At 44.5% G+C, this 114,804-nt stretch overlaps 3 protein-coding genes and 1 non-coding gene across 7 annotated transcripts; 1 reads left to right on the top strand and 3 right to left on the bottom strand.

Annotated features, from left to right (window-relative positions):
- Positions 1-7,497: 7,497 nt before the first annotated feature.
- On the bottom strand, positions 7,498-55,874 carry HSF5 (heat shock transcription factor 5). Its single transcript, XM_065897634.1, has 6 exons — positions 55,223-55,874; positions 49,854-50,228; positions 40,142-40,236; positions 36,948-37,469; positions 33,952-34,126; positions 7,498-7,568 (listed from the first exon to the last, which is right to left on the bottom strand). The coding sequence occupies exons 1-6, from the start codon at positions 55,872-55,874 to the stop codon at positions 7,498-7,500; spliced, it is 1,890 nt and encodes a 629-aa protein (XP_065753706.1).
- LOC136139607 (U6atac minor spliceosomal RNA) lies at positions 8,239-8,366 on the top strand. The gene has a single exon (XR_010657127.1). It is a non-coding gene; the product is annotated as a U6atac minor spliceosomal RNA (small nuclear RNA).
- Positions 55,875-58,923: 3,049 nt separating the features above from the next.
- MTMR4 (myotubularin related protein 4) lies at positions 58,924-77,254 on the bottom strand. The gene is made up of 18 exons (XM_065896858.1): positions 77,210-77,254; positions 75,685-75,774; positions 75,211-75,327; positions 74,605-74,687; positions 72,455-72,615; positions 72,244-72,340; positions 71,928-72,041; positions 70,495-70,691; positions 70,129-70,257; positions 69,503-69,614; positions 68,810-69,005; positions 68,385-68,570; positions 68,124-68,294; positions 67,819-67,973; positions 61,398-62,799; positions 59,627-59,737; positions 59,319-59,407; positions 58,924-59,101 (listed from the first exon to the last, which is right to left on the bottom strand). Exons 1-18 carry the CDS (start codon positions 77,252-77,254, stop codon positions 58,924-58,926), a joined length of 3,633 nt encoding a protein of 1,210 aa, XP_065752930.1.
- Positions 77,255-83,169: 5,915 nt separating this feature from the next.
- Positions 83,170-105,929, bottom strand: SEPTIN4 (septin 4). 4 transcript variants are annotated; one of them, XM_065896777.1, is made up of 14 exons: positions 104,447-105,929; positions 103,766-103,810; positions 102,532-102,539; positions 89,301-89,594; positions 88,864-88,957; positions 88,342-88,428; positions 87,715-87,838; positions 84,891-85,025; positions 84,660-84,777; positions 84,470-84,571; positions 84,176-84,272; positions 83,920-84,082; positions 83,661-83,760; positions 83,330-83,389 (listed from the first exon to the last, which is right to left on the bottom strand). In XM_065896777.1, exons 1-14 carry the CDS (start codon positions 105,927-105,929, stop codon positions 83,330-83,332), a joined length of 2,910 nt encoding a protein of 969 aa, XP_065752849.1. The 4 variants fall into 4 exon arrangements, with proteins under 4 accessions (XP_065752851.1, XP_065752850.1, XP_065752852.1 ...); XM_065896779.1 differs by lacking the exons at positions 102,532-102,539; positions 103,766-103,810; positions 104,447-105,929 and adding an exon at positions 94,527-94,604 and having other exon boundaries at positions 83,170-83,389; XM_065896778.1 differs by lacking the exons at positions 102,532-102,539; positions 103,766-103,810; positions 104,447-105,929 and adding an exon at positions 91,730-91,920 and having other exon boundaries at positions 83,170-83,389.
- Positions 105,930-114,804: the final 8,875 nt, after the last annotated feature.

Here is a 114,804-nt window from a genome sequence, read left to right as displayed (position 1 = left end):
AAGACTAAAGATCACAGGAGAATTTTTTCTTAAAAAATGGGGAAGGAGAGGAAACACTATTTCAGGCCACACCTTGAGAGATGTCCAAAGATGCTACAACATGTATTCATAAAAGTTTCAACATTAAACTGTATTTCATTGTAGCCAAAGTTCCAGGCCCATTGAACTTACAACACTTTTCATGAACCTAAATATACTATGATTTTTAGATTTTCTACCTAGATTTGCCTGTAAACTAGGTGCTAATTTATATGTCTTCACACAGTCACAGGATAAACCTGAGCATCACAAGCTTTTCCAACTTTCATAATTAGAAGAATATTTGAAAAGGTTGGCTTTCCAACTATTTTTCCCGGTTGACATTCATATTTCTATCTTTATTTTCCCTTCTCTCTTAGGGAGCCCAGCTTTTATGCTCCTGCTTGAGAATGCCAAGCACTTTGATTTCCCATGAGATGCTTTTGGAAACTACTTTATTATCCAGATCTTATAATCTGTAATTTTCTAGGTTCATAAGTAAAACAAAGGACTATTCCTAACACGTTTTCAAATTCCTTGAGGGGGTGGGGAATAAAAGGGGGAGTAAGGAGGTGATTAGTCTACAGGTTCTAAGTAGAAAACCCTGAAAAAGTAAAAATAAACCTGAGTAGAGTAGATCTGTGCTATTTCTAGGCACACTTGAGAATTTGGGTCTTTGTACAAACAACGTCTTATTCTAAGATTTCAAAATGTGCACCCTTAAGTAAATACAAATGCACTTCAACCACAAAGCCCACTGTGTTCAGAGGTCAAGTTAAAAAATCTTATTAAGTCTTCAGAATAAATGCTGAAAAGCCAAGCAATGGAACATGAACCTGTGATATAGATTCTTTTCTTTTGCTGAGGCAGAGGGAGAAAAAAAAAAGAATTTCGAAAGAAATCTGCAAACCTGTTGTGCTGTCAGGCCCACTGGAATCCACGGGGGTGAAACAAATTCAATTATGCTTTTAAAGATCCTGCTCAAAAAAAAGGTTTCAACTGCTTAACCAAGTACAGCTCATTCTTCCACCTTCTTACTCTGCAACCAAACCAAGTGCCCCACACTGCAGCTAGGTGCCGAGAAATTCCGCAGCCCGAAAAAATAATCCATGCAGGTCAAAGGCAGAAACTTACTCCAAGGTTAGAGCTACTGTCCCCAAGAACTCTAAAAACACTTCTAGAGGATCCAAAACCATTTCTGAAATCTCCTTTCTAACAAAAGTCCTTTTTCTCCCCGAACAGCATATAAAAACGACCAAATCTTGAAAGAGAAAAGAAGCAAAGTAGCAAATACATCAGCAACAATTCACTACCAGGAACATAGAAAATCCCAGAGGGCAATGTCTCTGCATCATGGATAGACTTGGAAAGTTCGGAAGGATTCGAGTGCTTCCCTTCCAGAAAGACAATTCTGGATCAGCTCCCTAGAGGAGGAAGCCTGTGGTTTGTAACTGGTGTTCTAGCTCTGACTCCCTCCCCTGGGACTGCAATCACGCTCTCTACCTGCTGACACAAAGTGAGGGTGGAGCAGCTAGAGGCAACCACCCCCATCCCGCCCCTCCTCCTCCTGGCTGGCTGGGGCCTGGTGCGCGCACACTTCACCAGACACGTTCCTGTGCTGAGAAGAGAGCCTCTCTCGGCTCCTCGACTCCCTCTATTGAGCCACAGCCAAACTGCATCCAATTCAATCTTCAATACCTTTCTCTGGGTAAGCAAGCTACCACGTGTAAATCAGGGCCACACAAACAGACATGTAAGCAGCTTCTGCACCCAAGAGACACAGATGGTGGTATAGGAAATAAAGACCAAAAAAAAAGGAAACGCAGAAGATAAAATAATGGACACAAGGTTTTGCAAATATAAATTCAAAGGCATTTCTGCTCTTTCCAGGTTTTAGTGTCTGTAAATGCCACAAAGCCAGAATAAAGTGATCCTGTGCTATAGTTCTTACTGATTTATTGCTGTCTTAAGTCTGCTACCCTGGCAAGAACTCTGTCCATTTTATGCATAGTTTTTCTTCAGCCCTTACAAATTTAAATTCAGTAGCTCTTTTCTAAACTGTGCCTGTACCAAGCTTTTAGATTAGGTGATGTCAGAGGTCTGGAATCTGTTATTTTCTTCTCACATCCCTGGGAGGTGAAATAATACTATGGATCAGACCTGGGCCTTCAATGTGAGACTGCAAGTAAGTCTATATCATAAATACAAACAAAGGGGTAAAATATATATGCTTAATCAGAATATAGGCAAAAAGAAAACTAATTTTTGGTTAATTACCACACTCATGAACAATAACCCTTCTAGTAGCCCTGTCTTTAGAAATAATGCAGAAGTTTCTAATATATGTTTCTAAAATTTGAATTTTCAAGTCGACCAGATTATATTTGACTGTGCCCAGACATTTTATTTTGACCTGCTGCCAACAGTCTTTCCAAATTGTACAAATGAACAATGATGTGAATATGGTTAACATTGCACTTGAAAACGGTTAAGATTTATGTTACATGCTTATTGTGGTAAAAATCACATTTTAAATTGTGGTAAAAAACACATAAGAAAATTTTAAACAATTTTTAGTTTGTACAAAAAAATTGTACAAATTGATCACTTGTAAAACGTGGAGAATAATAATTGCATTGTAGCTTTGTTGTAAAGATTAAAGGACATAATGCCTCTGAAGGCAAAAAGTATGAGTGACCTAGTCACCTTGAGAATTTCATCCCTAAAGAGGGTCTACAGTCCAATTTGAAAAGATACATGTACCCCAATGTTCACAGCAGCACTATTTACAATAGCCAAGACATGAAAGCAACCTAAACATCCATCGACAGATGAACGGATAAAGAACATGTGGTACATATATATAATTGAATATCACTCAGCCATAAAAAGGAATGGGGGACTTCCCTGGTGGTCCAGTGGTTAAGACTTCACGCTCCCAATGCAAGGGGCCCAGGTTCAATCCCTGGTCAGGGATCTAGATCCCGCACGTTGCAGCTAAGACCTGGCACAGCCAAATAAATAAATATTTTTACAAAATGAAATAATACAATTTACAGCAACATGGATAGACCTAGAGATTATCATTCTAAGTCAGAGATAGAAAAATATCACATAATATCACTTATATGTGGAATCTAAAATATGACCCAAATGAACTTATTCATGAAACAGAAAGACTCACAGACATCAAAAACAAATTTATGGTTACCAAAGGGGAAAGTGGGTGGCAGAGGAATAAATTAGGAGTATGGGATTAACAGAGACATGCTACTATACGTAAAATAGATAAACAACAAGGACCTACTGCATAGCACAGGGAACTATATTCAGTATCTTGTAATGAACTATAATGGAAAAGAATCTGAAAAAAATATATATGTATATGTATATCTGAATCACTTTGTTGTACACTAAAACTAATACAACATTGTAATTCAACTATACTTCAGTTTAAAAAAATTAATTAAAAAAAGTTTAAAGAGGGTTTATGGGGACAGTTTTGGCATTTTAGGCCTAATAACACCTAGAGCAGAGAGAGAAATTCTAAAGTAAATTCTTAATTTAGCACTTTTTCTTTAGTGGTTGGACCTTAAGAACATAATGCAAGTATAGACCTTTCCTAGCTCCTTTCCTAAAGAATAGGAGTAGCTCTAATTCTTCTGGAGAGAATTTTTTTAAAGTCTGCTCTGGTTTTACATTTATTTAAAATTATTTATTTATTTATTTATTGACTGCGTCGGGTCTTAGTTGTGGCATGCAGGATCTTTCGTTACAGCATGCAGGCTCTTCTTTGCAGTGCACAGGCTTCTCTCTAGTTGTGGCGCCCGGGCTCCAGAGCGCGTGGGCTCTCTAGTTGTGGGGTGAGCGCTCAGTAGTTGCCACATACAGGCTTAGTTTCCCGGCCGCATGTGGGATCTTAGTTCCCCGACCAGGGATTGAACCGGCGTCCCCTGCATTGCAAGATGGATTCTTTTTTTTCTTTTTAATTAAAGATTTGTTTTTAATTTATTTATTTTGGCTGCATCAGGTCTTAGTTGCAGCATGCGGGATCTTTGTTGAGGCATGTGGGATCTTCATTGTGGTGCACAGGCTTCTCTCTAGTTGTGGCACACAGGCTTCTCTCTAGTCGTGGCACACAGGCTCCAGGGTACATGGGCTCTGTAGTTGTGGCGCTCAGGTTCCAGAGTGCGTGGGCTCTGTAGTTTGCGGCAGGCGGGCTCTAGTTGAGGTGCGCGAGCTCAGTAGTGTGGCACACGGGCTTAGTTGCCCCGCGGCATGTGAGATCTTAGTTCCCTGACCAGGGATCGAACCCGTGTCCCCTGCATTACAAGGCGGATTCTTTACCACTGGACCACCAGGGAAGTCCCAGCAAGACGGATTCTTAACCACTGGACCACCAGGGAAGTCCCTGGTTTTACATTTTTATTTTATGTATGCCATGTAAAAGTATAGCATAAAATGTGTAAAATACACATTATTATATATCTGATATATGTAAAAATATCTTTAGTGTTAAACTAAACAAAAAGTAACCTACTAATTGACTTTGCCTCACCTATTACTGCTTGAAACTTGCAAAGGAATTAAGACACACAAACCTGAGACTTAATACAGATACTTAGTTGAAAGGAAAAGAATATAGATGTGGTTGCCCTCTCTTGAGGAAACTCTGAGATCTGAGCACGACGATAATAGGTACCTTGAGTCTGGGTACCTTGAGCTACTCAGGATCAAACCAAACAGCTCTGTATAGCTTAGTTCACTGATATATTGTGTTTATTTAAACAGTATTGACAAGAAAGTCAACAGAATTAATAAGCAAGAGAAATTATTCTCTGGCTTCAAAGTTTTGGTGTTATCCCTCAGAGACTGACAGATCACAACTACCATAGAGATGTCATAAAGATGCCATCACTATGGTAATGAATCGCCCATCTCACTGACACCTACTACCTAACTTTACACGAGACAGATCACACTTCAGGATCTACTTTCACAACTGCATTGACTAAAGTTACTGAAGACCTTGATCCTTTTCCAAAAACCTAGGTTTCTATAAACATGTCCAAGAATTGTCCTTATCCTTAATGGCATTTTAAGGATTCAATCTCTATTCAAGTGTAAATGAAAAAAACTCAGGATTTTTTTTTTTAAGTCAGATTCTTTGGAAAACAGAGCACATTTTCTTCTGAACTTTACTATTATGATTAATAGTTATAATGACTGAGGTTTCTATTGATCACCAAACAGTAAAAACAAGCAAGACAACAAGTCTAGTTGAAACACTTTATTGTTGACTGACTGAAATTTATCATGCTTAAGGTGCTGAAATACTGAGGCACTAGTCAGGTGCCTTGTTAGCATGTGTCAGACCCTATTGACTAATTCACACAAAGATTTTATTTTATCTTTTGCCACTTTGTCCAAGACAGTAATGATAGCTTTAGCTGACAGGTAGCAGGCATGTGAGTATAGCAGTACATCCAGCTCCTTGGTCTGTTGTATTCATATATAAAAAGAGGTTTGGAAAGCTGATAAAGGTAAAACAATTGAAACCAAATCCATGCCAAGGTTCCTGCTTGACACATGTTCCTCAAAAGATATTATCTCTTTCAACATATACAAAGCCAAGAAAGGCATATTTAAGGGAAGGAATGAATATCACCTACATAGTATATCAGCTTTTCAACCTGACAGAGAAAAGGCGAAGTTCCTTCATATAGAAACTGGGTCTCCTCTTCACATACTCTGCCAAAATACACAGTCTGACCAAAAGATGTAGGAGTCTTGATAATCTGTTCCTCTTTTAAACCTTGCTAATAAAGATGAATAAATGTTCATCACATGGACATCGTCTAGTCTAATCAGATGGACCAAACAGGTCACTTTTCAGAACCTATTTTCATATCTAAACTGAGTCACTGCAGACCAATATAGAGCTCATCCTTTTCCAAGAAACTACTATCTCTGTAATACTTCTGGGGAAGTACATCATTGCGAAGGCACAATGCAAGTTAAGAAATGAATTGCTACGTCCACCGTGGCTTGAATAGTACTTATGTCATATCACTAAGGGCCTTTCCTTTTTCACTAGTTTCATATTCCTAGGCTTTCCTTTTGTTTCTGCAGTGCTTATTAGGAAAACTGAGGCAGAATCTAATAAGAAAGTTCTAGTCAATTTAAAAGACTTTAAATCAGAAATTTTCTGCTGTCATTGGATTAGCAAGTGAGGGATCAACCACAGAAAGTGGACATCCAAGATACCTCTCCTAAAAACCAGTCCCATAATCCTACTATTTGAATTTAGGATCCTAAACAGGGGATAAGATAAAAATGTTATAGTCTATCCCACTATCCAAGCTTCTCTCAGAAGCTTAAACCATACATAAACTATTAAAAATATCAGAGGCATAGCTTCTGTTAGGTGACTACTAATCAGCTTCTCCCCAAATCTGCACACTATCTTTTATAGACGAGAATTTATACTTACTGAATGTAAAAATCTAAAAAAAAAAAAAAAAAATCTAAAATAAGAAAACACTGTGTTAAATCTCTTAATGGTTTTGTTCACACACTGTACATTCCCGTTTCAAAATTAAAATATTATATATGCATCCTTTATCCTTCTACCCCTCAATATTAATAAAGATATAAAGCCTTAAAACTTAAAAATCTACCAGCATTTATAAATACAATTATATTCAACAAGCTAAATACTTTTCTTTAGAAGATATATTAAATAAGTGATATATTAACAAAACCTTCTTACCATTTATGATAATGTATCATTAAAATTAAAGAAAGATATGAAAATAGAAGAACGCTCCCGTAAATATAAAAGAATCAGAGGCTGTTAAGTGTGATGGATGGTCCAAGTCCGGACGCCTTGCTTTTGAAACAGAATGCTGGGTTAGGAAGTAAGGGCATTTCCTGGTTAATCACTTAGAAAATTAACTCTTTCCCAGGGTTTCTCCCTGGAATTCCTGACCCATTTAGACCTGCGATCTTGGTTACCTCACAGGCCTTTGTTTCTCACACAATTTTCTCTAAAAGGATCACACTGCAACTTGAAACAGATAGACTGAACTCCCCACCGGAGTTGTGCTGACTAGTTTTGAGAGTGGCAAGACGACAAACCAGCACACCCACACAGATTATTCTCCGGTACCATAGATGCAGCTGTTTTTAGATGCTTTTTGACTGTAACAGAAGACCAGGAACTTTCATTTGAAAGGGATCTGGGCAGCAAAAAAAAAAAAGACTGCTAGATGTTTGGTAGTTTGTCAAGGTAAACAATCTGAACTGAACAGCTGTAGTAAATACCAAATTCCCAATTCTCAATTAACAGAATTCTCAATTAACAAAACAAAAATACTTTTTTTCCTTGAACTGAAAGAGCCCCAACAGTGTGTCATGTGCAAGGCTAGTCTGCCTCCAGCTACAGCCAGTGCACAATGTCACGTTTGTCAGCCATTCTCACTCTTTTAATTCTTCCTCCTGTGGAAAGTGCTCCTGCTTGCAGGCCACATCCACCAGCAGATGAAGATCTAGGAAGAAAAAAGATTTGTTTACTCACTCTTAGCTTCTCGAACTGGAGAGTTCAATAGACAAGTCTTTAGACAAGAAGAACAAGTTGCTATGTTTCACCTGTAGAATGGGCTCTAAAATCACATTACCTCATCAGATTCTCAATTTGGGGGGCATTCCCGTACCTCTAAAGCACACAGATGCAGCCCAGTTGTTAACCCAAAGAGACTAACAAAGTTTAAAGTTTCTCTCCTTTTAGTGATGTAGATAAGCCTCTTTTCAACTGAATTTTATTATAAGTGAAAAATTAAGGAAAAGTGCCAAAAAGATCAAAGTGAAATAAACACACACAAATGAAAATTCATTTCTTCGATGCTATAAAAATAGATAGGTGGGTTTTGGGAATATGAAAAAGTAATGCCTTCAGAAATACAATGTTAAAATAAGTAATCACTACCTTTCCAAAGTTGATTGCCTCCAAAAAATTTCCACTTATTGACTAACACAGCTGATTCTCTTATAAAAAGGTCTACCTGAATTGTCTGTTAAAAATAAAGTATACCCTTCAAGGAGGTCAAGAAACAAAGAGTGGTCATTAAAGACTGGAAAGAAGTAAAAAAGTGAGCTCTCAGTTCAGGCACTAGGCTCTTTAACATAAAAAGCTAAGACCATGTACAGAAATAGAGTTAAGTGTTGTATGAAAGGAGAGAGAAGGTTAGCACTCCCCTTGACAAGGACGGAAAAGGCCTTCTGGCCTGACAACACGCAGACGGTTAAGGCACTGCCACCTACTTCATGGCATCTAATCACTGTTTTTAGCAACCTAAGTGTCCATCGACAGATGAATGGGTAAAGAAGATGTGGCACATATATACAACGGACTATTACTCAGCCATAAAAAGAAACGAAATTGAGTTATTTGCCGTGAGGTGGATGGACCTAGAGTCTGTCATACAGAGTGAAGTAAGTCAGAAAGAGAAAAACAAATACCGTATGCTAACACATATATATGGAATCTTAAGAAAAACAAAAAATGGTCATGAAGAACCTAGGGGCAAGACGGGAATAAAGACGCAGACCTACTAGAGAATGGACTTGAGGATACGGGGAGGGGGAAGGATAAGCTGGGACAAAGTGAGAGAGTGCCATGGACATATATACACTACCAAATGTAAAACAGATAGCTAGTGGGAAGCAGCCGCATAGCACCCGGAGATCAGCTCGGTGCTTTGTGACCACCTAGAGGGGTCGGATAGGGAGGGTGGGAGGGAGGGAGACGCAAGAGGGAAGAGATATGGGGATATATGTATATGTATAACTGATTCACTTAGTTATAAAGCAGAAACTGACACACCATTGTAAAGCAATTATACTCCAATAAAGATGTTTAAAAAAGAAAAGAAATAGAGTGAAATGGCCTGTCTGAATAACATAGTCCGAAAGGAAGGAATCCTAATGTGGCTTCTAGATTCAGTCTAATTCATTTGCAATTTCTAGAGCAACATGACCAGGGAGCCTTTTTTAGGTTGATTTTTAGGCTTACAATTTTGTCCTAGTAGCATTTTGGAGTTAAACTATACAGAATGAGTCCTTTATTTCCTACTAGACATACAGAGACTTTTGTTACTATATTTGTAGAACACAACCTTTGTAGGATTGATCAACAGCCTGGGCAAGACAGCTGATACAATAAAATAATTCTACCACCAACTATGAGTAAATCTAGAAGGCATTTGGAACAGTATCTAATTTTTTCCATATTTTGTGAAAGGAAGACCAATCACTAGGAGAAGGTACTAGCTCATCCGGTGAACAACACTACAACCTATCCATAAAGAACAAGCAATTTCAGAATTCCCTGGCAGTCCAGTGGTTAGGGCTCCAAGCTTCCACTGCAGGGGGAAGGGGTCAGTCCCTGGTTGGGGAACTAAGATCCTGCATGCCATGCTGTGAGGCCAAAAAAATTAAAAACAAACAAACAAACAAAAAACAAGCATCTATCCAGATAAGCATCTTGTAGAGGGAGAACAGACATCAGTTTATCACTTAAAAGTGGCTTCTTGTGCATCCATGATCATGGCAGCATTATTTACAATAGCCAAGAAGTGAAAGCAATCCAAGTGTCCATCGATGGATGAATGGAAAAACAAAATGTGGTAGCTACATACAAGGGAATATTATTTAGCGTTAAAAAGGAAGGAAATTCTGACAAATGCTACAACATGAGTGAGCCTTGAAGATATCACGCTAATTGAAATAAGTTAGTCACAAAAGGATAAATACTGTATGATTCTACTCATATGAGGTAGCTAGGGTGGTCAAATTCATAGAGACAGAAAGTAGAATGATGGTTGCCAGGGGCTGCAGGGAAGGACGGAATGGATATGGAGTTTCAGTTTGGGAAGATGGGAAAAGTTCTGGAGATGGAAGGTGGTGGTGGTAGTACATAACGTGAATGTACTTAATGCCACCGAATTGTACACTTAAAAAAGGTTAAAAAGGTAAATTTTATGTTATGTATATTTTACCACAAAAATGGCTTCTTTACAGTCTAAAGAACAGTGACAATGATAACAGTAATATCTTAATTTGTATAACATCTTTTTTTCAAGTAACTAAAATGCATTATTAGAAGGTCATCTAATTAATCCTGAGGAGTGAAGAGGTGACTGAAGGAACCTCTACACTATACGGCTAATAAGCAAAGCCCATGGTTCCTAAATCTTGCTGCACATTGGAATCACCTGGGGAGCTTTAAAAAAATACTGAGACCCAGGGCTTCTACCCCCATACATGCTGATTTAATTGGTATAGAGTACAGCCTAGGCATCAGGATTTTTAAAAGCTGACCAAAGGATACAGAATGAGTAATACCTAATTACGATCATTCTCTAAACACTTCAACTCCATATCAGAATAAGAAGGAAAGGCCATATGGTGACAGAAAATACGAAAATAAGAATTTGGAAAATGAACAGACCCAACTGCAACCCTGCTTTGAAAGCAGAGTAGGAATTCTTGATAATGACAAAGGTAAAGACTACAAAGCACCTGCAGAGCTCTTACGGGGAGGCAGACTGAAGAACAACAACAACAAATCCTCTTTTTTTCAGTGAACAAATGTCATTTATTTAATTGACACTTTATTGTATTGATAGGTTCAAATAATGGACAACAGCATATCACAAATAGGCATGTTTAAAGAAACAAGTCTGTATGGCTCTGTAATAGTCTCAGAATGAGTTATGTAGTGAGTCATGTATGAGCAACAAATCCTCTTAGGCTTAATGATTGCGCTTTAAAACAGCATTTGTCAGTACTTCCCTGGTGGTCCAGTGGTTAAGACTCTGCGCTCCCAATGCAGGGGGCCTGGGTTCAATCCCTGGTCAGGGAGCTAGATCCCACAGGCTGCAACAAAGATCCTGTGTGCCACAACTAAGAACCAGGGCAGGCAAATAAATAAATATGTTTTTAAAAAAAGCATTTGGCACACAGCTTCTAAGAACAAGCATCTAAACACAATAATTTTATTAAAGTGAGCTTCCTTCATTAACAAAGCTGCCAATCAAGGAATTAAAGTATAGAAACCAATAAAAATGCAAAAAGACAGAGACTAGCCTGACGTTACTAGAGGTTTATAGGACTTCATTCAGAAGAGAACCATGATCCACCAGAGGGCAGACAGAAGAAGCAAGAAGAACTACAATCCTGCAGCCTGCGGAATGAAAGCCACAACCACGGAAAGATAGACAAAATGAAAAAGCAGAAGACTACATCCCGGATGAAGGAACAAGATAAAATCCCAGAAAAACAACTAAGTGAAGTGGAGAGAGGCAACCTTCCAGAAAAAGAATTCAGAATAATGATAGTGAAGATGATCCAGGACCTCGGAAAAAGAATGGAAGCAAAGATCGAGAAGATGCAAGAAATGTTTAACAAAGACCTAGAAGAATTAAAGAGCAAACACCTAGAAGAATTAAAGAACAAACAGAGATGAATTATACAATAATTGAAATGAAAAATACACTAGAAGGCATCAATAGCAGAATAACTGAGGCAGAAGAACAGATAAGTGACCTGGAAGACAGAATGGTGGAAATCACTGCTGCAGAACAGAATAAAGAAAAAGGAATGAAAAGAAACGAAGACAGCCTAAGAGACCTCAGGGACAACATTAAATGCACCAACATTCACATTATAGGGGTCCCAGAAGGAGAAGAGAGAGAGAAAGGACCCGAGAAAGTAGTTGAAGAGATTATAGTTGAAAACTTCCCTAACATGGGAAAGGAAATAGCCTGCCAAGTCCAGGAAGTGCAGACAGTCCCAGGCAGGATAAACCCAAGGAGAAACACACCGAGACACACAGTAATCAAACAGACAAAAATTAAAGACAAAGAAAAATTATTAAAAGCAACAAGGGAAAAGTGAAAAATAACATACAAAGTAATCTCCACAAGGTTAACAGTTGATTTCTCAGCAGAAACTCTGCAAGCCAGAAGGGAGTGGCATGATACATTGAAAGTGATGAAAGGGAAGAATCTACAACCAAGAATACGCTACCCAGCAAGGATCTCATTCAGATTCAACGGAGAAATCAAAAGCTTTACAAACAAGCAAAAGCTAAGAGAATTCAGCACCACCAAACCAGCTCTACAACAAATGCTAAAGGAAAGTCTCTAAGTGAGAAACACAAGAGAAGAAAAGCAACTACAAAAACAAACCCATAACAATTAAGAAAATGGTAATAGGAACATACACATCAAGAATTACCTTAAACGTGAATGGATTAAATGCTCCAACCAAAAGACACAGGCTCGCTGAATGGATACAAAAACAAGACCCATATATATGCTGTCTACAAGAGACCCACTTCAGACCTAGGGACACATACAGACTGAAAGTGAGGGGATGGAAAAATATATTCCATGAAAATGGAAATCAAAAGAAAGCTGGAGGAGCAATACTCATATCAGATAAAACAGACTTTAAAATAAATAATGTTACAAGAGACAAGGAAGGACACTACATAATGATCAAGGGATCAATCCAAGAAGAAGATATAACAATTATAAATATATATGCACCCAACATAGGAGCACCTCAATACATAAGGCAAATGCTAACAGCTATAAAAGAAGAAATCGACAGCAACACAATAATAGCGAGGGACTATAACACCTCACTTACAACAATGGACAGATTATCCAGACAGAAAATTAATAAGGAAACACAAGCTTTAAATGACACAATAGACCAGATAGATTTAATTGATATTTATAGGACATTCCATCCAAAAACAGCAGATTACACTTTCTTCTCAAATGCACATGGAACATTCTCCAGGACAGATCACATCTTGGGTCACAAATCAAGCCTCAGCAAATTTAAGAAAATTGAAATTGTATCAAGCATCTTTTCTGACCACAATGCTATGAGATTAGAAATAAATTACAGGAAAAAAACGTAAAAAACACAAACACATGGAGGCTAATAAACAATACACTACTAAATAACCAAGAGATCACTGAAGAAATCAAAGAGGAAATCAAAAAATACCTACAGACAAATGACAATGAAAACACGATGATCCAAAACATATGGGATGCAGCAAAAGCAGTTCTAAGAGGGAAGTTTATAGCAATACAATCCTACCTCAAGAAACAAGAAAAATCTCAAACAATCTAACCTTACACCTAAAGGAACTACAGAGAGAACCAACAAAACCCGAAGTTAGTAGAAGGAAAGAAATCATAAAGATCAGAGCAGAAATAAATGAAATAGAAACAAAGAAAAACAATAGCAAAGATCAATCAAACTAAAAGCTAGTTCTTTGAGAAGATAAAAAAAATTGATAAACCATTAGCCAGGCTCTCATCAAGAAAAAGAGGGAGAGGACTCAAATCAATAAAATTAGAAATGAAAAAGGAGAAGTTACAACAGACACTGCAGAAATACAGAGTATCCTAAGAGACAAGCAACTCTATGCCAATGAAATGGACAACCTGGAAGAAATGGACAAATTCTTAGAAAGGTAAACCTTCCAAGACTGAACCAGGAAGAAACAGAAAATGTAAACAGACCAATTTCAAGCACTGAAATTGAGACTCTGATTAAAAATCTTCCAACAAACAATAGTCCAGGACCAGATAGTTTCACAGGTGAATTCTACCAAACATTTAGAGAAGAGCTAAAAACCATCCTTCTCAAACTCTTCCAAAACATTCCAGAGGAAAGAACACTCCCAAACTCATTCTATGAGGCCACCATCACCCTGATACCAAAACCAGGCAAAGATACTACAAAAAAAGAAAATTACAGACTAATATCACTGATGAATATAGATGCAAAAATCCTCAACAAAACACTAGCAAACAGAATCCAACAACACATTAATAGGATCATACACCATGATCAAGTGGGATTTATCCCAGGGACGTAAGGATTCTACAATATATGCAAATCAATCAATGTGATACACCGTATTAACAAATTGAAGGATAAAAACCATATGATCATCTCAACAGAGGCAGAAAGAGCTTTTGACAAAGTTCAAAACCGATTTATGGTAACAACTCTCCAGAAAGTAGGCATAGAGGGAACCTCCCTCAACATAATAAAGGCCATATACAAGAAACCCACAGCAAACATCATTCTCAAAGATGAAAAACTGAAAGCATTTACTCTAAGACTAGGAACAAGACAAGGACGTCCACTCTTGCCACTATTATTCAACATAGTTTTGGAAGTCTTAGCCATGGCAGTCAGAGAAGAAAAAGAAATAAAAGGAATACAAATTGGAAAAGAAGAAGTAAAACTGTCACTGTTTGCAGATGACATGATACCACACATGGAAAATCCTAAAGATGCTGCCAGAAAACTACTAGAGCTAATCAATGAATTTGGTGAAGTTGCAAGATACAAAATTAATGCACAGAAATCTCTTGCATTCCTATACACTAACAATGAAAGATCAAGAAAAGAAACTAAGGAAACAATACCATTCACCATTGCAACAAAAAGAATTAAATACCTAGGAATAGACCTACCTAAGGAGACAAAAGACCTGTACTCAGAAAGCTGTAAGACACTGATGAAAGAAATCAAAGATGACACAAACAGATGGAGAGATATACCATGTTCTTGGATTGGAAGAATCAATATTGTGAAAATGACTATACTAGCCAAAACAATCTACAGATTCAATGCAATTCCTATCAAACTACCAATGGCATTTTTCACAGAACTAGAACAAAAAATTTCACAATTTGTATGGAGACACAAAAGACCCCAAATAGCCAAAGCAACCTTGAGGGAAAAACACGGAGCTGGAGGAATCAGACTCCCTGACTTCAGACTATACTACAAAGCTACAGTAATCAAGACAATATGGTACTGGCACAAAAACAAAAATATAGATCAATGGAACAGGATGGAAAGCCCAGAGATAAACCCACACACCTATGGTCAACCAATCTCTGACAAAGGAGTCAAGGATATACAATGGAGAAAAGACAGTCTCTTCAATAACTGGTGCTGGGAAAACTGGATGGCTACATGTAAAAGAATGAAATTAGAACACTCCCTATCACCATCCCCAAAAATAAACTCAAAATGGATTAAAGACCTAAAGGTAAGACCAGACACTATAAAACTCTTAGAAGAAAACATAGGAAGAACACTCTCTGACATAAATCACAGCGAGATCTTTTTTGACCCACCTCCTAGAGTAATGGAAATAAAAACAAAAATAAACAAATGGGACCTAATGAAACTTAAAAACTTTTGCACAGCAAGGGAAACTATAAACAAAACAAAACAAAAGTCTCAGAATGGGAGAAAATATTTGCAAACGAAGCAACGGACAAAGGATTAATCTCCAAAATATATAAACAGCTCATGCAGCTCAATATCAAAAAACAACCCAATCAGAAAATGGGCTGAAGACCTAAATAGACATTTCTCCAAAGAAGACATACAGATGGCCAAGAAGCACATGAAAAGCTGCTCAACATCACTAATTATTAGAGAAATGCAAATCAAAACTACAGTGAGGTATCACCTCACACCAGTTAGAATGGGCATCATCAGAAAATCTACAAACAACAAATGCTGGCGAGGGTGTGGAGAAAAGGGAACCCTCTTGCACTGTTGGTGGAAATGTAAACTGATACAGCCACTATGGAGAACAGTATGGCAGTTCCTTAAAAAACATAACATAGAATTACCACATGAGCCAGCAATCCCACTACTGGGCATATACCCAGAGAACACCATAATTCAAAAAGACACATGCACCCCAATGTTCACTGCAGCACTATTTACAACAGCCAGGTCATGGAAGCAACCTAAATGTCCATCGACCGACGAATGGATAAAGCAGAGGTGGTACATATACACAATGGAATATTACTCAGCCATAAAAAGGAACGAAACTGGGTCATTTGTAGAGACGTGGATGGATCTAGAGATGTCATACAGAGTGAAGTAAGTCAGAAAGAGAAAAATAAATATTGTATATTAACGCACATATGTGGAGTCTAGAAAAATGGTACAGATGAACCGGTTTGCTAGTCAGAAACAGAGACACAGATGTAGATAACAAATGTATGGACACCAAGGGGGGAAAGTTGGCGGGTGTGGAAGAATTGGGAGATTGGGATTGCCATATATACACTAATATGTATAAAATAGCTAGCTAATAAGAACCTGCTGTATAGCACAGGGAACTCCACTTTGTTGTACAGTAGAAACTAACACAACATTGTAAAACAACTACACCCCAATAAAAAAATAAAATAAAATACATAGAGAGAGGAAAAAAAAAAAGAAGAGAAACTTGTTTACTCCTCAGAGAAGATAAGTGTTTGAGAATCACAGTGGCTGAGTTGATTTGAGAGCTGAAAGGCCTCCAGGGGCAGGAGCATTGCATCTACTCATTTGGGATTTGTTTTTTTTTTTTTTTTTTTTTGGCCGCACCACACAGCTTGTGGGATTTTAGTTCCCCGCCCAGGGATCGAACCCAGGCCCTTGGCAATGAGAGCACGGAGACCTAAGCACTGGATGGCCAGGAAATTCCCTGGGAATGTTAACTCCTACTAAGAACACTCTCTAGGATTTGGAGGCTATTACCTTAACGAAATCTCATCCATAATCCAATAGCTACAAAATGAGAAGTCCTTTCTTCAGGAATGGACTGAACTTTGCTCTTAAACATTCAGTTTCCCTTAACTATAAAGTAACCCATCAGAACATAAGAGAGTGTAGCCTGCACAATAAGACTGATATCTGGGTGTTATTAGGGTGATTAATATCTGGCTGATATTACCCTACCTTGGTTTAGGGTAATATCATTGTAGAAATTGGAGCAGCATTATTGAGTCTAATTTTCTGCACCTCTTGATGTTTTTTTATCCAAAAGGTATTTTCTTAAGTCAACACATGTTCAAAAGGCCTACACACAGCATGCAGTGACTGTGATTAACAACCTCCTTCTAACAAAACGCACATCTATTGAAATCAGTACAATCTGGATACCTAACCAACTTGAAGTCTCCTACTTGAAAAAAAATTCAAAGAAAGCTTAAAGTGTAAGAAGATGCCCTAGGGAAGACAAATTTTCAAAATAATTCAGTTACAGAAGGGCACTGATAAGTTCTGGGATACAGGAAACCCCTGTTCAATGGGATACTGAGCAACATAATGACATTCCAACAGTTAATGGTGGAATCATAGTACTTCAGAATTTGGGGCCAAAGGAGTCTTTAGAGGTGATTTCAAGAAATTCTCTTATTTTTACCATAAATAATGGGAGAGTTGGAACTTTACTGAGGGGAGGTACTGCTAATGATAGCGACAGTTGAAATTTAACATTTAGTTCCTACCTTTAATACTTTAAAATTGGATTTAGTATACATCATCTACAAGAACTAAACTGAATACTAGTTCATTTTGAGTCCTCCCACAAGTATCTACTGACTTTTTTGTGTGTGTGCTGAAACCCGGGAACAAACCAGGGACCCCTCCTGACTCTTAATGGCTTCTCTGGCCATCAATGATCAGGACTGTGAAAAATTAGAAGCTAAGACTGAGGACTTTCTAGTACAGGGTGTAACAGACTGCATGTTTATAACTCGTCAAAATTCATGTATTAAAACCTAACCCCCAATGTGATGGTGTTAGAAAGTGGGACTCTGGGGAGGTGATTAGGTCCTGAGGGTGGAGCTCTTATGAATGAAATTAGTGTCCTAATAATAGAGACCCCAGAGAGCTCCTCTGTCCCTTCTGCCATGTGAGGACACAGCAAGAAGACGGCAGTCTATGAGCCAGGAAACTGGCTCTCACCAGACACTGAATCTGTTGGCACCTTGATCCTGGATTTCCCAGCCTCCAGAACCGTGAGAAAAAATTCTGTTATTTATAAGCCACCTAGTCTATAGTATTTTTGTCATAGCAGCAGAATGAAGTAAGACACAGAGTAGGCAAACTTTTTCTGTAAGAAGCCAGATAGCAAATACTTTAGGCTTTATGGGCCACATGGCCTCTACTGTAACTACTCAACTCTGCTGATGCAGTATGAAAGCACAGATAATATGTAAACGTATGGTATGGTTGTGTGTTCCAATTCAACTTTATTTATGGATACTGAAATTTGAATCATTTTCATGTGTCATGAAATATTCTTCTTTTGATCCCCCCCCTTCAACCATTTAAAATGTAAACAATTTTACTTAGCTTAGCTACATGCTTAGCTTGCAGGCCATATAAAAACAACCAGTGAGTTAGATTTGGCCCATAGGCCATAGTTTACCAACTCCTGCTCTAATAGCACACACCACAGCTTTAACCAAGAGAAATTTAACCAAAGTAGGAGAATATCTCATCAAATCGAATATTATTATACAGTTGTCCAAGAAATTATATTTTCTCCAAAGAAGATCTACAAATGTCCAACAAGCACATGAAAAGATGCTTAAAACCATTAGTCATGAGGGAAATGCAATTAAACCCACAATAAGATAGATACCACTTCACACCTACTTAGCATGACTATAGTGATAATAAAAAGCGGAAAATAACAAGTGCTAGGGAGGATGTGGAGAAATGGGGACTCTTGTACACTGCTGGTGGGAATGTAAAACGGTTCAGCCATTATGGAAAATAGCTTGGCAGTTCCTCAACAGTTAAACATAGAATTACCAAATGATCCAGCAATTCCACTCCTAGGTATATCCCCAAAAGAACTGATATCAGATACTCAAATACATGTACAATGTTTATAGCAGCACTATTCACAATAGCCAAAAGGTAGAAACAGCCCAAATACCCATCAGCAGATGAGTGGATAAAAAATTGTCATAAATACATACAACATAATACTATTTAGCCATAAGGAGGAATGAAGTTCTGATATACATGTTACCTTGCGGATGAACTTTGAAAACATCATGCCAAGTGAAATAAACCAGACACAAAAAGGTCACACATTGTATGATTTCATTTATACAAAATATCCAGAATAGGTAAATCCATAGAGACAGAACACAGGCTGGTGGTTGCCAAGGGCTTGGGAGAGGACGGAACGAAGAGCAACTGCTTCATGAATATGGGGTTTTCTTTTGGAGTGATGCAAATGTTCTGGAACTAGATAGAGGTTGCACAACATTGTGAATGGCCTGAGTCCCATGGAACTTTTCACTTCAAAGTGGTTAATTTTCTGTTATGTGAATCTCCCCTAAAAATGTATACTTTCCTATCAGTTTGAAATGATGGGACAAAAAGAAGGGGAAAGCAGAAAATGGCCATAAAAATAAAACTCATAACCAAATATATCTCAGTTTTCAACGTCAGAGCATAGTAACGAGATATAGGATGGTTTTCTTTAGTAAGACATATGCAATTCTTAGTTCCAGCAGAATAAAACTGGACAGGACACTACTTTTGTATCCCTAGTGTACCTAGCACTGTACCAACCCCAGAGCAGTTGTTAATAAGCACTCATTAAAAGCAACCTATGGGTCGAATTTGACTCCCCAGCTGTTCAAAACTTATCTTTTATTGGCTAATTAAAGATTGTTCATTGAGACAGAAAGTAAAATAGGCTTTCCAGGGTCTGGGGGGAGGAGAGGAATAGGAATTGTTTAGTGAGTACAGAGTTTCAGTTTTGCAAGATGAAAAGAGTTCTGGAGATGGATGGTGGTGATGGTAGCAGAACAATGTGAATGTACTTAGTGCCACTGAACTATACACTTAAAAATGGTTAAGATGGTAAACTTTATGTTATGTGTTATTTTACCACAATTTTTTTTTAAGATTGCTTTTTTCCAAGGATCTTTTTAAAAAAGTATATTAGTAAGATAACAGTGTATAAACATTGAGTGCCACAGGTAATACTCCAGGTGCTGGAGATACAGCAATGAACAAAACAAAATCCTTGCCCTCATGGAACTAACCTTCTAGAGGGGGAGAAAAATAATAAATATAAAAATTCAAGTAGTGATGAACATTATAGAAGAAAACCAAGGAAAAAGAATAGGGACTGAAGGAGGGCAGGACATGGAGAATAGGGTACTATTACAGACAGCAGGATCAGGAAGGTTCCTATAATGAGCTGGCATTTGAGTAGAGAACTGAATGAAATGAAGGAGCAAGCCATGTGAATACCTGGGTGAAGAACATTTCGGGCAGAGGGAACAGCAAGTGTGAAGGCAGGACCATGCTTGGTGCGTTCAAACAATAGTGAAGGGGCTGCTATGGCTGGAATAGATGAGAGAGATAGAAGGTGGCAGGAGATAAAGTCAGAGCAGTTACCAGGAGCCAAATCATAGTAAGGATTTTTAGATTTTATTCTAAATGTGATGGAAAACCACTGGAAAAATTTAAACAGGGAAATAATTTTAAAGTATCACTCTGATTGCTGTGTGGAGAAAAAACTGTAGGGGCACAGAGTGGAAGCAGAAAGATCTAGGCAAGAGATGTAGTGTCTTGGACCATGGTGACAGCATGTAAAGGTGATAAGAAATGGTCAGATTCTGGATCTACACTGAGATAGAACTGACAGAATTTACTGATGGGTTGGATGTGGGATGAGAGAGAAGAGAGTCAAGGAAGATTCCAAGACTTTTGGTTGACTAGAGGTGACTAGAAGTATTATTTCCTGAAATAAGTAAAACTGGGGAAAGGGTGGCATTATAATGCATTTGGGACACTACTGGACATCCAAACAAAGAAGTGGCAAGGGGAAAAAGGTATGCACACCTGGAGTTCAGAGAAGATAGAGGCTTAGATATAAATTTAGGAGTCATCACCATTTAGACAATAAAAGCAGTGAGACTTGTTGATATAACCTAGGAAATGAATAGAGAAGGAAAGGGGTCCAAGAATTGTGCTCTGGGACTCATCAACATTTAGAAGTCAGGGAAGATAAAGAAGATCCAGTAAAAGAAACTACGGAGTGGCCAGTGAGGTTGAAGGAAAACCAGGAAACGGTGATGTTCCAGAAGCCAAGTGAAGAAAGTATTTCAGGAAGGTTGAGGTTCAAATGCTGCTGAGGTACAGTCAAGTGGGACTGAGAATGGACCACAGGATTTGGCAACATGGCAGTAATTGGAAACCTTGACAAGAGCAGTAATTGGAAACCTTGACATGAACAGTTTCAGCTGAGTAGCCGGAATGAAAACCTGATTGGAAAACCTGGTTGAGATAAGGATAGGCTTTCAAAGAGCTTTTCTCTAAGGGGAAGAGAAAAACGGAGGAGTAGCTGGATGAAAATATGAATGAAGGGAAGATGAGAGGAATTTCTTTTAACATAGAACCTATGATGGCATGTTTGTATGCTGATGGGAGTTATCTAACATAAAAGGTAAGATGTAATTATTGAAGAGTAAGGGGGGATAACTGTTCAGGGCTAAGTCTGTGAGTACACAAAAGGGGACTGTGTACACATATGGGAGGACTGGCTTTCTTCCATTATAATAGGAAGAAAGGCAGAGTGTAGAGTTACACAAGTGGTAGACTGATAAATTTGTTGGTGGAAAGATATGAAAGTTCTCTTCTAGCTGCTTCTATTTTCTCAGTAAGAAACAAGGTCATAGCTGAGAATGAAAAGAGAGGAGTTGTGTTGGAAGTTGGAGCAGAGAGAAGATATGATAAAGTGGCTTTGGAAAATGGGGAGTGTACTGACTAGGGAAATATTATAGAACTGCTGGCAACACTAAGAGCCCACATGAATTTAAAGTGAGACCAGTCATTTGAAAAGCATTTGACAGTAATAAACATCAAAATAGTAAGTATTATGAAGATAATAATTTTGCTAAAATTCTGTTGCTACCATGTACTTACTATATGCCAGGCACCATACTAAGCCAGTTACATGTTTTATATAAACATATGTTTTATTATTATCTTCATTTTACAGATGAAGAAACCGAGGCTCAGTGAAGTTAATAGCAGAATCCAGATTTTAATTCAGTTTTTTCTAATACCAGAAGCTTTCTTCCTATTGACTGTGCTGTACAGCCTCTAATAGTATATAAATTTTATACTGACTTTGGTTAAAATCTTTTAATGTCACAGGACCTTATATGTAGCCATGTTTTCATAGATCAACTGTTTGTTAGGCTAAGTTCTATGAAGGAAGAATAATTTGCAACTTCATGAATTGTATTTCTCCTTACTCTTTCATTACAAAAGCTAACTTTTTAGCAAACAGGTTCTAGTTTAAGCATAAGTTATTTGCTCCCTGCCACTAATAAAATGAAAATGTGATTCGATGTCATAATAATGCCAACATTTCACAACTCCTCTCTTTCACAGCAGGAAGCCAAGGTCAATTAAGACTCACCTGCCAACACCACTGACCAAAGGATAAGGCTTAATTATTAAAAAAAAAGGAAGAGTTAAAAAAGATAATTAATGTGCTAACTACTTTATCAGTTACACTTAAAACCATAAGAGAGGATTTTTTTTTTTTTTTTTTTTTTTTTGCAGTACGTGGGCCTCTAGCTGTAGTGGCCTCTCTCCCGTTGCGGAGCACAGGCTCCGGACGCGCAGGCTCAGCGGCCATGGCTCACGGGCCCAGCCGCTCCGTGGCATGTGGGATCTTCCCGGACCGGGGCACGAACCCGTGTCCCCTCCATCGGCAGGCGGACCCTCATCCACTGCGCCACCAGGGAAGCCCAAGAGAGGAAATTATTTTAACAGCAGGCACCAGAGTTCCTCTTGGGGACGTAACTGTCTGTTGAGGAATATATCTTGACAGGTTGTTTTGGTTGGGCAAGATAAGTTCTCAAGGCCTCATCAGGAAACAGAAGAGATTCCTAACCTTCTCTGCCTAAGACACAAAATTCAGGGCCTGATTAAAGAACATGAAAAACAAAAAAAAAGATATCAGAGAAGAGAAGGTATGGTGCTAGTACAAGGAAAGAGGACAACATGACAGGAGGCCACATTGACTACTGACAAGGAAAGGTGAGAAAGCGGTAAACTGACTGAAGGCCCTTTAAAAAGAACAATGGCTAACATTCCATTTTCAATTATTTGCAATATTTTAAATGCAAACACTTCCTACCTCACCAAATCTTCAGAAAAGTGTGCTACACATACAAATACCTAATGTAAATGCTCAGGGGAGGGGAGAAATCAAAGTAAGGGGGCTGAGCTCTGCATCTGGTCTGGCAAGGAGCAGACAGAACACCTACAGGAGGTGAGAAATGGATGAATCTAGAATTAAGCAAAAGCAGAAACTCAAAAATAAAAGCCACTGTAAGCCCTAGAAATTCTCAGAAATCTTAGAAAAGCATTTTTGGTGTGGGATAAGGTTAGCTTGAGTCAATCATATCTAAATCTCAAAAGTCAGGTTAATATCTGGGATATAAATTTTTTTCAAAACATTAAATTGCTCATTCCTATTATTTTGAAGCTTTTATACTCATACTGTAGAAACTCTTTACAGTATTTAAACTATTTAAAATTTTTTTTCAATTTTAAAAATCTAGACAAATACAAAAAGGGAGATTTCCCCATAATCCCACCGTTGTGTACACTCAAACACAAATTAAGAAGCAAAAAAAAATACCTCTCTACACCTCCAATTCTACTTGCCTGGAGGTGACCACTGTTATATGTATCAGTTTTATTTACTTCCAGACTTTTTTCTATAATTTTACAGTATATATATATTTTTTGTCCTAGAAAGGGGGTTGTACTAGACACAGTATGCTGCAACTTGCTTCATTCACTTAACATATTACGGACACTTTCTATCTTTCCAAGTAACAACATATCAAGCTACTTTATTTTGTTAAATGGTTGCACAGTGTTTCATTACATGAACTTATCATAGTTTGTCTAATACTCCACTGTCAGGCATTTACGCTTTTTTTCCAAATGCTTGCTATTATAAATAACACACTGAACTCTGTAGGAGACATTCCTGGGAATGGGATTCCTGAGTCAAAGCATATAAGCATTTTAGTTATTTACAGATCATGCCAAATTGCCCTCCAATTGGCTCTACAAATTTACATTCCAATTACAGTGTATAGGAGGTTCCTTTTTCCCTACGCCTTTATCAACCTGGATATTATCAATAATTTAAGTTTTGTCAGATTGGCAAAAAAAATTTTTTTTGGTTGATTTATAACTTGCATTTCTCTGATTACTGATTTATCTGAGTGGTTCAACACCTTTCTATACGCTTATTGGTCATGTGTATTTCTTCAACTGAACTACACATTAATATTATTTTATTTCTTTTTATTGGATTGCTTTATCTCTTAATGATTTGTAGAAGCTTTTATGTATTATGAATACAATGCTTTATATTTTGTGTTGTAAATATTTTCTCTTAGTCCATGTAACAGAGACTGCTAGTTGTCTCCTAATATTTATTCTTCTTTTAAATCATGGTATTGTTTACACAGGCAAATGGACACAGCTACAGACCACATTTCCAAGCTCCCCTGCAGCCTGTTAGTGTGACTAAGTTCTAGTCAAACTGATGTGAGCATAAGCAGTGATTATGCTCATAAAAGGAAGGGATATTTATAGCACCCTGCTGGCTGACATGAGGGTAGAGTGGTGGGCCATCTTTCACCCCGTAACACCTGAGGGCTAGCAGAGAAAAGCAAAGCTGCCGCATCAGCTCTGGACCGTTATCGTGAGGAAAAAATAAACTTCTAAATTGTTTAAGACACTGGTTTTTATGTTTTGTTTTTTACAGTCGCCTAACTTATACGTGGACTAATATGGAATTTGGAATCTATAAGTGAGGTGCTGCTGTAATTCAAATTAAAACATGTGGTACTGGCTTAGCAGTCAGACAGCAGGTGGTTAAGACACATCAGGCTAGAACGTTGGTGACCTTTGAAATCTATTTCAAAACATTTGGTAAAATCATTGCCTGTGATACCCTGGAAAGCAGACCACGTGCCAAGCAAGCATGTAACCATACGGGGAAAGGCTGACAAAATTCACAATGTGTTGGCTGTTTTCTTGACAATTCAGCAAAGCCCTAAAATAAGAGATGAACTCAGGCTAGAGGTAGCCAGTGTGCAAGCAGAGACGGAAGGGAATATTCCTCTGTCTGTGGTTGAAAACCAACTGACTAGCGTTCAGTAATTTGGGGTGTGCATCGAAGTACTTTACTATCCCAACTTGAAACAGTAGTAAGAGGTACCTCTAATGAGGGCCTCAAGCTTTTCTCAAGTATCTCCGATAGACTATAGCAAAGGTGAGATTAAGGGTGTTATCTTCCCAATCAAACCCTCTTTTTCAGATGACCTCAATATAGGTGCCATTAGGTTGAGAGAAGAGGATGGACAAAGTTTAACTTGATTTTATATATTTAACCTAATTTTTAAGAAACTGCCAAACTGTTTCCAGAAGTGGTTATACTATTTTAAGTTCCCACTAGTGGTGTAGGAGAGTTCCAGGGCCCTATCAACACCTGGTATGGTCATGGTTTTTTTTCCTTTTTTAAAAATTTTAGCCATTCTAATCGGTGTGTAGTGATATCTCATTGCAGTTTTAACCTGACTTCTCTGATGATTAAACATCTATTCATGTGCTTACTGGCCATTTGTGTATCTTTCGTGAAATGTCTGTTCATATTGTACCCCATTTTTGAACTGCACTGTAAGAGTTTTTATATTCTAGATATGTCTTTGTTTTGATATTTTGATTTTAATATTGCTGTCAATATTTTTTCCTACGCTTTGGCTTGCCTTTTCATTTTCTGAATGATATCTATCAAAGAGCAGAAGTTTTAAATTTTGATGAAATCCAATTTATCATTTTTTTCTTTATTGATCATACTTTCTGTGTTCTAAGAAATCTTTGCCTGAAGTAGCAAAGTTTGTCTCTTATTTTTTTTCAAAAAGTTTTATAGTTTTAGGTTTTATATTTAGGTCTGTGATTCATTTTCAGTTAATTTTTTTTCCTTTTTTTAATCCCTTTTTTAGTTAATTTTTATGTATGGTACGAGATATGGGTCCATTTTTTAATTTTAGAATTTCATTTATTTTTTTATAAAGCAGGTTCTTATTAGTTATCCATTTTATACGTATCAGTGTATAAATGTCAATCCCAATCGCCCAGTTCATCCCCCACCCCTCACCCCACCTTGGTGTCCATACGTTTCTTCTCTACATCTGTGTCTCTATTTCTGCCCTGCAAACCGGTTCATATGTACCATTTTTCTAGGTTCCACATACACGTGTTAATATACGATATTTGTTTTTCTCTTTCTGATTTACTTCACTCTGTATGACAGTCTCTAGATCCATCCACGTCTCTGCAAATGACCCAATTTCCTTCTTTTTTATGGTTGAGTAATATTCCACTGTATATATTTACCACATCTTCTTTATCCATTCGTCTGTCAATGGGCATTTAGGTTGCTTCCATGACCTGGCTATTGTAAATAGTGCTGCAATGAACATTGGGGTGCATGTGTCTTTTTGAATTATGGTGTTCTCTGGGTATATGCCCAGTAGTGGGATTGCTGGGTTATACGGCAATTCTATTTTTAGTTTTTTAAGGAACCTCCATACTGTTCTCCATAGTGGCTGTATCAATTTACATTCCCACCAACAGTGCAAGAGGGTTCCCTTTTCTCCACACCCTCTCCAGCATTTGTTGTTTGTAGATTTTCTGATGATACCCGTTCTAACTGCTGTGAGGTGATACCTCATTGTAGTTTTGATTTGCATTTCTCCAATAATTAGTGATGTTGAGCAGCTTTTCATGTGCTTCTTGGCCATCTGTATGTCTTCTTTGGAGAAATGTCTATTTAGGTCTTCTGCCCATTTTCTGATTGGGTTGTTTGTTTTTTTAATATCGAGCTGCATGAGCTGTTTATATATTCTGGAGATTAATCCTTTGTCCGCTGATTCATTTGTAAATATTTTCTCCCATTCTGAGGGCTGTCTTTTCGTCTTGTTTGTAGTTTCCTTTGTTTTGCAAAAGATTTTAAGTTTCATTAGGTCCCATTTGTTTATTTTTGTTTTTATTTCCATTACTCTAGGAAGTGGATCAAAAAAAGATCTTGCTGTGATTTATGTCAGAGAGTGTTCTTCCTATGTTTTCCTCTAAGAGTTTTATAGTGTCCGGTCTTACCTTTAGGTCTCTAATCCATTTTGAGTTTAGTTTTGTGTATGGTGTTAGGGAATGTTCTAATTTCATTCTTTTACATGTAGCCATCCAGTTTTCCCAGCACCACTTATTGAAGAGACTGTCTTTTCTCCATTGTATATCCTTGACTCCTTTGTCATAGATTAGTTGTCCATAGATGCGTGGGTTTATCTTTGGGCTTTCTATCCTGTTCCATTGATCTATATTTTTGTTTTTGTGCCAGTACCATATTGTCTTGATTACTGTAGCTTTGTAGTATAGTCTGAAGTCAGGGAGTCTGATTCCTCCAGCTCCGTGTTTTTCCCTCAAGGTTGCTTTGGCTATTTGGGGTCTTTTGTGTCTCCATACAAATTGTGAAATTTTTTGTTCTAGTTCTGTGAAAAATGCCATTGGTAGTTTGATAGGGATTGCATTGAATCTGTAGATTGCCTTGGGTGATATAGTCATTTTCACAATATTGATTCTTCCAATCCAAGAACATGGTATATCTCTCCATCTGTTTGTATCATTCTTAATTGCTTTCATCAGTGTCTTATAGTTTTCTGCATACAGGTCTTTTAACTCCCTAGGTAGGTTTACTCCTAGGTACTTTATTCATTTTGTTGCAATGGTAAATGGGAGTGTTTCCTTAATTTCTCTTTCAGATTTTTCATCATTAGTGTATAGGAATGCAAGAGATTTCTGTGCATTAATTTTGTATCCTGCAACTTTACGAAATTCATTGATTAGCTCTAGTAGTTTTCTGGTGGCATCGTTAGGATTCTCTATGTATAGTATTATGTCATCTGCAAACAGTGACAGTTTTACTTCTTCTTTTCCAATTTGTATTCCTTTTATTTTTTTCTTCTGATTGCCATGGCTAGGACTTCCAAAACTATGTTGAATAACAGGGGCAAGAGTGGACATCCTCGTCTTCTTCCTGATCTTAGAGGAAATGCTTTCAGATTTTCACCATTGAGAATGATGTTTGCTGTGGGTTTGTCATATATGGCCTTTATTATGTTGAGGTAGGTTCCCTCTGTGCCGACTTTCTAGAGAGTTGTTATCATAAATGGGTGTTGAATTTTGTCAAAAGATCATCATTTCTTTTCATTCATTTTTTTTCTTTATTCTGTTCCGTGGCAGTGAATTCCAACATTGTGTCTCCCAGGTCACTTATCTGTTCTTCTGCCTCAGTTATTCTGCTATTGATTCCTTCTATTGTACTTTTCATTTCAGTTATTGTATTGTTCGTCTCCGTTTGTTTGTTCTTTCATTCTTCTAGGTCTTTGTTAAACATTTCTTGCATCTTCTCGATCTTTGCCTCCATTCTTCCGAGGTCCTGGATCATCTTCACTATCATTATTCTGAATTGTTTTTCTGGAAGGTTGCCTATATCCACTTCATGTAGTTGTTTTTCTGGGGTTTTATCTTGTTCCTTCATCTGGCACATAGCCCTCTGTCTTTTCATCTTGTCTATCTTTCTGTGAATGTGGTTTTTGTTCCACAGGCTGCAGGATTGTAATTCTTCTTGCTTCTGCTGTCTGCCCTCTGATGGATAAGGCTATCTAAGAGGCCTGTGCAAGTTTCCTGATGGGAGGGACTGGTGGTGGGCAGAGCTCAGTAAAACTTTAATCCGCTTGTCTGCTGATGGGTGGGGCTGGGTTCCCTCCCTGTTGGTCGTTTGGCCTGAGGCGACCCAACACTGGAGCCTACCTGGCTCTTTGGTGGGGCTAATGGCAGACTCTGGTAGGGCTCATGCCAAGGAGTACTTCCCAGAACTTCTGCTGCCAGTGTCCTTGTCCTCACATTGCGCCACAGCCACCCCCAGCGTCTGCAGGAGACCCTCCAACACTAGCAGGTAGGTCTGGTTCAGTCTCCTATGGGGGTCACTGCTCCTTCCCCTGGGTCCTGATGCACATACTACCTTGTGTGTGCCCTCCAAGAATGGAGTCTCTGTTTCCCCCAGTTCTGTCGAAGTCCTGCAATCAAATCCCGCTAGCCTTCCAAGTCTGATTCTATAGGAATTCCTCCTCCCATTGCCAGACCCCCAGGTTGGGAAGCCTGACGTGGGGTCAGAACCTTCACTCCAGTGGGTGGACTTCTGTGGTATAAGTGTTCTCCAGTCCGTGAGTCACCCACCCAGAAGTTATGGGATTTGATTTTACTGTGATTGCACCCCTCCTACCGTCTCACTGTGGCTTCTCCTTTGTCTTTGGATGTGGGGTATCTGTTTTGGTGAGTTCCAACGTCTTCCTGTCGATGACTGTTCAGCAGTTAGTTGTGATTCCGCTGCTCTTGCAAGAAGGAGTGAGCGCACGTCCTTCTACTCTGCCATCTTGCTCCTTCGGGCTGAGGTATGGGTCAATGCTAATTCTTGTTGAAAACACTTTCCTTTCTCCATTGCACTGCCTTAGCACCTTTGTTGAAAATCAATTGACCACATATGTGCGGATCTATTTCTGGACTCTCTATTTTGTTTCATTCATCTATAGGTCCCTCTTTTCACCAATATCAAACGATTTTGATTATTTTAGCTTTATAGTAAGTCTTGAAATCTGGTAAAGTCTCCGCCAATTTTTTATTTTTAAAAATTGCTTTGGTTAATCTCTGTCCTTTGCATTTTCTTTTAAATTTTAGAATCAGCTTGTCATTAAAGAAAAAAACGTCTACTAGAATTTTGATTAGGATTGCATTGAATTTATAGATCAACTTGGGGAGAACAGTCACTTTAACAATATTGGGTATTCTTATCCATGAACATGGCACATCTTTCCGTTTATTTGTCTTCTTTAATTTCTTTCAGCAAAATTTGTAGTTTTCAGCGTAGAGGCCTTAGACATATTTTGTTCGACTTATTCCTAGGTATCTTATGATTTTGGGCCTCCCATAAATGTTTGATTTTTTTTAAATTTCATTTTCCAATTGTGTGCTTTCCAATCTTTAGGCCTTTTACTTCTTTTTCTTGCCTATTGCAATGGCTAGGTCCACCAGTACAATACTGAATACAAGTGGTAAAGTGGGCATCCTTGCCTTGTTCCCAATCTCTGGAGTAAACAGTTTAGTCTTTCACTATTAATCACGATCCTCACTATACATATTTTATAGATATTCTTTATCAGTTTGAGAAATGTTCTACTATTCCTACTTTGCTGAGACTTTTTATTACGCATGAGTGCTGAAGTCTGTCAAGTGCTCTCCTTGAATCTATTGAAATCATCATAGAGTTTTTTCTCCTTTACTCTGTGAATATGGTGAATAATATTAGCATTTGAAATTCAATCAAGCCTTGCATTCTTGAGACAAACTCTATTTTGTCTATCAGCCTTTTTACATATTGTTGCATTCAATTAACTTATATTTTGTTTATTATTTTTGCATCTACATTCATGAGGATTATTAGTCTGTAGTTTTCTTTCTTCTTTTGAGGAAAATGTTTGATAACCAACTTCTTTAATCTATATAGGGCTATTCATTGGTTCTTCTTGTGTGAATTTTGACAAGGTGTATTTTTTAAGAACTGGCTATTCCATTTATGTGGTTGTGTTCATTAACATAAGACTGTTCTTAGTATCCTTTTACTATTCACAGATTCTGAGGTGTTAATCTCTTTTCATTCTTGGTAGTTATGATTTGTGTTCTCTTTTTCCTGATCAGTGTAGTTAGGAGTTTGTCAATTTTGTTGATCTTTTCAAAAAGACTATTTGTTAGTCTTCTCAATTGTCTGTTTTCTGTATCATTGATTTCTATTTTTATTTTTAGTATTTACTTTGGGTTTACTTTCCTCTTCTTTTTCTAGTTTCATATGGTAAAACCTCAGGTCATTGATTTTAGATCTTACTTCTTTTCTAATATTAGCATTTAAAGCTACACATTTCATTCTAACACTGCTTTAGCTGCATCCCACAAACTGTGATGTTGTATTTTCATTGTCAAAATATTTTCTAATTTTCCTCGTGATTTTGTCTTTGATTCACAAATTATTTAGAAGTATGTCACTTTATTTCCAGATATTTGAGGTTCTCCTAATTACTCTGTTACTGATTTCTAACTTAATCCTGTTATATTCAGAGAGTACACTTTGTATGACTTCAGTTCTTTTAAATGTATTGAGACTTGTTTTATGGCCCAATGAATGACCTATCCTGGTAAATGTACTACATGCACTTGAGAACAATGTATATTCTGCAGTTGTTGGATGCTCAGTGTACTATAAATGCCAATTAGATCAAGGTGTTTATGTTGTTCAGATCTTCTATGTCTTTACTGATATTTTGTCTAGTTGTTCTATCAATTGCTTAGACAGAAGTATTAAAATATCCTAGTACATTGAGGAATTGTGTTTCCCCCTTTAATTTTTGTCAATTTTTGCTTCATGTATTTTGAAACTCTATTACTACAAAAAACACATTTACAGTTGATACACCTCCCTGATGAATTGTTCATCATTATGAAGTGGCCCTCTTTATAACACTCTTTGTCTTAAAGTCTATTATTTCTGATATTTAAAAATAACCATACCAGCCTTCTCATTCTTCCTGTTTGCATGTTATATCTTTTTCTATGCACTTACTTTCAACCTACGTGTCTCCTGTAGCCAGCCTATGCTAGGAGTTTGCCCTTTTATCTACTCTAGCAATCTCTGTCTTTGAGATTTTAAGACCATTTACATATAATAGTTGTATTGGCTAAATTTGGGTCAACCATTTTATTATTTGTTTTCTCTGTCTTCCTTATTTTTAATTCCTTGCTTCCTCCTTTCCTGCGGTTTTTTTTGGATTATTTCTATACCAATTTTGGTGATTACCCTAGAAGCTACAGTATGTCTCCTTGTTTCCTGCTGCCTGAAGACCACCCTGTAGAATTTCCTTTACTGTTTATCTTCTGTGGCACATGCTCTCTATTTTGTGTTTATCTGAGAATGTCTTCATTTTTGCCATCATTATTGAAGGATCTTTTGGCTGGGTAGAGATTTCCAGGACTGCAGATTTAATATATTAAAAATATGATTCTACTCCTTTCTGGCTTCCACTGTTGCTTTTCAGAAATAAACTGTTAGTCTAACTCAGGGGTTGGTAAATTATGACCTTTGGGTCAAATTGGGCCCAGCAACTGTTTTTGTAAATAGTTTTACTGAAGCATAGTCACAAACATTCATTTATGTATTATCTATGACTGCTTTTGTGCTACAATGGCAGAATTGATTGGTTAAACAGAGATTATATGGTACTGGCATAACGACAGAAAAATAGACCAGTGGACTGGAATAAAGAAACCAGAAATAAACCCTCACATATATGGTCAGATGACTTTCAACAAGGATGCCAAGGCCACTCAGTGGGGAAAGGTCTCTTCAACAAATGGTGCTAGGAAAACTGGATGTCCACATGCAAAAGAATAAAGTTGGACCCTTATCTTACACTGTCTACAAATATTAACTCAAAATGGACTAAAGACCTAAAACTATAAGACTCCTGAAAGAAAACATAGTGGAAAAACTTCATGACACTGGACTTGGCAATGCTTTCTTGGATACAATACCAAAAGCACAGGCAACAAAAGGAAAAGTAGACCAATGGGACTACATAAAACTGAAAACTTTTGTGCATCAAAGGACACAGTCAACAGAAGGACTGTGAGTAGAATATTAGCTAAATTAATGTGATCTTGAACAAGTTACTTATCCTCTCCAAGATTAAGTTTCCTGATCTTTAAGACGATAATACCAGTTTCATCAAGTTTGCTGTATGTCATAAAAGTGAGTGTGTAGTAAATATTTGTCACTGTCCTTTTCTAAATTGCCTTCAAAGTCTATGCCATTGCTTTGAACATCTTCAGTGGTAAGAAATCTTAGTCTTTGATCGTAGATTGGATCATATACTCAACTAAAAGCAACTGTGCAAGCTAAGTTTAACACATAAAATGAGTGATCAAGATAGCTTTTAGTCTAAAAGGCATTTTGCAGAAAGAACCCAATGAGTCTAAACAACATCGCGATCATATTACTATTAGTTTACTTTTTGGAGAAATTCTCACAGAAGCTCCCAAGATTTTTCCAATTTTTATAGGTTAAAATGATTGCTTAACCTGATTCATTAATTCACTGAATTGCATGCCTCTGACATGCATATAATTTGAGAATATTCAAGTTGTCCACTGAAGACTTTGATGACTTGGTTTTGGATCATACAAGAAACATGTTTTATTGGATGTCACCATTTTCTTAAAAAAATGATTCTTTCCAATTTCCCTAGAAAGAGTAGCAGCAACTGTACTAAAACAATCACTCGGGCTCCTACAAACCACAAGAAAAATCCCATTGATACAGAGTCATACTTTAGAGTATCTTTATAATATGCTCAGGATAACGTCTTTAATGTCCATCCACTTTTTTCCTGCCACAGTTTAAGCATATTCCCTCTTGTACTATACTCTGCTAATAAGAGAACAAGTACTTCCGTAATTACAAAGTCTTTGGCATCTGAAGCAGTTATTGAATCACCCTTCATCCTTGCATTCTCCAAGTTAAATAATCCAAATTCCTTTGCTTTTACTTACCATGTTCTCTTTTCAAAAGCTCATATTCTTACATGCAATACTGGAATATAACTTTTACGTACTTTAACAGGATGATTAAGAAAAAATAAAGAGTTAAAATTGCAGTTGTATGAAACAGCAATGTGATTAGTATATTACAATTACGAATAATAAATGAAGACCAGAAAAACTATCACTCATATATTAATTCTACACTATGATTCTACTGCTAACATTCTAGAGCACAATAATCCTTACCAGGGGACTTTCCTTGCTGTGAGTTGCTTCGCTCTCTGTATCCGGCTGGAGTGGATAAACCTGTGTCTTCACTAGGCTTGCTAGCAGGCCCCATTTCTGAAATAAGGAATCCCATCTGTTCTGAAGGCAAGATATTCTCAGGTGTTTTCATCTGGCATTTTATACTGGCATCCACCTAAAATATTAAACCCACTCATTATTCCAAATTTTCCCCAAATATCTACTAAAAGCTAAGATATTTTATCAGAGGAGTTCTACTATAGAAACATGATCCAACAAATAAGACTGTAAGGCTTTTCATCCTTAAGAATGATACCACCCAGGCTTCCCTGGTGGCGCAGTGGTTGAGAGTCTGCCTGCCGATACAGGGGACGCGGCTTCGTGCCCCGGTCCGGGAGGATCCCACATGCCGCGGAGCGGCTGGGCCCGTGAGCCATGGCCGCTGAGCCTGTGCGTCCGGAGCCTGTGCTCCACAGCAGTGAGAGGCCCGCCATTTTCTTACCACCAAAAAAAAAAAAAGAATGATACCACCCGATTTTGTTAAGCTAATCTGAATATTCGGTAGTAAGATGTATATTTCCCCATACACAAACTACTGAAATGTCTATGGAGCTCAAATATTTACTTATGATCAGAGGAAGATTCACCATGAAGTTTCTTTTCTCTTTTTTGGTAAAATTCACATCACACAAATTCACAATTGGTTAATACCACTATCTTTTCCCACTCTAACATCCCTTCCATCAGATTGCCTGCCCCTCTTGGTGATACTGGAATGGCCGTAGGCGTGATCCTCTTGGATGACGTCAGAGGGGTTATAAACACTTTCTTCTATTAATTTTGTATTCTTTGGCTTAATGAGGACCTCAAATTTGTATAAGCTTCACTCCCTATAAAATCTAGATCTGCTCTGCTTATGACACATGAATTTCTCTCTTGGAGTTCCTATGTTTTCTTTAGAATAGCAAATCCCTTTGTCAAGCTGACCAACTTCTCAAATACTCTATTTGTTTATGAATTTATTTTAAAATAAAACAATATAATGAAGTAGAGCTAGGAGTTCAAAATATAGCTTTCAAAAGCTGTGATATCCAAATTAAAAAAAAAGTAACTGTGGGAATGCAATTTTAAGGTACGAAATCTAGTATTTCGGATGTGACTACGAAGGAATAAAGGCAAATTTCGTGTTCTCTGCACAGGCGTGTTTGAGACATACTGGGACTATCTTTGGTCTACTGAATTTATAATATTAATACATAGTATACCGGGTCTCAACAGCTGGGCTCAAGAAGGACAATGAGTTGATAAAAACCATAAGATAGGGCTTCCCTGGTGGTGCAGTGGTTAAGAATCCGCCTGCCAATGCAGAGGACCAGGTTCGAGCCCTGGTCCAGGAAGATCCCACACACCGCGGAGCAACTAAGCCTGTGCGCCACAGCTACTGAGCCTGCGCTCTAGAGCCCACGAGCCACAGCTACTGAAGCCCGCACACCTAGAGCCGGTGCTCCACAACAAGAGAAGCCACTGCAATGAGAAGCCCACGCACCACAACGCAAGGGTATCCCTCACTTGCCGCAACTAGAGAAAGCCCATGCGCAGCAACGAAGACCCAACACAGCCAAAAATAAATTAAATAAATAAATAAACCCCAAAACCCCATAAGACATTTGGATCTCAAGTTAGAGCTAGAAAAGAATGCATTTTAAAAACTGCCAGAAATTCCCTGGTGTCCATTGGTTAGGACTCTGCGCTCTCACTGCCGAGGGCCTGGGTTCAACCCCTGGTCAGGAAACTAAAATCCCACAAACCGTGCGGTGCGGCCACAACCCGCCCCCCCATACACACACGCAAACTGCCAAAAAGTTATCTTGGGAATCTCTAACAATGAAGACATTTTCAGTTCCATTAAAGAAAAAAAATCCAAAATGAAATACATATGTATCAGGCTAAGATCAAGAAAAAAAATTAAGTAGGAAAAAAATAATCACAAAAGTGACTTTAATTTGGATGTACTTTTATTTTTTAGAATCAAAGTTTATTCACTTCCTGGTCATAAGCTAGCAGCAATAAAGGAATTAGTCTCTACCTTCAGAATATATCTCTCAAACTAGAGTCAGAATTCTGCTTTAGGAATGAGAATATTAGTAGGGAAATTCAAACACAGTATGCTGTCAAGTCAAATTAGAATTCTATAGGGACTTTCCTGGTGGTCCAGTGGTAAAGAATCCACCTTACAATGCAGGGGATGCGAGTTCAATCCCTGGTCAGGGAACTAAGATCCCACATGCCATAGGGCAACTAAACCCTCACGCCACAACTACTGAGCCCGCACGCCTCAACGACAGAGCCGGCGTGCCACAAACTACAAAGCCCACACGCCTTGGAGCCTGCACACCACAACTAGAGAGAGAAAACCTGCACGCCACAATGAAAGATCCCCCATGCCTCAACGAAGATCCCGTCTGCTGCAACTAAGACCCGACACAGCCAAAAATAAATTGAGCAAATAAATAAATCTTTAAAAAAAATTTGGAATTCAATGATGCTGTAAGAGAGTATGAAAACACCTCCAAACATCTCTTTACCTCCATGCTACAAATGGCCAGGAAAGTCCTGATGTTATCTATGAGATAAACCATCCCTTCTGAGGAGTGGAATTTAATCAGCCAGGCACACCTAGTCCATCCAAACTAAGTTAGGAAGCAAAACTCAAGGGATGCTTTTAACATGCAAATCAGTCATACCACAATGCTCATTCAGACTGCCTCTCTAGAGGCTGACTTCAGACCACAACGTAGTGAGAGGATGCCTGAGGGTTAAGGTTACTTCTTTCTGAATCTTTTGTGCAGAACCACTGGGACACAATCCTTCTGAAGAGCATAATGAACTGGTATTAAACCCAAATAAAACCTGGACAAAGTCTCCACTAGAACAGTCTTCAGCAAGAAGCACTAGGTACCTCTGAGCTCTATTAGGATTTTTTCTTTGCCTCTTACCTCATGTGTGCTGAACGGTAGCCCTTCCTGCACAAATACTACTGAAGACGGAGATGGATTATGACTTAGCTGCTCCTTCGGTTTGACATGAGCTTGCTGGCTGGCTGCAGACTCCTGCATTGTAGTGTTTTCAACAGCCTGAGCTGTGTGGATGGTATAGTTGTACTCAGGTGACTGTGGTAGAGAGCAGGTAATTGCTTGTTCTGTTCCAGCCACAAAAGACGTAATATCTGAGCCTACAGCAGTAAGTGGCTCCAGCTGGCTAGCCTGACTTGTGGAAGATGGATTGCTCTTGTTTGAATTAGCTAGGATATGTTGGCCTCTGTTAGACTGAGATGTTGAGCACTGATTCTCAACAGGCTCCACCTTTACCATCTCCAATTTAGGGGAGGAATGCAACTCATCTACTATCTGAAAAACAGCCTCTAGGTTTAATTCTGACTTTTTATTTTCATCAGTAGCACTGCAAGGCCAATCAGAAGGCAGAAATTCAACTGGATAGGAGGATTGCACTGGAGGATTCTGGGAAAAGAGAAAATAGGACTGTTTGGATAGAAAACCAAATATAAGATTAAGGAGGAAAGCAACAACATTTAGGCTGATGAACGCTAAATATAAACAAATTAAACTTAAAGCTCACTAAGAAAACTTGAATGCCAATCAACTTTCCAGCAGTAGTAGCTTCAACTCTATTGTTAACACTTACACAGGAACTATTATATGTCAACCACTATATTAAGTTTAATACTGGAATGGACCAATAATTCTCAGGGTTAAAGTACACAAAATCAAAAAAGTCATAGTACCCAAAAACCTATTTGTTGATAAAATGTCTATAAACCAAACTCTTCCATAAAGGCTGACAGACAAAAACATCACTTGTATCTGTAATATACTGTTTTAGGAGTGTAGTAAGGAAATGTCAAACACAGGACGCTCACAAGTCCACCAATGCTTCTATAGATTCAGGGGGGAGGTACTGATATTCTGTTCCCAATGATCTGGGAAAAAATGTATGGAATATCAAATGTCCTTTGGTCCTGAGATTATTTATTTTAATAATAAAACAATAGATTAAAATAGCTGTCACTTTTAGACTGATATCTTCAAGATGTATTCTCTTATACACAGTACTTTGCATAGAGCAGGCATTCAATAAATGTTTGCTGAATATCTCGGGTTATAAACATAAGATATGGAAGAGTTACTATTAAATAAAACATGTAGTAAGTCAATATTGCCAAACACATTGACAATGATTGCGTCAATGATTTGAAGGCCATAATGCCAAATAATGTAAATCCAAATGGTTTAAGCATCAAGCTACTTTACTTTAGCTGATAGCCCCACTTATTGAGATCTTACTATGTGCCAAGCACATACAAAGTGCTTTACATACATTATTTCATTTAATCCTCACAAGAGGTCTATGAAATGTGATCATCTCTATTTCCAAAGGATGGAACTGAAGTTCAGAGAAACTTCATAATTTATACAAAGTCACAAAGAAGTAACTGACAGAGTCAGGTTTCAAACCTAGGTGTGCCTGACTCCAGAGTTCTTGCTCTTAACCACTGCAATATACTGACCATTCATGCACACTCATATCTGCAGGCCAACAAAACTAACTGCATTTATTTCCAGAATGTTATCTGAAATACTTCCCTTTTTTCCATTTAAAAATTTTATGTCTACTTATCTCTATTTTCCTACAGTGAACATGTATTGTCTTTGTAGTAAGCAAAGGTCTTCAAAGATGTTTTAAATGATTTATTTAAAACATAAATATAATCAAGATATAACACCAACAGAGCATCTCCAGTATGATCCAGGGGAGAGAATGCCTGGATCTACAGACAAGAGCATCTAATTTGTGAGACAGATATGTCCTTCCAGTGAAGATGAATCGGCTAGACTAACTTGCTTGATGACAGCTGCCATTAAAAACGTCCAGCTGGGCTTCCCTGGTGGCACAGTTGTTGGGAGTCCGCCTGCCGATGCAGGGGACGCAGGTTCGTGCCCCGGTCCGGGAGGATCCTGCGTGCCGCGGAGCGGCTGGACCCGTGAGCCATGGCCGCTGGGCCTGCGCGTCTGGAGCCTGTGCTCCGCGGCGGGAGAGGCCACAACAGTGAGAGGCCCGCATACCGCAAAAAAAAAAAAAAAGTCCAGCTAAGTCTCCTTGATCTGATTCTATACTCCTCAAAAAAAGAAAAGAAAGAAAAGACAAAAAAGAAAAAAGGAATGTTCTTTTGAGTACTGGAATGTCAATAGTAAGGTATTCTGTAAAGAACAGAAGCTATCATGACTACATGATATCAAAGGAAAACAATTCCAATCTTTAAGCAACTATAGCATAAAAATACAAACATGGGATTTAATCTTATCCTAGAAGTAGTAGTCTACAACATTTAAATCAAAGCAATTGCTTCCTAACAAATATGAGAAAACATTGAAGTGCAGTGTTTACAACATGGGGGCTTTCTCATTTTTGACATCATTTTCCTTTCTCCTTTAAAAAAAAAAAGTAATTGTACCATCTTGGAAGGATCTGTCATTTGGTGATTTATATACTTTTAGAGTTTATCTGGTATTCATTTTACCATGGTAATCAATTTTACCATTGTTGACAGTTAGTTGAACAACATTGTTCCAACTAACTGTCAGCAGTGATGAAAATGTTCTCTATCTGTACTATAAAATTTGGTAACCACTAGCCAAACGAAACTATTAAGCACCTGAAATGTGGCTAGGGTGACTGAGGAATGATTTTTTTTTTAACATCTTTATTGGAGTATAATTGGTTACAATGGTGTGTTAGTTTCTGCTTCATAACAAAGTGAATCAGCTCTACATATACATATATCCCCATATCTCCTCCCTCTTGCGTCTCCCTCCCTCCCACCCTCCCTACTGAGGAATGATTTTTAAATTTTATTTAACTTTAATTCATTTAAATTTAAATAGCTACATGTGGCTAGTGCCTAAGAGTAGGCCAAGAAGATAGTGTAGGCCTAGAAGAATCCTCAGACATCATTTACGTCAACTCTTTTTTTTTTTAGAATTGAGAAAAACTAAGGCCATAATCTACAGCTTACCTCTGGCTACTCATTAAGATAAAATTACACTTTGGAATTCTGCAAGGCCAATCGTATTGTACCTGACGCAGGGTATGTCCATTGTTCCCAGCATCTTACCTGGAAGTAGTTGCAGTGTGCATAGGAAGGGGCAGTGGGAGTCACACAACTACTGAGCGCATCCATGTGGGTAGGAGAGCAGCACTGCAGCACAGCTGGAACAAATCCAAACACAGAAAAGCCGTCAACCCAAATAAACCTCTACAGCATTCAAGGCACTCCTCTCTTTCAACTTGGAACAAAAAATTCCAAAAGTTTTCCTTTGTGGGTGCAATAAAATATATTTAGTCCAATTAGGTGCCCTTATTTGTTGAAAACAAATGGTAATAAGGCAATTTTAAAAGTCGTTTAAAAGGGTCATGTCTACTTTTATAAATGATTTCTTTAGCACCTAAACATTTTGTTGCCCTTCTAACCAAACATTTATTCTTACTGAAAGTAGTCATTTCCTTTTACTGAAGATATCAGAACATATTCGGAATTCTAAAATAATTATTTCAATCATTTTAATAGGAACAAACATTTGGAGGAAGATTTTTAAGGATAAAATAATTATAAGTACACTCCAAACACTCCTACTGTTATACAATGCATCCAGTGGAATCTATGAAAAAAATGTTTTAACAATTTAGACAAGTGGTTAGGAATTCAGATTCTAGAGACAGGCTGCCTGGCTTTGGAGCCCAGTTCCAAAATTTTAATAGCTGTATAAACTTGAGCAACATTAATCCCTTTGGGCCTTAGTTTCTGCATTCTGTTAGAATAGGGATAATAATAGTACCTACCTAACATGTTTGTTGTGAGGAGTGAATGAGTTAATATGCACAAAGCACTAAGAACAGTACTGGCATACAGTAAGCAATCAATAAGTAAATAGCTAACAATGCTATTATTTTAGCTAAGGAAATACATTTTCCAAACTTTCTCTTTATAGTTAGGACACCATGAAAAGACTGAACTCTTTCTACTGGTAGAGTCATACCTACAGATGTAGCCTTAATAATAGGTTGAGTCTCCTCTTTTCCAGGGAGAGGCCCTCCAGAACGACTGAGAATCAGTTATAACATCACATCTTTGGATTATACAGAGGATGACATTTGTTGAACACCTACCATATTCCAGGCACGGTCCTAGGTCCTTTACATATATGGCCTCATTTAATCCAAACAACAATTGAATGAGGTATTAACATTACTTTACAAAAATAAGGAAACTAAAGCTCAGGGATGTTAAAAAATGTGCCGAAAGTCACAACGCCTATAGTGACAGAGGCAAACTCCAAAGTACATGCTCTTTAATATATCATAATACTTCCCTAATCTTTTCTTCTTCCTAAATGTAATATTTTAATTTTACTAGAACTCCACTTGCTGAATATTTTTAAGGTATCCTTTTTATAAGGTGGCAACTTTCTCTTTTTTGGTCCATGTTTTTCATATTTTGAGTATGCTAATAATATTACTAAATAATCTTATTCGGTAAACTTTGAAGTGAATTAGCCTAAGGATTGTAAAAATTCATTAAAATGCTTCCCTATTTCTCCATTACTGACTACTGAATTTTTAAACGTCAGAAGTTCATAAAGGCATACAAGAAATAAATATTTTATTTTATCATGTGCATTTTAAGGCATTACATTTTGCACACAGAAGTAAAAAATTAAAATAATGGATAGAATTCTAGTTCAATTACAAACATAAGGGTTGATGTTTTCTGAATTACATAATTTTAACAAGTCCAGTGGTTAAAAAAGCCAGATATTACTAGAATGGTCACATAAAATTCAAGCTGTTGTCATTTCCAATATCCTTGGAGATTATTCAAATACACAATTAAAATGTTTTGGATTTGAACTTGGTTTCCCATAATATTTAAAGGCACAAATATCCTGGGACATAAGTTAAATCCAAAAAGCAAAACAGCAAGGAGGGGTCTGTGGGGTTCGCCAAAACTGAAAAAAACTGGGATCTTTAGTTTTAACAGCTAAGGAAAACTTAGCCCCCTAGTGGCAGTAAAGGACTCAGTCGGGGCTGCAGGTTTTCACCCATCAGGGCACCATAAAAGTGTTTTGTTACAAATAAATCAGTGAACGGTATTAGCTTTATTTTTCTGATATTGCTATGATCTGACCCCATTGTTTACACATTTTGAATAGTTGTTAAAGTGTACTTTAAAATAAATTTCTTGGAGAAATAGCATATATAACAGAGAATATATTAATAGATAGTTGATAGCTGATTTGGAATCTAAGGAAACAGCAAAATAGTGAATATCCTTTAAAGTGTCCAGTTACAAATGGAAAGTAGAAAGGTACCTGCATGAAGAAAGGGAGGACTTGAACAGATAATCCAAAAAGATTCCTCAATGGCTATTTCCTTACCAGTGCAGTGCTACTTCGTATAATCAACAAAATAGAACAAAACAAAGTATTAATAAGTTTACTGAATATGAAAACCTAGCTATAAAACTGCAACTGTGTGCTTAATACATGACAAATTCATTCAGCATGTATTATGAAAGCACTGTGAAAGCACTAACATTTATAAAACTGAGTTTATCGCTATGTCCTAAGACACGTTCATCTGCATAAAGATCTTCCAGTATTTTCCTGAAGGCAGTGTTCACTTAAGGCATTAAATTGCATATAGAATAAAAAACTGGAAATAATGAACAATTTCTATTCCATATATAAATATCAGAGTTGATGACACTTAAAAAAACAACTTTAGGGCTTCCCTGGTGGCGCAGTGGTTGAGAGTCCGCCTGCCGATGCAGGGGACACAGGTTCGCGCCCCGGTCTGGGAAGATCCCAGATGCCGCGGAGCGGCTGGGCCCGTGAGCCATGGCCGCTGAGCCTGGGCGTCCGGAGCCTGTGCTCCACAACGGGAGAGGCAACAACAGTGAGATGCCCGTGTACCACAAAAAAAACAAAAAAACAATTCTAGTAATAAAATAAAGCCAGGATTACTAAAAATTTATCTAAAGGTAAAAATTTTCACATCCACTATAGGTTAGGAAAAGAGGTTCATATACTTTATCCTATGGAGGTAATTCAAATCTATAATTAAAATGTTTTGGACGTGAATCTACTCTCGAATAGTACAGTGTCAACAGTAAGGAAATACCCAATATAAATACTCAAAAGGAAAAACATCCTAATAAATAGTAAATTTAATTTCAAGATAAGTTACTACAGCAACTAGAACCCCAACATCTCCTCATCTACAGTGAGGTAAAGATATGGTTTTCTAGGGACTTCCCTGGTGGCACAGTGGTTAAGAATCTGCCTGCCAATGCAGGGGACACGGGCTCGAGCCCTGGTCCAAGAAGATCCCACATGCCGCGGAGCAACTAAGCCCGTGTGCCACAACTACTGAGCCTGCGTGACACAGCTACTGAAGCCCACACGCCCAGAGCCCTGTGCTCCACAACAAGAGAAGCCACCGCAATGAGAAGCCCGCGCACTGCAACGAAGAGTAGCCCCCGCTCGCCACAACTAGAGAAAACCCGCGCACCGCAGCCAAATAAATAAATTAATTTAAGTTAATTTGAAAAGAAATGGTGTTCCAGCCTATACCCAAAAGAAGTGAAAGCAGAACAGATTATTGTACAACCAAGTTCATAGCAGCATTATTCACAGTAGCCAAAGGTGGAAGCAACCCAGTGTCTATCAACAGGTGAACGGATAAACAAAATGTGGTCCATACATATGGAAATTTCTAGAAAATTATTCAGCATTAAAAAGGAAGGAGGGACTTCCCTGTTGTCACAGTGGTTAAGAATCCACCTGCCAATGCAGGGGACAGGGGTTCGAGCCCTGGTCCAGGAAGATCCCACATGCCACACAGCAACTAAGCCCGTGAGCCATAACTACTGAGCCTGCACTCTAGAGCCCGCGAGCCACAACTACTGAAGCCCGCGTGCCTGGAGCCTGTGCTCCGCAACGAAGAGTAGCCCCCACTCACCGCAACCAGAGAAAGCCCACACACAGCAACGAAGAACCAATGCAGCAGGGAGGGAGATACAAGAGGGAAGAGATACGGGGACATATGTATATGTATAACTGATTAATTTTGTTATAAAGCAGAAACTAACACACCATTGTAAAGCAATTATACTCCAATAAAGATGTTAAAAAAAAAGAACCAATGTAGCCAAAAATAAATAAATTTATAAAAAATAAAAAGGAAGGAAATGTTGACTCATGCCACAGTATCAATGACTCTTGAAATAAGTGAAATAAGCCAATCACAAAAGGACAAATACATGTCTGCTCTTATACGAAGTCCCTAGAGTTATCAAATTCTTCAAGACAGAAAGTAGAATGGTGGTTGCCAAAAGATGGCGAGAGGGGAATGTGAAGTTAGTGTTTAATGGATACAGATTTCAGCTGGGGGAAGACGAAGTTCTGGAAATGGATGGTGGTGATGCTAGTACAATAATGTGAATGTATTTAATGCCACAGAGCTGTACACTTAAAAATGGTTAAAATGGTAAATTCTATGTTACATATATTTTACCTCAAGAAAGAGAAAGGAAAATATAATTGTGCTTTTGCTTAGTTTCTTCTGGCAGCTAAAGAAAACCTCCTGGTGTATCTATGCCAAGTCCCTCTTTCCATAAGAACAAAATCAGCCCTTTTCGGAGAAACTGACAATACAGGCTACCTGAGCATCAGAAAGCTCCTATAACTTGAGATTCCATACTTGTTTATGTACATTATGTAGGATTAGAAGCCTAAAGATCAAATCTTTAAAATTTAATGTACTTTAAAACAATAATAAGCAACCTTCTTTGCCCAAGAGTCAATTCAGAAAAAATTTTTAGTAATGATACAAAATATGTTTTTCAATAAACATATGTACCTTCAGGGGAAGGCTATGCTCTTACAAATCACTTTAGTTAGCCTTTAAAGTATTAATATCTAGGCTCATTTTAAATACAGTTTTTAAAATGTTATCCTTTGTATGTAAATAGTGTTTTAAGTTTTATAGTCTATTCACATACATTAATTCATTTAATCCCCGACCCAAAATATTATTGCCACTTTATAGAAAGGGAAACTGAGGCTGAGTGACATGAAATAATCCACAGAATGTCACAATGTCCATCAGATGATTAACTGCAAAGCTGAGACTAGAATTATTTCATTCATTCAATAAATTATTTACTAAGGGCCCATTATGGCCAAGCACTATGGTAGGTGCAGGGGGATACAAAAATGAATTAGACACAGCCCCACTCCTCAGAGGCCCCCAAACTGGACCCCTGACTCCAGCAGCTGGAGTATGTTCTCTCTGCTTGAGCAGGGTGAGTCAATAGCCCAGGGCCAGTCCCACTGTCACCGGCAGCACAGAAGGGGAGGTCCCCCCACCAAACTATGTCATCTACCCTATCTGGAAGTAACTAACTCTGGGGAAGAGATATATCAGGAAAGAGTCTCTCGCAAAAGAAAAACAAAACAAAAGTCCCTCTTTGTATGACAGGCAGGCAGGCAGCAGAGCACAGTGGCCAAAATAATGAACCCTCGAGTCAGTTTGCCCAGATTTGTTCCCTAGCCCTGCTTGTGCCTGGCTGTGCTTCAGTTTCTAATCTATAAAATGAGGATAACTACATTCCCTATCTTATAAGGTTGTTGTGAGGATTAAATTAATTAATATTTGGAAAGTGCTCAGAATAGTACCCAGTCACAGTGATTGTTATACAAGTATTTGTTAATTAAAATATGAGATAAAAGGCAGCTACAAATTGCTGATCACTGATGTGAGCTTAAAACTTAACGCAGAAAAAAAAAGTTGATTTTGAGTCAATTCAGCATTACAACATGAGTCAAAGGACAATTCCTCAATACAGGACTCTATATATAAATATGAATATATTAATATTCTTATGTATGTTCAAATATATAGAGAATGAGTAAAGTAAAAAGGTCTAAAATGAAGTTTTTCATAAAAAAGGGACATTAAATTATAGCAGCACACTGTGAAAATAGCATTAGAGGAAAAAAACTGAATTCAAGATAGGGTAAGACTAAAAAGAGTCAAATAGCACTGGATCTACAACATTTTGTCTTTGAAGAAGTGATAAGACTTGAAAAAATATAAACGATCTAGGCAAAGAAAACAGATGCTTTAGGACTTCCTTGGTGGTCCAGTGGTAAAGAATCTGCCTTCCATACCGGGGAGCAATTAAGCCTGCGTGCCACAACTAGAGAGAGAAAACCTGTATGCCACAACTAGAGAGAAGCCCGTGAACCAAAATGAAGAGCCCGCACCGCAATGAAGACCCCGTGTGCCACAACTAAGACCCTACGCAGCCCCAAAATATTAAATAAATAAATAAAAAAGAAAACAGATGCTTCAAGAGAGGAATGACAAATGTAAGAAATAATTCAGGTGGGTCAATTTAGGAGTCAGTCTGATAGCAGTTTTTTAGTCTCAATGTTTTGCTTTACTAGAGAAATTAATAATTTATGAAATATTACAAAATTCAAAATTTACTGGTTATACCATTTGAAGACCAGATCCAAGTTTATTTTCAATATAACTAAGGTGGTTTTTTTTGTTTCTTTGGGGGTTTTTTTGCGGTACGCGGGCCTCTCACTGTTGCGGCCTCTCCCGTTGCGGAGCACGGGCCCCGGACGCACAGGCCCAGCGGCCATGGCTCACGGGCCCAGCCGCTCCGCGGCATGTGGGATCCTCCCGGACCGGGGCACGAACCCGCATCCCCTGCATCGGCAGGCGGACTCCTAACCACTGCGCCACCAGGGAAGCCCTATAACTAAGTTTTAAATGAAGTTGAGTATTGTTTTTTACTAAAATTTGATCCAAACCTCAAGTCATATAGTTCACTTTGAAATGATACAAGTATGACCATTATTCCAAAATTAGTTACTTTATTAGGATTTGGAGAGCTGGATTTGGGAGTGATTATCATCCTGCCTCTGAGAATAGTATTTTACTTAACTCTGGGAAAGTCATTTGTAAAACCCTTCATAAACAGGTACTCACTAAATATTGGTTAAATTGCTCACTACTTTTTGCTTCCTTCACCTAAAATTTGGAGGAATTAAGTACTTGTACAGTATTTCTTTAGCACTTCCTTTTCCATAGCAGGTCTTTTGTATTTAACAATACAACTTTTTATTTTTTTATTTATATAGTACTTTAGAATGTTCAAAGCGATTCTGCCTACATTGTATCATAGAACTACTCTATATATTTGAAGTCATCATGAAATCATTAGATTTCTTTTTCTCTTAACCTCAGAACCTTCACAGTCATTTCAATTATCCATATCAAAGAAGACAAAACAAAAAATTCACATAACCCCAGATTCTATTTCATATTCACTCTACATTATCAAAACATCAGCAGCACTTAGTTGTTCTTTTAATGTGTCTCTTCCCTAGTCCTTACCTTGGACTCTTGGAGACGATTTCCAGTGTAATTATCAAATTAATAAATTTATTTATAAATTTAAATCCAAGCTAACATAAAATATTTTAAAATAACATATGTCCTTAAATCACAATAATTTAACAAACAGTATTTCCATAATGAGGAATAATATTAACTATCTGTAGTGTTTTCTAGTAAATACTATATAACTAGTTCTCATAAAATTTAGAACTAGGAGTTTCCAAGAGGATTGTTTGGAACTTGGAATACATTTTCCCGTAGAAACATCATCATATAGGCTAGTCTGGCTCCTAAGCCAGACTATAACCATCTATACCTTAACAGAAGGACCAACAGTAATATAGAACCTAACCACTATGTCTAATATGTCCATAGGAAAATTTCTCCAAAATTCCAAATTAGAAGGCCAAGAACATTTCTACATCTCTCTGTTGCAGTCCTTCTAAATTTCAACTCCCCAGAAACTTTTTGAGTCTTTAGTCTTTAGTAGTGTGAGGAGGGGGGTTTGGAGGGAAGTTCGGAAAAGAAAGAGAAACATTTATTGGTAAAAGGAGGGGAAGTAGGGGTATTGTCCAGTTGACAGGCTGTAGAACATAAAGCAAGTGTAAGAAAGGCACGGACTGGCTCTCTGTGTGTATGTGTGTATATATATGTGTGTGTGTATATATATATGTATATATATATATATATATTCTATGCATATATGGAAGGCAGCCAAAATTATAATTTAGATAGAAATGCCTAATTTGTTTGTTAAAATATTGGATTAAACTCCTCAATAAAAATCTGATACTATTTGTTGCTATACATAAGATATATAACTTATAACATGAAATTAGTCATCTTCTGTTTTTAAAGATCACCCAGATATTTTTGTTCTTCAAAGAAGTAGCTGAAAATCTGGGAAAAAGAACTAGGCCTCAACTTCTTTTTATATAATAAGGTAAAAAAATTTTTTTAAATCTCTAATAGGTAAATGATTAGAAGTGCTATATCATCTTACTCCATATAATTCCTTCCCCTTTTCCTTCTCAACTCCATCCTCCAAAACAGTAGCAGCTCCAAAAATCTATACAACCCAATCTAATTTAAACTCTGGTTTTATTATTTTAATATTATTAAACTTAAGTGCTTTGAGAAAACAAAGCAATCCCTTTTACTGGCCATATTTAGGTAAACCACAATGAGCCAATAATAAAACAATATGTTGGATGCTACCAGCTAGAAAATAGTGAGTATTATTACAAATGGAACAGTTCCCAAATTTACAACTTTTAAAAGGCAACAGATTATTTACTCCCTTATCTAATTCACATGCCTTCCACTTATTTTAGCTTTTGATTTCATCCTGCCTGGGAAAACTGGTCTAACAAAATACCTCTAGAAATTGCTTCCAGATGTACTTAATTAATAAGCCTAGAACCTTAATTCATAGGACAAAGGATTGCCCCCTTTCTTCTCTTCCCAGTCTTTTCTGAAAGCCTTGACCCTTGACTTGTTTCTATTGCCCCATTTCATCACTCTGGGTAAACACTACATGAAAACACACATCACCTCTATGGTGCTTCTGCAAAACAATGAAATTGTTCTGAATTAAATGGTAATGCTATCATTTTGCAAAAATATACCCCCCCCCAAAAAAAAGACACTCCCTAGCCCCAAGAAGCTAAATAGAGGGTCACTATCTTAAGGATTCCCAATGAGTGGCTTGAGATCTACTAGCAGGCCTTCCATGCCCTTGGCTGGGCTCTGGGTCAGTTGTCATTGTCAGGCTCTTCTCTCTGCTACTCCCAGTTCTTCACTGGCTGGGATTAACACTGCAGGGACTGCACTGCCAAACCACACCATCACATTTTTACTACAAGAATATAATTTAGTCTTAAGAGATGGTGAGTTGCTCTTCTAGTAAACTTCGTTACTGAGATACTAACGTGATTTCGTTATGAGGTAGTCTCACCTACATAACTAAAAAATAAACAATGTAACATGTATATAAGCAGGTTTTCTAAAAAGAAAAAGAAACCCACAAAAAACAAAAAACTACTACACCAGGAGCAGGAGTTATACCAAGGTCTGATGTACTAAGTCTTAATTTTATTACTAGGACATATTTTGAGGATACAACAGTTTCATTAAAACCTACATCTTTATGCACGAACAGAATTTTCACAACTTTTAAGAATCAATGAAATTTTACATTATTGCTAAATAATGTGTACTCATGAGAAATCTTTGACATTTCTTAAGTGCATATTCCTATTTTTGTTTAGGCATATAGAAACACATTAAAAAAATATAAATTCTCATTAAAAGTACCTTAAGAGAAGCCACTGAACTTGAATTTCTCATACCTGTTGGATAGTAGGCTTGGGAGTACTGCGCTGACGGTGTGTAGTTACTATATTTCTGGGAGGAGCTGATCATTGTTTGAGGACCTTGTTGAACATGTACGGATGTGGCACTGGGCTGCAGGGTATATGTAACCTCAGTTGGAAACCTCTGTAGTACAGGAAATGGAACCCCTTTATCTGAAAAAGTGAGAGACGTTTCCACTTGTCCTGGGTGCATTCCAAGAGAGTTCTGCCATGTTCTAGGAGGAATCGGGGTCCGATCTAAACCTTTCAGAGGGAAAGGACCGTGGTTGTGGGATGAAGCTGATACGTAGGAGTAAGGAGACAAACTATCTCGCCGGAACGACCGGTGGAATTGTCCTACAGCCACTGGTCCTGCATAAAAGAGGAGGAGCACATTTACTAATCTTACATTACACCACCAGACGTAGTAAACCAAAAGTCACAAAATATGCGCTTCTCTTCACTTGTGGCTATGTTGAGGTCTCAGCCACTTTTAACACAACAGAAATTTATTGGTAAAAACAAGTTGTTCAGAATCCACAATATGAGATTACACATATAATGCTGAAAAAATAATCAAATAACTTTTGTCTGGTTCTCAATATGACTGTCATAAGAGACAAAGTAGCCAACTCTAACATTAAATCAAATGTTAAATGTCATCTTACCTTTCACCTCAACTGACTGACCCAGATTTTTCCAATCTGTAAACTACTTCCTAGAAGTTTTAGAAATTCCAGTCTTTCAAATCATTTAGGAACCTTAATAATGGGCACAAAAGTAAGCCCTCAACCATATACATAAAAGATATAAGTGTGGAAGAAATAAAAATTATAACACACACCAAAAAGTAATTTAATGTTCTTTGCTCCCTTTCAATTTTTTCAAATTTTAATACAAATCTTTGCAGAAAAGTCAAGCTTGAAAACTCTGGCTTGTTCACTCCTTAACTCAATCAATAATTTTCCATGGTCTTTTTTTCTTCAGAGTATCTCTAGTGGAGCCCCTTCCTAGATATCAATGGCTCTCAAACACTGATTTACATTTGAATCACCTGGAGAATTTGTTAAAAATCCACACACTCAGGCCAAGAGATTCCAGTATTTGCTTTTTCTTACCTAGCAAAGTAGAAAGGAATTAAAAAGTGGAGATGAGGAAGAGAGAAAAAGGCCAATACTATGTAATGCGGAAAAGGAAAATATAAATGTTGCAAGCTGAACTTATTTTAAAGACTGTGGTTCTTGAACATATAGCTAGCCTAATTTACTCTTAGGAAGGGCTTTACGCACTAAATTATTTAGTTCACAAGGTTTTCTCAATTTGTTTTATTAAACTAATCCATAAAACAGAAGGAAATCTAATTTATGTGCTACTCATCTGCTAAAGATGGCACTCAGGTACCTACTTTCCCAAATATTTAAACTGTAAAACCATTCTACATGTTACACTTCCTTTGTTCTAGTATTTCTATAGTGTTTAATTTCCTCTAAAGAATAAAGCATTAGGGAGCGCTCTTAACCACTTCTGGTTTGCCGCTGCCTGATTCAAATTGATTTTGGCTCAAATGAACTCTTAAGATAAAATTTAAAAAGAATAAAGCATTAATGCCAAAAATAAACAAACATATGCATACATATATGTAAACAATTCTGGAACCTGGAAATCAAGAGCTCTAAATCTAATGTGGAAAAAAAAAAATCTTAACTCAGAAGATTAAATGTATTTAAATGATACATCTCTTAAAAACTACTTTTCCTTTTTTCCTTTAAAATGCAAACGTAGTTTTTATGCTACTTGACTAGCAATTCCACATGTATACACACTTTGAACTACCACTGAGAATTCTTTGTTCTAAGACCTAAAGAAACATTTTTTTGCTCTTCACAAACAGGTGTTTCTGAGGTCCCAAACTACCCACCACTTGATTTTTTCTTGGATGCTAAAACTTCATGTTGCTACAGTGTGCCCTTCTTTACTCTCTTTAGGGTTAAGTTGTTGATGAATTTTCAGACTGTCAATAACTTAAGCAGATAATTAACGAATGCTCTACCTTGATTTCTCAAATTCTGGTTTAGATCTGAATTAAAATATAATTCTGGTTTAGATCTGAATTAAAATATAATTCTACTTCTACTACAATAAATTCTGAGTGATGGCCAAATATTTATATTCTTTAGATGCTGCTAACATAAGGACACGGTTAGGATTAGAAGGACATTCCTTTCAATTTGTTTTTTAAAAATAAAGAACTAAAACATGCTCAGCTCTTATTTATTCTTCTGTTAAGGGTTCTATTCTGACCAACTTTATAGAACATCACCTACATGTCTTCAGAACATCTAAGACATATTTGGTAAAGATTAAATCCAGAATCCTGGAACTGTAAGGCAGGCTGAATTTCTGTTCTTAAATTTTCTAGTGCGTCTATAAAAGTGAATCTGAGCTAATCAATCCCCAGGAAAGAATTTGCCTCCTTCCCAACACTTGCCTCTTGAGAGCTTGTTATCCCCAGGCAAAAACAGATTATCTAGTGCTCAGACTTGCTGCTTAGCTCAGAAAACTTTAACAAGTAGTGTAAAATAAACTGCCACTAAAAACAAAATAACAATAGTGGGCAAACAAAACAGGGAAAAACAGGTGATCCTCACATTTCTTATCAAGTACATTCTCAAAAGGTGAACAGGACAGCCGGCTCAGTGGATCTAGGTAAGACAACTAGGTCCGAAAACAGAGGACTCTACTGTAAAAGAGAAGTATTTAAACCAGAAGCTGCAGTGGAACACAGAAAACAGAAAGGAAACTGGGAAGGAGCAGTGTAGTCAGGCATATAACCAAGGCAAGAATCAAGCAGAATAAAAATTAGGTGAGGCAAAATAGAAGAGCCAAGGACTTAGAACACGAAATTAAAGCAAAACAAAGTTGGGCCGGTATTCTTGAACTTAAAATTACATTCCACCCAAACCAGTAACACAGTTCCCTAGTGAACCAAGCCTGTGGTGTAGACAATCCACACCTGACACAGCTTCTGCACACACCAACAGGGAGAATGGTAAAAAAACAGGAAATGCATGAAAACTACAATAATTTAGGTATATATGGATTGATGTATTATCTATACTGAAAAAGTATGAATTAAATTTATGTTTGTCAACAAATAATCTTTAAAATGCTGACCAACTGAACTGTAAGTGAAGAAAATCAGATCCTATGTAGTCCCTGTATTTCTTCAACTAAAATGAACTCTATCCTTAGAATACAACTGGGTTTAAGATAGGGGAGAGAAAAAGAAAATCAGAGAGGAGTTGGCTTGTATGTATGTATGTTTCTTTCTTTCTTCCTTTGAAGTGGTTATCCTATTTTTCCCACGGACACATTTTCAGTCTTTTCTCCTTATGCCCACCAGACACACAATCTGAAAAACAAATATCCATGTCAGAGATTCTACCAAATGAATGCCAAGGTATTGTCTCCACTGCCTCTTCCCATTCAATTCCCCACCAAACTCAATGACCATTATATGGAAGTAAGCGGCTTAATATTCCTTTAGAACATTCCTACGCCACTGCTGTTTTTCCAACTGGTTACTAGAACTCTAACCTAATCTCTTATCTACTAAACTCCACAGATACACAACCTAATCCCTTATCTTCTAAATTCCAAATGAACATTGCTTCATTCATAACCCTGGGCCTAGGTTACACTGAACATAGTGTTACTTTTATTCGTATATCTAAAGTTTTTCCATAACTGAGAAGTAACCCAGACACTTCTGTGGTGTGCTCCAAGGACAAAGAACAAGATAAACTCAAAGGGTCAATACTGCCACAACAAAGAGTTACAGGACTCCTATCACTCTGTCACAATGTGACCACTGCGATGTCCCAGAGCCCTCCCAAGCAGCATGCCCTGTCCCTTTCCCATCCCATTTAAGGAAAGACATTAGCCCCATTTTTCTCTCGCTCAGCACACTGAAAGCATAGGTACTCTGCCCAGTCAGCAGATGACTTGCCGGTTCCCTGGCTATAAAAACAGACAAGCAACCCATGCTCATCGTCGACTCTCCCTGGCTACCAGGAAGTCGGCCCACTGTTCTTGTAGCGACCCTTCTCTTTAATAAACTCTACCTTGTGTCTGCAAATTCTTTTCCAACCCGCGCTCGGACCACAACAACTCTTATGTTAAATCCATGTTAACATGATGAAAATGTCTCTATTACTCTTTTAGTTGAAGGTAAAGAATGAATTCTCGTTATTATATTCTGTTGCTTTCTTGGTATGCTGCTTCATATCACGGACTCTTTAAACAGTGAAAGGGAATACTGCCACCCTCACCTTCCTGGAAGAGGGGGAAGGGCATCAGAAACCAAGTTTATAAAATAAATTTCTATCAGAGAGTTTTTGAACTTTGAGTAAATACAAACTTATACATAGAAATTTTTTTCAAAACTGAAAGACTGAAGGCAACAGTGAAAAATTCAAAGGCTGCAAATGTGAGCTTTCTAAAATCCTGTTTAACTAGAACTTGACAGCTGTAAAGAAAACCATTTGTGCCTTACATTTGTCTAACCATAACACCTAAATAAGCATCAGGTCTAATCAGCTATAATGAAAGAACTGTTCAGCCAATTCATTCTACACAGGAACAGTATCTGGTAAACAACAAAATATATTTTTGCTTGTAAGATATATAAACACCTATTGTTCTACACCTTACTCCAGAACCTACAATATGATTGTTGTCAGAACACGTCTCCCAAGATTTCTTAGATATGTCATTGGGTGGAAGATGGCATGTATCTTCAAGAACAAACTTCCACTCGAGGCACCTTGTTCACTTTCCCTTGGTTGGCATAAATGTTCTAAGTTCTCTTGGCTGTGACTGTTCCCTCCCACCTTGACCTTTGCCATATCCTCACCCTGTATAGGAACTCTGTTCTGCTTCCCATCAGAACAGAGGAGCCCCTTCTGTGTTTCTTCCAGAACCAGGGCTCCAACAAAGGCCTACTTATTTGAGGTGTTCGCCTTGGAGAGACGGCGTCTCGAGAAGGTAAATGGCTATACAGGTTTGCAGCCCAAAGGGTTCCAGGAGGACTAGAAAGCAAGCCTAACGCAGAGGTTCCTGTGGTCGCTAGTGAACACAGAAGGGCCTCAATGTTCACGGAGGACTCAGCGCAGAGGCGGTGCCGGCGGGGAGGGGCGCCGGCACGGGTGAGGGCGGTGCAGGTGCCGCGGCCAATTCCGGGCAAGCACCGCGGGAAGCGGCTCCCGGGGGCATTCCCGACACAGCAAAGGAGAGGATGCGGAAATGCCCTCGGAAGTGGCGGTTGCCCCCTGACAGCAGTGCGCCCGGCGCGGGGCGAGACTCACCGTGCGACTCGGGCTGGGACCCCGCGGGTGGCGGCGGCGGCTCCTGATGTGGCAGCGGGGAGGTGGCGGCCGAGGCCGAGGCCGAGGCGGAGGCTGAGGTGGAGGCCGAGGCGGAGGCCGAGGCCGAGGCCGAGGCCGACGTGATGAGGAGCCTCTGGAAGCGGTTAGGCGGCCGGCAGGGCACCTCCAGGCCGGCCGCCAGTTTGGCCTTGTTGGCGCTGGTGAGCCTCTTGAGGTGCACGAGCAGGTGCGGCTGGTCGCGGCGGAAGTGTGGACTGTGAAAGTGGTGGAGGGGCCCGTCGCCCGCCGGCCCGCCGGCCCCAGGCCCCGGCTCGGGCCCCGCCGCGCCCGGCCCGCCCAGCACCACCTTGCGGAAGCCGTAGAGGTTGAGCTGGCGGATGAAGCTGGTGAAGTTGGTGGTTTTGAAGAGCTCGGGCTCGGCTCTGGCGCCCCGGACGCCACCGCTGCAGCCGCCGGCCCCCGCCACGGGCGGGCTGAGCAGCTCGGCCTCGAAGAGCGGCTGGTCGATGAGCAGCCCCTCGCCGCGGCCGTCCCAGCGGATCGAGCGGTACCGGGGGCTGTTCACCAGCCGCCACAGTTTGGCGGGGAAGTTGTTGGGGTTGATGGGGGTGGAGAGCAGCGCCTCCTCCATCGCCCCGCCCGGGACCTGGGCCTCGCCCCGCCGAGCCTGGCTCTCACACCCCGTTCTCGATCCCCCCCAACCCGGGCCTTCGCTTCTCCCTGCCCCCTCCTGCCAGCGCCAGGCCGCCGCCGCCAACCCGGGGACCGTTGGTGCGCGAGCCCCCGCGGCGCCCGCTGGCACAGCCAATGGGGCCTCGAGTTCCCGCTGCGCGGCCGGACGCACCGCGATCGATCCACCCCGTGCGCCCCAGCGGCCTGGCCACGTGCAGTGGCGGGAAGTCACGCTTTCTCGGCGTCCTAAACCCGCCGGAAGGGCTGGGAACCGCCGCCCGCCAGGTAGTGTTACGTCCTGCAAAGAGATCGGCCCGGTTAACCCCCGTGGAATGCTGAGGCCCATATTTCCCTGAGGCCGGCGGAGCTGTGGGACTTTAGAATTAAGTAAGTGAGCAGTGGGGCAGTACAAAATTGGACGTTTCTCGACAGAAAAGGGCACAACTCTATAACCTTAGTCCTAACAGTTGAATTGCTTGTCTCTCCAACTAAAAATGGTGATGGTGGTATAGTATCCTGAGTACACAAATTCACCTTTTAGAGAGTAGCATTTTACATGTTATGAAATATACTCTTTTCAGCCAATATTTTTCCCAAGACCGTTTACCCAAAGTGGAAAGAAAACAGAAGAAGCCTGTGAGGAGGGAAGCAGGAAGCAGGGCGACAGGTACAATCCCGTGTGCCTGATCAACCAGCTGGTGAAATTTTAGATATTAAAGAGAAATAAACCTCACATGAGACTGTAGGATCCATAAGCATAACTCCCCTATCTGATCAATAACTAAGCTTGTGCTGATACAAAGAGAGGGCCATTTAAAAAATGGAAATGGTTGGGAGGAAGGGGTATAATGTTTCAGTCCTTTCTCATGGTCAAAGAAAAAATGAGTATTAAGTTTTCTTAGAAACTGAAAATGAAGAAAAAGACCCAACAAAGCAGCACTAATATAGAGATTTTATTTAAATTGTATCGAGTTTTTACAGCACATTGCATGTTTGTCACAACGCAACTGCACAGTTCGGATTTTTGGCCACATCATGTCACTTACACCCACAAGAGCTCTGAAAGGAGTATTTGATGAATACATCTGAGCTGAGAGCCCAGAGTCTCTCTCCAAGGCCATGCAGTATGTTCACTGATGGGACAGCCTCTCAAAACAGCCACACAAAGTACAGATACAGTCTCCTCAAACGTTGCCAATCGAAGTGCAGTGAAAGTCAAGTTAATTAAAAAGCCACTCACAACTGGCAGTAAATTTTAATGACTGAGAAAATGCTTAGAAGAATTTTATGTATCAAGACAAGGAATAGTTTGTTATTTTTTCAATGATCTCAGGAATTTCCCAGACACAAAATCTCCATTATTCAACTCCATTTAAACGAAAAAAGTTCCGCTAGACTGACCTAGATACGCCAAAACTTTTTAGGTTACATCCATGGCAAGTATAAAAGCACAGATGCTTCTCAGTAGGGCTGAAGAAAAGGTCAGGACAAATAACAGTTCTTGTTCTAAATGCAGATCCTAGTTATTTTCGAATGAAAATTTTTTTTCTAGGAAGAAGCATGAACAAGTAACAGTTAGACGGCTACCATAATTTTAAAACAGGCTAAGCCTAAGGGTAATTTACCTTCCATACACCAACGAATTAAGTAAAATATATAAGGAAATCCTAGTGGTTTCATTATAGGTCAAGGAGACTGTATCTGTCCCAACCACAGTACATGGCTATATCACTGTATCTTTTGGTTAAGTGCCACTGGTACATATTAAGATGGAAAAACAAAAACAAACAAACAAAAAAAACCCTTTGGTCCAAATGGACGCATTTTCTCTCCCAATTTTGGTATCGAGGCTTTATTCTCTTCTGTTTGGGTTCCATTGTTAAGTGCACAGAAATAGACAGCAGCATTTGTACTGAAACCCTCACATACCAAACAGCGTATTCTAGGAGGTAAAAACCAAACACTAGATTCTACCCTTAAGGTGTCAAGTGTTCAGGATAAGAAGCAGTGTGACCCAGAGGAGGCAGCAGCCAAGGGAAAGAGGACATGTGGGAAGAGGGCAATGGAACAACAACCAAAATAAACAGTGTTTTATTTTCATGCCAGGAGAGGATCAAGGTGTAGCTCCTGTGTTAGCACCAGGACAACTAGGAAAAGTCAGGCGCAAAGGGTAGGGCACAATCAGCAAATATTTCACAAGGATAATTTCTGCGTTTCCCTTCTCATTCTTCACAGTGCACACCTCGAGAGCTGCCACTGAGTAACAAAGACTCCTGCCTTCACAGCTCAAAGTAACTGATTTCTGCCAGGACTGAACATCAGCAGAGTTTTCCTCTGCTCCCAAAAAGGTCTCACTCCCTAAAACTGTCCCCCTAAACTGAATATTCACTGATGCTGGCTGATGAGCCAAGTGAAAAATACAGCAAAACCTCCACTTGCTGAACCAGTCTTTAAACCAAACTCCACAGAAAGACAGAGCTAATGCAACTAGAGGGAGTGCCTCTAAGGACTGAGCCTTCATGCACAGACACAGAGCACAGAGGTACAGGGTATAGTTCATTTCAAATAGGATAGGAATTCCTATCTTATACACTATAATCTGCCTTTTTCAAGGTGGAGGAGAGATGGATCTGGTTATCATTTGGAGTTTGGTTATACATATGCCTTTCTATTGCTGTTTGGGGCACACATCACCAGGCAGTATCTATGAAATCATCATCTTGTGACCCCAGGAGAAAGAAACTGGAGCCACCAACTCAACGTTAAGCTTCCAGACTCTGGGTCTGGATCAGGACCATTACCCCAAGGTAAGGGTCTCACCAGTAGAGGACCTCCTGCCAAATTGGAATTCCTCTGCTCCAGTCTCATGGTACCAAGGAGGATTTCTCAAGACTGTATCTTTGAGCTCTGTGATTTCATGAGCCACACCAAGGAACCTTCAAAACTACACCTGAAGCAGATCCTCCCTTCAAACCTGCTAAAACTGGACAGGTCTTCTCCTCTGGCATTCAACTGGAAGCTGTAGCAATGGGTTTCTTCAGATGTTGGCTCATGAGTTCCCTGGCCCGAGATACTTGGATATGTTCGTAACATGAGTTACAGACGAGAACTGGATCATAGAGTTGTTGATCAGGAATGGGCAACTTCAGGTGGCAGCAGCCAGCACAAAATACATTCCCACAATTTCTGCCAAAGCACAAAGAGGGGAGAGTTCATCAGAAATGCCGATATACTGGGAACGAATGATACTCTAAAAGGCCTTACATGAGTAAAGAAAAAGTTGGGAGAAAACAAAAATAGTTCCTATTAAGATATCTCCATTTTCAGGTTAATTCAGTTTAGTTCACAACTATGTCCCTCAGTAGGCTTTACGAGCCATACTGAATCATAGGCAACATCTTACCTGCAATGGTGTCTGCGTTTGGCCAACCAGAATTCACAGTCACAATTATAGCAATGTGATGCCATATGGTCTGGAACCCAGCGAGTCACCTAACAGAAGGCAAAAGGAAAAATCCCAGGTCCTTGTCAACAGAGTGGAAAAGCAACACTGCAACAAGGAAAGCATCCCAGAAGAAAATGACAAGGCCTAGGCAGCTACTACTGCCCTACAGAGAGACTCACCTGGGGAAGAACAGGTCAGTCATCTCTGAGAAGTATGAGAACTCACTGGCTTGCAAAAGGACCTGCCATATATTTGCCTGGACATACCTCAGTCTCTTTCTTATCAACAGGTTCCCAGCTTGCTTCTGAAAGGCAGTCTTCACTGTGATCAGAACCAAAATCTTCTGTATCACTGCCATCTGACTCCTTCAAACACGTCTAAAGGAAAAGCAAAGGCATCACCACCATCATCTTCACTACCACTAACATTCATTGTTTACTGTGCATCAGGCACTGTTTCTAAGTGCATCACATGCATGAACTTATTTAACTCCTCACAACAAGCTTATGATGTATGCTATTATTTTCCTCATTTTACAAATAAGGAAACGAAGCCATAGAGAGAGTTAAGAGCTAATAGGTAGTAAACGTGGGATTTGGACCTAGTGTCTGGCTTCAGACCCATGCTCTTTTTTTTTTTTTTTTTTTTTTGCGGTACACGGGCCTCTCACTGTTGTGGCCTCTCCCGTTGCGGAGCACAGTCTCCGGATGCGCAGGCTCAGCAGCCATGGCCCACGGGCCCAGCCGCTCCGCGGCATGTGGGATCTTCCCGGACCGGGGCACGAACCCGTGCCCTGCTCAACCACTGCGCCACCCGGGAAGCCCCCAGACCCATGCTCTTAACCAATATGCTCCATCACAGTATGGAAAGAGTATTTCTCCTGTTACATTCTAAATCAGGAGTTCGCAAACTACAGCCCACAGGCCAATTTGGCCCACTGCCTGTTTTTGTAAGTCAAGTTGGAAGACAGCCACGCTCAATTCATTTACACATGGTCATTATGGCTGCTTCTGTGTAAGACAGAAGAGCCTAGCAGCTGCAAAAGAGACTATATGTCCCACAAAGCCTGAAGTATTTACTGTCTGGCTCTTTACCAAACAAATTTGCTGACTCCTGTTCTAAACCATCACCCTGAATAGTAAGAAGTTGTTAGCCCTAACCATCCCACCAGCAGAGGAGTGGGCAGCAGGCAAGGGGGAATGTCCTAGAGCTGGCTTCTAGAAGCTCCCCGAGGACTGCTGTGCCAGAACCCAGTGAAGCCTAGATAGTCCTCATCATCTCACCTGGCTTATTCCAAAACATCCTAACCAGCCTCCCCACCTGGGTTTCATCTGCTTGACGCGCTGTTGCTAGGGTAGTAGCACTCTCTTTAGTACTCAATTGTTTTTTTTTTGGCCGTGCCAGTCGCCAGTCGAAGTCCCTCTAGGGTAGTACTCTTAAATGCAAATCTGATCATGTGACTCACTAGCCAAAACTTTTATTGCCTTGAGGGTAGAATCCACACAACACAGGCACTCAGGCTGACCTTTCTAATCCCTTTCCACTTCCCAAGGTCACCTCCCACCACAGTACCAACTCCCTCCCCGTCACAGTCCCAGCACAAGTGTGCGCGCATGCACACACGCGTGTGCGAACACACACACACCCCTTTATTCAAGCCATACCGCTGGAGTACCTATTGCCTCCATGCTTCTGCAAATGGTATTTCTTTTTCACTCTCTACATGGCTAAAAGCGACATTCTTCAGCACTCGGCTCAAGCGTTAGCTTCTCAGGAGAGACTTCCCCGAAATTTGACTCCACCCAGGCCCCCAACACCTGATGCTTCCCTCAACACTTAAGAACAGCATTCTAACTGTCTACTTGTCTCTCCCAATAGACTGTGAGCTCCTTGCGAGCAGGGACTATGTCTTTCATCCTACAGCCCAACCCCCTAACTCTGGCACACAGCAAGTACCCAATGAATGGATATGGAATGCGTGAAAGGCTGGACGGATGGACAGAATGAGTGGCTGCGTGGCAGTAGGCGAGTACTTACAAAATCATCCTCGTAGTCCATGGGGGGCTCTGCTGGAGGGGCGCAGCAGTGGCGGATATCCAGCCTCATCTGAAGCTCACGCACCTGTCGACGTAGCTGTTCCACCTCTTGCTTGTACCCCGCTTCAATCTGCCGTAATCTATGCTGGATCACATCCGTGGGAAAGGGGAGTCCATCGTCATCCAGGTAGAGAGGAGGCACTGGAGAAGGGCAGCTTAGGGGAACAGGCTTCGTGCTGGAGACCTGCTTTGGGTGACCAGACAACCACATCTGGTTGTTTTTTCCACCTGGACCAGTACAGTGTCCATTGGAATGAGTAGAACAGACCGGTGACCTCACCCCTTCTCTCTGAGCCCACTGTCCCCCGAAGCAAGACCCTGTTGCCCGCATCTGCTTACTGCTCGACCTCTTGCTACAACAGCCATAGGAGAGCAGCCGCCGAGGGCTGGTCTCCCCACTCGGGAAGGAAGTCACCATCCCTTGGAAGCTGTCCCAGTTGGACCCTAAGAAAGAGAACTCACTGATCTGGCTCTGAGAAATTGGCTTTCGGGCCAATTCCAATGGCACCTTTCCAAAGCGAGGGTTTTCCAATAACTGCCCATTCCTATTATTCCCTCTTTTGCCCACATCTTCTTCCCCCTGAATCAGATCTGGCACAGAACCAGGCTGTTCCTGGTGGGAGACACTTGCCACAGACCCTGGAGGGTCTTGGTTGAGAAAGTCGGTGCTTGGGTCTGGAGGAATTTGGCAGGTAGCACTCAGTGGGTTGCAAAGGGTGCCCAGACCGTGAGTTGCAGCACCTCTGGAGGGCACACCTAGCACAGAGTCTAGCTGGGCCTGCTCGGGGGCACCTGTGAGGGAGTCCTGGGAAGACTCAGGAAAATCACAAATTCCATCACGCTTGTTGGAAACAACTTTAGAGAGTGCTCGGACAGCTGCTTTTTCAGGACAATGTTCAGGTGGCTCCTCTGTGCCATCTAAAGTCCTACCCAGCTCATCCTGGGCAGGAGGGTCTGGAGCTGGTGCCTTAGTCTCTTCTAGGACTTTGAACTCGGGATCAGAGGTGCTGCTCTTCGTTTCCTGGGGCACTGCAGCATTAAGCAGCCTGTAACTTGGAGAAGAGCTTCTGTGACTCTTGAAAGGTTTATTGCTCAAGTAGTCTTTCTGGCTGCTGGGCAGAGACGGAGGAAGAGCCATTTCTCCTACAGTCTGCTGAAGACCTCCTAGCCCAGATTCCACGAAGGTTGCCTCTGATCCCTCAGGATTGCCATGCCAGGGCTCTAGGCCTGCTCTGGCCTCCTGACAGCGGTTATTCAGGTTGGGGTCACTGGATGTGCGCGTCAGGGGGCTGCTTGTGTCACAGGCAGAAAGAAGATCATCCATAGATCTCGTTTTAGGTAATCTGGAATGACAACACACCACCTCCAGGTCAGGAACTGAGCTACCTCCCATACACAGGAATTGGGTCATCAAAGCAATCAAAGCCAGAGTTCACAAGAAATAACAACATTTAAGATTACAGATGACCAATGTTCACTGCAAAAAGTCTGCTCTGCAAAGAGTGGAGGACATGAACTCCGGAACCCAGGCTCTGTCCTCAGCTTTCATCAGTCTCACCCCACACAGTCTCCCTGGCAATCTCAACCACTCCCGTGGCTTCAACTGCCTTCTAAGCTGATGCCTTCCCAATCTACCCTTCAGGCCAGGACTACATCTCGGCCTCACACCTAATGTCCAACCACCTCTATCACACATGGCAAGACAGAAAGAAGGTGGGTTCTGGAGCTTGACGATGCTGGCTCTGACACTGATTAGCTATGTGACTACAAGTAAGCTATTTAACCTCTCAGATACTTGGTTTCTCTCCTCCATAAAATGACAATAAATTACCTTGCAGAGATGCTACGAGGATTCAAAATATAGGCAACCAACCACAAACTAATTAAGACTACCCTCACAGGACTTCCCCAGTGGCCCAGTGGTTAAGACTCCGCGCTTCCGTTGCAGGGGGCCCAAGTTCGATCTCTGGTTGGGGAACTAAGATCCCACCCACATGCCGCAGGGTGCGGCCAAAATAAATAAATAAATACATAAAGGCTACACTCACGACTCCTCATTTTTACAGCTTTCCTTATTATAAATTATCCCTCCATCACAGGAGTAACCAGCAGAGCTTTTTACAACCACTCCAGTGGCAGCGTGCTCCTATGAGTCCCAAGTCAGCACGGAAACTTCCCCTAGTGTACGGCACGCAAAGTTCTGTACACCAAACTCTGCACACCAAAGGGGTAACAGACATTTTCAAGAATGACCGCCCTAATTTTTAAAGTTCTAAAGTCCTTGGAGCAACAAAACTTGAGGGAAATTTGCCAGGAAACAGTGGAGACTTCGCTGGACTCCTATTTTCAGATGCCTCAGTCAGCCCAGCCCACACTGAAAAATCCCTCAAAGGTACAGTTACAACAGAGCTAGCTGATTTTTTTTAAGTGTTTGGTTTTTGAAACTTACTAATACTTCTTTAAAAGTATTCTTGTGTTTGATTTTACTTTAGTGATCAATGTGTGTTTGTGTGGTAACAAATTCCAGGAAGGCAATGACAACAGTTACAATTACAGTCTCTGGAGTCCCACAGCCAGAGCTTGAATCTCACAGCTTGGCAACTTGTTAATTTTTTTATTGTTTTTTTTTACTTTTTATTTTGGAAACTTTCAAACATACAAAGGAAGTAGAAGAGTGTAAAGAAATCCAATGTACTCTTTATCCAGATTCACCAATAGCAACAGCCTGCAGTCCCCCACAGCTGACTCCTATGTGGACCGAAGGTCTAATTAATAATGCTGGTAGAGACAATAATGCCTGAGGAGTTTGGAGCCATGAGAGAGCTCATCCAGCTAATGTGGTCAGGGAAGGCTACACAGACAGGGGAGGATCTGAGCTGGGGAGAGAAGAATGGGTTGTTGCACTTTAATGGAAGAAGAGGAAAGAGAGCAGGACATTTCTGATCTAGGGAAAGGTAGAACCGAAGGTGAGTCAGGTCAGCTGTTAGAGAAACCATTTCCTTTAAAACCCTTGTACAACTACTCCTCTAAATCCAATCCTATCTCGAACTGCCTGCAGCATACCTCCTGTGTGCTGTCAAAATATTTCAGTCCCAACCTGCCGGTATCTCCTCCTTCTCCCTGAACTGACACATCTTCTCAACTTTTCAGTGTCTATAGGTGGTACTAATATCCTCCTCCTAGTTTCTAAGCTCAGAGACTTGGGACCTTTTTTTTTTTTTTTGCGGTACGCGGGCCTCTCACTGTTGTGGCCTCTCCCGTTGCGGAGCACAGGCTCGGGACGCGCAGGCTCAGCAGCCATGGCTCACGGGCCCAGCCGCTCCGCGGCACGTGGGATCTTCCCAGACCGGGGCACGAACCCGTGTCCCCTGCATCGGCAGGCGGACTCTCAACCACTGCGCCACCGGGGAAGCCCTGGGACCTGTCTTTGACTGGCCTCTTTACTCTTCACTTCCACCCTTCAATGTTCAGGCAACTCCACAGAGTGCTAATGACTTCTCAACAACGTCTGAATTTAATCCTTTCTCTTTTCCAAGGACTCTTCCTTTCATATCTGAATTACAACAGTGCTGGCTGGTCTCTGTGCCTCCAACTACATTGCTCACTGATTAATTCTTGAAAAATCCCATTGTTACCAGGTCACAATGACTTACTATTGACAACTGAATCAAAATAAACTCCTCAGGGGCTTCTCTGGTGGCGCCGTGGTTAAGAATCCGCCTGCTAATTCACGGGACACAGCTTCAAGCCCTGGTCCAGGAAGATCCCACATGCCACGGAGAAACTAAGCCCGTATGCCACAACTACTAAGCCTGCGCTCTAGAGCCCACGAGCCACAACTACTGAGCCCGTACGCCACAACTACTGAAACCCACGTGCCTAGAGCCCGTGCTCCTCAACAAGAGAAGCCACCGCAATGAGAAGCCCGCGCACCACAACAAAGAATAGCCCCCGCTCACCACAACTAGAGAAAGCCCATGCACAGTGACAAAGACCCAATGAAGCCGAAAATAAATAAATCAATAAAATAAATTTATAAAAAAAACAAAATTAACTCCTCAGTATAAAAGCCCTCAATGAACTATCCTGTTTATTTCTTTCTATTCCTCAAAATACCTCTTCCCAAACCCTGCCACCTCCAGAGAGGTGGTTCTTCTTTTTAAAAAAACTAGAAACTCTCTCATGCTTCTAATTCTTTTGGACCCCTCTCCACTAACCTTGTTACCAAGCTCATAACTCCCATTATTCCATTCATTTGTTTGTTCATTTAAGCATTTACTAAATCACCTGTTATGTGCCAGGCCCTGAGCCAGGCACTAGGGACACTAAAAAGCCATGGTTCCTGCCTGGTCTTCCACGAAAACGTCTCTGAGTAAACAGTCACCCTATGACCCCTTTCTTACTTCTCATTTCTCTAGTAGCTTTGAACAAGACACACTCTTATTCGCTTAGATGCTAACTTAGATTGTTCTCTAATTGTCCTATGCCTGATCTTACAGCTTTTTAAAGGTATCTTATAGGATCAATATCTTCTATGTCTTTGGTACAGCCCATAAAAGCTAGTACAGTACTAGGCAACTTGTAGGTATTTAAGAGACATTTATTGGTTTGAAAAGTTAGATATTGATTTAAGGCCATGGTTGTTAAATGGGTCACAGAACTTATTAAGAATCTGATTAAAAGTTATGGCCCCTCTCCCTAGAAAAGCAAACTTATGAACCTATACCCAAATTCTGCATAGTTTGTGGAAAGAGAAAAATCACAGAATTCCTGAAGCCTATCCATAGGCCCCTGACAATGGACACAGCTCCAAAGACCCTAAAACTAGTAACTTGGGGATTGGGGGTTTTTGTTTTCCTTTATAATATTCAACCAATTATGTAAGTTATATTTTAATTTTAAAAGCCTTCCACCAGTAAACAAAGATCAAAGTTAGAAATGCACATATGCTTTGAACCCAGCATTTTCATTTCTAAGAATTTATCTAGCAGAAACACTAGCACAAAAGCAAAGGTATACATACACGGTAACACTACTGAACTGTATACTTAAAAATGGTTTAGGGGACTTCCCTGGTGGCGCAGTGGTTAAGAATTCACCTGCCAATGCAGGGGACACGGGTTCGATCCCTGGTCCAGGAAGATCCCACATGCTGCAGAGCAACTGAGCCCATGTGACACAACTACTGAGCCCACGCGCCACAACTACTGAAGCCTGCACACCTAGAGCCCCATGCTCCACAACAAAAGAAGCCACCGCAATGAGAAGCCCTCACACCGCAACGAAGAGTAGCCCCCGCTCGCCGCAACTAGAGGAAGCCCGCATGCAGCAATGAAGACCCAACACAGCCAAAAATCAAGACAATTTTTTTTAAAAAATGGTTTTGATGGTAAATATTGTATGTATTTTACAAAAAAAAATTTTTAAGATATACATATAAGGATGTCAACTAAAACACCCCTTATAACGATTAAAAAATGGGATAAACCTGAATGACCAATTGAAAACTGGTTTTATAAATTCTGATGCACTCTAAGTTTGGACTACTATGCAGCCGCTAAAAACAACACAGCAGCTTTCTGTGCGCTGTCATGGGCGGCATCCTGACACACAGCGGGGAAAACAATTTGCAGAACGGTACGCAAAATATGATTGGTTTTGGATTTAAAAAATGTTTCTACACGAGATTGTGAGAGTGGCTGTATCAGTGTAGAGATCAACATCTGGAAGTGCACGCACCAAAGCGCCAGCTGTGGACACCTGTGGGAACAGGGAACAGGGAGGCAGGACTGCCATTCTCTACTGTTATATTGCTGGGCTCTTTTTAATAACAAAGAACAGATATTACTCTTATAACTTAACCAATCTCCATGCTACTTCCCCCCAAATATTCAGCCAGAATATAACTTTAATTTTTACGTCTCCCTTTAAATTCTGAGGGAGTAATGTGAAGGCTGTTCTCCTTCTGGGAACCCATTTCTCTGGAAGCTAATGCTGGACATAGCAAAGGTTATTACTAAGATAGCAAGGTTCCCACGCCAGTGAACATCAATCAAGACCATTCCCACAAGTCTTCCTGAAATAGTCCTTTCTGTTCTGTTCTCCTCTCCCCTGGGTCTGTCACAAAGGGTAATAGCAGCTTGGAAAAAAGGTAACCACTCTTATCTTAAGGAAGGACCTTGGGAACATACAGAGTACCCTCCAAGCTAACTACGAGTCTTGGGCCAAGTTTGGCCTTCAACTGGCTCAAGAGGTTGCTTTAAAATATCTCATAAAAGGAAAAGAACAGCATTTAGGCAAGACACAAAGCAGTTGCTGCCTCCCTAGGGGAGAGAGGAGAGAGCAAAAAGGGCTCTTCTTACCTGTCCAGAGAGCGGCCAGAGAACTCCTGGCTCTGAGCCACCGGGGAAAGGTAGAGGTCCATGCTCTCCTCCCCGAGTGTGCATGGAGATGACGCTGGCAAGTAAACAGCTGTCCAGAGGTGCAGTGCCCGGACGTGACACACGGGGTGCAGGACCTAGGGAAGCAGCCCCGTACGTGGGTTCTGTGAGATGTTTCGGGGCCCCTTTCCCTCCTAAGCCTCTGGGCCCGAGTCCTTCCCGCTGACTCGGCCTTTTCTCCCTGTAGGTCCCCAAGACGCACCTACGGGATAAGGGTGCGGACTTACCATTTCTGAGCCTGATGTGTAGAGGAAGTTGTGGAAGTTCTTGTTGCCAGCTCGCAAAAGGGCCCACACAGAGCAGGTCCGCTTGTAGATGTTGCGCTTCTCTCGCTCACAGGGGTTGTTGGCCAGGAACGTGCCGTAGAGACAGGAGTACGTGTGCTGCACCAGCTTTACCTAGACGGCCAAGACAGCTTGCACCGGACCTGGGCTGCCGGCCCCCACCCTGGCCTCAGGCTCACGGACTTACCAGGCTCACGGACTTACCAGGAATGCTTCATTAAACTCAAACAGGCAGGGAAACTGCTTGAGCAACTGGTGAACAGAATCGAGCCACTGGAGGAACACAGGGCACTGCTCGTTCTGGTCCTCTGCGTTCTCCTGGTGGCCGCAGCGGTCTCCAAACTTGTGCCCAAAATCCAGCCAGTCAGATTCTACTAACACTTGGAAACCCTGCAACAAAGAGGAGGTTCAAGTGTAGGGCCTCTCTGGGAGGGCTACTGTGCTCCTTCCAGGGATGCCCGAAGCAGGGGGCTGGCAGCTTCAGAGAAGAACACGCCCAAACCTAGAAGAGGACTTAAAGCCACCAGTGTCCTCTATGGAAAGATCCCCCAAATGGATCCAGAGGGCCTAGTACCTTCCCCAAACGCCCCCTTTCCCTCTGCTCTTTCCCACCCAACCCCTCCAAATACCTCCAACGTCCTGTAATACGGGTCCAGTAGTATCTTGGCCAGGGCTACAATCTGTGGCGTCCGATCCCAGCCATCCGAGCAGTGCACCAGCACAGGCCGGCCCTCCCGGTCTACTGTATTGGCCACGAGCACAGCTGCCTTCAGCATCACCGACAGGTGCTGCAGCCATTTGGTGCTCTCCAGAGCCGACAACCAGCTACAAGAGAGCAGAGGTCACATCTGTCACTAAGGGCGCCGAGGCTACAACAGTCTCTCCGCCATCCACGGCCAGCCACACCTTAACAAAGTCCCCAGTGAGAGCTGAAGCTAAGAGGCCCAGCCCATGGCCTTTCTGCCAAGAGGTGTCTAGCAAGAAGGTAGGGAAAATGGGACCTGGGGTGGACAAGACACTCTTTGGATCAACAGAGGAACTTGGGAGCATCACACGCACATCAGAAGCCACTCTCTCTCCTCAGTTCTCTGCGTCCTTGAGGACAACTCATCAAAACAAAAGGAACCCAGTGTCCTGTGGCTGTTCCAAAGCGTTGGCTGAGAAATGGAAGAAGTGTTCTTGGAACTAGCCCATTGCACCTAGGCCCTCGGGTTTCCTGCGTCTCACACTCCCCAACTCCCCACCAGACCTTCCAAGCACGAGAAGTACTGGGTAAGGGATGAAACTGGAGGGTGGATGGAATCAGAACAGGGAACACCTACTTGCTGGGATCGGGCATCTGGCTACACACAGCGCGGAGGTACTGGAAGCTGTTCCGGATGGCATGGATGTTGGCCATTCCCATGAACACGACCTCACAGTTGGGGTAGTACTCTGCACACATAAGAGGAGAGTGGAGCATAAGAGCGTGTTCTGGAAACAGGCAACCAGGACGAGAGCAGTCCAGTGGGCAAAGCTTCCCTGCAGGGCAGAGCACTCCAGGACGGGGACTCAATACACTCTGGAAATCTCAATACCCTTTTACCTCCGGATGCTCAAGGGCCATATGCTAATAGTGATGACGATAACATCAATGACAATGCTGCTCGAGGACTACTAGTAATGACGATATATAGTAAATCCTCAACAAACAGTAGCTGCTCTGTGCCAGTAACTTTATATATTTAACCTCTCTATCGTCCGACAACTTTGCAAGGCATGTTTCAGCCCCACTTTACAGATGAGAAAGTCAAACTCAGACAGATGAAGCAATTTAAGCATAGTCCCAGCCACTGAGTGGCAGAGTCCTGCTCCCAGGCCAGGTTTGTTTGGCTCTTTCCACCACACAAGCTGTCCCCAAAGCCACCAGAGCACAGGCTGGCTGCAGTCGCTGAGGTAACAGCAATACCTTCACATTCACAACCTCCGCCCTTGGCCCGGTTGGCCACCGCCGCCGTGTAGGATCGGGCGTCCAGAATCAGCAGCTTCTGGGGGGCAGCTGTGCTCTCCACTCCAGAGCATGCAGTCAGGGAGGAATCTAAACACACACACAGCAGGGAGAGGACCCTGGGTCGGCCATCTGCCCAGGCGCACCCCGCCCTGGGGCACTCCCTTTGATGAGACCCCTCACACCCCATCACCTTCTCGTCCCCACCAAAAGACAGGGACCCAGACACCTTGTGTGTTGTCGTCTTCTTCCCACCCTCTCACTTGGAGCCCAGGAGGCCAAGGTGGGAGCCTAGTCCCCAGGGGGCCGACACCACCCACACCTTACCGAAGTCAGCGTCACATGCCTCGCCGGCATCACTATTCCCGGTGCTGACAGAGCCCCCAGTGGTCCTTGTCCCTGGGTCCAGGGCGCAGGCTTTAGCAATGGATGTGACTAAGTACTCATCATCGGCATTGCGCCAGCCCCACCAGCTGATCTCGGGCTGGCTGCAGCGGGCGATGGCAGCCCCGTTGCGTAGGTGTCTGACAAAACAGAAGAAACCATCAGGCCCTTGGCATTCACAGCCCCCAGAGGCCTACTGCTGAGACCCCAGCGGGCCAGACCAAGATCTCCAGAGCCAACAGGGGCCACCAGATCATCCAGGCTATGGTAATAGCAACCAAAAGCCCTTAACATCTCGAGACGGCTTTACAGTTTACAAAGCACTGTCACACATATTTCTCAAATGGGCTGTGTATTCCCAAGGTGACCTTGACTCATCAAATCTGCACAGCACCTGCTCCAGGTACAGACACCCAGCAGGAGAACAAGCCTGGGCCCAGAGCATGAACAACTCCAAACCTCATGGCTACTACCTGCCTCACAAATGTTTTTTTGTAAAGAACCAGGCAATAAATTTTCATCTTTGGGAGTCACAGCCAGTCTCTGTCGCACATTCTTCTCTCTGTGTTTTCTTTTTTTAAATAACCTTTTAAAAATGTAAAAACCGGGACTTCCCTGGTGGCGCAGTGGTTAAGAATCCGCCTGTCAATGCAGGGGACACAGGTTCGAGCCCTGGTCTGGGAAGATCCCACATGCCACAGAGCAACTAAGCCCGTGCGCCACAACTACTGAGCCTGCGCTCTAGAGCCCACGAGCCACAACTACTGAAGCCCGCGCACCTAGAGCCCATGCTCTGCAACAAGAGAAGCCACGACAATGAGAAGCCCGTGCACCGCAACGAAGAGCAGCCCCCGCTCGCCACAACTAGAGAAAGCCTGTGCGCAGCAACGAAGACCCAATGCAGCCAAAAATAAATAATTTTTTTAAAAAATGTAAAAACCATTCACAGCTCACAGGCTATACACAGAACAGGATACAGGCCGGATTTGGTTCACAGGCCATGGTTTGCCAACCCCTGTTCTAAAGCAATGTTTCACACACACACACACACACACACACACACACACACACACACACACGCAGGTCCTAAAAAGAAAGAAAGAAAAGAGAGAGAGAGAGAGAGAGAGAAAGAAAGGAAGGAAGGGAGGGAGGGAGGGAGGAAGGAAGAAAGGAAGAAAGAAAAATGTGTAAACTCCCCAAAAGCCTCGTCCTCAGGAGAAAGAAAACTGAAGCAGTTTTTCTTTTAAAATTATTTCATAGCCACTTCCCGGAAGAGTGTCAATTCCCAGTCAACCACACTGCCACAGACCTCCACTTCTGACTCTCCTCACTGCACGAAAAGCATCCCCCCACTTCCCCGGCCCCCACCGCCTCACCTATACACAACCACAGGGACCCGCTTCCAGGAGCGGAAGGAAGCCACATTCTGCAGCTCTTTATCTGTGATCCACACGGGAACCAGCAGCTTCTGGGGGTAACTGGGGCACAATCTGAGAAGAGACCAGATGGGGTCATGGAGCTTGATTAAAGACCTGTGATCACAAGATCCCCAGGGATGGCCCTGTGGGCAGAGGGACCAGGAGCCCTCCTCCCCTCACAGAGCCAGGAGCTGTGCCCACCGTGCTTTATCCACACGGGGAGGAAGTCTGGGTCTGCACAGGTGTTCTGGTTCCCCACCCAAGACCCTCTCACTTGTAGTTGCTGTTGATATGCGAGACTCTCCAGACGTTCTGCAGGTCAAAGCCCATCCTCGCAAGCTCGGCCTCCTGCCGACATCGTATGTGCTCTCCTGCAACACAGCCCCCGAGCCTGTCAGCATCCAAGAGCACGGGGTCCAGGGTCCAGGAGGGGTGAGAAGCAAGAGACAAAAAGAAGTCTCCTAAAGAGAGCAGCCTGGCCTCACCTGGCTGACACAGGTGGGTGTGCTGGTCCTCCTCAGTCAGCCCCAGGCACCAGGCATGGTAGGCAAAGGCAAACAGGTCCTCAGGCTTCGCAGGTCTCGCCGTGGCCCGACTTAGCCGCGAGAGCCACTCTTGGCACTGCTTGAAAGTGGAGAAGTGGCACCTGCCAGGCAAGAAGCCACGAAGTGAGGCAAGAGGTGAGTGAACTCTGGGGCCGTAAGGGTCAAAGACCCAGCCACAAAAAGGCTGTGGGGAGGGGAGACTGCAAAGCAGGAGGTAAGGCATGGGGACCCTGGGGAGGACCAGGGAGACTGGGCAACACCCAAGGGACATTGTCTTGCTGTGACAATTCTCTTCCCAAGAACTCTTGTCCTTGAGACGTAAGGATCCCCTCTAATGGGGCCCGACCATTTCTTATATCAAATCTGAATGCTATCAAATCTGGCCCTGAATGTCTGCTACCCCTTGTGTCTTCTCCCATGACTCTCCAGCACAAACCTTCTGTTTCAGGGAGGAAGTCCTACCCATGTCATTCCTGTCTCCTTGGTTTTTCACTTCTGCTTAATAATGTCTCCCCTCAGCCTAGCCATGTCCTACTGATACTCTGAAGAAAGTTGCAGTCCCACCTCTTCCTTGAGGCCTTCCGAGCCTAACCCACTCCACAGACCCCTTCTTCCGTTATTGTTAGTGTGCTGGGAGTATTAAACAGTAAGTTTTCCCAGAGCATATTGCCACAGGTTAAGTCTTCCTTTAGCAACTAGACTTTAATCTCCTTGAAGGGGAGGGCAATGCGGATTCCTGTTCTTAATGCCTACAGACCCGAGTACATGGCAGGCTCTAAACTGGGCATCTTTTTTTTTTAAATTAAATTGTATTGGCATATAGTTGATTTACAACATTGTGTTAGTTTCAGGTGTACAGAAAAGTGAATCAGTTATACATATACATATATCCACTTCTTTTTTAGATTCTATTCCCATATAGGTCATTACAGAATATTGAGTAGAGTTCCCTGCTATACAGTAGGTTCTTATTAGTCTGGGCATCCTTTTAATAATCCTTGGAGTGATTCCTCTTTCTCTCATATCCAGTCTGTCAGCAAATCCTATCATCTCTACCTTCAAATATCTGACCACTTCTCACCATTTTGATTGCTACCAACCTGGACCAGCCACCATGATTTCTCACCTGGGTAACTGTAATAGCTTCTTAATTAGTCTCCAGTTTCTGCCCTAGCTTTTGTCCCCAACCTTCTTCCATCTTTTCTCAATACAGCAGCCAGAGTGATTCTATAACAGACCATGTCACTCCTTTGCTCAAAACCCTCCAGTGGTTTTCTCACTTCCCTCAAAGTAAAAGCCAGTCATTATGACAGCCTGATACCCCTCTTACCTCTCAGATCTTGTATCCCACTATCCTGACCCACTTGCCCTCCACTCCAGCCACACTAGCCTCCTTGCCATTCTTCCATTGTGCCAGGCTCATACCCACCTCAGGGCCTTTGCATGCACTGTCCCCTGTCTGCCACACTCTTCCCCCAAATACCCACATGGTCACTTTCTTCAAGTCTTGACTCAAATGTCACCTTTTCAGTGCAGGCTTCTCTGATCACTTTGTTTAAACCTACAACCTTCACCCCCATAGCACTCCGTATCCCCTTTCCCTGCTTTATTTTTTAACTTTACATTACCATGATTTAACATATTTTACTTACTATTTACCACTCCTATCTCCCCACTGGAATATAAGCTCCATGAGGGCAGAAAATTGTGTGTTTGTTCCCTGCTGTATCCCCAGTGCTTAGAACAGTCTGGCATAGAGTAGAGTGCTCGATAAATACATGTTAAATGAATAAATAAATGAACCAACAACAACGTGAGTGCTCTGCACCAGACATCACCCTATGTGCTCTCAGATGCATCTTCTCATTTAATCCTTATGAAAACTCCGTGAGCATTATCCCCATTTCTTTAGGTCAAGACACTGTGGATCAGAAAATTGACCCCCCAACCCAGACAAGGTTTTCACTGTTCCTTCCAAATGGGGAAAGGGAGGCAGTATTTTTCCTTTCTTGCTCCAGAGAAACCCTGCAGCAGAGAGGTCCGGACAAGACTAGGGCCAGAGGACCTGAGCGAGGCTCCGTCGTTCTCACCTCACCACTTTGGAGTCCTTGCAGGCGATGTGCAACTGGAACATATCACGGCTCTCCACGCTGTCAATCATTCGGAGGGGGACCTGGAGGGGAAATGCAGACTGGCGCTCATATCCCCCCACTCCACATCACTCCTCATCCCCGCCCCCACCCAGATGCTGATGTATCAATAGAAGGAAGGAAATCAACATTTACTGTGGGCCTCCTAGGTGCCTGGTAACGGTGCTGGGTCCTCTACATATGTGACCCCAATTAATAATCACAAGAAACCACAAGGCAGGTGTTTTCACACCATATTATTAAGGAGGAAATTGCACTTCAGCTGGGTGATTGATCAAGGTCACACAGTTGGTAAGTGGCACTCTTCCAACAAAGCCACTGTGCCCCTAGAAGGGCCAGCAACAGAGTGAGGGAAAGACAGAGAGGGGAAGGGAAAATTAAGTGAGAGAGACAGAAAGATAGACCTGCCATTAGAGGAAGGACAATAAGAAAAAGAAGGGAACCCCAACTCTTTGGAAACATGATCAAGTAGAGCATTGGAGCAATCCCACCTTGAATTTCACAGGGATTCTGGCTTGGGTGTGGGAGAACAAGACAGAAACTCACGTTGATAACAGAATCCTTGAACTTGATATGCAGCCGGTAGTTGGAGATGGCAATGAGGGCATCGGCTGCGCGGCCCAGGAACTCCACTCCCTCACCCTGCAGCACTGTGAAGGGCACCTGCCGAGGGGCAGAGGGGCCCTCAGTCCAGAAGTCAGTCACCTCTCCATCCCCTCTCCAACCCCTGATCTGTAGGATCTCCTCTGGAAAAGCTGGGCCAAGGCAGGACAAAAGTTCTCTCTATGGTAAGAGCACCAGACAACAGCTATACAGGAAAGCTGCCTTTCCTTCCCTGGGGCCAAAGTCTCCATAATGCACATACAGACAGGCTCCCCTCCCTCCAGAGACCAAGGAGCAGGAAGCCAGAGCTCCCACACTAGATCCCCTTGGAGATATTTGGGTTGCGGGAGGGAAGGGAGGGTGTTTTTTAACCAGGCAGGGAGCTCTACCCACCCTGGGCCCCCAACTCTTCCTTACCTGCAGATTCTCCTCCTCTTTCACTAGTTCCTTGGGGGGGAACAGATCCTTGGCTTGGATGTACTCCAGGCTGGGGGGCCCCTCCTCACCCTGTGGGGAAGGCCTCAGCCCTAAGTCACCAGGCTCCGCCTGGCCCATTAGGTCTCATTCTGCTCCCCTCCCCTCAATAAACCCACATACACCCCATACACACTTATAAACGTTCTGGTCACCAGAGAATGGAAGAGAGACCTGGTTTGGTGGGAGGGGTGAAGTGGAGGGGGAACTCAATCCTCTTAAGCCTAAGAGAAGAGTAAGGTCCACAGAGTAACTGGGAATCTGCGCTCCTCAAAGAGGGAATCTCCTGTAGAGCCAAATTTCCCAAATGAAGGAGAGAAAATGAAGGAAGAGAAAGGCGAATGTAAGGGTAAGACAGAAGTGGGAATGGGAAGTGCTGCCCTGAGAAACAGGAACCAGGTGTGCGGTTGGTCACAGAGACGGGAGGGGACGCAGGTCCCTGAGGCCACTCCACTGAGGCTTCAATCTGGTGGGTGAAGGAGACAAAGAGGAGTGGGTCATGGGATTCAGTCCCAAGCCTCTAGAGGGCCTTCACGGATGCTTTCAAAAAGAGGATGTGCTTTGGAGCTGAGCTTCTCTTCCAGTTAGGCCCGCGCTGCTAACAAGATCCTGCCACCTGCCAAGCAACCTGCCCTGACTGCTGATCTGAGGGGAACTCCTGAGGAATACCCACAGCAAGCAGAAGTAACTCCTTTCCCAGCCACCAGGGAGGGAGGGGAGAAGAGGGGATCCACGTGCCTGGGAAGAACCAGGGGACCCAGGACAGCCAGGGGAGAGAGAGAGAGGAGGTCTGGCAGATATTGGGGGCGGGGGGGGGGGCGGGAAGGGGATAGATAGGGATATCTGAGAGGACAGATGGGGGAAGCTGGGAAGGAGCATTAAACCAGAGGGGGAGGGGGGGTGGCCTGGGAATGATGCAGAGGTACGGAGGCCTGCAGAGGCAGAAAGGCAGGGAAGATGGAGAAGAGAGGCTGGCTGGGGGACAGTCAAGGAGAAAAGACAGGCTGTCAGGTGAGGAATGGAGTGGTGGAAGGGGGAGGGGACTGGAGCCAGGGAGACAGCTCAGACATCCTGTGCTCCCCGACCAGCCCCCTAACATCCCAGACGGCCTACTAGCCACATCCCACATCCCCAAGCAAGGATGCAGCGGGTGGGCCCAAGATGGAGAGGCGGAGGTAAAGGGATGTACCCCTGCAGGGCGGGGCCTGAAGATCTGCAGTCAAGGGCAGCGGCTTCAGGGCTAAAATGATGGGTCACAGAATTCCAATCCTCGGCCTTCGACAATCCCCGGCACCCGAAGATTAAAGCAAGTCCAAGAAAGAAAAGGGACTATGTCCCTTCCCCTGCCAGGGCCCTTGGTAAGGGGGATGGGCTGAAATTCGGGATCTCAAGGGCCGGCCCTGGGAAAGGCGGCGGGTGCAGCCAGCGTCGGGGTCCCCGGCCCGCCGCAGGCGGGGCCGGCACTTACGAAGCAGCTGAGCATGGAGCAGGAGACGCGGGCGGTCAGGCTCATGGTCGCGGGCGGTCTGGGCCAGCGCACATGTCCCCGGAGCCGCTGCGCTGCCCGCCAGTCTCGGGCGTCCGCCGCATCCCGGCTGCGGGGCCGGCCAGGTGCAGCCGCTGCGGCCAGGAGGCGAGCGCGGGCGGCGATGCTCGGCGCGCGCCTCTCCCCTCCTCTCCACAATGGAGCGAGCCCAGCTCCGCCCAGGCGAGGGGAGCTCCCCGACCTTGCCGCGCCGGGAAGGCGGGGGCGGGGCGGGTCCCCGGGCCCCGCCCACAGCCCCCTACTCCTCCCTCCCCACCACCCCTCCGCGGCGTGGGAGAGCGTCCTCGGCGGGCTCCTAGGGGCTCCCAGGAGTCTGGGCTGCGGGACTGACCCGCCCCCCCCCCCACGGCGTGGGAGGGGGCGGCAGGACCGCCTACATCTTCTCATTTCCCATCTTCCCATGTGAGCCACCCCACACCACTGTTTCAGACGTCTGTCCCCACGCCCTCCCCTCCTCTTTGAGTCCCCCCAGTGCCTGCTCGGATTCCCAGGATGAGGCTCACCTCCCTCCACCAGAGGCCCTTTCTAGTTTCTAGGCTTCCTCCTTTCCCTCCAAAACCACCACTCACCATTCCCCAGTCCATCAGTGTCCTCCAGTCCCCTGACCTCACTAATCCCACTCCCTTTTTGCCCCTTAGAATGGACACTGGTCTAGTGCCAGTTTGGTCATTACACACTCCTGAGAGGGAAATTCTCTGGGTTTTTTATTCCAAGGTCCCTGCCCAGCCCTACTTCTTCAGCTCCTCCTCTCCCCTTGTTTCACATCCTGTGTCTTCTGGGTAAGAAAGTCCTTCTTGGAGAAAGAATTTCTTAGGCTGGGAAAGAGAAGTGCGGGAACTATGGATCGCAGAAGCTATGCAAAAACAAAACTCATGGAGGAGGGAGGGAGTTGGGTAGAGGGCCAGAGAATAAGGGGCAGTGATAAGAGGCTCAAAATGTCACCAAGAGTCACAGAAGGAACCGTTTGGAACCCCACTCTCCCTGTCCCTGGTAACTTTCAGAAACCAGGGCTTTTGTTTCGGTTTTGGTCTTGGGGGAAGGGAGGAATAGGAGAAAAACCTGACATTTTATTAAGCGCCTACTATGAGCCGGACATGTTTCAAACATTATCTCACTAAAACCATTCAACTCCCAAAGAAATTAGACTTCAGGCTTACAGAGAAAGTATGCAATTCACCTAAAGTACTTAAGTGGTGGTGCTAGAATTCAAAATTAGACCAGGCTGACTTTTCAGTGTATCACAGAAGAGAAAAAGGAAAGGGGCTATCAGTTGGTGGGGGTCAGGACCAGCAGGCTTTCTGAGAAGAGACCAGAACAATACTGCACACCCCACACACCCATGTGTCTGTGGAGGAAAAGAGCGAGTCCTCTCACCAACTGAATGCCTTGACCTGTCCCTAAGCACAGGGGACACGTGAAAGAAATAAAGAGATACAGCCAGAGCAAGGACCTGGTCTGGACCCAGGCTTGTAGCTCCCCACTCCCTTCTCATCTCACTGCTTCCTCCCAGCTCTCAGGGGTTAAGGGGTTCCCTGAACTTGGGGTGAAAGAAGGGCAGTTACAGTTAGTGGAAATTTTACGGGATCATTATAACACACACACACACACACACACACACACACACACACACACACACACATACACATACACACACACACTGCCCCCAGTGATATTCTGGGCAACTTGAGGGTGCTCTCCTGCTATATATTCAGTCAGCTGATGCCTAAAGTAGTTTAACAGACAGCAGGACCTTGGAGGTAGAGAAGCCCCACAGTTTTAGTGGAGTCGCTCCTGATACAGCACCCACAATATTCAAGAGACCCAGTAGGAAGTACAAGGATCTTGATATAAAGGAGCCCTTGCTTTTCAGACCAGAACAGAGAGCTTCACCCAGGGACCAGGAGAGGCAAGAGAAGGGCCATTATGAAGAGCTAAGGGAGCCAGTGGTAGTGTGGGGAAAGCATGGCATAGCACATACAGAAAAAGATGTCTAGAGGCTTCCCGTGCCCGTGCTGTATATCGGCTGATGTTTTGTAACCTAAGGAAGCCCTAATTTATCTCCAGGGCAGATGAACCTGCTTAGTTGCTGAACAGAGTAGCCTGGAGCTCAAGGTCCAGGAGGGGCGGGCAGCTTCATGGAGAAAGACACAAGGATTACAGAAAACACAGTGGTCTGAGGAAAGCGTACTCACCATTCTACCGTGGTGAGGGTCCTGGCTACCTGCTTCTCACTGTAGAGCCCGAGAAACATAAGCATAAAGAGCAACATTAACATCACCATAGAATCAACAAATGCCACACATCTACTCCTGAACTTCCCCACAACTCTTATTTGCCTTCCTCGCAGAGCATCCAGCCTCTCCACAAGTCACCATGCTAGACAGAGGCAATGGGAGCTACGTGAGGAGAAGGCAACAAGCGACTCTGCAGGGCATGAAGGCAGCCATCAAGTCCTGGAGCAGGACTCAAGAGTCCTGATTCCCAGTCCCAGAAAGAGAAGTAAAACACTCCAAACCCTGTTCTTTGTGGGAGAGCAAAAGAATTGCCAACTCTGAAGAGAGAGAGGCTGCCCAACCAGGGCTCACTTCTGGCCCTGGTGGGAACGTGAATCCACAAGAGCGTCTGCCAGCCTCTGAGTCTGGGAGTAGCACCCACCTGACCTGTTTGCTGGGGCAGAGTCCAGAGCAGAGGACAAGAGGGAGGGGACCACAACCTATGATCAGACGGCAGCAGGGCTGGACATGCCTTGCTGAATGTACTTGACACCCAGTGGGGTGCAGGTTAGTGGGAGGAGGCCACACAACGGGGACAGAATCAGGCCAGTGCAGGCCTCAGAGTCAGTACCTGTCAAATGGGCCCAAGCAACAGAAATGTCAGGATGGGCCTCCTTGGCCCACTTAGGGAACCACTTAGGGAACCAGGCCCAGGTTTCACTGACATTTTTCTTTATGCCTGCTATCCGAGCTCAGGGGCAGTCCAGCAGTGCCCCGCAGAAGGCTGTGGGGATAAAAGTCTCCATCTGTGGCCCTACCTGCCTCCGTAATCACAGCCCACCCTCCCCATGGGGGAGCCAGCAAGCTGCAAGCCAGAGGTGCTGCCTCACCGCCCACTGGCAAGCAGCCTCAGGGAAACGGAGAGAGGGAGAGACGAGCACAGGCCTGGGAGGCCCAGGGTTCCCGGACCTAGGTGATCTGGCCACGGCGGGGTGGGGGGTGGGGGGGGCGGGTCAGGCTGACAGGGGAGCCCAGGTACCCAGGTTCTAGGGGCGGAGCCTAAAGACTCGGAGGCGGAGCCCCGAATGACAGAAGGCGGGGCTCACGAAAGCCGGTGGGGCCGGGGCGGGGCCGGGCAAGACGCGGTCTTTGTGGCTCCCAAACTGGCAGTGCACGGGGCACGGTGACTCACCCAGGTGGCGTCCGCCCGACCCTCCGAGGCCGCGCTCTCACTACTTCCGTCTCCCGCAGCTGCGGAGGCCGCGCAGCTTCGACCCCACCACGGTGCCCCTCTCCCCAGCCAATCCTATCTCTGGCCTGTGCCCACCCTGGCCAATAGCCACACCAAGTCCCGCCCTGCCCCCCACCACGCAGCCGCCGCCCTCACTCTTCACGCCGCTCATTGGTCAAGTTGGGCAGACGCCCTCCCAGCCTTTAGCCTATCGGGTACCGGAAGACGAGACTGTACCTGGAGGGAGGAGGCGCGGCGCGGGAGAGGAGACGCGACCAATGGGAAATCACAGCGCGTCCCTGCGGTAGCCAATGGGAGAACAGTAAAAGGGGGGCCGCTGGCTAAGGCGCCAGGGGCCGGAAGTGGGGGCGGTCTGTCGCCTACTGGTAGCGCAATTGAAGGCGGGGCCTTGTAGGGACAGAGGCCTTACAGCCACTTCCGGTGACCACCCCGCCCCCGGGTTACTTCTCAAGTAGATCTCCGGTGCCACCTTAGTTTATTCATTTTCCGTTTTGGTTTCGCCGCGGTCATCCGTCCCAAAGCTGGAAGGGAGAGAAAGACCCCGAACGCTAAGAGAGGAGGGAGGGCTGGGCCTGAGGCTCCGTCTGGGTCTTCGACTGGCGCGGGGTGGGGGAGGGTTTCCCTTCTTCCGCACCTTGACGTGTTCCTCCAACCTTCACTTTTCATCCGCGAACCGACCCTGCTCTCCGTGACCTGAATGAACGGTGCCTTCAGTTTTGAGAAGACCTCTCACCTGAGAAATAGGACTGAGACTGCCACGAGCTAGCTGCGACCTTCTGGTCTGTAAAGGGTGTGGGGAACAGGACTCTCCCGACGATCTAGCTCTTCGCTCCTCCCTTCCTCTCTCCCACGGGGAGCCAGAGCAGGCAGCAGGGCGGTGGGTGGCCGCTGGAGGTCGCCGTAGCCCCGAGATACCACCAACCCGACAGAAATGGAGATCAGTTGATTCAGATTCTCAACCGATAGCTTCAGTTCAGGAGTGGGCCTGAATGCTTTAATAGCAGGCCCCAGGGCCATTATGTCCTCACATGTCTCTTTCTTCTAGGACACTGGGACTTTTACTACATTTAGTAAATTCCAGGAAAACTGGAACCTTACCTGTGTTCAGTGCTTTAACTCCAAGGCTTAAAACAGTGTTTGTTGGGACGTCCCCGGTGGTGCAGTGGTTAAGAATCTGCCTGCCAATGCAGGGGACACGGTTCGAGCCCTGGTCTGGGAAGATCCCACATGCCGCAGAGCAGCCCAGCCTGTGCACCACAACTACTGGGCCTGCGCTCTAAAGCCTGCAAGCCACAACCACTGAGCCCCCGTGCCACAACTACTGAAGCCCGCGCGCCTAGAGCCTGTGCTCCGCAACAAGAGAAGCCACTGCAATGAGAAGCCCACGCAGCGCAATGAAGAGCAGCCCCCTCTTGCCTCTACTAGAGAAAGCCCGCATGCAGCAACGAAGACCCAACGCAGCCAAAAATATAATTAAATAATTAAATAATATAAAAATTAAAAAAGAAATAAAAGTGTCTGCAAACTAGCAGATGCTTAATAAATATTTGTTAAATGAATTCTTCCAGGACGATGATTGTACTCTATCCATTCCCAGCACTTACTATAGTGTTTGGTGATTACAGGGGTTTCAGCATTTGTTCAGTGCTCTATCACAGGCTTCCTAGAGTACAGAGCTTAATTCGTACTACATATCCCTTTTCCCAAATCAGGGGAAATACGAAGGCTGCATGCAATTAATACGATGTTTTCTCGGGGGAGATATTAAAACGTAAACTTCTATGGGGTTGTCAGTACCGTATGTGGTAAAGATGAGAGGGGCTCCATATAACAGGGGCAGGAGAGATACAGTCAGGAGGATGGACAGGCCAGGCTGGATTCTGGGCACGGACTGAACCCTGTCATGAGAGGGGAAAGTTTTCCCCACTCTCCCTTCCCTACTAAAAGTCAGAAGCCAGCACCCTCCTCCAGCAACCTTTCAAAATGGGGTCCTAGGATCTCCTTGGTTTCCCTGAGATGGTAAAGATACAGACAGTGGGCTTCGCTGGTGGCACAGTGGTTAAGAATCTGCCTGCCAATGCAGGGGACACGGTTCGAGTCCTGGTCCGGGAAGATCCCACATGCCGTGAAGCAACCAGGCCGGTGCGCCACAACTACTGAGCCTGCGCTTTAGAGCCCATGAGCCACAACTACTGAGCCCCCATGCCACAACTACTGAAGCCCGCGTGCCTAGACCCTGTGCTCCACAACAAGAGAAGCCACTGCAATGAGAAGCCCGTGCACCGCAACGAAGGGTAGCCCCCACTCGCCGCAACTAGAGAAAGCCCGCGCACAGCAACGAAGACCCAACGCAGCCAAAAATAAATAAAATAAATAAATTTATAAAGATACAGACAGTGACACCAGAAGCCACCTACAGATTTGTTAAACTTTATTTCCTGTGAGTCTCTGGGGAGGCAGCAGGGATGTAAGGCGAAGTGGCAGTAGCTGCAGGGGCCTGAGCAGAGCTGGTGCTGGGAGGGGCCGGCATAGGCAGGACGAAGAGGCGGCATTTAAATATTCAAGGCTGAAAGCCAGCTAATGGGTCTCCTTCATCTGCCTTTGGATTTTGTGCAGCATCTCCTGCATCCGTCGCAGCTGGAACAGGCACATGAATCAAAGTGGGGCCTTTCAGAGAGTCCTATAGATTTAGAGAAGTGCCCCCAACCTCTAATCCCTTCAGCCAGGGCCTTGGTAGCCCTGAGGTGTGATGGAGTCTCTGGGTGGAACCACTAAGCCACCAATCCAGGATCCAGATATGTACCAGGGCCAGGGATATTCCTATTCCCAAACCAAGAGATACTGAGGGTTGTGATTAAGCAGGGGTCCTCTCAGGCCGGCAACCCCTACTGCCCCACCCAACTCTCACCTCCTCATCTTTCTCTCGGATCAGCCTCTCGGTTTCTGGATCTGTCACTGGTGGGACAGCAGGAATGGGGAAGTCGGTACCACTCTCTCGAGTCAGTTTGCTGAGGGGGAGGGGAAAGGGGGGTTGGTAAGGCTAGGGAGACCCCAGCACCCGCTTGGATTGAGCCCAGAGCCTATAGAACAAAGGAAGGGCTTTGTCTCACCCAAGGCTGTGTCCCAAACCCCACCCCTGCCAGCTCTGTCCTGGCCTTTGGCCATACTTGCGATTCCGTTCTTTCACCACCAGGCGGGTCATGCTCTGGATGCACTGTGCCCGGTAGTTCTCATAATGTGTCTCCCGGGTCACGTCCTTCAGGTCCTGCATGTGAGTACGCACCAGCATTGTCCGCAGCTTCACAAAGTCGCAGTGCCCTGGGTTTTCCACTGCACAGCAAGGCTAGGGGTCAGCCAGGCGCATGGGTAGAGGAGAACCATTGAGGGCAAGGAGATACCCTGGTCACAAGCTCAGTGCTTTACCTTCCACAATGCCCCAGGGGTAAAGCCGGCCCCGAACTCGCCGCCCTCTGGCCTCTACCACAGTGTTGCTGCCAATTACAGCAAATGGGATGCTTTCCTGGAAGAAGTTAGGGGTGTCTGTCAACACCGCCATTCTCACCTGTTCCTTTCCACCTTTATCTTCATCTTCTCTGGTTCATGCTAGGAAACCAGGGTCCTCTTCCACCCCAATAGCCCACCCTTGTATAGAATTCTACTTCTCTTTTCTGCCCAGAAGAAACAAGATGGGAAAGGGATGCCCTGGGGTGGCCCCACCTTTAGGGCTTGGTCCTGTAATTTGAAGTCCTCATCCTCGTCAGAGTCACAGTCTGGGAACTGGTAGACCTTGATTCCAAAGTGCTCAATCTCCTCCCGGATCTGGCAAACACATGAGGGGCCCATAGTTCTGGGGACCCCATCCTTTCCAGAAGCCCACCTGCTCCCCTCCCCCACCAGCTTCCCTCACTTTGCGTTTCTTGCGCTCCACTTCTGGAGGTGTCAGTGTGTCCGCCTTTGCCAAGATAGGCACGATGTTGACCCGCCGATGCAGGGCCTTCATAAATTCAACATCCAATGGCCGGAGCCTGGGGAACAGGAAACTGTGACCACCTGCTAGTGGCAGCCCTGCCCCTGGTGCTCTTGGCCTGTTCCCTTGGCAACACCCGGTGGTGTCAGGAGCCTCAGGCTCAGACCATACCCGTGGCCGAAGGGCGAGATGAAGTACAGGCAGCAGTGCACCCTGTTGTCTTGGATGTTCTTGCGGTTCAGGCCACTCTCATCTCGGAAATACTGCTCAAACTGCTGGTCGATGTATTCTGCCACAGGCTTCCAGCTGGGGCAGGGACAGACAAGCAGAGAAACTGGAAGTGAGGGCTGCCTAGTGAGCTCTGGGCCTGCAAGGAGCCCACGCCCCGAGCAGTCTTTTCAAGACTTTGCTATTCCCCGACTTGCTTTATTACATCATCAGGGAGGTACCTGGGTGGGTCAGGGGTGCATCTCAAACATCCTGACAGAAAATCAGACTAAGCACACAGACAGAGGTCAATAAATACTAGCTTGATGAAAGGAAAAGAGCCCAGGTGACCAAACAAAGCAGTAAGACTAGCAAGGTGCCGGCAGGTGAAAACCAACTGGAGGCCAGGGCAGCCCTAAGTCAGGTTCACAGTTCAGCCTCAGAGCCTTTGTTCGTGTGGTTCCATCCTCTCCTCCACCTCTCCAAGCCCACTCCATCCTTCAAAGCCATATCCAAGAACCATCTCTCCCATGAAGGGTCCTGTGACTATAGCAATGCACACTGCTCCCCCCTTCCCGTCACCACACACAGAGGCTTCATATGTGTATATATATATATATATATATATATTCAACCACCTCAATTTTCAAGTCTCTTGCTCTTCTGTTATTGAGTTTCATCCTCACTGATAGGCGCCCTGATGGGTGGGCATTATGAACATCATTATTCGCATTTTATACGTGAAGAAGCTAAATCCAGAGCTGCGAAGAGACTTAATCCAGATCACTTTAGCTAGCAAATTCTCTACCCACTCAGGCTCCTGGCCTTCTGACTCCTAGTTCAGTGTGTTTGCCACCACAATGCCCAACCCACTTACTAAGCTAAGTTTTTACCTGACTGACACACGTTAGAGACCTGCTGCGCCCCCCACTCCCCCACTCCCATCGCCACTAGACTGTAAGCCTCCCAGTGACAAGAATTATTTACACTTGTTCTGCATCCCTTAAAATGTCCAGCACAGGCTGGACACCTCATCTGCTGCTTCACTAAATGAGAACACGTGGTGGTGCCCTGCAAACTGTGAGGTGCCAGGCAGGTGAAATTATTATTATTATGGAAGGCAAGAGGAGGTAAGTAGACTGACTGATTGAAGGAGGGAATGATACTTGCTAAAGTAGGAGGCAGGTGCTGGTTGGGGCTCGAGTTTCAGTGCGAGCCCAGTTTGCTGAGACGTAGTCCCCGATCCGGAAGGGTGGTGATGACTGGAGACCGCCTCAATCCAGCAGGACTATTTACAGAGACCATGCACCATGTACCAGCACAGCGTGTGGCAAGAATATAAGAAGCGGCCCTCCCCTCAAGGCTTAGGTCATGACGTTGAAGATGAACCAATGTCCTGAGCCGAAAGTCACATGTTGTGATGATCAAACACAAATGGAGGGGATAGTGGTGGTTCAGAGCACAGAAAGGTCCGTAAGGGTCTGGTCAGTCTGTGAGGCAATTATCCAGGGTCAGCTTCCTGGGCGTGTGACCCGTGCAGTCATACCGGGGCCCTGCGCTCAGAGAGGCCCACGTTTGGTTTATCCTCTGCTGTGGCCATGCTGAAATTCTTAATCATTTTGAACAGGGGACCCCACACTTTTATGTTTCACTGATCCTGAAATTATCATCTTAATATTCATGAGTATAAGGTACACAGCCCTGTAAAAACTGTATGCTTTTTTTAGGTGGTTGTTTTTGCGGTACGCGGGCCTCTCACTGCTGTGGCCTCTCCCGTTGCGGAGCACAGGCTCCGGATGCGCAGGCTCAGCGGCCGTGGCTCACGGGCCCAGCCGCTCCGCGGCATGTGGGAATCTTCCCGGACCGGGGCGCGAACCCGTGTCCCCTGCATCGGCAGGCGGACTCTCAACCGCTGCGCCACCAGGGAATCCCAAAACTGTATGTTTTTAATGCATATTCACATGCATCTTTCTGGGTTGATTTTCAGATCAACTGGGTGAGGTGGTAAGGCCAGCATTTTTCAGTTGAAGAAATGGGAATGTGGTCATTTGCTCAAGATCACGCAGTTCCTAAATGCTGCATCAAGACCTGAACTCTCAGTCTAGGTGTCTCAGCACCACCCCGCCTAACTCCCTCATCAAAGGCATCACCATCTCTCCTGTCCTTATCACCCATTCTCCTCCTCATCTACTCAGGTCTGTCTGACTGACCATTATCTAAGCATCCTTCTAGTTCCTGAAAAAAATGTCAGGGATGATTGCGGTGGGGCTGGTAAGCCACCTTTTATTTTGGCAGGTGGCCTAGAGGGTCCCGGGAGTTTAAACAAAGTTCCACCCATCCTCTCCCTTTGCCTCTTATTTCTCCCCTCACCCCTCCCTCCACGCACTCTCACGTCTTTAATAACTTGCTTGTAACACCTAAAATGTTGCTGGTGAAAGGAATGGAAGGAGGGAGGGTGACAACTACTGACCACCTACTATGTGTCAGGCACTGTGCTACACGTTTTCACATGTGTTTGCTTTCTTGAGGCTCTTCTTTCCTATCTGTGTCCTCAACCCCATTCTAGAATTGTGGGTCAAATCAACGGAACATTAGAGATTATCTGTTCCAAGGCCTTCCCTCTCACTTTACAGAGGAGACAGCTGTCCGGTAAAGGGCAGTGGCACGCTCGAGGGCACAAACCCCTTCTTCTTGACAATTGTGGGTGTGTCTGAGCCTATGTGCGCCCCTGTGTGTGTGTACGGAGTTGGTGGGGGTCGGGGCAGGGGCTGTGCTTGGTCAGACATACCACTCTGTGTTGTTGACCGCATCCCCAAAACCCGGTGTGTCCACAATGGTGAGCCGCAGCTTCACACCCTTCTCTTCTATGTCCACTGCATGTTTAGTGATCTCCACTGTTTGCATGATCCGCTCTGGAGAAGGGGGAAACTGAGGCCAGGGCAAGGGCAAGGACCTGCCCAGTCAGGACACACCACCCACCCCAGCCAGTGCTGCCCAGACTGCCTCACCCACACTGCCCCCCTTCCCGCCCCCGGGGGCTGCCTGGGGGCCTGTTCTCTGGGAACCAGCAAGGAGCACATTTCCCAACACAGGAAATGCCGGTGGCTGTTGGCTCTGGCCCCAGCCTCTTCTCTGCTCCCGGCTCTTTTCTCGGATTCCTGGAATCCTTTGGGGGTCAGAGACTCACTCCAAGAGCAGGACTCTGGTCCCTGCCCGGCTTCGGCACCCAAATCTTTAGGGAGCTGGCTGGTGGGCTTCCAGGCCAAATAGGCCTACAGAGAGATGCCAGCAGTCTCTCTAGGAAGCCATGGCTTCCTGCGTGCTGGGGAAGGTCCCATCCCTCAGAGCCTGCAGTCAGTTCGATTTCCCAAGTCAGCTCTGCCTGCCTGTCTCCATGCTCCTCTCCTTTCCTCACCTTCAGCACTGAGGAGTTTCCGGTCCCGGTACAGATCAGTGAGGAAGAGGCTATTGACGAGAGTGGATTTCCCCAGACCAGACTCTCCTGACAGGGGAGAGAGGACAGAGGCACCAAATCAGATCTGTAACCAAGAGGCAACCCCGCCGGACCAAGGTGGCGGGGTTGCGGGGGCAGCCGCTCTCTCATCTAATTGGGAAGAGACTAAACTACAGCAGAGCTGGAAGAGCTCGTCCAGCCTTCTCATTTGGACGAGGCCCAGAGAGGATAAGAGATTGCCCAAGGTCACACAGAGAAAGGCAACTACTAGAAAGCTGAGGGTTAAATATTCTTTGTACCTTGTCACCACCCCCTCTCCTGCAACATATACATACTTTTGGCCACCCACGTCTCCCAGCTATTTTGCAAAAAGGCACAGCCCCTGGCTTTCCCCTGCCCTACCCATGCCCACTCCCCACATATAGACCATCCCCACTTGAGACACCTCTTGCCCAGCCCTGCCCTGCCCCACCCCTGCTCTACCTGCCACCATGAGGGTAAAGTCAAAGCCTTTCTTCACGGACTTTCGGTGGACTTGATTGGGAAGGGTCGCAAAGCCCACATACTCCTTGTCATCCTAGTGGACGAGAAGGCAGAGTGCATCAGGGTATAGGCAGAAGAACCCCAGGACCCAACGCCAGCCTTAAAGAGCAGAGCCAGCCTCCTTTGAGGCCCCACCTGGGGCTACCAGCTGGGCTCCCGTCCCTGCTGGTATTGTCAGTTTCCAACATACCTGGGGGGTGACACCACAGAGTTGGGGCCAACACAGGACAGAGAGGGGCTCCAGCTCAGCACGCACATGCGTGCGCACGCACACACACACACGTGCACGTACACACACGCTCGGGCTCCCTCTCCTCCCTCCCTGGGTCCTCCTGCACCAGCCCACTGAAAGGCAAAGGCAGGGCTGGAGGCTCTACCTCAGAGGAGTCATAGGGATCGAGCTTGCCCCACGGGCTGCGGGGCCGGGCTGAGGGGCTGAGAGGGGCTGAGGCAGAGATGTACTGCTGGCTGTCAGAGGGCTGGGGCCACGAAGGGGGTCTGAACTCCAGGTCATCCTGGCAGAGGTCCGAGGCCTGGGGCCTCGGCTCCAGGATTTGGGGCCTGGACACCCAGGTCTTGGCCTCTGGTTGGTGGTAGGTCTCGCTTCCTGGGAAATCCTTCACGAACTTGTTCAGTTCTGCATCATCCGCGTCCTCCAGAAAGCGCTTGATCTGAGGGTTCGGGGTGGGGGCGGTAGGCGGGCAGGTGGCAGGAAGGGCAGAATGAAGGAGGAAGACAGGAGAAGGCGAGAGGGAGAAAGGAAAGCACTTATGGTTACAAGGGAAAGAAACTGCACAGGCGGCCAAGCCAGAGGAAGCGCTCACCATCCCTCCCGCAACTGCTCACATGCCTCCCTGGTGCAAGGGTCCAAGACGTCAGGAAAGGCCCTGGGGTCCAGCAGCAGCCCTGGGCAGCCCCCAGAGCCCTTGCAAACTGCTCCAGTTTGGGAACTGAGTAGCTCCAGCCCCAATGGTCCCTCTCAGCAGGGTGCTTGTTGAGGCTGCCCTTCCAAGCCAGGACCAGGGACTGCCCCAAAGGCCAGGAAGTCAGGCTGAATGAGCGGGAGCAGACAGAGGCATCAGAGCCGAGAGGAGACTGTGGCTCAGGACTCAAGGAGAGTGCAGACAGCCAGAATGGGGTAGGGGCAGGAAGGAGCGAGGGAGGGGAGAAGGGAGCTCCCAGCCCCAGGCAAATCAAGAGTCAGCAGGGGTCTCTTCGCCTCCTGTCACTGCAGGCGCTGAGCTCTGGGACTGAGGTGCAGACTCTACTGGAGGTGCTCACTCCCCAGGACTCACTGCCCAGAACTCAGTACAGCTGACCTGACCCCCCTTATTCCAGACACTGAGCCACACAGAACCTGAGCCTGGGCCCCAGGAGCAAAGGGGAAACCTGCCAGTGGATGCTGAGTGTGGGTGAAGGGGAGCTGGGAGGGACCAGGTGAGGGAGGACGGCAGGACACTTCTGACAGCCCCCAACTGCGAGGGATGTATAGGGGGAAGCACCCGCAGCTGCCCCTTGCCCCCTGTGCCCAGAGATAGGCTTTGGCCTGCAGTGCGGGAGGGGGCCTGGTCTCAACTGTGAACCGCACGGGTGGTAGGCAGCGAGGGGCTGGCTCCTCTGTGGAGACCTGCTCCACTCCATCTCCAGCTGGGAAGGCAGGTCACTGCCCCCCCACTACTCTGACCCTCAGCTCCAGACCCTAAAGCTTCCTCTCTCTCCTTTGGGGCCAGCCCCCTTTGCGGAGTGCCTGGCGGTGCTGGGCTCAGCTCGGCCTCACAAAACCCACGTGCCTCCCCCAGACAACGGACAAGGGCCGGCTTCACAGGCTGACTCACCCTCTGGGAATCAGCCAAGCCAGTGGGGGCTACCCCAGACCACTGAGGAGTCCCAGCCAGGGTGAGGGGAGATAACATAGCCGCGGTCTTCCTGCAGGCCCCCGTTTTACAAAGGGAAGAACTGAGGGATGCAGTCACGCTGCCGGGTTTATGCAGAGGGAAGGGACTAGAGGGGGAGGCTAGAGGGGAAAGTCCCCTAGGAGCTACTTGCAGGCTGTCGCCTCTCAAGTCCCCATACCTGCTTATAGCCGTAGTCTCCAGGGCTTGCCTAGACAGGAAAAGGGGCCTTTTAGACGGAAACTGGAAACAGCAGGTAGGGGCCAAGTGGCCAGAAGAGACAGTCCTGAGGCAAGCCTGACCCAACAGGCTTTTTCTTACCCACAGTATTTGTGGGGGCCGGTGGGGTGACCATACATCCCAGTTTATGTTTGTTGTTCTGGCATAACTGCCCCTTTTCACTCTGCAAAGTGTCCCAGCTTGGACGATTAATTATATGGCAACAGAGAAGGGATGGGGCTGGGGGTGGCAGCTGAAGAGTCTGGGGAAATTCGGGGAAATCCTGCCCCTCTGCACAACCCCACAGTGACGCAGCAGTCGGTCTGGGGGTCAGGCTGAGGGTGGGAGAGAGAGGACTGCACTCCGCCTGGTTTCCCCAGGGGCACTGAGCAGCGGGGCTGCAAGGAAGGGAGAAAGGAAGGCACTGATGGAGACCCCCAGCCCTTGCAATATTCAGGTAGAGTCACCAGGAACCCAGTGCCACTCTCCATGCCAGGGGGCTGCTCATTAGCACGGAGGGGCCCACAGGGGCTCTAGACAAGGAGTTAGGACACGAGGGGCCTCACCTCCTGTCTGTCCTTCCCTGCCCCCGGCTCCGCCAGTGACCAAATCATTTTCTGACTTTGAGCCCCAATCCCAGACAATGCAGGGGGAACACAGGGCGGGTCCACCCATCTCCCAGAGCAGCACCTTACCCCAGCTTCAGTTCTGTCCTCAGGGACAGAACTGCCTTGCCATCCCAGTGAGCGGTCCATGTCCCACGCTTCAGACTCCCTGTCAGCAAGCTCTAGGTCTAATTTTATCTCCCAAGAAAAGTTCCTCACACACAGAAACAGCCTGGTCTTGATGCTCTTGTTGGAATCCAGCGTCCTGACTTGCTCCTTTCCCTTTCTCTCTGACCCCCCTGTGTCTGTCAGGGGCCAAAAAAGCCTGTGGAATGTCCTTCCCCAACCCCTCCTCCTCCCTTCCCGTGGCTCCCACCCTCCAAGGACAGCTCAGCTGCAGCAGGATCACTCGTTTTTTCTGCAGTCCCCTCCTCCTCTGATTGGCTGCTCTGTGATGCCTGCCCGCTGCCTACCCCGATGGGCACAGCACCAGCCTCCCAAGTCTGTCTGCAACACAGGCTCTTGATCCACTTGGCCTCTCCTGTAACCCCCAAGGACACCGAGGCCTGTCAGAGGGTTGAGACCTGTCCCCAAGGTGACCTGGTCCATCAGTACGTGGGGCAGCTACCCAGGAGACTCCAGGCCCAAAGGATTCCAATCTCTTTCACCTTAACTTCAAGCAGTGCTGAAGTAGTGTGGGGTGTCCTATAATCCCCTGGGTGTATGTTCTCTTAGGAATGGCCCCACTTTTCTTCCCAGTGTCCCTCTGTGTTCTCTCAGCGGAGAACCGCACTGCCTTCAGAAATCCGCCCCTAGATTTCCCTGCAGAGAGTCCCAGCCACAGAGAGGCCTTCGCTGCAGGGACTCCTTCCATCCTAGGACACCTGACCTCTGACTCATGGGGACCTGTATCACTTTCATCACCCCATCACTTTCAGAGAGTCAGCAGGGGAGCCGCTAACACTTGGTCTCTGAGGGGCATGAGTTCAGGTCAAGGAGAGGCTGGGATCCCAGAGGCTTCAAAGTTGCCGATTAGGTGGGAGACAAACTGAGGGACCTAACTGGGAGCAGATGGAGCACTTGACTAGGAGTCAGGAGGCCAGTGTTTCTGGTTTGGCTAGAAATACCCTTTGTGATTTTGAATAGTGTCTTAATTTCAGGGCCTTAATGTCCAATCGTGAATGGCCCTTCCTTGCCTCCCAGGAAGGCTGGGGAAAGAAAGCACTCCCAGATGGCAGATGCCTCAAGCTGCTTTGAACCTGGGGAGAGAAGGTACATCTCGGGTCACAGGATGGTTATTAATGTTAGCCAAGTCCTCCTTTTTGCATGCCAATTAAAAACCAGGGGGGCTCCTGGGCTGGGGAGCTCTCCCCACTGACCTCTGAAGCAGCTGGGTGCCTGATCTCCTTTCACAAAGTGACCCTCATAGAGAAGTCTGGCTTGACATGAACCCAGTCAGCTTAAGGACTGGGCTGGCTTGAGGCAGGGGCCTGAGGCTGAGGACTCTGGTGGTGACAGGGTGCCTTTAAATGCAGAGGAACAGGGTGGCCTCAGCCAAGTTGAAGCACCGAGACCTCAGCTGAACTGAACTTAGTGTGTGGCAGAAAAAGCCCCTCTCGGCCCCTGCACTAGGGACACTTGGCACTAAGAACAATCAGTGCTCCCCCAGGCTTCCATCCCTGGTACAATCAGTCTGTCCGTCCCCATGTGAGGAGAAGGATGGGGGCAGGGATAAAGGCAGGCACCACTTGGCCTCTCCCAGGAAACCCCCCTTTGGGGAAGGTCACAGTGTCACCAAGACTTCCTGGCCAAGACTTGGGCCTTGGCCTGGACACAGCTTGAGAGAGAAGAGCCCAAAAGGCTGGCCTTTCTAGACCTGGAAGCTTCTGATTCCACAGGGCCCAGGGAGTTCCTTTCTGGAGGCTGCCCACAGCCAACATCCTGCCCCACAGGCTGGTCACGGATCTCCTCCTGCTGTAAACAGCCTGTGCTTCCCAATGCGGAGGGCAAAGGCTAGGGGGCTCCCAGACTGGGAGGAGAAGCTGGCATAGGGCCTGGAGCATAATGTGCTTGTGGCAGGCTTTGGCAATGATGGCAGGAAAACAGCTTGCACCCTCACGGCCAAACATCAAAACTTCCAACCTGGGGGGGTCTTCAGGGTGGTTGGCTGGGGTTACTGTTTCTCCTCCCACCACAGGCAGGTGGCAGGAATGAGTTCCCTCCACCCTCCATCACTGCAGAGGGACCTCGTTTGGGGGGAGGGGGGAGGATGCAGCAGGAGGAAGATTCCCCATGGTTCCTGTCTCAGAGGCAGAGGGATATAGCTGATCCCACGGGGTAGGATGGTGGCTGGGCCTCCCTCTCTCTGAGGTCCCTGGGCAGATGGTGCTGTGGGAAGGGAGGGCCCAAGCGTCTCACCATCCCTCTTGGCGAGGCAGGCAGTGTTTGCGGGCCTCCTGTGTGTGTTTTCCAAGGAAGTTGGTGCTGGTCCCTGAGCCTAGGGTAGGTGGGCGAGGAAGAGTCACCCAGGTAACAGCTGACCCAGGCAAGGGTGGGAACCCTCACCTCCGCCCCTGCCTGACTCACTCACCCCAGCCCACCAGCGCGTCTCGGCCGGCGCCCCTCCCCACCCAGCACGGACCCACCCCTCCGTCTGAGAACGGGGCAGCACCCCGGTGGCCGGGGCCCACTCCGTGTCTGCTCGCATCAGAAGAAGAAACTTGGGAGCAGCGACGCAGCGCCGTCCGCCAGCCTGCCGGTGCCCGCGGCAGGCGACAGCGCCTCCCGCCCCGCACAGCCTGGACTGCGGCGCCGCGGGTCTCGGCGAAGCCGCCCGGGAGCGGCGGGCCCTGCGCGCCCGGCCCCGCCCCGCGCCCGCCAGCCTTACCATGGCTGCAGCCCGGGCCGGGCCGGCTCCGCCTGGACAGCGCCCGAGCGACCCGCGGCCGGAGCTGCGTGCCGACCTCACCACACCGCCTGCCCCCGCCCGCCGCCCAGAGAGCGGACCGGCCGGGGGCGGGGCCCGGCGGCGGGGCCCGGCGGCGGGGGGCGGGGCGGGGCGGGGCGGCCCCGGGGCGGGGCCTGCACCTCAGCGGCGCGGGGAGCCGGCGCAGGCTGGGCAAGGGGTGGCCGGCCCGCCGTGAGGCTTTGCAGCTCTCGACCCCCGGAGACAGGGTGCAGAGAGGCGTTCGGGACAGGGCTTCTCTGGTCACTTGGCTCTTCCTCACTCAGCCCCTAAAGAGCGGCCTGCCCAGGCAGCGCAGCACCGTGGGGGTTGAGCCAGTCCCCAAAGAAAAAGGAAGGGCCCACCTGGTATCCCCAGGAGAAGAAACCTTTGGAAGGAGAGGGGGGTTTGCCTCACAGGTTGGGGAGAAACGATCAGTTACCCCGGAGAGTCCACAAGGTTTGTGGGAATTGAACCCAGCTGATGTCCAAGTTACTGATTGTCCATACCGTCTGTACACCTCCTAAGGTGGAATGTCAGACAATCTCCACCTCCAGCCAAGCTGTGAGGAAGAGACAGGAGGTTCCCTTCGTGCAAGACCCTACATTAAAGATTAAAAAGGATTTGCTGCATAAGTTATCCCGGGATCATCTGTTGGAAGAATGGAAGGGAGAGGCTGAGTGGCCTTTCCGGGGAAGTGAAGCCTTGCCTGTGGCTGTGGAAGGTGGTGAGGGCCTCAGGAGAGGCCATGCTGGGCAAGCAGGTGAGATGCTGTGGGAACAGAATCCCCAGCAGCTTTAGAGGCATTAGAGGCTCAGAAGGGTCAGCAGCAGCTAGGAGAACATAGATGCTTAGGGGGTGGGGAGTTGGTGGGGATTTCCTGAGCTAATACAGGTCTGAGCTGGTCAGTCTTCTGTGGAAGTTTCCAGCAGCATGCCCCTCCCTGACTTCCAAGAGTCCTCTTCCAGGGCAGACTGACTGGCTTGAATACCCTTTAGACAAAACTGAGGCCACAGGCATGGCCCCCTCCCTCTATTGGTAGAAGTGCTAGAGGCCTGCCTATACTATTTCAGTGTGATCCGTGACCCAGTGGTCTTGGTTGGGATCTGTCAAAACTCAGCAGATAGAGGGAGGGGGCCTGGGTACCACAGGTGAGATCAGGTTCAGAAAACATGGGGCTGCTATTGAATATTTGGCAATGGTGGGCTGGAGGATAGAAGGGGTGTCATTGCTTAAAGAAGTGCAGGGAGCCCGGGTTCGATCCCTGGTTGGGGAACTAGATCCCGCATGCATGCTGCAACTAAGAGTTTGCATGCCGCAACTAAGAAGCCCACATGCTGCAACTAAGAAATCCGCATGCCGCAACCAAGATCCTGCGTGCCACAACTAAGACCCAGTGCAGCCAAAATAAATAACAAATAAATAAATTAAAAAAAAAAAAGAGTACCTCTTGGATGCTTCAGTCTGCAAGGCCTGGACTGTGAGTGCTGGGCCCAAGGGAGAAAGCCTATGTCAAGGAAGACAGGCCCTATCACAAAGGCTTATTTTCCACAATCATAATGTCCCTCCTTCCCCCAGTTCTGGCTGCTGCTCAAGTGTAGACACAAACACATCTCAGCTAGCAGCTCATCGTCAGCTGCAGCTGGAATCCCAGCTCTTCTCTGGCACCTGCTGCCCAGACCCCAGAGAGCCCTGTGTTTCCTAAGGCATGTTGGTGCCAGCTTGCTTTGAAGGAAGTGAGGCCCCAAAAGAGGAAGGGACCATGGAACTCATGGTCTTGATGGCCACAGGCCCAACATGAAGCATGGGCTGGGCAAAATAAAAGCCTAAGGTAGACTCTGGGTCACTCTACCTATACAGCCCCGCATGCTAGCCCTGTAGCAATTCAGGGATCTCCGTGAGAACTTGGCCCGGGAGTAAGTCCCCATGCCAGCTCTGGCAATTATCTCACTGCCTGAAAGTCCCTTCCCCTCCCTGTGCTTCTGTTTCCCCCGTTGAGAGAGAGGATTGTTCTACCCTCAACTCCAGCTCTCATGTTCTATATTGGGACAGGTAGAGTCTGACACTTGGTCAGAAGCAGGGCTGAGATATAGCACCCCTTGTGTGAGTCACTGATCACTGTGTGCTCTGTGCCACCTCCAGCCAGCAGGTTGTCTGGCCAACCTTGCCTCAGTGCCCCTCAGCTCTTGGAGCTCTGGTTCTCTCTTGAAATTCAACATCCCAGGAGTTCCCTGGTGGCCTAGTAGTTAGGATTCCACGCTTTCACTGCTGGGGCCTGGGTTCAGTCCCTGGTTGGGGAACTGAGATCCTGCAAGCCATGCAGGCAGAAAAGGAAGGAAGGAAGGAAGGAAGGAAGGAAGGAAGGAAGAAAGAAATTCAACATCCCACCAGGCATTGATGTCCTTGACTAGGGTACAATTTCCGGGGCACTGCTGGGGTCGGGTATTCAAGCCAAGCGTCTGGAGAGTCGACACATACCTTGCACAGAGGGTGATTCTTCTGGGAAACTCATATCAGCAACCACGGCCCCAGTCTGCTGTCCTGGGCCCCCTCTACTTAGATCAGGCTAATATGGTCTTTACGGAAAACCTCCTGGCCCCCCCTCCACTGGATCTTTCCTGCCCGTGCATGGGTGAAGGGTATATGGCACAGTGATGGCAAACAAGGATGCTGCACTTGGGCCAAGCCAGGGCCCAGGTTCAAAGTCAAGAATAAAGAGTAATTACCACCGGAAATCAGGATTTCAGATCTGCCTGACTAGCAAAGGCCACATTTGCCTCTCGGTAGCAGTTTCCCTTAAGTGGTGCAAGAGCTAATAGTACCCCTGCCCCAGAGGTGTTGAGTCAGTGATGATACAGTCAGAGAGCCCTGGTGGAGCCAAACGTCTATCTGTCACTGGCTTGTGTCTTTCAAGGAAACCTTAGCCGGTCTGTCCAGCAAGGTCTGTGCAGAGGCAAGAAACGAAAATACCCTAAGCCTCACTCCTTCCCTTATTGCTCCCCAGTGTCCCATGATCCTGGGGCAGGCACGAGATGTGGGCGGCAAGGTCAGGGAACACAGTGTTTCCTGGCACCTGCTGAACGGCCGCAGCAAGGGACAGTTCCAGAGCCGGCAGGGTGATAGAAGCCAGCCAGAGGGCCCTTCCAACATCCTCTCTGTGGCAGGACAGGGCACAGGAGGTTCAGGGATAGAAGGAACTTACACACCTCCTAATACCACTACCCCCTGCGTGTCTGGCTCCCTTCAAGTCCCCCTCCCTTGACCTTCCAGCCTCTGCTCGAATAGCTTCCATGGCCAAAAATTCATTGGCTCTAACAGCTGCCCTTCAATCTTTGGGTGGTGAGTTACCACCACCTGAGCCAAAGTCTGTCTCCCCCTGGTGTTGACTCTCCAAGTGCCTCCATGCTGGAAGCTTTGCTGACTCGTTGCCCTGGACTTTGTTTGTCCTTTGATACTCACTTCCCTTCAAGTGATCCATCTGTATACTTTTCTCTCCAAATTAACCACAAGCCCCTCAAGGATGGGGAGTATGTTTTCTATTTTAACCTCTACTCACTTCAACTCAGTGAATATGTCATGCGATGTCTGCCTGGGTGATCAGGCCTCTGCCCCCGAGAGATGTCTGATCCATATGGATTGACCAAGAGGAATCATTGCTCAGTTTCCACTCTGATTTTGGAGTACAGACAAGCCTTGAGGCTATGGGCTTTGCTGACCCATAACCTGCCCTTCATTCTGACTGTTTACCAGCTCACGCTGACCTCCCAGCCTCTCAGTTCAAAGGCAGGGACCCAGATGTTACCCCCACTACAACCTTTCCTCTCACAATTCTTGATATCTAACGGTGCTACTGAAATATCAGGAAGTTATCTGCCAGGAATATGTGACTACAGAAAAAGGGTTTATACACCACACATGAACCCCTGGGGCAAGATGCTCCCTAGAGCGCTCCAGGCACTGATGAGCAAGCCCTGGGCCTCGGTGTCTTCATCTGTGAAATAGGGAGAAAAAGTCTACCTCGTAGGCTTGCTGTGAAGATTCACTAAGGCAATACACTTAGCGCAGGTATAATCACTAAAATGAATGGCAGCTATTATCTCAGCTAACACCGCAATGATCAACACCAAACTAGCAACTGTCAACTGTGACTATTTCAAATGCCTTCCCTCCGAAGAATGAGAGTGTGCGTGTGGAATGGGTGTGGAGGGATGGGAGAGAAGCCTTAGTCTAAAGTGACATTGGAATGACCATGCTGTCACCAACTGTGGAGTCAGCTTCGTCAGCTAGACACCACTCTATCTCTAGAAAACAGGTCTTGGTCTCAGACTTATTGAACCCAATTCCCCAACACAGCCACTGTTGAGAGCCCTGGAGCTAGATGACTTTGCCGCTGGTAGGTGTGCCAAGGAAATGACTGGCTGACCCAGTCCTCCCATCTATAGCGTCAGGGTCTGAGCTTCCGTCAGGAGCTGCCTTGCATTCTGTCCTCCTCCAGGCCTGCATTCAGCCCCCAAGGTGCAGCTGTCTCTTGCTTCTCCCCTCGTGGCAGCTGGGCCAAAGGCAGCTGAGCAGAGGAGGGTGAAGGGACATGATCATTTCTGTCACTCAGGACAGCCTTCCTCTGGCTGAGCAGCTGTCAGATGGCTTCTGCATTACAGATTTTCCTTCTCATCTGAGTATGCACCTGCCCTCTGAAGCCAAGCTGCCTAGTCTACTCAGGCCCACTGTCTCTCTTCTTACCTGAAAAACCCACCGCTTTAAACAGCACCAAACTACTCTGATAGAAATGTGTAATGTTGGAGATAGGTTCCGGGCAGGGAACCCAGTAGCTTCTGGAAATACACTAGAAAGTCCAAAATGGGTGTGGCTGATTCTTCCCTATGCGCACTCATGCTGGGCAGAACAAAAAAATGAAGGGATTCTGCCATCAGGCTCGGGAAGAAGGCGTAGCATTTTCCTGCCCTCATTGTACGGACAGAGGGAGCAATCTGCCCAGGTCTCCCGGTGGAGGTAGGACATTACCCCCCTGCCCTGTGCTTCCAGAGGCTCTTGCTGAAGCATACCACACCATCTGTCCTAGGGTGACCAACTGTCCCGGTTTGCTCAGGACTCACGGAGTTCCCAGGATGCAAGACTTTCAATGTTAAAGTCAGGAGCACCCGGGGCAAACCCTGATAAGTTGGTCAACCTAGCCTGTGCCCAAAATAGCAAGTCTGGGCCAGAGGTCTCCAGCCTCCCATCCTGCTCTGGGCTTGACCGCCCATGATAGCTGCAGTGAACAAGGTACCATCTGACAGGAAAAGCAGCGGGGTAGCGAGGGTCAGGCTGCTATGAAAAGCCTCCCAAGGTGCCCTGCCCCATTTTCAGCAGCTCTGCTCCATCCTTTCAACAAACCCCTTCCCTTTCAACTATGAGCTTCTGTCCAAAGCAAGAGAAAATGAGGGGGTAGGAAAATGATTCTGGGGTTCCCTCCAGACAGCCCATATCCTAGGATTCTGTTAACATCCCCAGGAATGTGGAGCCTCCCTGCGCTGCTCCTAGGCGCTGTGTTCTTCCTTGCCAGGTTAGTCTACCTGAGCAAAACTTCCCTGTGACTCAGGAGCCAAGAGGAGGCTGGCCGTCCCATCCCCCAGGGACAAATGACATGTCACCCTTGAGATACTGAAGTGTGCCTTAGGTATCACTGAAACAGCCCCCTCTTGTTCCTGGCCTGTTTTCCAGAGTTGATTCCTTGCAGAATTGATAGAGCAGGGAGTAAACCACCTTGTCCCCTGACAGCACATCTAAGGGTGAGTAGGTTAGGTGCCTTGAGGACACAGGGCAGCCCCTCCCAACAAGAGCTGCTTTATTCCAGGGAATTCCCCAGGGTTGTGTGAGAAGACAGCCCCCGCTGACCGCAGAGGGCACCCTCAGGACCTTCCTATTGAGCTTCTGCTAGTTCTGGTACCAAAATAAAACCCACCAGGAATGTTTCCCTCAGTCCAGCATAACCTCCTCCGGGAAGACTCCAGTCCCTAATGTCCCAAACCAAGGATGAGAAGCATCTGTCTACCCTGCTCCTGAGAAAAAAAGGTCTTGAGGGGCCGCCTGGGAGGAGGCTGAATCATGCTCCCTCCCCAGCTGTGGACCCAGAAGGGCTTGTGAAGCTCAGCAACAAAGAGGCTGCCATCCACGAGCCAAGGCGCCATGGCTGGGCCACCAGAGAATTCCCGCCGGGAATGGAATCTGGACCAGACTCCACAGTCAACCATTCCTAGATGAGAGGAACCGGAGGCCTTGGACACCAGCACCACAGAGTCTTCATCCTGGGACTGCCCGTGGGCCATGCAGCCTAGGGATCCGTCTGAGGAAGGCCTAGCTCTTGCACACCCTGTGAGGAGAGTACCGGGCCCACCTCCATGCCACCCACTTCCAGAGATCCAGAGAAGACCAGCAGGCCCCGCTGCCTGGGAGTCTTCTCTTCCCAGCTTCTGGGGAGCAGCCCTGCTGCTGAACAGGCTGGAGAGCTGCAATTACCGAGACAGGATAAGAGCTATTTTGAGAAGGAGCCGTCCTGCTGCCAAGGCTTTTGACTTCCTAAACTAAAACAAGATGCATAAAGAAAGAGGGCAAGCTGGAGGAAAACAGGGAGGAACTTGCTCTGTCAAAAGCATCATATCCTGAATGAGGGGAAATACTAATCCCTTCCCAAAGGTATAGGTTTGCATCAAGGGGCTGGCTGTTAAGATATCCCCCCACCCCCGGCTTTGGGAAGGAGTGGGTAACCCGACCGCCTCCCCGCAAAGTCCCTGCTGACTCCCTCTCTCCTAAGACCCTCCAACAGCACTTATTCAGTCTGTTGCATTCATTTGAACATTTGAGCACGGACTATTTCATACTGTTGTTTAAATGTTTCCTGCCCATATGTCTTATCTCCCCATCCAGATGGTAAGTTTCTCAAGGCCAAAGAATGTGTGTGCTGTGAGGCTTCAATGGTTTCCTCAGTAGTGCCTAGCAGAGTGCTATGCATCTGAATAAAAACTGTTTATGGAAGGAAGGGAGAAAAGGAGAAAGGAAGGAAGAGAGAAAGGCAGGAGGGACAGAAGGATTTACTGTCTTGCATGGAGATAATCTCTAAAAGTAGCTGCTCCCACCCACAGCTGAGCCCAGGGCCCAGGGCTAGATAAGCAGCCATGGCAGAGGGGGTGGCAGACGCATTTCTGGCACATCCCCTGCAGCTGTTCTGGCTGTTGTCCCCTGCCACACGCACATCTCATTTGTCTTTTGCACCTGTAGTCAACTGTCCATCCTGGGCTAGTCCATTAGAGGCCATGTTGGACTTTGGGTAAGGGAGAGATATGGCAAGACAAAGAACAGAGGCAAAAGAGCTTGGACTATCTTATCAAACATGGACCAAGAAGAATGAAAGTACTTACAGGAACAACGCACGGTGAAATCAGGACACACTTTGCCAAATTCAGGACACAGGGCTGCCGAGAGCAGAGTTCACCTTGTGCCTTTCCAAGTTGAGGACTCAAATAGTGTGTAACCCAGAAAAATGTCCCCTTTCTGGAGTGCCCTAGGCTGGAGAGGGGAGAGCCAAGCGGGGATGGATCCAGACTATGGCTTCCCAGACAGCCTTCCCACAGAGCACTTGGCAGGATTCATCATTTGCCAAAAGGTCTCTACTCCTTCTCTCCAGCGTTGCAACTAGCTCTGGTACCTTCATGTAAATGCCCCTCTGGGGAGATGCAGCCCCACAGGTGCACAGCTTGGCAAGAGGAACACAGGCTAGATTTCAGCCCCTGCTTCTCTGCCAGGTGCCCTTGTGCAGTGAACAACCTGCCCAACCATAGGGAGCACCTCTGTCTGTCTCCTTTCACATCTGCTTCCATTAAAGGGTAAGAGAGGCACTTGGATAAGGGGGAGCATGGAAAGATGGGAAGTAACTTCCCAGGGGCGTTCTTACCTCCTCATCTGTCATAACGGAGAGAGTAGAAGCCAGGCATTCCCAGGGGGTCAGCAAATGGAACTCAGAGAGTGCCAACAGGAAGGGAAAAAGAGAATTTTACTAAAGATGTCCAGCGGACTTGGGCACAACCTGGCCCAAATCCCTTCCTAGTCCAAAGTGGCCCAAATAACAACGGCTAGCATTTACTGTGTGCTCACTGTTGCCAGGCGCCATGCTAAGTGCTTTACGTGTAATAGCTTGGTGAGTCCTTGCAGGAACCTTAAGAGGAAGCCATTGTTCCTAATAACAGATGGGGAAACTAATGATTGGAGAGGTAAAATAACTTACCCAAGGTCACAGTCAGAAAACAGTGGACACAGGGCTCAAACCCAATAATATAACTCCAGAGTCCTTATTCTAAAAACCTCTCCTTTATGGATCTTTGCTCCCTCTGAGGGGCAGGACTGCTGGTGGGGACTGGACTGCATCCCCAGGGCTCTCTCCTCTCTAGGAACGTCCTCATCTAGAGCCCTGGCCTCTCTTGTGCTCATAGGGCTGGAGGATGTTTCGGTCCATAACGCTTGAAGCAGGAATTCCTTGCCACTAAGATGCTCTGTATTAGGACTGGTTCCCACCTTCCCTCCTATCAGAGAGGTCAAGAGCACAAAGTGAGTGTGGGGGGAGGAGGGGGTCAGACCCTGGGGATTCTCAAGTTGGCTGGCTGCAGGACCCACTGATATCCTCACCTAGACATCCCTGGAGAGCCTGCCAGGGCAGCAGCCAATAAGTACCTCCCAGATCCTGGGATGGGGGCTTGAAGAGGGTTCTGAGGAAGCAGAGACACACGTGGGGATACCCCCTCAACCTGAATAAGTTTGGAGTTAGCCCTGAGTGAGACCATGAAGCAGGTCACTTGTGTTAACGGGGCTTTTGATGTTTGCTTTTTATCACATGGTAGGTAAAGACCAGCTAATCTGAAAGGCCATGGGCTTAAATTGTTCTCCATTCCAAAAGTGACTCCTTCCCATTAAAAGGAGACTCTTGAGAATGAAAAAAGTTTCCAAGTCCCAAAGGAATGACTCTAATGGTAGAATTTTAGGCAAGATGAGAAGTTCCTCTGCCCCTTCAAGTCAAAATCCCAGCATGTGCCATCCTAACAGATCTAGCTCTGTGGATACAGAGGCCACCCTCCCAACTGTCCTCCTGCCTCCCAGCCCCCAAGAGTGGACCCACAGGAGGGAAAAGCACAGACCTTTTAGCCACCAGATGACACGATTGTACATTTCCTCAGAGACATCTGAAAGTAACAGAGATTGTTGCTCTTTTTCTCTCTCTGTTGGATACACGCCCCCTCCCCTCATGCTTAACATCTCCCTTTCTAGCTCCACATTTCTCCACACAAAGGTGCCCTCAGCCCTTGATGTCTCCAAGAAGCTCCTCCAGCCTGAGACTAAACATCACATTCCCACCCTCCCTCTCCCTTTTTCCCCCCCCTCTCTTTGTGCCACTGTTAATGCCTCTCCCCCCTTGGAAGTCTAAGTCCCAGCTCATTTATGGCCCACTTTGTTGCCAGAATATTTACCTGAGGACCCTATTCTCTTTACCAGCTCAGTTCTTTATCTCCACTCTCGGGAAGTAGCTTCCCACCCTGCAAACCACTCTCTACTACCTTCCATTGAAAGGCTAAGCAGTGTTGCCTGGAAGAGTCAATGCCTGACTCTGGCCCAAGCATCGTCATCCATGTCATTAGCTTGGAGCTCAGAGAAGCTGGTGGGGAAGGAATGGAGCAATGGGCTCAAGGAGGGGTCTAACTTTGGCTCTGAAAGGAGGGCAGCTCTGAGGCCCAGAATGCAGAGGGGGAACTTCTTGCCCACCCCAGCATCCCACCTCACTAAACTGGGGCTGCACCTGGGTAGTCTGCTTCTTCACATACCCAAGAAGAAAGCACTAAACCTTTGAATGGGTTGTTTGGAGGTGTGCTTGCGGACCTGTGGCACTTCCCTCAGCGGTTCTGGGCTTGGAGACTCCTTTGGTGATGGTGGTGGTGATGGACTTGGCTTCCCTCTCTGGAACATGAGATCCTCACAGAAAGGGCTTGATTCCATTTCAAAAAAGGACATTGAAGGGTCTACGGGAGAAGGGGACTTAGGCTCGGAATCAAGTGTTATTGGCCGGCTTTGGGGCATTTCAACTTCAGGGTTGAGTAAGGCCCACCAGGATGAGTCTGGCCCATATCTCGGTAAGGACCGAGGGGGTAAGGGCCGAGGGGTCAGTTCCAGTTCTGCATGGACAGAGGGCTTTGGATGCCTAAGTGTGGGTCCTGAGGATACATAAGTACTTTTTGAGGGTCTTGTGGTATGCTGCTTATAGATGGGCTCTGGAGTGACAAACGTGGAAGATTTGCGGGGGCTCTCAGACACGGGTCGAGATGTCACACGGGAAGCTGACTGTCCCCCGGGGGAGACGGTGACCTTGTGGCCACCCTCACTGTCTCCTCGGATTGAGGACTTCACGTTGGGCTCCACTTCTGTTGCTATTAAGACCTTTGGGAAGGACTTGGTTTCAGTGTAGACAGAATGCTTGCGGATAGACTCAGGCTCTGGGAGCATAGAAACTTTGCGTCCACCATCCAAATCTTTAAGGAAGGAGAGTCTGGGGGATGATTCCAAGTTCATACTTCTATGCAAGGCCTTAGGGTCCATGCAAATTGAGTTTTGACAGCCCATTTCAGATTCTTGGCCAGGGATCCATCTCTGGGTCGGTCGAGAGTCTGTACAGATGCGGCTGCCGCTGCGTTCCGGGCTAGAGGGTCTCCTTGGAGATCTGATATTAGCAGCAGTCAAACTCTTTCGAGTGGGTTCAGTTTGGACTGCTTCATCCTTTGGATAAACCAAAGGCCTATGGGGAACTCTGACCCCTTGTGGGTACTGGACCTTGGAGGGTGGGTCTTCTTCTAAGATTGTGAAGTTGTCCTTCTGGTTGACAAAACTCAACCGGCGAGAGGATCTGGCATCTAGAATTAATGAGTAGCGATTATTGATATCACGCCCTGGCTTGCTCTCACCCCCTCTTCTAGCTGCTTGCTCTCTGGACTTACTAACGTTCTGCTGTATCTGGACGGCATGGCGGTATGCTTCAGATTTTGATCGGGTCTCGGTTCGACAGCTGGGTGCTCCGGAGAGGCCTGGCCCTGAGTGGGGCGTGATAGATCGAGGGTACTCTGATGCTAAGTGGGGAATGGTGGAATGCCCAGCTTCTGATCTTCGATGGGCTGAAGGGATCATGGAGGCCGTGCCTCTCCGCGGGCTTGAGGCAAGATCGTATTCGTGTCCTCGCTGAGGGGACGTGTTAGTAACCTCGGCCCCTTTCTGTGCTGAAACTGCTACCTTGGACCCACCTTTATTTGTCTTGACCATAGGATAGATTGTGCCTCTGTGGGTAGAGCCCATATTTTAACGGCTGGCTTGTATTCAGGGTCCTAATGAAGCCTGAATATTTACCCTCAGTTTTAAAACCTGCTGTTCTTGCACTCCCACAAAGGTGGCTGTTGCTCTCCAAGTATCTCCAACAGTCCCCTTAGCTACCTGCCTGGTGATGTCATAAAGGAGGGAGCCTCCCAGGAAATATTCTGGCATACAGCCACAATTCTTCAGATACTCTTACGTAGTAACTGCAAGGAAACTGTGGATTGTCTTTGGAGCTGACACCACCAAAGCTTTGACCAAGTTCTCAGCAAAACAAGGATTTCCTGGTGTGTATAACGAAGGCTGTAGATCCTCCCTGACTCTCCCCAGGTTCTAGGAATTCCCAGAGACTCCTCCAGAGAGCAGGAATCGGCCTGAATATGCTACTAAGGCAAGGCTGCTCAAATCAATCACACTGTGTTAGCCCCAGTTTTAATAAGGTGCAAGGTACAAAATTGTCCCAATCTGGTTTGGAACTGCACTATATATAAGTCAAAAAAATAGAACTCCAGCTTTTTACAGGTTTCATGGGTGATTTGGTTGGTCCTGGGGTGAAAATCCAGGTTGCTCAAATCATAAATTCTCACACATTCTTGGCCCAGGAGTGAGTGTAGGATTGTGGAAGGGATTTGGAGCCAGTCATTGGTTTCAATCACAAATGGCTACTTGTGTACCTTGGACAAGTTACTTGACTTGCTTGAGACTTGGTTTCTTCATCTGGAAACCATTGCCTGGTAGGTGCATGTCCCACAATAAATGTTAGTGTCCTTTCTCATGATTCCGTCCTCTCAGCTATCATGATCAGCTGGACTCCAGTTGTTTCTTGATTTGAAGAGTGACTTTCCAACTTGGATGACCATTTTGGATAAGAGAGAGACACTATCATCTTTCTCTGCCTTTCACACACTGGTTCTCTCAGTCTCTGACACAGACCCTACCATATCCAGCATTTCACAGTTGACTCTGAAGGGTCATGGCAGTTATGGGATGTTCAGAATCACTGTTTCTGGATCTTTATATTCAGACTTGATTAGAGACATAAAGTTAAAATTTTTAAAAATCCACTTTTTTTTTGGACGCAATATGCAGCTTGCGGGATCTTAGTTCCCCGACCAGGGGTTGAACCCAGGCACCGGCAGTGAACGCACCAAGTCCTAATCACTGGACCACCAGGGAATTCCCGGAAAACCCACGTTATTATGTATCAGGAATCTCAATAGATTGAGAAACTATGAGTTACTGACACAGGGCCTATTTAGCCTTCTCTCGCTCCCGAGTCCCAGGTCCTTCTCTCACTTCTGCTCCCTGATTCCCACCTGTACCCCAGACTCAGGGAAGAGCAGCAATGTTTTGTAGTACATAGTTTTCACAGTGCAAGTGTTTCACCTTCTTGGTTAATTCCTAAGTATTTTATTCTCTTTGATGCTATTATAAATGGAATTGTTTTTATAATTTCCCTTTCAGATGGTTCATTGTTCACATATGGAAATGCAACATATTTTGGTATGTTGCCTTTGTATCCTGCTACTTAGCTGAATTCATTGATTAGTTCTAATTTTTTTGTGTGTGGACTCTTTAGGGTTTTCCACATACAAGCTCATACCATCTGCAGAGATAATTTTACTTCTTCCTTTCTAATTTGTATGCCTTTTCTTTTTCTTGCCCAATTGCTCTGGCTAGAACTTCAAGAATTATGTTGAATAGAAGTGGTGAAAGCAAGAATCCTTCTTTTCTTCCTAATCTTTGAGGAAAAGCTTTCAGTCTTTCCATACCACGGAGTATGATGTTTGCCATGGGCTTTCAAATATAGCTATTATATTGAGGTAATTTCCTTCTATTCCTAGTTTGTTGAATGTTTTTATCATGAAGGCTGTTGAATTTTCTCAAAGGCTTTTTCTGCATCAATTGAGATGGTCATGTGGTTTTTTTCTTTCACTATATTGATACGGCATATTACATTGATTGATTTTTATATATTGAAACATCCTTGCATTCCAGGAATAAATCCCAGTTGGTCATGGTGTATAATCTTTTCAATATGCTGCTGAATCCTGTCTGCTAGTATTTTGTTGAGGATTTTTCCACCAATGTTCATAAAGGATATTGGTTTGTATTTTTTTCTTGTAGTGTCTTTGTCTGGCTTTGGTATCAGGGTAAAACTGGCCTCAGAATGAGTTAGGAAATGCTCCCTACTCTTTAGTTTTTTAGAAAAGTTTGAGGATTTGGTATTAGTTCTTCTTTAATTTTTTTTAAATATATATTTATTTATTTGGCTGTGCCGGGTCTTAGGTGCAGCATGCAGGATCTTCGTTGCAGCATGTGGGCTCCTTTAGTAGCAGCATGCAGGATCTAGTTCTGCAACCAGGGACCAAACCCAGGCCCTCTGCAACGGGAGTGTGGAGTCTTAGCCACTGGACCACCAGGGAAGTCCCTCTTCTTTAAATTTTTGGTAGGCAGTCCAGTGGTTAAGATTTCACATTCCCAATGCAGGGGTCATGGGTTCGATCCCTCGTTGAGGAACTAAGATCCCACATGCTGCACGACATGGCCACAAAAAAAAATAATAAAATAAAATACAAAAAAAATTTTTTTGGTAGAATTCACCAGTGAAGCCATCAGGCCCAGGACTTTTTTTTTTAACATTTACTTTTTTTAAAAAATTTATTTTCTTAATTTTTTGGGCTGTGTCGGGTCTTAGTTGCAGCATGTGGGATCTTCGTTGAGGCATGCGGAATCTTTCGTTGTGACGCATGGGCTTCTCTCTAGTTGTGGTGTGCAGGTTTTCTCTCTCTAGTCATTGCACACAGGCTCCGGGGCTCATGGGCTCTGTGGTTTGTGGCACGCAGGTTCTCTCATTGATGTGCGCAAGCTCAGTAGTTGTAGCGCACGGGCTTAGTTTCTCCGTGGCATGTTGGATCTTAGTTCCCCTACCAGGGATTGAACCGGCATCCTCTGCATTGGAAGGTGAATTCTTTACCACTGGATCACCAGGGAAGTCCCCAGGATTTTTCTTTGTTGAAAGATTTTTCAATACTGATTCAATCTCCTTACTAACTGTAGGTCTACTCAGATTTTCTATTTCTTTGTGATCTAGTCTTGGTAGGTTTTCTGTTTCTAAGAATTTGTCCATTCATCTAGGTTGTACAAAATTTTCTTTGTTGCATATAATTGTTCATAGTATTCCCTTATAATCTTTTTTATTTCTGTAGAATCAGTAGTAATATTCTCACTTTGATTTCTGATTTTAGCAATTTGAGACTTCTTTTTCTTAGTCCATCTAGCTAAAGGTTTGTCAATTTTGTTGATCTTTTTGAAGAACCAACTTTTGGTTTCACTGGTGTTCTGTATTGTTTTCTATTCTCTATTTCATGTATCTTTGTTCTAATCTTTATTTCCTTTATTCTGCTAGCTTTGGGTTTAGTTTGTTTTTCTTTTCCTAGTTCCTTAAGTTATAAAGTTACATAGTTAACCTGAGATCCTTATTTTTTAATAATAAATATTTATAGCTATAATTTTCCCACTTAGTACAGTTTTTGCTGTGCCGCGTGTTGGTATGTTGTGTTTTTGTTTTAATTCATCTCATAGCATTTTCTAATTTCTTGTGATTTCTTCTTTGATCCGTTGGTTGTTTATAAGTGTGTTAATTTCCACGATTTTTTGAATTTTCTAGTTTCTCTTTTTTGTTTGTTTGTTTTTTGTTTTGCAGTACGCGGGTCTCTCACCGCTGTGGCCTCTCCCGTCGCGGAGCACAGACTCTGGAAGCGCAGGCTCAGCGGCCATGGCTCACGGGCCCAGCCGCTCCGCGGCATGCGGGATCCTCCCGGACCGGGGCACGAACCCGCGTCCCCTGCATCGGCAGGCGGACTCTCAACCACTGCGCCACCAGGGAAGCCCCCAGTTTCCCTTTTGTTATTGATTTCTAACTTCATCCCGATGTGGTCAAAGAAGAGACTTCGTATATCTATCTTTTAAATGTTATTGAGATTTAATTTGTGGCCTAACATATGATCTATCCTGGAAAATGTCCCACGGGTACTTAAGAAGAATGTGTATTCTGTTATTGTTGTTGGGTAGAGTGTTTTGTATATGTCTATAAATCTACTTGGCTCGTTGTGTTGTTTAAGTCCTCTGTTTCCTTACTAATCTTCCATCTGGTGGTTCTATCCGTTACCGTGAGTGGGTTTTTGAAGTCTCCAATTATTATTATAGAATTGTCTATTTCTCCCTGAAGTTCTATCAGTTTTTGCTTTATATATTTTGACAGTCTATCACTAGGCACATAAATATTTATCATTATTATGTCTTCTTTCTGCATTGAACTTTTTATTAATATATAATGTCCTTCTTTGTCCCCTGTAAACTTTGATATAGTCAATTGATAGTATAGCCACGCCTGCTCTCTTTTGGTTACTATTTGCATGGAATACCGTTTACCATCCTTTCACTTTCAACCTGTTTGTGTCTTTGGATCTCAAGTGAGTCTCCTGTAGACAACATAGAGTTGGATCATGTATTTTTTTTAACATCTTTATTGGAGTATAATTGCTTTACAGTGGTGTGTTAGTTTCTGCTTTATAACAAAGTGAATCAGCCACACATATACATACATCCCCATATCTCCTCCCTCTTGCATCTCCCTCCCACCCTCCCTTATCCCACCCCTCTAGGTGGTCACTAAGCACCCAGCTGATCTCCCTGTGCTACGCAGCTGCTTCCGACTAGCTATCGGTTTTACATTTGGTAGTGTATATATGTCCATGCCACTCTCACTTTGTCCCAGCTTACCCTTCCCCCTCCCCGTGTCCTCAAGTCCATTCTCTAGTAGGTCTGTGTCTTTATTCCTGTCCTGCCCCTAGGTTCTTCATGACCATTTTTTTTTTTAGATTCCATATATATGTGTTAGCATACGGTATTTGTTTTTCTCTTCTGACTTACTTCACTCTGTATGACAGACTCTAAGTCCATCCACACCTCACTACAGATAACTCAATTTCATTTCTTTTTATGGCTGAGTAATATTCCATTGTATATATGTGCCACATCTTCTTTATCCATTCATCTGTTGAGGGACACTTAGGTTGCTTCCATGTCCTGGCTATTGTAAATAGTGCTGCAATGAACATTGTGGTACATGACTCTTTTTGAATTATGGTTTTCTCAGGGTATATGCCCAGTAATGGGATTGCTGGGTCGTATGGTAGTTCTATTTTTAGTTTTTTAAGGAACCTCCATACTGTTCTCCATAGTGGCTGTACCAATTTACATTCTCACCAACAGTGCAAGAGGGCTCCCTTTTCTCCACAGCCTCTCCAGCATTTATTGTCTGTAGATTTTTTGATGATGGCCGTTCTGACTGTTGTGAGATGATATCTCATTGTAGTTTTGATTTGCATTTCTCTAATGATTAGTGATGTTGAGCATCCTTTCATGTGTTTGTTGGCAATCTGTATCTCTTCTTTGGAGAAATATCTATTTAGGTCTTCTTCCCATTTTTGGATTGGGTTGTTTGTTTTTTTGATATTGAGCTGCATGAGCTGCTTGTAAATTTTGGAGATTAATCCTGTCAGTTGCTTCATTTGCAAATATTTTCTCCCATTCTGAGGGTTGTCTTTTTGTCTTGCTTATGGTTTCCTTTGCTGTGCAAAAGCTTTTAAGTTTCATTAGGTCCCATTTGTTTATTTTTGTTTTTATTTCCATTTCTCTAGGAGGTGGGTCAAAAAGGATCTTGCTGTGATTTATGTCACAGAGTGTTCTGCCTATGTTTTCCTCTAGGATCATGTGCTTTTATCCATTCTGTCAATCTCTGTCTTTTGATTGGAGAGCTTGATTTAATTACATTTGAAATAATTCCTGATAAGGAGGGTCTTATTTCTGTCATTATGCTATTCGTTTTCTGTACACCTCATAGCTTTTTGTCCCAAATTTCCTGCATTATTGTCTTTTGTGTTTAGTTGATTTTCTATAGTGAAATGTTTAAATTCCTTTCTCTTTTCCGTTTGTGTATTTTCTATAACTATTTCCTTTGTGGTAATCATGGGGATTACATTTAGCATCCTAAAGTTGTAACACTCTAAGTTGAATTTATACCAGTTTAACTTCAATGACATACTAAAACTCTGCTCCTTTACATCTCCATCCCCACTCCTTTCAGTTGTTGATGACACAAAATTATAAACTAATAATTTTAAAAAATTAAAAAAATTTAAACTAATGTTTAGTTTAAAAGCCAAAAAAAAAACCTAATAATTCTTTTAAATGCATTAGTCCCTCAAATTATGTAGAAAGCAAGATATGGAGTTAACAAACCATAGTTACAGTAATACTAGCATTTACACTAATAACTGCTCTTTTTTCCCTTAAACGTATTAGTCTCTTAAATTATGTAGAAAACAAAAAGTGCATTTACAAACCATTGTTACAATAATACTAGCTTTTATAATTACCCATGCATTTACCTTTATTGAGATCTTTATTCCTCCATGTGTCTTTGAGTTACTGTCTAGTATCATTTCGTTTCACCTTGCAGGACTCCCTTAATCATTTCTTACAGGGCAGGTCTGGTGCTTATAAATTCTCAGCTTTTGTTTATCTGGGAATATATTAATTTCTCCCTCACTTTTGAAGGACAGTTTTGTCATATATAGAATTCCTGGTTGACAGTTTTACTCTTCTAGCAATTTGCATATACCGCCCACTGTCTTCTGACCTTAAAATTTTCTGATGAGAAATTATCTTCTGATAATCTTATTGAGGATTCCTTTATATGACTATTTGTCTCTCTCTTACTGCTTTCAAGATTTTCTCTTTGAGAACAAACGTATGGACACCAAAGGGGGGAAAGCAGTGGGGTGGTGGTGGTGGTGGTGTGATGAATTGGGAGATTGGGATTGACATGTATACACTGATGTGTATAAAATGGATGACTAATAAGAACCTGCTGTATAAAAAAATAAAATTTAAAAAAAAAGATTTTCTCTTTGCATTTGTCTCTTTAAAGTTTGATTAAATGAGTCTCAGTGTGGGGCTCTTTGAGCTCATCTTATTTGGAGTTGGTTGAGATTCTTGGATGTTTATATTCATGTATTTAATCAAATTTGGGGAGTTTTCAGCCATTATTTCTTCAAATATTCTCTCTCCCCCTTTTTCTCTCTCTTCTCCTTCTAGGACTCCCACTATGCATATGTTGGTCTGCTTGGTGGTGTCCTATAGGTCCCTTAGGCTCTGTTCACTTTTCTTCAGTCTTTTTTCTTTCTGTTCCTCAGACTTGATAATTTCATTGCCCTAGCTTCAAGTTTCCAGATTCCTTCTTCTGCCTGCTCAAATCTGCCTTTGACTCCCTTTAGTGAATTTTTCATTTCAGATATTGTACTTTTCAGCTCCAGAATTTCTTTTTGGTTTCTTTTTAAGTTTTCTATCTCTTTACTGATATATCACTTTTTTTTACACATGATTTTCATGACTTTCTCTACATCTTCCTTTAGTTCTCTGAGCATCTTCAAAAGTTGTTTTAAAGTCTTTGTCTAGTATATCTGCCATCAGGTATTTTTCAGTGAAAATTTCTGTTGATTTATTTCTTTCCTTTGAATGGGTCATCTTTTAAATTTTTTTTTGTATGCTTTGTGATTTTTTTGTTGAACTGGACATTTGAATCTAATAATGTTATAACCCTGGAAATCACTTTTTAGCAGGGTCTATAACCCCCCTGCTCAACCTCCAGCCTTCTATCACCCTCCCCACAACTTACTTTGCTCAACCACACTGACCTTTTGCTGCTCCAGTGTGGCGCTTCCTGTGGGGTCTTTGCAGTTGCTTTTCTCCTTGCTGGAATGCTCATCCACCAGAGTCACAAAAACTGGCAACTTCTTTTCATTCCAGTAGAAGCTCAAAGGTCACTTCTTCAGAGCAGCCTTCCCTTGAATATCTTTTCTAATGTTAAGTGTCCCCCGGTGGAATCGTTATCACTAACTTATTTATCTTCTTTATAGCACTTATTACTACTAAAACTATCTATTTATTCATTTAATGGCTGTAGACTCAAGGAGAGGAGGATTTCTGCTTTGTTCACTATTTCTCCAGCACCTAGAGTGGTGCCTGGCACAGAGAAGTCATTCAAAAAACATTTGTTGAATATGGGACTGAATGCAGTAGGCCACTTGAGGAGGCTGTTGCAGTGGCCCGAGAGTTACTAGTGGTCAGAGGAGGGTAGCAGCAGCAGAGACACAAAGAAGTGGGTTATAAGGGACGTGTTTTGGAGGTTGAAACAAAGAAGTCTTTTTTCTTTTCCAATTTTTTTTTATTGAAGTACAGTTGATTTACAATGTTGTGGCAATCTCTGCTGTACAGCAAAGTGACTCAGTTATACGCACACAGACATATATCTATACATATATATACATACATATAGTTTGCATGTATATATACATACACACCCACACACACACACACATATATAGTTCACATCTACCAACCTGAAACTCCCAGTCCATCCCTCTCTCTTGGCAACCACAAGTCTGTTCTCTACGTCTATGAGTCTGTTTCTGTTTTGTAGATAGGTTCATTTGTGTCATATTTTAGATTCCACATATAAGTGATATCATACGGTATTTGTCTTTTTTTTTTTTTTGGCTGCACTGGGTCTTTAATGCTACACACGGGCTTTCTCTTCATGGCGAGTGGGGGCTACTCTTCGTTGCGGTGAGCAGGCTTCTCATTGTGGTGCCTTCTCGTTGTGGAGCACAGGCTCTAGGCACCAGGCTTCAGTAGGTGCAGAATGCGGGCTCAGGAGTTGTGGCACGTGGGCCCTAGAGCACGCGGTCTTCAGTAGTTG

The sequence above is a fragment of the Phocoena phocoena genome, chromosome 19 (assembly GCF_963924675.1).
Source record: "Phocoena phocoena chromosome 19, mPhoPho1.1, whole genome shotgun sequence".
In the NCBI taxonomy this organism is placed as follows: Eukaryota; Metazoa; Chordata; class Mammalia; order Artiodactyla; family Phocoenidae; genus Phocoena; species Phocoena phocoena.
Note: the sequence above shows the minus strand (reverse complement) of the source record. Positions and strands in the feature narration are given on the sequence as shown.

What these genes read in the sequence shown, in the direction of transcription:
- HSF5 (XM_065897634.1), bottom strand. Translation starts at nt 55,874, where the DNA reads ATGGAGGAGGCGCTGCTCTCCACCCCCATCAACCCCAACAACTTCCCC. An exon ending in GTCCCAGCCCGAGTCGCACG is followed by an intron (nt 50,229 to 55,222) that starts GTGAGTCTCGCC and finishes TCTTTTATGCAG; the next exon opens with GACCAGTGGCTGTAGGACAA. An exon ending in TACCGTTCAGCACACATGAG is followed by an intron (nt 34,127 to 36,947) that starts GTAAGAGGCAAA and finishes TTAATATTTTAG; the next exon opens with GTGGATGCCAGTATAAAATG.
- MTMR4 (XM_065896858.1), bottom strand. Translation starts at nt 77,254, where the DNA reads ATGAGCCTGACCGCCCGCGTCTCCTGCTCCATGCTCAGCTGCTTC. An exon ending in GTCCCTGTGGTTGTGTATAG is followed by an intron (nt 70,692 to 71,927) that starts GTGAGGCGGTGG and finishes CTGTTTTGTCAG; the next exon opens with ACACCTACGCAACGGGGCTG. An exon ending in TCTGGCCGCTCTCTGGACAG is followed by an intron (nt 62,800 to 67,818) that starts GTAAGAAGAGCC and finishes TTGTCATTCCAG; the next exon opens with ATTACCTAAAACGAGATCTA.
- SEPTIN4 (XM_065896777.1), bottom strand. Translation starts at nt 105,929, where the DNA reads ATGGTCAAGACAAATAAAGGTGGGTCCAAGGTAGCAGTTTCAGCACAG. An exon ending in GCGGTCAACAACACAGAGTG is followed by an intron (nt 85,026 to 87,714) that starts GTATGTCTGACC and finishes TCCCTGCCCCAG; the next exon opens with CTGGAAGCCTGTGGCAGAAT. An exon ending in GTGAAAGAACGGAATCGCAA is followed by an intron (nt 83,761 to 83,919) that starts GTATGGCCAAAG and finishes CCTCCCCCTCAG; the next exon opens with CAAACTGACTCGAGAGAGTG.